This window comes from Homo sapiens, chromosome 7 (genome assembly GCF_000001405.40).
Source record: "Homo sapiens chromosome 7, GRCh38.p14 Primary Assembly".
Lineage (NCBI taxonomy): Eukaryota > Metazoa > Chordata > Mammalia > Primates > Hominidae > Homo > Homo sapiens.
The window spans coordinates 12543454-12672844 of NC_000007.14; the positions used below are offsets into that span (position 1 = coordinate 12543454).

The following is a 129391-nucleotide window of genomic DNA, read 5'->3' on the forward strand; positions in this document are numbered from 1 at the left end:
TAGTTATTGATTCCCACTCTGGGGAGCCCACAAAAATCAAAGTCATCCACTAGCAGTTGAAGAGAACCAAGTTTGATTTCTAGGTAAGCACTAACTTTTATTTATAAATTAACACCTCTGTGGAGTCATATGTACTTCCACTGTTTTGCATCTGTCAGGAATGTTAAAATTTTAAGATTCTTGTTCATTGAACTTAAAGTAGAATTACGACCACATGAGGTAGAAATACCACCACATGAGGTAAAAAATGAAACTTTTAAGGAAATGCTTGCGCTTAAATTATTGGTAAGTCTATGTCTTTTCATCAGAGCCAGACAAATACCGGCTTAACTTTAAGGCTTGCTGAGAACATTAATGATTAGCTGCTCAAAGCAGCATGAAATAAATAGCCTACATTAACATAAAACTATGATATCTATGCTCACATCCTTGCAAACAACAGATAACAGCAATCTATAAACTTCCGGTTATATTTATCTTTGTGTAGTTTGTGAATTCTGGATTACAAAGTGACTTTCAGAACAATACTAGATTATGTCATAGCTGGATTTAGGAAAATTATCATGCTGTTAGTTAACAGAAGAAGGGCAGTAAAAGCCAAGCTAATTTAACGTTATTATATATTTGTAATATAATAAGGACTTACCTGCATCAAAGTATATAATTTTCGGAAAGTCAGACAATAACTTTCATGTATATTATTAGTTGAAAATGAAATATTTTAAGCCTTCTAAAATATCTATTAAGCCGGGCACGGTGGCTCACGCCTGTCATCCCAGCATTTTGGGAGGCTGAGACAGGCAGATCACTTGAGGTCAGGAATTCAAGAGCAGCCTGGCCGACATGATGAAACCCATCTTTACTTAAAAATACAAAAATCAGCCGGGCGTAGTGGCCTGCACCTCTAATCCCAGCTACTCAGGAGGCTGAGGAGGAGAATTGCTCGAACCTGGGAGATGGAGGTTGTAATGAGCCGAGATCACGCCACTGCACTCCAGCCTGGGCAACAGAGTGAGACTCTGTCTCAAAACAAACAAACAAACAAACAAAAATCTATTAAATCACTAGCCTGAACACATAGCAAAGATTTATAACTCTTCAATGAGGGAATCAAGAAAATAAGAAAGGTGGATAAAAGGCCATTTTGAAGTTCTGGATATTTGTACACATGTTTAAAAAATGTTTTTATGGGCTTCCTAGGTTATTTACAAAGCTGCTTATCTTTCAGGACAATAAAATCATAAGCGATGGAATTATCCTCTCTACCAGAGAGAAATCATTTGCATTCCTACTGGAATGAAATCTACCACGTAACATGTAATTTTAGAGAGTCAGGACCTTAGTTAATGGTAAACAGTGAGTCATACAGAGCTGCATTCCTTTAAACCACCACCATCAAATGGAAGTATAATTTAAGCCACTATGTGATTTGAAATTCTCTAGCAGGTACGTTAAAAAAAAAAAAAGTGAAAACAATTTTAACAAAAAAATTATGTAACTCAATATATCAAGAATATTCTCAGCCAGGCGCAGTGGTGCACGCCTATAATCCCAGCACTTTGGGAGGCTGAGGTGGGTAGATTTTCTACTAAGATTCTTTGTTCATTGCATTAAAAATGGAAATTGTATTTGTACTCCAAAATTTTGCACTTAAACCACATCTCACTTTTGACTAGCCACATTCCAAGTGCTCAATAACCACATATAGTCAATGGCTAAAATATTGGACAGTGTAGCTCTGAATAATTTGATATTAATTGGATGGGCGTATTAACCAATTCCCCAGGTTGATGTTGAAAGGTCATGCTGTACTTCATTGGCCTTATCTCCAAGTTTTTGGTGATTTTAAAAAATCTTTTCAACCACAAATTTTAGTCTTTTTCATTGGATCCCAGGACATTAGATGATAGTAAAAACCTGTGGAATCTTTCTACAGCATTATTTCGTTTAGCAAAATAAATGTGTCTTTCAAAAAGTTATTTTGAAGACATTTTTGTCAATCAGGTATATTATGTTGCTTAAACTTTTAGCTAAAGATTCTTTACATTATAATTGAACTCTTCCAACAATAAACATCATAGCACAGATAATAACTAAGATGAAGATTATTGTGAGACAGCTATTCTTAACTTACATATATTCATCACCTAATTTAATTCTCACAAAAACTCTCTAAAATAATGTTACCATTTTAAAGATGAGGAGGCTAAGAGAGTTTACATAACTTGCCCAAGGCCACACAGCTTGTAAAGAAGACCTGGATATAAAATCCAGGCTTATTAACTACAAAGCCTGAGCTAGTAAGCACTATGCTATATGCAGAGATTACTTCAACATAAGCTCTTCCAACCTACATCTATTAGATCACTAAACATTTGCTACACAAATTAATATTTAATTTGTATACAAATTAAATATTAATTTATATAAAATTGCTATACAAATTAATATTAAATTAGGAAGCCGAGGTGGGAGGATCATGAGGTTAGAAGTTCGAGACCAGCCTGACCAGCATGGTGAAACCCTGTCTCTACCAAAAATATAAAAAAATTAGACGGGCATGGTGGCACACGCCTGTAGTCCCAGCTACTTGGGAAGCTGAGGCAGGCGAACTGCTTGAATGTGGCAGGCGGAGGTTGCAGTAAGCCGAGATCACACCACTGCATTCCAGCCTGGGTGACAGAGCAAGACTCTGTCTCAAAAATATATATATATTAATATTAAGGATTCAGGCCAGGTGCAGTGGCTCACACCTATAATCTCAGCACTTCTGGAGGCCAAGGTGAGAGGATCACTTGAGGGTACAGTTCAAGACCACCCTGGGCAACATAGCAAGACTCCTTCTCTACAAAAAACTTTAAAAATTAGCCAGGTGTAGTGGTACACACCTGTAGTCCCAGCTACTGGGGAGGCTGAGGTTGGATAGCTTGAACCCAGGGGTTTCAAGGCTGCAGTGCGTCATGATCGCACCATTGCACTCCATCTTGGGTGACAGAGGGAGATCCCGTCTCTAAAAAAAAATTCGTCATATGAACAAAGGTTTTTCCACTCTTTCTTTACACTAGATAAATGATTTTTCTGTTTTCCAGAATGAATAGCAAGAATTTATTTTAAAATGTTTTATGACTAATTATAAAACCTGTCATCAGTAGTTAAAACATTACTAAGGGAGAGAAGCGCTAATATTAAAATTTTTGTAGTGGAATAAAATTCAGCACTTTTGTTCTCTCAGTACTATTTTGTAGGTTTGACTTGTAAATTGCTCTTATTTGATAGATGGAAAACAGAGGGAACTAATTCTTTTTCTCATTATAAAAAATACAATTCTGAAGGCCTTTTAAATTGAAAAGGAAATAGAAATTGAAATAGAATGGAAGTAGAAAAAGCTCCTTGCTTAATGGTTTTGAAAGGTAAAAGTCTTCTTGAGGAAATGTGGCCAAGGGCAATAAAATGTGGCCTCATAACAATACTTTGACATTTTTTCTCTTTTCCTATTTTTGATTAAACCTGTATAAAATAGGGATTAATATTGTTGCATGAATATGTAGTAGGAATTGCCCGTAGACTTTTCTTTTTCTGGTACTTCCTAAGATAAAAAAACATTTTCAATAGTAATTCAATATATTTAGTGGCTATTAGCCTATTCAAGTTTTTTTTATGTTTTACTAATTTTGTCACTTTACATTTTTAAATCATTTGCCCATTTCATTTGGCTTTCTAATGTATTATCAAATTATTATACTAGTCACAACTTGATGTTTCATTATGTCTTTTATATCTTTTGTTATTTCATCTACTAATACTTCATTCTGTGTTTTGTTTATATATACATTCTTACTAATGATCAATCTGTTCAAATGCATGTCTGGCCCACTAATCTTTTTGAAAAATAACTTTCAGTTGTGGAAATTACCTCTCTGTTTTCCATTTCCTTTTAGTGGCATTATCTTTATTATTCCCTTATTTCATGTTTTGTTCTTTGTCTATGTTGTGGTTCTTTTTCTATCTCCTTTATTTGAAGGTTTAGATAATTAATACTCTTTTTTTCTATCTAAACATTGTTTTCAAACCATATATTTACCTTTAGTTATTGCTATAGTAGCTTTGAATTATCTTCTTGAATGCCAGGTAAACATTCTATAATGGTACATCATACTTTCTTAGATCCACTTGCTGCATTGATCTAGTATTCTTTATTTCTTTCAAATACTTGTCCACTCACAGGGAAAAATTGCTCAATAACTTGAACTTACATAATTTATTCATTTCACCCCAGATTCCTGTTGAAGGAAAATATTCTGGTTTCTTTCCAAAGTGGTGATTTTTTTTTAGCAATTTGACACCATTATTCTCAAAAAGTGAGGAAGAAAACATAATTATTAAGAATTGAGAAAAGTTTTAAAAAGTAAAATCAAGTGAAAGAGATACATCCTCTTCAAAGGGCAAGAGCAAACTGTAAGTTGAACTGCCATCAGTCTTTCCAGGTTTTATTGCTAAACACATAATTTTCAATTACTCTTTTAAGTCATAAAAGTAAATTAAAAAAATAAATATGTTCATTATGATATTAATTTTGGTCAAAAACTGCATATGTATATATAAAACTAAAAAAGATATAGATTAAAATATTTAAAGTGATTATGTCAGAACACAATTTTTCTTTTCTTTTCTTTTTTTTTTTTTTGAGACAGAATCCTGCCCTCTTGCCCAGGCTGGAGTGCAGTGGCGTGATCTTGGCTCACTGCAAGCTCCACTTCCCGAGTTCATGCCATTCTCCTGCCTCAGCCTCCCGAGTAGCTGGGACTACAGGCACCTGCCACCACGCCCAGCTAATTTTTTGTATTTTTAGTAGAGACCGGATTTCACCGTGTTAGCCAGGATGGTCTCCATCTCCTGACCTCATGATCCATGCGCCTCGGCCTTCCAAAGTGCTGGGATTACAGGCGTGAGCCACTGCACCCAGCCCATAATTTTTCTTTACCCTTGTATTTTCTAAATTTTCTTCAACCAATATGGTTACTTCAGCAACTAAAACTGAAACAACAATAAATGCTAATAAATAATGCTAACAAAAATTAAAACAATTCCTCTCAAAAACAAACTTGTGGCCAGGTGTGGTGGCTCAATGTCTATAATCCCAGCACTTTGGAAGGCTGAGGTGGGCAGATCACTTGAGTCCAGAAGTTTGAAACCAGCCTGGGAAACATGGCAAAACCCCGTCTCTACTAAAAATACAAAATTAGCCAGGTGTGGTGATGCATGCCTGTAGTCCCAGGTACTCAGGAGGCGAGTTAGGAGGATCAGCTGAGCCCGGGAAGTCAAGGCCACAGTGGGCTGTGATCACACCACTGCACTCCAGTCTGGGCAAGAGTGAGACCCTGTCTAAAAAGAATAAAAAATAAAACATGAAAACTTGTACCATGGCTTATCCCTTTAGAACTTTTGCCCAAATGTGCCGATATACATACATTTTAAAAATCAAATTTCATATATATTTCCTACCTGAGCCTGGCCTACAAAAATGAGTATCTTCCTGTCTGGTAGCCATTTATTAATGGAATATTAAGCTTTGTTATTTTCAGAAGAGAGTTGAACCAAACCAGAAGTTGCAGAAACTCTCAGAATTTTGAAAAAACAAAACAAAACATTATCTTACAGAAAAGATGCAATAATAATCATTACCATCTGTTTGAAATAATGGTGTGTAAAGGGGTATAATTTTAGGGAAGGCCAAAGATATCTAGAAGGGGAAGCTAAACGTGAAAACAGTACAAGCCAAATTGATTAATGCAGACCCATGCAGCAGGAAATGTCATGGCAAGAGATGATCTGACCAAATGACGTAATTTCAGATGAGCCAGCAAACTTTAACATTCAAATCAAATTGCCTTAAACTCTGGGGTTTTCTTTTGGTGGGAATTAGTCATCTGAATAGTGAAATGGAACCATGGACTAAGGAATTTGTAAGATCCTATTCATTTCTCAATTTCTAGCTCGGATTTTGTACTTATTCTACTATGAAAAAATCAAGCACCCATGTGGATGAAAATAAAACTATATATTTTCAGCCATCATATGCATAAGTATATGTAGATTAAATATCTAAAGGGAAAAAATAAAGCTATAAAAGTATTAGAAGGCACTATGGGAGAATATTTTAAGTTCAGTGTGGAAAGTCCAACTTAAAGAGGAAAAAAGTCCAGATACAACCAACAAATTAGGATAAAATATTTGTAAAACATATATGAGACAAGGAGTTAATATTTCTAACATACACAATGATTAAAGAAATGAAAGACACAATAGACCAACATATAAATACTATGAACATAAAAGTCACAAAATACCTGTAAACAGCCAAAAAGTATAAATATGCTCAACTTCACTATCGGCAAGAAAATGCAAATTAAAGCCAAATGCAATACAATTTGTACCCACTGGATTTTCAATAACTAAACTGTTAGCATTATCTGGCTAAAGTCTGAAAAAATGAAGTCTTACACACAGTTTTTAGGAGTATGAAGTAGTATGATATACTTGGGGAATACTTTGGGAGAATCTATTAAAATTTAAAATATAAATATAATTTGACCCATCACTTTCACTTCCAGGAATCTATTCTTCAGAAAGAATGATACTCATATACTAGGTAATATATAGAAACCTGTAACTTTAAGTATTATTTGCAAAGCAAAAATCCTGGAAAGAAAAACTAAAGGTACACCAGTGTAACAATGGTACATCTATACAATGTGATAGAAGACAGTAATTTTTTTAAATGAGATAAAGCTATATATACTTACTTGAAAATTGGTCCATGACAAGTAAAAAATTTAAGATAAAACCAAAAGGCACACTATTTTGGTGCATATATATGTATGCATACTTATACATATGTATATTCTTACAGGCCTATGTGTAAATATACATACATGTATACACACATGCTTGCATACATGTGTGCACGCGTGCACACACACATACACTTGCTTTAGCCTGTATATATATGCGTTTATGAAATAATAATAGCTGGCCAGGCACGGTGGCTCACGCCTGTAATTCCAGCACTTTGGGAGGCCAAGGCGGGCGGATCATGACGTCGGGAGATTGAGACCATCCTGGCTAACACAGTGAAACTCCATCTCTACTAAAAAATACAAAAAATTAGCCAGGCATGGTGGCGGGCACCTGTAGTCCCAGCTACTCAGGAGGCTGAGGCAACAGAATGGCGTGAACCCGGGAGGCGAAGCTTGCAGTGAGCCAAGATCGCGCCACTGCACTCCAGCCTGGGCGACAGAGCGAGACTCCATCTCAAAAAAAAAAAAAAGAAAAAAAGTAAGTAAATAAATAAATAATAATAAAATTAGCCAGGCGTGGTGGCAAGCGACTGTAGTCCCAGCCATATATACATATATATAGAATATAACAGCTAATATTTACTGTGTCTTTACTTTGTGCTAGGCACTATCCTCCACATTTTATAACAAATTGATTCAATCCTCAGAATCATCCTTTGAGCTAGAAATCAGTATTCTCCCTTTGTAAAAGCAATTTGCTCAAGTCACACAGTTGGCGATAGAGTTGGAATTTATTTCATACAGTTGGTCTCCGGAACCTGCACCTCTTAAACTCTCCATTGGGATCAGCTTGAAAGCAAAAGCAGACCACAGAGCCTGGTTAGAGTTGTCAAACTCTTAACATCCCAAGAATCTTATTCTTTCCTCTGAGTCATGCGTGAGCATTTTGAGGGTTCTTCTTGCCTTTTTCAAGGCTTGGGCTCCTTTTGCTCTCTAATTCAGGTCGCTGAATTCTAACTTTGATCTGTAAATCAATACTTCTATGGAGTAAAATGGAAGGTCTGTGAAATTAAAATATTAAGATTCTGTTAGATAAGAAATGCAGCTTTTGAGCCGGGCATGGTGGCTCACGCCTGTAATCCCAGCACTTTGGGAGGCCAAGGCAGGCAGATTACGAGGTCAGGAGTTCGAGACTAGCCTGGCCAAGATGGTGAAACCCCACCTCTACTAAAAATACAAAAATTAGCCAGGCTTGGTGGCAAGTGCCTGTAATCCCAGCTACTCAGGAGGCTGTGGCAGGAGAATCAGTTGAACCCAGGGGGCGGAGGTTGCAGTGAGCCAAGATCGTGCCACTGAACTCTCGTGAGGTGTGACAGAGCAAGACTCCATCTCAAAAAAAAAAAAAAGAAAAGAAAAAGAAAAAGAATGCTGCTTTTGGAGAAAATACTGACATTTGATTGACAGAAAAAGCTTTCCATTGGATACACAATAAAATTGATTTAATTCTATGCTTGCTGAGAATATTAATAATTAAGAATTTAAAGCAATGAGGGAAAAAGGCCTGCACTTGCATAAAGCTATACAAAAATGGTGAACGAGAGATGAACCTGTTCCACTCTTTGGTCAAATAATTACATTAGCAATTGGTTAAGGCCGAGGTATAAACTGCTGCTTGTATTTCCTTTTGTAAAATTTTTGAGCAAGTGAAAATTTTGAGCAAGTTTTGAAAAAGTGACTATGTAAAAAATTAAACGGTATTATTGTCAGTGTTATGTGGAGACTATCAAGCCCTTATTTAGGAAAAAAAAAATAGTGTTTTCCAATGCTAATTCAAACCAGATGCATGTTAAAACTCAAAGGAAATAGTTTTATAAAACTGAGTATATTTTAGTTGCTTTCAGGATAACTTTCAGAATCCTTCAGCCTTGTAGCTAAATGCTGCATTTTTGCCTTTTTCTATAAAGCAAATACTTTTCTAAAACTTGTTTTCAAAACAATTATTGTACCAAACATATTCATTACTATATATTTTAAATTAAATGTGAATGCTGTCCCAGAGCAAATAATAACTACTTCTTATTGAGCAAATTTTATGTGTTCTAGTTATTTATGTGCATTGTATGCATAGTCCAATTGTATCTTTATGACAATGTACATATGTTTCCTATATATGTGTTGAATATGGATTCATCATCACCATTTTACACATGGGGGGGTAGAGGAAGTTACTAATTTGCCTAACTTCACACAGTTTATAAATGGAGCATCTGGAAATCAAACCCAGGTAGTTTTTATTTTTTAGGTTGCAAAGTCCAGATTCCTAACCACTATACGCAATGTCTCTAGAGTTTAGGCATGTTAATGGCAAGAAAAGGTTTCAAGTGTCTTTTCATCTCTAATTTTATCACTAGAAAACTATTCTGCTAAATCATAGCTCCTAAACTACTAAGAATTTGGCATATTCATTTTTCTACAAAATTTAATGCACAAAGTGAAAAGTGGTATTTTTTCTTTGAGTTAAAGAATACATTTTCTGTGTTTTCTAAGATAGAAAACTTAAAGATAATCACCATATTTTTATTGACTGTAGAGAAACATTCCATTTTTTTCACTAGTTGAAACACAAGTTAAAATATTCAAATTTTCAACAGTTTTCCTTTCATTGAGATAGGACTTTAAATATTTAAAAATTTCAATTTCATTTATGAAACTTTTAAACTGCCCTTAACAGATGAGCAGAGCGCTTTCTGCAGAAAATATTCACTTTCAATCTCATAGTCCCAAAAGGGAAAGTTGAAGGCTAAGTTGAAAATCTGCTTGGGTCAGCCAAATGACCCAAAGGAAACCCTGAAGATGTTTTGCAGAAGTTCCCCTTCTCTAAAAAAAGACAGGACAAAGAAGCCAAAAAGTTACATCCTCACAATATAAAGCCTGAATGACAGAGGCCTTCAGAGTTATTTATTCTCCTCAGCCTATGGACATCCTCTTTCAGATTTTAGTATTCACCATTCAAAATGTTTAAGTTATCATGAACTTTCATAATAAATGTGGCAATAAATGTTACCAATTTTCAACTCGCATTTTAATGTAGAAAACTCTCCCTAAAAGTACATAATCAATTAGTTTAAACATTTCAATAAGATAAGCCAGTTTTGCTCATTAATCTCCTTTGGACAATTGTTCTCTGTGCTGTCTTTTATAAATTAGCTTTTTCCTTCACAAAGTCTTTGGACTATATTAGATACTTACTACTTGACAGTTTAATTGTGCAATTGCTTGATAAGAGTAAAAGCAACATCTGTAGACAAAATCTGCCCTACACAAACTTGGAGGAAGAAAAGTACCAATGATTACCTCACATAAGAAGAAGCAGCTCACACTTGACAGTTTAATTGTGCAATTGCTTGATGAGAGAAAAAGCAACATCTGTAGACAAGATCTGCCATACACAAACTTGGAGAGGAAGAAAAGTTACCAATGATTACCTCACATAAGGAAAAGCAACTCACACCTGCCCATTGTTTTGGAAAAGGAATACAAATGTCAGCCCTGAATATGGTGGGCCTAGTTGGACTGGCACCTTAAATTCTGACAAATATATCCAGCCATACAATGCTAAGAGCTTTATTCATTTCATAAATATTTCAGAAGGCGATTATAGCTAAATGATTTTTAAAACCACACAAAACCTAAGTTTATCCTTTTATTAAGAGAAACTCTTTATAATGGAGAGTTTTAAACATAAGCAAAAGTTGATCTAAGAGAATAGTGAACCTCTATATGCACATTACTTAATACCAACAATTATCATCAATCACTTTGGCAATACAGTCTCATCTATCCCTTTATATTTCAAAGTAAATCCCAAACATTGTATCATTTTATTCACAAATATTTCACTATATCGATAGATGAGAAAAAACGCATTCTTTACCTCTTATTTTAAGGAATATATTAATACACTATAATTTTTCATTGTTATTGTTTGAAAAATTAAATATTGCAATAACTTAATAAAAGCCATAAATGCAAGAGCATAGTAATTAAGACAACTGAAAAGAATATACCTGAAAGGGAAACATTTTCCTTCATTTTTCTGCCTTCTCTTTCTATAAGTACTTACCCAGCTGTTTGCTTCTTGCTGCTTCCTTGATTCAAAAGGTAAATATGCTCAGTGGGTCATTACAAGATTTGCAATTAGATAAAAAGGTCAAAATAATGCAATATAGAACATTATTAGCCTTAATCATTTGAACTTTTTTGTGATGTTCAAATGATTTGTAAGTTTGTAAGGCTGCAGGATTTCAGGTCTTAAGAACAAACATTTTTCTACATGTTGTTAAACCAAATGGCAATAAAATAGTAAATTAATAACCGAGGTTTTACAGTTCATGTGAAACACTTCCGGAGCTAAAGATTTTTCTTTGTGTCATAGGAGCTAAAAGTATACACAGGAAAAAGTGAACCCAGAACCACTACACTAATCTCTAATAATTCTTTGTATTATTCTTCCGGTTCCCAAAATTTCTTTAAATCCGTAAGTATTTTTATTATATCAGGTCTAAATTTTATATATTGATATACTAATATTTTTTAAAATCTATCACTAAAATAGAGATATAAAATCGATGTTGAAATTGATGTTGCAAGTTTTATTTTGTTTTGCTTTGGGATCTTGGATTTCAAGTCCACAGAATTAAATTGGCATTACTGCTTAGTTCATGACTGGCTTTTATTCTAACAGTGCACCTCCCTTATTTTATATTTCATTTCGAGATTCTTCCCATTAATTATTGCATCATTCATCCCCTTCCCATCTCCACCAGGCATCCACTTACATGCAGACAATGAACACTCTTCCAAACCACATTCCACATAGTTGATGGCCATTTGCAAATACATTCTTCCATAAAATTTGTTTTTATTAATATGGGTGTGCTCTAAATGGTATTGTGTCCGAATTGGTGGGTTCTTGGTCTTACTTACTTCAAGAATGAAGCCGTGGACCCGCGCAGTGAGTGTTACAGTTCTTAAAGGTGGCGTGTCTGGAGTTTGTTCCTTCTGATGTTTGGATGTGTTCAGAGTTTCTTCCTTCTGGTGGGTTCGTGGTCTCGCTGGCTTCAGGAGTGAAGCTGCAGACCTTCGCGGTGAGTGTTACAGCTCTTAAGGCAGCACGTCTGGAGTTGTTTGTTCTTCCCCGGGGGGTTTGTGGTCTCGCTGGCTTCAGGAGTACAGACCTTTGCAGTGAGTGTTACAACTCATAAAGGCAGTATGGACCCAAAGAGTGAGTAGCAGCAAGTTTTATTGCAAAGAGCAAAAGAACAAACTTTCCACAGCATGGAAGGGGACTGGAGCGGGTTGCCACTGCTGGCTTGGGCAGCCTGCTCTTAGTCTCTCATCTGGCCCCACCCACATCCTGCTGACTGGTCCATTTTACAGAGAGCTGATTGGTCCGTTTTGACAGGGTGCTGATTGGCGCATTTACAATCCCTGAGCTAGACACAAAAGTTCTGCAAGTCCCCAATAGATTAGCTAGACACAGAGCACAGATTGGTGCATTTACAAACCTTGAGCTAGACGCAGGGTGCTGATTGGTGCATTTACAAACCTTCAGCTAGATACAGAGTGTATTCACTCTGAATACAGCCGATTGGTGTATTCACAATCCCTTAGCTAGACATAAAGATTCTCCAAGTCCCCACCAGACTAGCTAGATACAGAGTGCCGATTGGTGCATCCACAAACCCCGAGCTAGACACAGGGTGCTGATTGGTGTGTTTACAATCCCTTAGCTAGACATAAAGATTCTCCAAGTCCCCACTAGACTCAGGAGCCCAGCTGGCTTCACCCAGTGGATCCCACACTGGGGCTGCAGGTGGAGCTGCCTGCCAGTCCCGTGCCGTGCGGCCGCACTCCTCAGCCATTGGGCGGTCGATGGGACCGGGCGCCGCGGAGCAGGGGGCGGCGCTGGTGGGGAGGCTTGGGCCGCGCAGGAGCCCATGGCGTCGGGGAGGCTCAGGCATGGCAGGCTGCAGGTCCCGAGCCCTGCCCCGCGGGGAGGAAGCTGAGGCCCGGCGAGAAATCGAGCGCAGCGCCGGTGGGCCGGCACTGCTGGGGGACCTGGCGCACCCTCCGCAGCTGCTGGCCCGGGTGCTAAGCCCCTCACTGCCGGGGGCGGCGGGGCGGTCCCGCCGCTCCAAGTGCAGGGCCCGCCGAGCCCCCGCCCACCCGGAACTCGCGCTGGCACGCAAGCGCCGCGCGCAGCCCCGGTTCCCGCCAGCGCCTCTCCCTCCACACCTCCCCGCAAGCTGAGGGAGCCGGCTCTGGCCTCGGCCAGCCCAGAAAGTGGCTCCCACAGTGCAGCCGTGGGCTGAAGGGCTCCTCAAGCGTGGCCAGAGTGGGCGCAGAGGCCGAGGAGGCGCCCAGAGCGAAAGAGGGTTGCCAGGGCTGCCAGCACGCTGTCACCTCTCAGTATAACTGGTATTGCATTCTGTTTCTTACTACTTTATTCAACTTTATTTTTTTGAAATTTGTCTACGCTGCTATTCCTTCCATGCTGTTTATTGCCTCTGACACTGTATGTTCTCTCATACATACCCATATACCACGTTACTCATACATTTACCTATGTCTGATCTCCTAGGTTGCCTTCAACTTACTTATAGACACAGTATGCTCTGGCAGGCATCATTGTACATGTCTCCTTGTGCATCTGTAAAGAGCACGTCTAAAGTACAAATACAAGAGTGGAATTTGGGAATACAAAGTATGGGCTTACAGTTTTCAGTAAATACTACCAGATTGCTCTCCAAATGGCTATGTCATGTTGGAGCTGCCTCTCTCAATATTGTAGGAGGTTTCTCATTTCCCCACATCCTCACCAGCCTTTGATATTATATAACTTTTTAATCTTTCTAATTGTTTAACAAACTGATAGCTATAAAATAGTGTAATAGAAGTAGAATCATAGTGGTTGTAGTGGTGTTGGGAATAATGCTCAAAATCCTAAGGAAATTGAACACTCAAACCAAGGATTTTCAGCAAAGCAATTTTACTTCTGCACAGAGGGGTGCTTCTCCCTGGCCAGTCGCCATGAGAGCACACCAGAACAAAGGGGCATGAGAGCCTCTATTCATGACGCAAACCCTGCCCCCGTACCCTTTCTCCATTGACTGGAGTTGGGCCGCACAATCTAAACTAACCGGTTTGGCTAAACATTTGAATTTTCTTTAGATAAGGTGGGCACGTAAGAGAGAGAGGAAACGGGGAAGAGGTGTCTGAAATGAGCTAGAGAACTAGTCTTCTGTCCAAATAAGGAAAGGAATGCAAGCTGGTACTGATAATGCCTGGTACTCTGGCATGTCTGGGCATGTAACAAAGGCAGAAAGGAAGGAAAGAGGAGAAAAAGAGAAAGGGGGGAGGGGTATTGTGAATTAAAGAATAAAGGATTAATCAGGCTATTCAAAGAGAAACCTCATCATATCCCACAGTCATTAGCTACATAGGCTCAAAGAAACCTTACCTAGATTCATATTCTAGGTAGGTAGAGTACTTACGTAGCTTTCTGTACCTGTTTTCTGATCTGTAAAATGAGATAATAATAATACATAGCTCGTAAAGTTGCTATAGGTATCAGAACAGTTATATTTTAAAAGAATTTAGTAAAGCCTGGCCATTGTAAACACTCAAATATTGGCTATGTGACTCCTACAGTTAATAGTGAGGACCCAAGCACTGAGTACTCTTCATGCTTTACTGGCCGTTCACATTACTTCATATTGAATCGGCATCATCTGGGATAAATAACTGAGGTTCGTTGTCTCACGTCAAGGGAGTCGAGGACACAGAAACACAAAAAGTGCATTTAAGAGAGTAGGTTTAATAGGCAAAAGAAAAAGAGAATAGCTCTCTCTCTTGCAGAGAGAGAGGGGCGCCCGAGTGGGTCTTCCAGTACTGTGGTGAAATGCACGGGGGTTTTATAGACGAGCTTGAGGAGGTAATGTCTGATTTACATAGGGCCTGAGAGGTTGGTTGGACCAGGTGTGCTGTTTGCATAGTACAGGAAGAAGCTGGCCATCCCACCCTAATCTTGTATTATGCAGATAGGGTCTCTACCTGGCTGGTGCCATGTTGCCTGCTTTTTTACTGCACACATGGCGGCAAAGAAAAGGGAAGAGGGAACCTCCATGTTGAATATACCTGGTTTCCAGGTATTCCTTTCCTATTGGCACAGCTGCTGGCGTTTACCTATGCAAGCTTTTAGCTTGTTTATCTACGCTTGCAGCGTGATTTTTCAGGTTGCATTTTGTTAGAAAAGAAATGATTTGGGGGCTGCTTTTTTGTTGTTGTTTGTTTGAGATGGAGTCTTGCTCTGTCGCCCAAGCTGGAGGGCAGAGGCACGATCTCAGCTCACTGCAACCTCTGACTCCCAAGCGATTCTCATGCCTCTGCCTCCCGAGTAGCTGGGATTATAGGCGTGCACCACATGCCTGGCTAATTTTTGTATTTTCAATAGAGACGGGATTTCACCATGTTGGTCAGGCTGGTCTCGAACTCCTGTCGTCAGGGGATCCACCCGCCTTGGCCTCCCAAAGTGGTGGAATTACAAGAGTGAGCCACCACACCCGGCCTGAAGCTGCTTTTTATTAAAAAGAAACCTTACCGAGGACTCTCTTACCCTCACTATCTGCCTAAATAATTTCTTTCTAGTTCCTGTATCAATATTCAAAATTACTGTTCCATAAGATTTATTGAATTTCTTCTTGCTGAGTTCGTTTTGTTTATATGTATATTCCTGATATACTTATTTAATAGAAAATATTTTTATTTTTACACAGTCTGTCAGCCAACATTTAACTTCATCTTTGTTGTCTTATTTTGAAGTTACATCTTTAGTTTGATGTAGTCAAAGTTATCCATTCTTCCCTTTGTACTTTATGCTGTTTTGGGATTTTGTTTAAGAAAGCCCTTTCTACTCTGAACTCATAAAGACACTCAATTTTATAGATTTTGATTCTTTTGAATTTCTATTTCATTTTTTATATTTTACATTATTACATTTCATTTTACATTATTCGAATCGTTTGATAATCACTATAGTTTCTTGTGAAGTCTCTTCATTTGTCAGTACATTTTCTTAGACCTTTTATTTACACGATTATCATCTACAAATATTGAGTTTTTATTTTTCCTAGCAATTCTTAATATCTTGTATGTCTTTTTCCAGTCTTTGCATTGTCAAAGACTTCTGTACCCTCTTGAACAGTAGTGAGATAGTGGATTTCTTAATGTTTTTTTCTATCATTTTTGCCAACCATAGATGAAATCCTTCTAAAGTTTTTTTATTTAATGTTATTAATGCAATTTATTATTATGCCATTACATTAATAAAGTTCCCTTCTATGTAACTTTCTAAGAATATTGAAAAAGAAGACTTTTATTACTTTTTACTTTAGTAGGATAATCCTACTGTTTTTTCTTTAAACAAAACACATTTTTTACTTGGTTGGAGAAAATTTTATTTATGACATTGGCATTGATATTCATAAATGAAATTGAACCATAATTATATTTTCTAGAATACCTTTATTGGGTTGTGTAGCTATAATAGCCTCATCAAAATGATTTTAGCAGCTTTTCTTTAATTGTGTTTTCTACATCAACTAGTGTACAATAGGAAGTAAAGGTGAATCACATGTAAAACTTTTTGGGCCTTGTATTTTGTAGGAGGGAAGTTTTTGCTTTTAAAACAATGTTGTTAATTTAACATGTATTTAAGATTTTATATTTCTTACTGCATTAATGTTGGCATTTTTACATTTTCTAGAACTATATTCATTTTTCTTCAATTTCAAATTTATTGACATTTACTTGCTTAGATTATAACAAAAATGTCTTATATTTACTTATGAAAAGTCTAGAAATAAGAACTTTAAAAGATTCTGAAATATTATTGACCACTATAAGCCAAGATATGATCAAATGCTAAAATTATACAATGTTCCCAGAAGAGTAGATTAAATTAGTGCTAAAACACAATGTTCAATTGATTTTTAATTTTATGTGGAAAAATATGTTAAGCATTGCTAAGACAGAAAAAAAGCATTGAAGACCTGCCATAGCAGACATTAAAGGGAAACAAATAATTAGTGTGATATAAAAACGCATTCTACAGATAAATGAATAAATAAGTTAGTAGATTAAATAGAAGATTAAGAAACAAAAATTTTACATTTGATAAATATCTTTCAAATCAGTATATATACATGATTTAACAAATCTTGTTAATAAATGTGGTTATAAATTTAGATTAAAATTATATCTTTAAATTATGTTATAACACAAATATATATTTCAGATGAAGTAAAGATCTAAGGAAAAAATACAAAGTTTCAAAATTATTGCAATAGAGTATATGAGAATGTTATTTAACATCACCTTAGGAAAGCTTTCCTAAGGAGAAAACAAAGAAGGAAAATAAATGGTATGTTTGCAACCCATCTAAGAGGAAAAATTAGCATACTTAACACACTAACACAAAATATGAGTTTAGTCGATATATGTTCAAATAATATAGTAAGAAATTTCCAGAAGAAATAAAAATAGTAACAAATATATAGAAAAATGCTAAATTTCACTAATAACACAGAAATACAACTTTAAGAAAATGAGATATAATTTTCATGCATTAGACTGGAAATGAATTTTTAATGAAAAATTGTTAGAATTTAGTACTAAGATAAGGGAAATGGTCATTTTTGTCCACTGACTTAGAAAATATAATTTGGTGATATCCTTAAACCTTTAAAAAAAAATGAGTAAAACCGGCGAAACCCAGTCTCTACTAAAAATACAAAAAATTAGCCAGGCAAGGCCAGGCGCAGTGGCTCACTCCTGTAATCCCAGCCCTTTGGGAGGCCGAGGTGGGCAGATCACGAGGTCAGGAGATCCAGACCATCCTGGCTAACACGGAGAAGCCCCATCTCTACTAAAAATATAAAAAATTAGCCGGGCGTGGTGGCGAGCGCCTGTAGTCCCAGCTACTCAGGAGGCTGAGGCAGGACAACGGCATTAACCCGGGAGGCGGAGCTTGCAGTGAGCCGAGATCACGCCACTGCGTTCTAGCCTGGGTGACAGAGCGAGACTCTGTCTCAAAATAAATACATAAATAAATACACAAATAAGCCAGGGTTGGTGGCACGCACCCGTAGTCCCAGCTATTCAGGAAGCTAAGGCAGGAGAATCGCCTGAACCTGGGAGGCGGAGGTTGCAATGAGCCGAGATAGTGCCACTGCACCTCAGTCTGGGTGACAGAGCAAGACTCCGTCTCAAAAAAACAAAAAAACAAACAAACAAAAAAAGTGTAAATCATTTGGCCTAGAAATTCCACTTTTAGAAATCTGTCTTACAGAAATAGTAACGTGTACACAAAGAAAGATGTATGGAAGGTTATTAATGTATTATTTGAATTTATGCATGTAAAGCATCTAAAAGTACCAAAAGAAGGAAATTGCATATTACTTAATGCAATGGAATGCAAAGCCATTATTTTTAATGAGGTAAATCCATACATACTTACCTGAAAGAATGTTCATAATCTATTAATACGATTTTGTTTAAATGAAAGGTAGCTGGATGCTGATATGCATTCCAGTTTGGCTGAAGTACCTGTGGGTAGATGTGTATGTGTGTTTATGTATGAATAACTGTAATGTGCCTTTACTGAGCATTTTACTAGCTGGTAAGAACTATTTCAAGAACTTTATTTGTGTTAACTCATTTCACCTTCATAACAATCCTATCACATAGTACTCCCATTTTAGAGATCATAAAATAGAGGTGCAAAGTAACTTGCCACAGCATTGCTAGAAATCGCAGAACAGGAAACTGAACTCAGGACAGCTAGTTCCAGAGCCTGTGCTCTTAACCACTAATACAGAGAGAAATGGATGGAGGAACAGAAATGGTTGAATAGAGGAACAGAGATAGGCAGACAGACAGAAAGATAATGCATAGGCATGTCTATCAACTCAGCAATTTGAAAGGGATATCAAATTGTTAAAATGATATAACCTCCAAAAGATGGCATTTTAGGAGTCAATGATGGGCACTGACTTCTATTTTTTTTTTTTTTTTTTGAGATGGAGTCTTGCTCTGTCGCCCAGGCTAGAGTGCAGTGGCGCGATCTTGGCTCACTGCAAGCTCCGCCTCCCGGGTTAAAGCCACTCTCCTGCCTCAGCCTCCTGAGTAGCTGAGACTACAGGCGCTCACCACCACGCCCGGCTAATTTTTTGTATTTTTAATAGAGACGGGGTTTCACCGTGTTGGCCAGGATAATCTCGATCTCCTGACCCCGTGATCTGCCCGCCTTGGTCTCCCAAAGTGCTGGGATTACAAGCGTGAGCCACAGTGCCGGGCCAAGGGCACTGAACTTCTTAAATAACATAATACTTGTTAAAATAGAGAGCGAGCAAGAAAGACATGATTATGGATGAGTGTAATTGTTCTATAATTTTCACATAAAAATAAATGTCAAAATTATACAATTGAGTGATGCTACAATGACATGGAGTATTTCTGTGCCTAACAAGTCAGGGTTTCCCAAATGGAAGGATGGAACTTTCGGGAATTCTGCTTTTAACCCCAACCACTCAAAGAAAAGATATGTGTAGTATGAGTCCTAAACAAATTATAAATGGAAATGTACAGTATTATATCATGATCTTAATTTTGTGTAAAACGTTATCAGAGCATATCCCTAGGTTGTATGATTAGGGATAATTTTAATCTCATTTGTAATTGGTATTTTCAAAATTGTCTTCAGTAAACATGTGTAACCACAGCAATCAGAAAAAAATGCCATGTAGGTACTGAGATAAAGAAATGGTGGGAAAACAAAAAGAATTCTCCCTCATGTTTACTGCCCCAAGTATCCCAATGCCCTAAGACTTCCTGGGTGAAGCAAATTGCTCTCCATCTTTCTTTAGTAGGCCTCAGCTAGAAGTGTGAGTACCAGCTGTCCAGGGAATACTTGTTAAGCTGTTTATTTTAAAATGCTGTCATTTCAGGAGAGGAACTGGGTAGATACGGAGTTAATGAGGCTCCCTTTGCCAGCCTCAAAAGACACTGTTCTCTGAAGTATGTAAAATAAAGTATCTTCGGAAATCCTTTCAGTCAGTTTGCTTACTCCATAGAAGCCTGTGATTTCAAGCAAGCCTCAAGATATCAAGAGTAAAAGGAGTTACAGTCAAATTGCATAATTTCAACTCATATAAAGGGAGGTTGTGATAAAAAGAGAATTGGCTGAAGGAAGTTATTTCTGGCTAGCAGAAAATAATCTTCAAGCTTTAACTTTTAAAAACAACCTTCTGTTTGGTTTAAATGAATTAATTAACCTTATTTTTGTAAGTATCTTTACAACAAAATGATAATCTGATCATATCTGATTTCCATCATTTTCTATGGTTACACAGTTCTAGCATTCAAGTATTGTTGACTTAGTCCTTGAAAATCTGAAGTTATTTCTCACAAAGTGGTAATGCCAGGGCTACAAATAAGCAAGCAAAACAGAATAAATTGTTAATTGTGATTATTAGTAAAATAGAGACATTTAGAAAAATCAAGCAAAAAAGATGACACAGGCTCAAACACCATTAGCCTCAATTTTATTATATTTTAGACGATATGATCTCCATTTATACAAATATAATTTTAAAGGAAAAAAATACATTTAAATCATAAATTTTCATAAACTTTCATCCTCAACCTTTCTTTTGGTCATAAGCATTCTTCAATGTATAAACTTCTAAAGTAATGATAATGTCTTCTGTAAATAATCAAACATGGGTTAGAAATTGCTTTCATAATAAAATACTGCATGACAGTATTCAGAAGAAATGTCAAATCAACCAACTATGACCTGCTGTAGTAAGTAGGTTTACAAAAATGGACCATATATCACACCAGCAGACATTCAACAGCAATAAAACCTTCACTTTAGTACTGAACCTTGGACTATGATAGTTCATGGCTCAGTATTACTTTATAGTTATAGTGTTATGTGTAGTTTAAAAATAATTGACTTATGAAAGGGAAGGTCCAAAATCCTGATTGAAGCTTTTTTTTAAATGAATGCTTTTTTGGGCCAGGCGCGGTGGCTCATACCTGTAATCCCAGCACTTTGGGAGGCCGAGGCAGGCAAATCACAAGGTCAGGAGATCAAGACCATCCTGGCTAACATGGTGAAACCCTGTCTCCACTAAAAAATACAAAAAATTAGCCGGGCATGGTGGCAGGCGCCTGTAGTCCCAGCTACTCGGGAGGCTGAGGCAGGAGAATGGCGTGAACCTGGGAGGCGGAGCTTGTAGTGAGCCGAGATCGCGCCACTGCACTCCAGCCTGGGTGACAGAGCGAGACTCCGTCTCAAAAAAAAAAAAAAAAAAAGAGTGCTTTTTTTTCTTAAGCTCTAGTTTGTTTAGAATGAGTCAAAAGGATAAAAATACACTTCCCTGGAATGTATTTTCACTTCTAAGTGAAGCTTTGATAGGTACTGGGAAAAAGGGTGCTTGCTGATTATCAACTGACTTTGTTGATTGTGTGCTTAGGGCTTTGACATACATAATCTCTTTTAATCCTCACAATGCTCAGGTCCCCTGATTCCAGGTTCCATGCTTATACCCTCAAATAATTTGGTAAAACAAACGTTAAGTTATTACAATTTAGCAGGACTACCACTAAAAGAAATGTATTTTTAATTACATTATTTCATTATTTACATAACAAAAAGAAAGCAAATAAATAGCACATTCAAAGCATTTACCTCTCCTGGGGGAAAAAAAAGTGCAGTCCCTGTCTTTCGTATGTTTAGTTTCAACAATTCTGGGATCACGATGCAATGATATAAATAAAATGTCTCTCAACTCTGAGATTCTATCCCTGAGGAATGAAGATCGCTTGAAGCTGATTCATTTTTCCCAACCCATTTTAGTGAATTGCACAATACATCAATTATATTATTTGACATTGTTTTTTATTCAGAAGAATAACATATGCAACATTCCCCTCTAGGTATTAATATTCTAGAACACTTACCTTGAGTCCAATCACATTGGCCCCAAACCTCAAACCTCCTGACTCTTGGTAAAGACTTATTCACATTGGGTGTTTCTCCTTGGACTCAGGTTTGTAAATTGATGAAAATATAAATGTAATTTAATGTAAAACAAACAATTCAATCATATCTAGTCAGCATGTATTACCATAAAGCCAGGGAATCAAATAATGAGTCATGAATCTCTAAGTGAACCTTCAAACTTGAGAGAGAAAACACACTTCAGAGTGTGGGAGCTGCTATGATGTAAGCAGATCTGGAGTGCTGGGAGCACAGAGGATGCTGGAGTTTAATGGATCCGGGGGAATCATGACCCTAAGGAAGCAGACTTTAAAGAATTAGGAACTTTAACAGACAGATATGGAAGAAGGGCAATAACACAAATGGAAGGAAATTATTTACTTTTAGGAAACTAGGGTATGAGAGAGGAAGAGAAAATAAAGGCCTGGAAAGGAAACTGGCACTTGGTTTTGGAGACGATTTTTTTGTGTAGAAAATGGGCAGTCCTTATCTGGACTCTGGAAACATTATTCGTTGAAGATTGAATTTGGAGAAATGAATTAATCACTTGTTAGTCTCAGTGGAGTTTACTGCCACTTCCTATGTACCAGGTACTTTTCCAGGTTTATATGTATTTATCCATTTAATCCTCATGACAATTCTACAAGGAAATTTCTGTCAGTATCCCCATTCCACAGATGAGAAAACTGAGACACATAATGTTTAGTAACTTGCCCCAGCTCAGTGAGCTGAAATGGGGGAGAACAAGGATTCAACCTAGGTCAAAGCCATATTTTAAGTTAGGCCGCTTAACTTTCACTGCATGTCTCTACTGAAGATCAGAGGAGGAGCAAGAGAGTAGGCTACTAGGGATGGATTGGGTTGTTGATTGAATATGGAGATAGAGAGTGTTAGGTCAAAATTAAATGATGCTGTTAGTGAAATTAGAAAAAAATAGAAGTATGTTTGGATAAAACGATAAGATTGTTGTGAGTATGTTGAACCTGACCTCAGCAGGACCAATCAGGTAGCTATATCTATCAGGGAGTTGGAAGTTTAGATCTGGAGCTCACTTAGCCAGGAGAGGACTAGGGTCAGGAGAGTGAGGCACTTGCCTCATGCACAAAATTAATAGGACGAAAAAAAAGAAAAAAATAAATCAAGTATTTTAGTATATAAAATGGTATTTCAATGCAGCACTTTTTTAAATATCAAAATGCCAAAACTATTAACTATCAAAGTGGTTTTTTTGTTTGTTTTGTTTTGTTTTGTTTTGTTTTGTTTTTTTGAGACGGAGTCTCGCTCTGTCGCCCAGGCTGGAGTGCAGTGGCGTGATCTCGGCTCACTGCAAGCTCTGTCTCCTGGGTTCATACCATTCTCCTGCCTCAGCCTCCCGAGTAGCTGGGACTACAGGCGCCTGCCACCACAACTAGCTCATTTTTTGTATTTTTAGTAGAGACGGGGCTTCATCGTGTTAATCAGGATGGTCTCGGTCTCCTGACCTCGTGATCCGCCCACCTCGGCCTCCCAAAGTTCTGGGATTACAGGTGAGCCACCGCGCCCAGCCCAAAGTTTTAAGTAGTGGAAGGATCAGTACTTTTCCTTTGTCTCAGCCTGTACAGCACTATTAACAATCCTGTCTCTATTTGAAATGTTATATCATGATATTTTGCATTAATTTTGAGCTTTAAAATATCACCTTAAAATAGTATTTATCTTGAATGCTACTTTGTTGTTGTTTTTTGTGCCTCTTTAACTTTTACATCCTAGGCATCTGTCTTACTTGCCTCACACTAGCTCTGGCCTAACCTAGAGGGAATTTCACTTTCATCTATGCCAAAGCTTCTTTTTATTTCTTCAACAAAGAAATGATCACTGAAATTGAAACTGAAATTGAGACACCTCTGGTTTTTAAATTATCTTAAGTCTAGAGCACCAGTTCTTATATTTTTTTTCGTCAGGAGGAAGAGAACACATGATTTCAGTCTACAGATAAGGAAACTGAGACCTAATGGCTCAAAGTTAAAACTAAGTTTCTTAGTGCTGCATGGGACATACTAGATCAGAAGCTTCTCTAGATACAACCTTGAAGAAAATAAAATTATAAAGTATGCTTCAGGGAAAAACACCTGGCCAAATAATTTAGATTGAAAGAATACGTTTTTGGGAAGAGCAAGTACTTTTGAATGAGAGAGAGAACTTGAATTCCCTTTGGCTACTCATCAGCTGGGTGACTGACCTACGGCAAACTCCAAAGCTTCAGTTCCCTCATCAATAAAATGAGGCTTCATATCCACCTCTCACTGTTTTGGTCAGGAGACAAAAAAAGAATGTAGCTAATAAAATTTATCCATCAGGATCTCAACTTACAACAGAGCATGCATGCAAAATAGGAAAATTCCAGGAGATTTTTAGGAAGCTATATACAAAAGAACAGAGGCAGAGAAAACAAAAGGAATAAAACATGTGAGGGGAGAGTTGCTATAACCCAACAGGAGACAAAAAGTCAGACACAGTTATTCGCCTTTAAAAGAACAGTGACTTTTTGCTGAAGGAGCCAAGGAAATAAATACTCCAGCCTCACTCTCTTTTCTCCCTCTGGTCTCCAACCAAGCCTCAAGCCAGAGGACATCAGAGCCCACTTGATTTAGCTCTTGTAGATCAACCTCAAGGGAAGGTGGAAGGGTGCAGGATAGAGAAGATATCTAAAGGAGCAAAAGGAAGCTCACCACCACATAAAAATTGTTCCTAATTATTGAGTGTTTTCTGTGTAACAGACACAAATACCTTATATGTGTCGACTCATTTAAACCAAATAATCTTATAAGGCAAATATTATTATTTTCCCATTTTAGAGATGAGGAACATGAGGCTGGCTGTGTGTAGTTAAGTAACTTCCTGAAAGTCTCAGAACTAAGGATGAAAGCAGGAATTGAATCAAGGTAATGTGTACTATAGCCTGTTATTGTCAAAGATCAGTAAGTGGTAGTAATTGGTTTCATAATTATCGTCACTACATAAAAGCTATTTAATCCCAACCAATTATATTTCCAGGGTTTTATCTCAATTATAATACTGCGAATGCATAATAAAGTATGTTCAATATGCTATTTGTAACACTGTATTGGCAAAATATACACAAAATTTAAATGCCTAGTGTTGGGGCTCAGAAACCAATACCACAAAATGTGACACTTTGACATGCTGAAATGAAGAAGGCTTAAGTTTTCTTTGACCTTCCTTCACCAATCCTCTCTTTCCCAAAGCACAGAATGAAGGTATTCTCTGAAGTTCCCTTATCTGCCTAAAGTCTCGACTTGCCAAAGAAGAAAACAGTTACCTCTGGTCTCTTCCCTGACTTTCCACAAACTGAACTCATATTGCAGAAAGAAAGACTGAAGTCTGTCAACACACACGGAGAGCTCTGCAGGCTTAACATACTTTGTCTCAGGCCACTGTATGTTCTTCAAACACATTGAATTCCCCTAAAAATCATTTTCTAACCCCCCAAATCACCCATACATCACCCATCTGCCTTTCCTCTAATAAGGAGGTACAACCCTCTGTACCTCATTGGGATATTGGCCAATCACTCTGTGATTCTCCCCCATGCCCGCTGATAAATTTGTATGCCATTTGTCCTGTTAATCTGCCTTTTGTGACTTGATTTTTCAGTGAAACTTCAGAGGGTAGAGGGGAAGTTTTCCCTTGGCCCCTACACTATGAACTGAGATAGACAAAATAAATTAGTATGTTTATAAAGTGGAATACCATATGGTCAGTAAAAACCGGTAGCTCTATGAGTACTGTGTGTTGATACACAGACACACACACACACACACACACACACACACACACACACACACACACGGGGGGGGATTCGAAAAGGTTATATGTTACATTTTCTGTTAAAAATTTAAAATAACTACATTACCTATATTCTTGTTGACAAAATTTGAGTGCCTGGAAAAATACATAAGAAACTGGTAACGTAATTGCCTTTGGGGAAAGCAACTGGGTGGCAGGGTGAAATGGAGATAATTTTTTATTGCACACATTTTGTACTTTTAATTTTTTTACCATGGTCATGTAATAACCTATTAAAAACATAATTTAATTAAGGAAAAAAATCTAATTTTGCATTATTATTGACCTTCCAGGGATTCATGTAATTTGAGAAATTGAATGAAAACAATTTTACATGCATGAAATTCAGCTTTCTTACTCTATACATCCTGAGTGATTTGCCTTTTTCAGTAACAGAATCCTTTGCTATACCAGCTTGTTAAATGAATGCCAAATCAAGAGTAAAATTTCCATCTGTATTCCATAGTGTTTTAGCCATGCTGCAAAAGCAAAACCTGTAGGTAAAACAAAGAAAATTATCACCTTGAAGCTAGGTAACAGGTAACCCAGAAGTCCGGCCAAGCATAAAATTACAGCCACAAACAGCCCTGCAGAGAACATCTCAGGACGGCGGCTGCTGGGTTTTTGTTGTTGTTTTCATCTTTCTTGGCCAAAGGAAGCAGGTGTTAAGAGAGCTCAACCACAGCTCCTGAACTCTGAGATTTACAGAGCTCTGTCACCTGGGGTAATACTGCCATTCTTCCAGGTTTTCTTCCTGTCCAAGAAATCTGACATGCTGTTTTTCATGGTATTTTCAAACTGGAAGATCGAGACAGAAACTTTGGTCGTCAGGAATGCAGAGATTGCCCAATGAAATGACAGAATTGATCATTAGGATGCTTGTTACTCAAAAAGCCCATTTTTTAAAGAAGGATGTATTAAAATTATTCCAGCATGCTAATGTGGCACACTCCTCTGCTGCCTAACGGCAGGTGTTGCTATTAGCAGAGGAAGCCTTGTTCTAAGAATTATTCTAGAGGGCCAGAAAGAACAGGTATTGCTCCACCCGAGTAAACGCTGACTCAACTCTGCAGGGCTGGCGCGCTCTTTCCTCACCTCACCCCTCCTGCCAGGCACAACTGAGATCCAGAAATAAGAGGATTAGCGAGAGAAGGGGAAATATGCAGGACGGTAGTGATGGGTATGCACAAAGGAGTGCCAAGCAGTTTTAACCGTTAATGTTCTTCGTCTATTGCTAGAGAAAATGTCTTTCCTTGGAGGAGGCATTGGCACGAGTTACTATAAACTCCCTCTGAATCTCAAGACTTCTGGGACGCCGATTCCGCTCCTGGCCTGGGGCAAGGCGTGGGAGCTTGGAAGCCAGCGCTGCGCTCCCCGTGGGAAGCGATCGTCTCCTCTGTCAACTCGCGCCTGGGCACTTAGCCCCTCCCGTTTCAGGGCGCCGCCTCCCCGGATGGCAAACACTATAAAGTGGCGGCGAATAAGGTTCCTCCTGCTGCTCTCGGTTTAGTCCAAGATCAGCGATATCACGCGTCCCCCGGAGCATCGCGTGCAGGAGCCATGGCGCGGGAGCTATACCACGAAGAGTTCGCCCGGGCGGGCAAGCAGGCGGGGCTGCAGGTCTGGAGGATTGAGAAGCTGGAGCTGGTGCCCGTGCCCCAGAGCGCTCACGGCGACTTCTACGTCGGGGATGCCTACCTGGTGCTGCACACGGCCAAGACGAGCCGAGGCTTCACCTACCACCTGCACTTCTGGCTCGGTAAGGGACGGCGGGCGGCGGGACCCCGACGCACCAAGGCCGGCGAGGGGAGGGCGTAGGGGTCTGAGATTTGCAGGCGTGGGAGTAAAGGGGACCGCAAACTGAGCTAGCCACTCGCGCCCCCACGGGGCTGCCCTTTGGGGCCGGCCACTTTCTCCCTACCGAAGTCAACTCGCCGGCTGCAAACGCGGGGCTCAGGCGTTGTCCGCAATTGACTTACCTCGCAGGCTTTGACCTTTGCCAGGTGTAGTTCCTGGACTTTGGAGCTGGTGACTGGCTTCTTCCCCTTTCACCGTCAAGTATCCAAACGCCACTCTTGTCCAGGGCCGCTGCCTCAGCGCACACCGTCTCTGGCCAAGCCCCGCTCACCTTCCGACAAACTCAGTCCTGCTTTCCCTGTCGGGATGGAGAGGAAGTCATAAAGTCTGGGGGCATCTGCCGCCGCTAGGAAGAAGTCCTTTTCTTTTTCTTCACACATTATTTTTATTTGTTGCTTTCGGGCACTGGCTTATTTTCTCTATGATTGCGGGAATTATTGTTCTGGGCTTCTTTAAAACAGGATTCTACCCGCACCATGCTGCTTGTGGGTCTGGTAGACAAAAACTCCGCTTCATTCGGAAGCTGGCGTCCTCAGATAGAAGTAAGAAAAAAATACAGATATTTTATATACAAATAAATAGCTCTATATGGGTATTTCATATATTTATGTAGACTGCTTTATTGTTATTATTTATTATTTATTTTAGCAAGGACACAAGATGGAACAGAAACGGCTCCTTCAGCAGTAGTAATTATTTTGAGCTGCGTTCGTGCCAGGCTGTCAGGACACTGGGCCTTGTGTGTTCTTTTTCCACCTTCTACTTTTACTCATAAACATCCTGAATGTCCAGCCTCTCCCCAGGAGGTCTTGTGCCAGTGGGCACACCCTGTCTAACAACATGCCGATTCTCTGAGCCTTTTTGCCTTCTTTTAAAACTAGCTAGCCTGCCCAGTACTCGTGTTTGTTTAGTTTTATCCCTGAGCTTAGGAGGAAAACACACAAAACCACACACACTTACACATTTTTGAGTCCCTGAAAGCCAACACTGTAATTTCCAACATTTGAAGATTTTAAGAAACAAAATAATAGAAAACATTGAGTAGTGACTGTCTAAACATTGGCAAACACCTGGAACAGGCATTTGAGAAATGAGAAATGAAAAATACGTAGATGAAGATAAGACTTTTAATTATAACATTTGGAGTCAAAAATTTGTGTTAGCTTGAGGAGGCAGAGAAGGCTCAGCCTGAGTTCTGAACACATTTTGGCTTCTTGATGCATTGCTGTTATTCCTATTATAATGTTGTAATACACAGTCATCTATTTGTATTTTCTGCCAGAAAAGACTGAAACTTTTATAACCCATGTTCAAGAATGAATGATGCCAGATAGAATAATGATGTCCTTACAGAGGACTTTCCATGCAGAACTTAAATCTAGCATGAATGAAAGTGTTTGAAATGCCACATTTGCCATTTGAGTAAATTAAAATGTGAAATAATGCCATATCTTACTGTAGACAGCAGTTAAGTTTGACTTTGTCAGATGACCGCAAGGGAGATTTGAACACAATTCTTTAATTCTATACATTTTTATCCAAGTTGTCCTCTTAACTACTATATTTTGTAGGGTTTACAGATTCACCTTATTCACTTAATTATCTACTTAATTATCCACTTGATGCCCATAAATTTCAAAAATATAATAGAAAATGGTTTGGGCAGAAACATTTATAATCTTAAAGACATGCTAAAACTGAAGTCAATAACATGTTAATAACAAGCAAATTCATTCAGTAATTATTCAATATGGCCAGTACTGTACAAGGCACTTGTGGATATGAATAATTAATGAAACTTCTCTAAAAGTTCATCACCTCAAAGGTGCAAAAAGACAAAAAGTGATATAACACAGGTAGAATGTGATAATTACTGTGAAAGCACAAAGTTTCTGTGGTTATTGGGAAACAGAAGCCTTTAGAGAAAAAAAAAATGAGAGTACTTGGAAGTGTTCTTGTGTCAAGAGAGAATTATGGAGAGAAAAAAAGCTTCAAGTAAAATAGTCAACAGGACTTTCAGATGGGATTGCCCAACAGCTCTTCCTACTTCAGTTCCCTAAGAAAACAGAATTTCATCCAAAATAGTGTAGTCTAAGACCTAAATTAGGATGAATCCATGAGGATTCATCAGAGAGACAGATTGAGAGAAAGTCACAGGAGAGAGAGCTGAACTTCCAGGGGAAAAGAACATTTGGTTAAAGGAAATCAGCCGGAAGAAAGAGAAACTAAAGTTAAACTGAGATGAAAAAAGGTGCATAGCATAGAAATGAAGAAACAGGCCAAATGGGAGGCAAAAAGGGGAAACAGGAAGAAGTTGGACCTAGAACAAGAGAGAACAGAGCAGGAGAGTCGTCTTTCTTGGTCTCTCCCTCAGTGTTTCCATAACACTTGGCATATCTCAGATTATTTTATTGTATTAACATTACATGCTTGAATGTATTAACATCATATGCTTAAATGTAATGAAAGTAAAAATTTATTGCAAAGAACTTAAATGTTATTGCATTAGCCCTTCTTTAAAAACATTTCAGCTTTGCACCTAGCAGTTTAAATGCATCCATTCACCTCTGTTTGTAGTTCCTTATAGCACCAAATCAATGGGTAGGTCTAGATAGTAAAACTGCTCCCTGTCACATCCCTAACCTAAGGTACAAACACTTATCCTCACTCTTTCTCTTTGCCAGTTTTAAACTTCACACAAATATATTTTAAAGCAGTATACATTTATGTTATAAGTGGGCTATACCAGGCCTTGTGCAATGCCCTGGGAATCCAAAGGATTGGATTACAATATACGATACAAAGAACTTATACGAAGGACTGGCTAGAAACTGGATCATTTACATTGCTGGAGCATGGGGGTGGGTACATGCAATGGTACAGCACTCTGGAAAAGAGTTTAGTAGTTTCTTACAAAACCAAATATACTACTACCATATGAGTCAGCAATTGCATTCATAGGTATTTATTCCAGAAAAATGAAGTTTTGTATTCACATGAAAACCTGTACCTGAATGTCCACAGCAGTTTTATTTGAATAAACAAACACTAGAATCAGCCCAGATGCTTTTCAACAGGTGACTGGTTAAACAAGTTGTACATCTGTACCAACTAATACTACTCAGCAATAAAAAGGAACAAACTATTGATACATACAACAACTTGGATGAAGCTCCAGGGAATCATGCTGAGTGAAAAACCCTAAGAGGCTTTATACTGTATGATCCCATTTATATAAAATTTTTGAAATGACAAAATTTTAGATTTGGCATTGCCGTTGGTTACAGATAGGGTGAAGAGGGGATGATGTGGGCAGGAGAAGAGTGTATTATAAAAGGGCAACTTGAAGGATGTTTTTGGTGGAACTATACAGCATCTTGATTGTGATAGCAGATGTATGAATTTACACATGTGATAAAATTTTATAGAACTAAATGCACACACACACGAGTACAAGTAAAACTGAGAAAATACGAATAAAATAGGTGGATTATATCAATGCCAATATCCTGGTTGTGGTGTTCAGTGCTATACTGTACTATACATTAATATGTTAAGCTATACTGTAATTTTACAAAGTTGCCACTACTGGGGGAAATTGGGTCTATTGATCTGTGTCTATCCTTCAATAGTACCAATCTGTTTTAATCACGTTAGCTATGTAGTAAACCTTAGTATCAGGTAGAGTGATTCCCCCCACTTTATGCTTGTTTGTCAAGATTATTTTAGCTATTCCAGGGCCTGCGCCTCACTATATAAATTTTGCAATAAGCCTGTATATGTCTATAATAAACCTTACTGTGATTTTGGTAAGAATAACATTAGGCCTATAGATCAATTTGTGAAGGATTGACATCATTATTATGTGGAGTCTTAAAATCCATGAACACTAAGCGTTTACATTTACTTAGGTCTTCCTTGATATTTTGAATGCCATTTTGTAATTTTCAGCATACAGATCCTGTACATGTTTTTAAACTATATGCCTGAGTATTTCAGTTTCTTTGGAGTGATTGTCAATAGCATTGCGCCTTTAATTTCAGTTTCAGCATGTTCATTGTTTCTATATAGAAATGTGACTGATTTTTTGTATTACTGATGAATCTTGTATCCTGCTAATTTGCTCAATGTACTTTTTATTTCTAGGAGAGTTTTCTTTTTTTTTTTTGGATAGGTCTCTTAGAGTTCACTATGTAAACAATATTGTTGTCTCTAAATAGAGACCTTTTTATTTCTTCATATTCAATTTGTATGCCTTTTTTTTCTTTTTCTTACTTTATTGCAGTGGTTAGAACTTGCTGTACTATGTTGAATAAGAGTGGTGTGAGTGCACACCCATTTTCTGGATTTTATGGGAAAAACATTTAGTCTTTTACTGTTCAGCATTGCTAGCTCTGTGTTTTTTGTTGACTCTAATTATCGTTGGAAGGTGTTCCTCTCTATTCCTAATTTGACTTATTTTATTTTATCATGAATGGCTGTTGGATTAACCTAGTTTTAAATCTCTCTTTTTATCTATAAAATCATTACATCCACAAAATACTTATAGAAATTCATAGGATGTACACAAGTCTAACATAATATAAAATAACACGGCACAGCATAGTATAACAGAACATAAAAGACACCGGTAAAATCAGTGTAGGGAAACAACAAATGGAAATCATAAGCAGATTCGTAGGGGAAAACTAAACTGATTCTTAAGCAGACTTTATACACAAAGTTCATAAGTTTCTAAATACTTTCTGGAATTCCATCATGCTACAACTGGATTTGATTCTAATTTTCGCATCCAAAGGCTGACATTGGCTTCATCAAGACCGTCAACCTCATTCAGGCATCCTGTTTTATTCATACAGATATTCCCTGGCCAACCACATTACATAAGCATCAGCAAATGATAGGATAATTTAATTAACTTACTTTCAGTTCATTCATTAACTTCATGCCTGTCCATTTACATCTACCTAAAGAGATTCAGGTTTCAACCTGTAGTCAGGTAAGGACGTTTATGTCAAATACATCATCTTTAACACCTTTGATGTTAACCTTGATTCCAAGTTATCTCTTAAAGCATCTCTCTTAAGGCATCATAAAAATCTACATCTACATCTTTATGGTATTCTCAGTTAGGGTTCGGATCCCAAATCGGCAGAAGAATGACACCAGAGTCCTTTCAGATTGCAAAATTGCCGGTGTGTCAAATACTTAACTTTGACCACAGCGAGTTCACAAAATTGTTATCACGTCAAGTAATCTTCTAGCTACTGAGTTGTTTTTTTTTGTTGTTGTTGTTGTTTCCCCTCAGAAGATACTTGGTATATGAGTCTCATTTGAGAGTAAGAGGGAAATTGTAAGGAAATCTGATTCTTTCTTTAATACAACTGACTGATTTGCCTTCTTCAACTTTGGTGAATACTGTCAGTTAGGGTTGTTCATGTGAACTATTAAATTATTACAGCTTCTAAGCTTTTATGCATCAGTTATCTATGGAAGAAATTAACATACCTTGTCACTATAAAATTGTACCGCTAATGAGAGCCTGAGTACAAAAAAATACCCACAAGTGTACTGGAGTTTTTAAGAACCTGTGCTTCAGAGTCACACAAACCTACATCTGGTCTTTTTCTCCCAAAAGTTGCTTTATGACCTCAGAAAAGTTACCCAGCCTCTCTAAGCCTCCATTTTCTCTGTTCCAATCTAGTAGAAAATAGGTTCTGCTTTATGAGGTTGCTTGAAGATTAAATGAGATCATCCATGTAAAACATTGGCATAGTGTCTGGCCCATAGGGGTAGTATAAATGTATAATGTTGGCTATTATTATTTCTAGAGTCATTTAAGATTTTTATTACAGCTTGGATGTAGTAAAGAGTTTGAAGTGTTTTCCATAAAATGTGAGTGCCCCTCCTGACTGTCCGTACTGTATCCTTTATGTACACTACAGACACTGGTTCTTAGGAATTGTTTTGACCTTAGTGAAGTTACCTGGATGTGATGTGTATTACAATTGTGAAAATTAAATGTATGTTGTATGTAAAATACCTGGAACAATACCAAGTACATTAACACTTAATAAATGTTAGCGTGCTGCTTCCTTTGCTCTTCCTTTCCTCCAGAGATCATTATTTCATTCAAACAGAACCAGTCAGATAGTGAAGTAGGGAAAAAGACCAAAAAATAGGGGTAAAATTAAATTATATTCATTTTCCCATTGTAAAAACCACTTATTTAATTATGGCTCTGATGCTCATATTTCTCACAAACATCAGTTAACATATTGACATATCATAAAATCAAAGATTTATCCTAATAAAGGCTAAACCACTTGTCAAATGTTTTCATAGTCTGATCTTATTGACCTTACCAAATTAATGCTTACTTAAATCTCATTGGAATAGATTGTTTTATCTTCTTGAGCAACTTCACACAACAGTGTTTCTTTTTAAAATTTTTAAAGGAATTGGAAAAAGCAGAAACAAAAACAGGCCGGGCATGGTGGCTCATACCTGTAATCCCCAACAATTTAGGAGGCCAAAGCCAGAGGACTGCTTGAGGCCAGGAGTTTGAGACCAGCCTGGGCAACATATGGAGACCTTTTCCCTACAAAACACTTTTTTGAGAATTAGCAAAGCATGGTGGCACGCACCTGTAGTCCAAGCTGCTTGTGAGACTGAGGTAGGAGGATCGCTTAAGCCCCAGAGTTTGGGGTTACAGTGAGCTATGATTATGCCATTGCATTCCAGGCTTAGCAACAGAGCAACACCCTCTCTCAAAAAAAAAAAAAATAGACTAAAAAAATTGTTAATTATTAGCAAAATAATGTATTACATACAGTATTTTAGCTAAAAGATCTTTGTGTAGAAGACTGTTGGATTGATACATAATTGAAATGAAAATTTCTGACTTCTTTCATATCAGAAATTCTGCCTTAATCCTTTCTCTTGCTTGATAATTGAGGTGCTGTTGTTCACTGTTTTAGGAAAGGAGTGTTCCCAGGATGAAAGCACAGCTGCTGCCATCTTCACTGTTCAGATGGATGACTATTTGGGTGGCAAGCCAGTGCAGAATAGAGAACTTCAAGGATATGAGTCTAATGACTTTGTTAGCTATTTCAAAGGCGGTCTGAAATACAAGGTAAGCAGCTCCCTCAGTTTCCATTATGAATCCCTTTCTCCTCTTGTCCATCCATACCTCCTGTCTTCATAGAATGACAGTTCGTTGAGGGCAGGGGTTTTTGTTTTATTTGCTTTTGTTTTAATCTGTTTTGTTCATGGATATATCCCCAGTACCTGCTGGATACAAAGTAGGTGTTCAATAAATGTTTGTGAAATGTGTGGTACAATATGTGAAATATTGTGAAAATTTAATTTGATAGGTTAATTTTTTAAAAGAGCTTTCAGTTGTGTCTTCACAAGATACCTTTGTAATATTTTGTAGCTATTTCAACATTTAAATTTTGGTAATTTGGGTCTTAAAAGTTTTCATTTTTGCTATTCTAGAAAATCTCTGAAGTTTCTGCAAGTAACCTAAGCCTTCAAAATCTCAGTTGTTCTGGAATATATTAATACAGTATTTATAATAATTATAATTTTAGTAACTGTAAAGAACTATACATGTATTTCCAAAATAGTGTGGTTTGATCTTAGAAGGGATGCAGATGAAAATTTTGAGCTTAAAATTCTGCAGGTAAACTACACACACGCACATACACAATTTATGCACACTGGTCTGAAACACTGATCAATTGGCTTTACTTCTGAAAATAAACAAGAACAAATAGTTAAATGGTTCTATCCCTTTAAGGCAGCCTTCAGTATAGGACAGGTTTTTTTTTTTTTTTGGCATCCTCCTAGTTAGCTTTCCAGACTGGCCCTCCCTTCACCATTCCTGCCACTCACCCCTCCACACGTGTTCAGTTAAAGTGTGAGGAATACCCTCCCCAGACAAACATCACAGATTTCCGAAATCAAACACGCTCCAGCAAGTGTTCTGCACACCCCACTGCCCTGCCCTGTGAGCATGCTACCCTAGTGAAGACCTGAAACCTTAGAGCTTCACTACAATTCTGACTGTAATACTAAGTCCGCCTACTAAGATGGCGAGGTTTATTTATACCTTTACCTGTTCAGAGTCTTCGTTGAATATTTTGTGATATTATTGAGATCAGAACAAAACACTTATACATTATAGGTTCTCTTATGTCTCTTGAAATGATTATTTTATTCTAGGCTATGAACTACCCTAAATACAAAACTATTACCTCTCATTTTATTTGATTCACAGGAGCTCCTACAGTTTATGACAAACGATACTGAAACTTCCTTTATGTCAGTGAACTCAACATTTTAAATAAATTGAGTCTTGTAGTTACTAAAAGCAGGTGCTGTGACACCATCATAGTTATGAACCCATTTCTGCCACATATGACTTGTTTGCTTTAGGGAAAATACTGAGCTTTCTGTGCTCAGTTTCCCCAAACAATGAATATTATAACAGTTTCCTCATACAGGTGTTGTATTAAGGAATAAATTAAATAATAAAGTAACTGTAGTCGAGCATGGTGGCTCATGCCTGTAATCCCAACACTTTGAGAGGCCAAAGCAGACGGATCACCTGAGGTCAGAAGTTTGAGACCAGCCTGACCAATATGGTGAAACTCCCTCTACTAAAAATACAAAATTTAACTGGGCGTGGTGACATGCGCCTGTAACCCTAGCTACTAGGGAAGCTGAGGCAGGAGAATTGCTTGAACCCAGGAGGCAGAGGTTGCAGTGAGGCGAGGTCATGCCATTGCTCTCCAGCCTGGGAGACATGAGTGAAACTCTGTCTCAAAACAGGAGTACATAGATGAAAACTTGTATTTATTTAATTATATAATACTTAGTTTATTCAACCAAGAAATGTAGCAGTCGTTGTAAAATTATGGACTGGGAAATCATTTTATATTTTTTTTTAATTTGAAGTTTTAATTGTCCTGAAATTAACATTTAATCTATACCAACTTTTATTGGAGAACGGTGGAAATTTAAAATCAATGGAAAAGAATGTGCTAATGACAAATTAGCTCTAATTTTCCGTACCATTATTATTATAGAGGTCTTTGATCTATCAGTGACAGTTTTGTTTATACTGTAGCTCAGTTATTCACATATAATTAATTATAATTAATAGTAGAAATAAAGATATGGTTCATATCATTTAATTAGAAAAAATGAAAAGGTAAAAGATCATTGCAAATAATATAAGAAGATGTAGTTGATACAGTTAATATCTTTCTTTAATTCGGGTGATTGTATTTCATTTTATTTTATTTTTTTTGTTTGGGGATGTACAGCCAAGATATTGCATCTCTCCTAGCTTACAGTAAAAACACTCAGGCCTAGCATATTTATTAATAGTAAGACCTGTTTACCAGAAAATAAAGAAGACATTTGATTACTTTAAATGTAAAAACAAGGACCATACATAAGATCAACCCATTCCTGGCCAGCACTCAACAACCATCTCTGTCCCAACCCTGTACCAGTGTGAACTTTTGGGTGCCTTCTTCTCTGGCTGCTGTCATCTGTATGTGTTACTTCTGACCCTCCTCTAGCCACCTGTCACCTTCTTCCCTGAAATCTTTGCCTTGCTCATTATTGATTTGGGGATCATTAGTGTCCAAAGGGCAAGAGCTATGGCATCTTCTTTTTGTTTTTGCAGCAGCGTTTTATACACTGAAGGTTCTCAGTAAATACTTGCAGTTGTCAATTGAATGGTTAAAACAGAAAGAATAAAGAGACCAAACAAACACAATCTGTTGATTACCAAGGGGTTCTCTCTTGTTTTATGGAATAGGTGGCTATTTTAACTTGGCCTGACAGGTACAGTTTTGGCACAAACACCAGCAGTATTATTGTGCTTTGCTTTGTCTAGGCAGACACCTCATCAGTTTTCTCTTTGTTTTTTGTGTGTCTGTCTTCCCTCATTCATCAGGCTGGAGGCGTGGCATCTGGATTAAATCATGTTCTTACGAACGACCTGACAGCCAAGAGGCTCCTACATGTGAAGGGTCGTAGAGTGGTGAGAGCCACAGAAGTTCCCCTTAGCTGGGACAGTTTCAACAAGGGTGACTGCTTCATCATTGACCTTGGCACCGTAAGTTTCATATATACACATCGATGTCTAAAGAAAAGTGAATTGCTTTCGGATCAAATCATATGTACATGTCATTGAAAAGAATCACTTTTTCTACACACCAGAAAGGGGCCACGTTTATGTGAGCTGAGTAATTGCCAAGTATTTAAATGACGCATGAAGTGAGACTTCAAAGTTTTTATTTTCTTTGATAGGTTTAGAATAGTGATTTAGTTCTTCCTACCATAGAACAGAAATTGACTAATTTTTAATACATTTCCCCTTCTCTCTGAACAGAGCTTCCTCTAATTATTTTTGTCTCTAATTGTGCATGGGAAAACATAGCTTGAGGGGGAAACTGGTTCCCCCAGCAACAAAAGGTTCTAGAATATAATATGGACATAAGATGAATCTAAACAGCCACCTAAAGAATTTTAAAGACATATTTTGATGTACGTATATACACACACCATACCATTTCACACTTTTCAATTAGCACAAGTACAAATATCAAGTATTATCTTAATGGCATGGGCAATGGTATATTATATCTGACTTATGTTTTCTTCCTGGAAAAGACGCTCCTCTAATATCAGGTATACTTATTAATCATTACTGTCATGACAAAGAAGCATTATTTCAAGACCCTTTGCTAGACCCTAGAAGGTAGAATATAAGTTGTGTCTTTAAAACTTTGTGAAGTTTTTATAATAGAAATAAAGAGCATTTCCCTCCACTGAAAAGCCATGTGCAAAAGCAATGAAAGCAAGAAAGCACAGAACTTATAAGGCTCTCCTCTTCCTGCTTTTCATTATCATCATTTTCATCACACCATACATCTCAACATTCTAATTATCATTCCTAACATTTCTGGGCCAAACGTTGTAACGGAGTCATGAGCTGACCTGCATTGCTTCAGTTAGCATGAGGCTTGTCTATGGAATTTGCTCAAGGTTGCAAAGTTAGTAAATGGTGAAGGCAGGATTAGACTCTCAGCATATCTGATTCCCCACGAAGCATTTTGTTTTATTGCATCTACTTGGGCAGTATTTTGGGATAAAGCAGTAGACAGAAGCCAAAAGAGCTTATTCCATCTGCATAGAGGAGGGCACAAAAGATTCTGAAAATAGAGTTACAAAGTTCTGTTTAAGCAATATTAATCTAACAACAGTACAGAGATTAAATGTACTAAGGTTATACATTGTTTAGAAAATGACCCCAAAGTATAAACTGCATCAGTTTCTTTAAGTGAGCGTGCATCTATAGTTTTATTACTACTTATACATAATCCAACTGTCTTGGATCATACCAGCTTGTGTGCAAAGTTGAGATCACAATAATATAAATGCCCAAAGTACAATTCTTAATATTACACGTAGACATCTACACCCTAAATGGCAGTACCTTTGCCCTGAATCTCACAATAAATTTCATGGGAAAGTCCTTTTCAACTTCAATAGCTAATTCATTCTCCTAACAGATTTAAGTCCTGACTCTCATATCTAGGCAGAATACACATACTGTTCCACCCTTCCATTCTCCCCTACCGCCACCACCCCCTACACTATAAATAAAGAAATAAATAACTCGTGCACATAAATGTCTACAGCCACACAGTTCCGAAAGCAATTGCAGCATTCAGTCTCTCAAACCTTATGCACAATAATTTTCTATCTCAACTTTCATCTCCACCACTTGTACTCTAAAGCCCTTTATAAGTGCTTTTGAAAATAAAATGGCATTTTTATTAGAAAAAGGAGACCTCAGTTCTCATTCCAGTTGCTGTACTCTGAGGTTCTCATCTGTAAAAGCAAATATTTGAGTAGGTGATCGCGAGGGTCCCTTAACCAGAAAGGCACTTCCCAGTGATAATGTAATTAATTGCTGCCATTACTTGAAAGTATTTCTTTTCTTAAAAAAAAAAACTTGTTATATATAATGTAATTGCTATGTAAATATAATAATCTATTCAATTATCATGAATAGCTTCCAATTCAGCTTTCTAACTATCTGCTATGATATTGGGCAACTCATTAATGTCTCTGAGCCTTAACTTCCTCATTTGTTTTTACATCTTGACTCTGATTTCTGATACCACTTTTATCCTTAGCTGACTATGATTCAGTCTCATCTGACACACAGTCACATCTGGGAAATGGCAGTTATCATCCCAGTTTCAAAAGGGGAAACAAAAGCCTTAGGCTTTAGAAGGTATGTGCAAGTCACTCCACATTCATGCCAGTTGCGTGATGACCCAGGATGGGTCCTGGGTTTTTCTATTCCTACTTTACATTTTTTTCACCACACTAAGCTAACTTGGTAGTATATTAGATAGTATGGCCTGGTAATAGAATGCCTTGTGACAGTTTCAGAATCTGCTGAATTCAGAACTGATGATGCTTAATCTGCTGAGATTCCACTGAAAGCAGTAGTATTCACTAAATCATTTATTATTTTGCAGAACAAATACAGAGTTTCCACTATGGGCCAGGTAGTTGGGTGTGGTGGTAGACAGGTTGTAGTTCTTGTGCCGTATACTCTCTTCCCATAGTCAACCTGTGGGAGTATGGGCCACAAATCCAGGTTCACGTAATAGGGACAGAGTCTCTATTATAAGGTTCCAGGGCATTCATCTATTTAATAGTAAATTATTTTTATTTTATATAGTTAATTATCTTTAATAACTTTCAAGTTCTCTTTTCCCATGCCTTGTAAAAGAGATATTTGGAATGAGAGATATTTGTTGCAGAGGTACTGGTGCTTGGTTATCAATTATATTCTGGAATTTTCCTATACTCAAAAGGGATACCCTGGTGAGAATCAAGCACCAGATTCCTACATAATCTATGGCAAATACCTCCAGGATCTGTGTTTGTGTTATTAACCTTTAACCAGTTGGTATGTTGCCAAAAGTTTCTGAATGGTGATAAGATCTTGAACTACCTTGGCAACTTTATTTTGGGGTGTGTCAGTAAACAAAGAAATACACGTAACTAAACTTTTCTGTACCATAATATTTTAATAGTAGTAATTGCGCTAGTTATCCAAAGACAACCTTCTGCATCAGAGAGCCTAAAAGGATGCCAGTGCAGTTTCTTCAAGTTTGTATTATGACCCAGGTATGAAAAACTTAGGTTAAACATCCAGTTATCACCCAGCTAAGGCCACCTGGCCAAAACTAAGGTTATGGATATAACCTAAATCCCATACCTTGATCATATATCAGAGAAATCAGCTTTTTTGATCAACAGTCACTATTATTAATATGTTATTCCATATTGTCCTTTTATTGAATTTTAAATTATAGTAAATATTCCCGGACATTACAATATAACCTCCTCAGCCTGAGGCATAAGATAGTAAAATTATCAGTTTAGCCAGTTTGAAAGTGAAGAACATCATCAATATTTTGGAGAATGATTTAGACCCATTGTCTCATAGTTAGCTTATTTTTAGACAATAACATGAAATGTGGCCAGATCTTACCAATTTACAGAGTCATTGGAAAAACACTTTTGAACAATATATTTTAAAGTTGGTGAATTTATTAGTCATGATTTTCCCATGATTTTTAAAGATATGAACTATTTTTAGAAATTAGTAAAATTACATCTGAAAATACTGTAAAATACTACCAGTAACTGCAGAATGTGAATGATAGTGGAAGAAAAGCCCATATTCTTAAGATTTGGAGTCTGGGGTTAACTCTTGGAAAGATATGTCACAGTCAGCCACTAGTGAAGAATTCTATTTCCCAGGAGTAGGAATTCCTGTGGTGAGTTACTGATCCTGATGTTCCCCATGTTCTGTTTCCTTGCTGTTTGGTCCGTGATGCAGCTTTACCCTGTTCTCCTCACTATTTATAAATGATCACGCCCTCTCCCATTGTCCAGTCATGCTGCTTTGAAAAAACAGTCTCCACTTCCTCATTTACCAGTCAGTCTTTAACCCACAGTCAGACTTTCACTCTCACAGTTCCTCGGAAAATGTTCTTGTTATGGGCATCGATGACCCCTGGTAAATCCGGTGGACACCGTGACATTATGCACGTGATTCTTGTGTTGCAACCCACACTTTTGACTTTTCCCAGCTTATCCAGCCTCACTCCTCCCCTGGCTTCCTTGTTTTTCTCCCTCTCAGGCCACTGTTATTCTTCTTTGCATGGCCTGCCCTTCAAGTGCTTTTTTAAAGGATTTTAATTATTGTCTCTTCTTTTATACATTCTTCCTAAGCAAACTCATCCCCACCCAGAGCTTCAACTACTACCCATGAGTCAATCTAAACTTTAAATCTAACTCAGACCTCTTGCCTGAGCTCCAAGTCAGTATTTCAGATATTTCATGTTATGTGTGTCATAAGAACCTCAAACTCAACACATCTAGAAAATGATTTCTTCTCTAATTGTCTTTATCTTATTAATGGAGCCACCACTCACTCAGGATTTCAAAGCCAAAATCCAGGAGTCATCCTGACTTCTCCCAAGTGCTCTACATTCATTTAATTGCTATCCTAGCCTGTTCCACCTTCTAATTATCTCTTGAATCTTTCCTGTTCTCTTCATTGCTGTTGATACTGTCTTAGTACCCAGTGCCTGACACATTCCTTCAAGTCACCAGACTTTTGCTGTTGCAGATGGATTCCTTTGCTAGAATACTCGCCTCTTATTTGGCAACTTTCTCCAGCAGGCATCCAATATTTTCTCATCCTTTGATATCCACGTCAGATATTGTCTTCTTCATAGTTTGTTTCCTGACCTTTTCTTCTGCTTCCACTGTCCAGTGTCCCAGCCCTTTAGGGTCAGATTTAGACTTAACTTCCCTGTCATTATGCAGAGACTTGCTTCTCAGCCTTTTTTATATTGCTTGTCCATTTACTTATCAGCCTTCCTCACTCACTGTGTTTCTAAAATATAAAGCCTACAACTTACAGTCACTCAACAGATGTTTCAACAAATGTATATCTATCCAGCATAAAGTATATGGCTCATGCAGCCACATGTCTACAGTGTTTTTTAATTCATTTATAACTCAACTGGACCCTATTCTCAAGCTCCTATTTCCCCAGAAGGTTTAAAAATAATTTTGATTTATTGAAATGAATTTTGAATGGCCAATAAGTAAATGAAAAAATGCTGAACATCACTAATTATCAGGAAAATGGAAAGCAAAACCACTATGAGATATCATCTTATCCCAGTTAGAATGACTGTCATCAAAAACACACACAGAAAAGACAAATGCTCATGAGGATGCCGAGAAAAGGGAACTCTTATACGCTGTGGTAATGTAAATTACTACAGCCATTATGAAAAACATTATGGAAGTTTCTCAAAAAAAATAAAAATAGAACTACCATATGATCCAGCAGTCCCACTACTGGGTATTTATCTAAAGGAAGGGACATTAGTATATCAAAGGGATACGCATGCCCCTATGTTTATTGCATCACTATTCACAATAGCAAACGTATGGAATCAACATAAATATCCATAAACAGGTGAATAAAGAAAATATGGTATACACACAATGGAACAATAATCAGCCATAAAATAAAGTATGGAATCCTTCCATTTGCACCAACGTGGATGAATCTGGAGGATATTATGTTAAGCAAAGCAAGTCATGCGCAGAAAGATAAATACTTCATCTTCTCACTCAAATGCAGGGACTTAAAAAATGAGCTCATAGATCTAGAGAGTAGAATTGTGGTTATGAGAGATTGGGAAGGGTAGGGGGAGGGGAGGCTAGGGAGAGGTTAATTAACAGATACAAAATTACAGCAATATAGGAGGAATAAATTCTGTTCTACTGTTGTATAGTGCTATGTGGTGAATACAGTTAACAATAATTTATTGTATATTTTTTCAAAGCTAGAAAAGGATTTCGAGTGTTCCCAGTACAAATAAGTGATAACTATTTGAGGTGATTGATGTGCTAATTACTCTGATTTGATCATTACACACTTTATACTTGTATCAAAATATCACTCTGTAGCCAATAAATATGTACAATTTTTACATGTCAACTAAAAATAAAAAGGAATAAAGGTGAATTTTGTTAGCCATTAAAGCAGTTTGAACTTATCCTACCCATCCTCTTTTCCATCCCTCAGGAGTAGGGGACATATATGTAATATTGTAGCCTGGGGGTGGGGAGTGAGGATGAGGATGGATGTGTGAGTCTGGTTTGTACTCATCAGTCCTCACTAATCTATAACCTTCGTTGAGGTGTAGTCATTCCATTAATTCTTGAGCTTTCGGCTTTGGCCTCTGTTCCCCAGACATTTGCTAGGGAATATCCATAGCCTCATTTTAGTCTTCTGATGTCATGGCCACATATCACTACAACACCCTTTCTGGTTCTGTCAGCCACTACTGCATTCTTCTCAGGAACTCTGCTTTGTTTTTCCCAGACTACCCTAGAATTGTGGGACACGGTATCCTCATCGTACCAGTGCCCCTTGGCCCAGTGGCTTGGATGCTACCCTCAGTCATTTCTGCTCTAATGCTTAGGCTCATGGAGGGGTGTAGGACAAATCAATTGGAAGGGAAGTGTGCTGGGCTCTTCTCAAAGATTGATTGCTTTGGGTTAGATTTCCTACTTTTTTCAGTCTTCTTTTTTACTTTTTGAACCAGACAAACTAGTCTTACACCACCTCACATTCTTGCCTACTCTGTGTTTCCTGCAAGATACACTCCAGCCCCTAAGACCCACACCGTACTGCTTAAGATGCAAAACCAGCTTTCGAAACAGCATCCTCACTTACTCCTGGCCAAAAAGCTGTAGCAAAATCAAATTTCTTTTAAATTAAAACTATGTTGGCTTTCAGACTTTTGTCTCTGCTATTACTTAAAAATGCTTATTTTAAAACTAAAGACTGAACTAAATCTTCTCTGTTCTGGATAAATTTGTCCTTACCCCCAAAGTAATGCATACCACTAGATTTATAAGAGGAGAGCCTTGAGGCAATAAGAATGGATAATGGGAAAGATACACCAAATCTTAGATCTCTAAAATGTACCCTGAAGTAAAAGTAGGGATGAATGGCATTTATTCTGTGCCTAGTGCGTGCCGAGTGAATAGAATTGTAAGGGTAAACAGCAGATAGGCTTTGACCTTCAGGTACTGTCAAATGCTGGGAGGCATAGACACATACACAAGTAAGAGGATGACAAGGTAAAATGTGAGACATGCAGGAGGAAAGGTGTAAACACATTATAATTGGAGAATGGATGAGGGCGCTGTAAGGTTAGCCGAGAGAAAGGACGAGAGAGAGACCCAAGGTCAGGAGAGTAAGTTTACTAACCTGCCAGGCTGCTTCACCACAGTCAAAGGAGGCAGCCCTGAGCTTACAAAATGAGGGTTTTATATGGGGGAGAGAGACCCTGGGGTTGTTTGTTGGTTAACCTTACCACATATCATCTCGTGACCAGGTTACAATATAGGAATTTACAAGAGGGTGTAACTTAGGTTTATCCACGTTTCTCGTGACCTCCCCCATGCTGCCCGTAGGGCTGTAAGCAAGTCTGGTGACCTTGCTGTAGTGCCTAGATAAGGGTCCAGGAATGCAGCTGCAGAGTATTCAGGGTAAGGGACAGCTGCATTGGGTGGGGGGGGGGGGGTGCGGGGGCGGGTGGGAAGGGGGAGGGGTTCTGGTGCAACTTGTTCCTAACATTCCAGCCTTTTAATAGGTAATAGAAGAGGGGCGCCGTTGTCCTCTGGCTGCTTCTTGCTGGATAGGGGCGATGGTTGGGGGGAGAGGCTGGGTAGTAGGGACTGCTGTTCCTGGAGCTGTCGGTATTCTCGGAGTAGCATCATGTCTTGTACTGTTCCATGGGTGAAGGCTCTAACACGGCCCTGTAAAAACTGGGTAAGGAGATGTAAGAGACATGGGCCAAGTGCTAAATGGAGGAAGAGGGTAATGGCAGGGCCTAGGAAGGGCAGTAGCCAGGGTGCCCAGGAGTTACGAAATCACCTGGGCCGGGAATCTGAAAGGCGCTGCCTGATTTCAGCAGCTTTTTTTTTTTTTTTTTTTGAGATGGAGTCTTGCTCTGTCGCCCAGGCTGGAGTGCAGTGGCATCATCTCTGCTCACTGCAAGCTCCGCCTCCCGGGTTCACCCCACACGCCATTCTCCTGCCTCAGCCTCCTGAGTAGCTGGGAGTACAGCTGCCGGCCACCACGCCCGGCTAATTTTTTCTATTTTTAGTAGAGACGGGGTTTCACCGTGTTAGCCAAGATGGTCTCGATCTCCTGACCTCGTGATCCGCCCGCCTCAGCCTCCCAAAGATCTGGGATTACAGGCGTGAGCCACTGCACCCGGCCAGAAGCTTTTTCATTTATTCGTCCAGCAGCATCTTGTACTAGTCCTGACTGGTTAGTATAGAAACAGCACTCCTCTTCTAAAAAGATACACAGGCCGCCTTTCTCGGCAGTGAGGAGATCTAAACCTCGATGGTTTTGAAGTGTCACTGCTGCTTAAAGAGTCTTTTGGAATTGGAGAGCAAGTCTATTTGGGATTGGAGACCCCTTCGTGGGGTTTTGGGAGGGCCTGGTCGGCTTGTTGGCAGAGGAGATAGCTCATGAGGGAGACTGTTGGGAGGTATTCTCCTAGCTGAGAGTTAGAAGGGGGCCTGTTTTGTAAGAGGAAAGGGCGTCCGTATATTAACTCAAATGGACTGAGGAAGGAGGGTGCTTTTGGACTGGCTCTAATGCTCTCCAGTGCTATGGGCAAAAGGGAGGTCCATGGTTTTTGGACTTCAAGAGTGAGTTTGGTTAACTGAGCCTTAAGGATCCCATTTGCCCTTTCGACTTTTCCGGATGTCTGGGGCCAGCATGGGATATGGAGACGCCACTGGATGCCAAGGGACTGAGAAACCTGTTGAGTGATTTGGGAGATGAAGCTAGGGGCCATTGTCTGATTGTATGGAGCCAGGGAGACCAAATGTAGGGATGATTTCTGTTACAAGAATTTGGGAGACTTCTGCGGCCTTTTCTGAAGAGGTAGGAAATGCTTCTACCCACCTAGAGAAGGTGTCTATAAGAGTAAGAATAAATTTTGTCCTCTTGACGGGATGAATGTGGGTGAAGTCTATTTGCCAGTCCTCCCCTGGGAGTGTTCCTCTGAGGGGATGTGTAGGGATGGAGGGAGAGTGGAGGGCCCCTTGGGAGGAAGTAACAGAGCATATAGGACAGTTTGAGGTTATGTCTCTTAGTGAGGTGAATAGATGGGGGGAGGAGAAATAGGGTGAAGGAGTAGGTATGGGGGCGCACACTGATATGGAAGGATTGGTGAAGAGATGTCAGAATTTCTTTGGTCTGCTCTTAGGGGAGGACGAGCTTTTGATTTTTGACTATCCAGTCCCCTTGAAAGGAGGCTGCTTGCTGTATAGCAAAGCTTTCTCGGTGGGAGAGTTCTTGGGTAGGATTGCTGGGATAACAGGAAGGAGAGGGGCAGAGGCAGAAGAAAGGGAGGCTTCTTTTGCTGCCTCATCGGCCTTTCTGTTGCCTCGAGATTTCATCTGAACCTGTTCGATGTCCTCAACAGTGTATAACTCCTGCTTTAGCTGGGAGGTGTGTGGCCTGAAGGAGTTAGTAAATAAGGTGGCCATTAGTGATAGGGGTTCCTTTGGCAGTAAGGAGTCCTCTCTTTTGCCAGATAGCAGCGTGGGAACGAGGAATGTGATAGGCATATTTGGAGTCTGTATAAATGTTGACTCGTTTGCCTTTGGAAAGATTTAGGGCCCTGGTGAGAGCTATGAGTTCTGCTTTTTGGGAGGAGGATCCTGGCTTCAATTACTTGGTCAAGGGAAACAACTGCATATCCAGCAATCTGGGGGGTAGCTGGTGGGCCTGGAAGAGGAGCCATCTATGAATAGTTGATCATCGGGGTTGGTGAGAGGCTCGGAGGAAATGTTTGGGAAATGTGGCTGTACGTGGTCCAGGATATCAGTGGAAGAATGAGTAGGAAGGGAAGAGGATACGGGGAGTAAGGATGCTGGGTTGAGGGAAGCACTTCTGGTAAGACTGAATTTGGGATTTTTTATAAAGAGGGCATGGAGTAATTGAATCCTGGAAGGAGGAAGGGAGCTTACTGCTTGGGAGGAGAGGAGATCTTGTAGATTATGAGAACTGTGGACGGTGGTATTCTGGCTGAAAGTTAGTTTCCTGCTTTCTAGAGCTAAGCTGGCTACCACTTCTAGTGCTTTAAAGCAGGCTGGCCACCCTTTGACTGTGTTATCTAGTTGTTTAGAGAGGTAAGCTACAGGGGCAAAGGAAGGAGGATTTCCTTTCTGTTGTCCTAAGACACCGAGGGCTATTCCTCAGCTTTCAGCAGTATAGAGAGTGAAAGGTTGGGAGATATCAGGTAAGGACGGAGCTGACGCAGTGACAAGAGCAGTTTGGAGTTTGTGGAAGCTGGGGAGTATGTTATGTGAGGGGTTTAGGGGTTCATTGGGAGGGCCTTTGGCCACTTCATAGAGGGGATGAGCTAGGAGGGCAAAGTTGGAAATCCATATTCTAAAGAAGCCTGCTAGCCCTGGGAAGGAAAGGATTTCGCTTTTGGAGGAGGGTGGGGGTAGATTTTCTATTAATGCTGCCCTGGCTGGAGTCATAGCCTGGGCCCCAGGGGAAAGTTGAATTCCTAAGTAAGTCATCATGGAGATGGAGAGTTGGGCCTTGGAGGGGGAGACCCTATACCCTTTGATAGCGAGAAAGTTTAAGAGAGCAGTGGCCGTGTGAGTTTGAGAGTCTTTTAGAGAGGGGCTGCAAAGAAGAAGGTCGTCCACATATTGAAGATGACTGGGAGACAGGTTTAAGGAAGTAAGGTTTCGGGCTAGAGCTTGTCCAAAGAAATGAGGGCTATCCCTGAAGCCCTGAGGGAGGACAGTCCATGTGAGTTGTTGTGACTGGAGGGTGTCAGGGTCAGTCCAGGTGAAAGCAAATAGGTTTTGGGAATCAGGGTGTAGGGAAATGGTAAAGAAGGCATCCTTCAGGTCAATTGCAGTGTAGAGGGTGGTGTTGGTAGCGACGAGAGAGAGAAGTGGATAGGGGTTATGGACTATGGGATGAATAGGGAGGACAGCTTGACTGATGGCTCGGAGGTTGTGAACGAGTCGGTATGAGCCATCAGACTTTTTAACAGGGAGGATAGGGGTGTTATATGGAGAGTGTGTTGGTCTAAGAAGACTGCATGAGCAGAGCTTGTTTACGATGGGCTGTAGGCCCTTTTGGTGGGTTAGAGAGATGGGGTATTGAGGAACATTGGGAAATTTGGAAGAGTCTTTTAACTGGATTCTGATGGGGTCATGGTGAGCAGCTACGGAAGGGTTAATGAGAGAGGCAGGAAGTGGGTACTGGGGAAAGGGGTCAGGGGCCGGACTAGCGGAGAGGAGCAGGAGGGGACTCTGGTTGAAGGGGGCAAGAAAAGGTGATAGAAGCTTTGACTTTGGCTAAAAGGTCTCAGCCTAGAATGGGGGTGGGGCAATGAGGCATGATAAGGAAAGAGTGTGAGAAAATGGCATCAAACAGGGAACAAGTAAGAGGTCTGGTGGCAAGCGGACAAGAGATGAGTCCGTCAACCCCCACAACTGAGACTTGAGAGGGATGAGTGGGTCCTGAGAACTCAGGCAAAGCTGAGTAGGTGGCCCCACTATCAATTAAAAAAGAGATCAGCTTACCTGCTACTAGTAGAGTTACCCTGGGCTCCGATGCAGTGATGGCAGTGGGGGCCGGGAGCCGGGGCCCAGGGGCCCTGGCCTCATCAGTCTTCAGTGGCTAGGCCAAGGAGCTATGGGAGTGCAAGTGATTCTTCACTTTTTGTCTTGTTGAAGGGATGGTGGCTCTGAGGAGCATGCTTGTCTGCCCATCTGTTGAGAGGACAGTCAGACTTCCAGTGCCCATCTGCTGGCAGACTAGGCAAGGGCTCTTCGGCACTCATGGGTGGGGACATGGCCCCGTCCAGTGGCCTTCTTTGCCGCACTTAAAACAAGGCCCAGGAGGTTTGCTGCTATCAGGTCTTTTGTGCCCTTGGGTACTATGGCTAGACTGACAGATAGCCACTGCTGGAAGCTGGTATTTAGCACGATCTCTTTGGGCTTTATCTAATTTATTTTGCTCGTCCCTGTTATTAAAGACTTTGAAAGCCAGGTTAAGGAGGTCTTGTTGTGGGGTTTGAGAGCCATCTTCAGCCTTTTTAAGTTTGTGCCGGATGTCAGGGGCAGATTGGGAAATAAAACGGGTATTAAGAACAATAGTTCCTACATATGTAACAAACCTGCACATTGTGCACATGTACCCTAAAACTTAAAGTATAATAATAATTAAAAAATAAATAAAATTTTTTAAAGAAAGAACAATAGTTCCTTCTCAGGAGGCAGGGTCGATGCGGGTATATTTTTGGAGAGCTTCTGTAAGGCGGGAAAGAGATTGGGCAGGATTTTCATCTGCCTTTTGGGAAATGTCTTTAAGTTTTTCAAAATTTACAGCCTATGGGCAGCTTTGTTAAGGCCTGCAATGAGGCAAGTAATCATATGGCTACAGTACACTTGGCCAGGGTCTGTGGGTTGGTATTCCCAGGAAGGCTCTTCCCAGGGAACAGCAGCAGCTCCTACGGGCTTAGTAGGATCCTGCTGATGAAGGTCATCGGCATATGCCTGTGCTGCGAGCCACACTCTTTCCTTCTCTTCTGGAAGGAGGGTAGAAGAGAGGATAAAGTAGAGATCATGCCAAGTGAGTTCATAAGATTGAGTAAGATATTTAAATTCTTTGATGTAAGTATCAGGATCGGAGGAGAAGGACCCGAGACGTTCTTCAATCTGTAAGAGATCGTAGAAGGAGAAAGGGACGTGGACATGGACGATCCCCTCAACTCCCGCTACTTCCCGGAGAGGAAGCAAGGGAGCTGGTTGCTGAGCACATTGGGCCCGAGAGCGGGTGAGGGGAGGAGGCAGAGAGGACTCAGAGTCAGAAGTGGGTTGGTTGGAGAGAGTGGGGGAGAGGGGTAGAGCCGGAGCAGGGACATACGGTGGAGGATCATGATGCTCTGGTGGAGGATCATGATGCTGTCGAGGAGGGAGAAAATCCACGGGGTCAAAGGAAGAGGAGTCATCGGCTGGGTCTGTGGGTGGGGTGACGGGAGATGAGTCAGGTTTTGAGCTGGTGAGTAGGATTTGGAAAGTAGAGCAGGAGTGGCAGAGAGAAGGGTGGTTACGGAGAATGAAGAAAGCCTGAATATAAGGAATCTCAGACCATTTCTCATTGCGATGGCAAAAGTTGTCTAAGTCTCTAAGTATATTGAAATCGAAAGTGCCATTTTCGGGCCATTGGGAGCCATTGTCCAATTGGTATTGAGGCCATGCAGTATTGCAGTAAAAGATAAGCCTCTTAGAACGGATCCCTGAACGGAGGCCGAGAGCCTTGCGATTGCGGAGGAGACACCCAAGGGGGGTGGTCTTGGGAGGGGTAGACTGAGAGGCTCCCATAGTGAATGGAGGAGGTGAGGGTAGAGGAAGAAGGGACCACAGACGACAAAGACGAGAGAGGGCGGCGCCTGTCTTGCAGGCCTTGTATGGAATAGAGGAGGTAGCTGCGGAGTCAGGCGTCCAGGAAACAGAGGAACCAGAGGCCTGGAGGCCAGAGGAAGCCCTTGGCCCAGCGCTGGGTCTTTTGGGAGTGAAGAGATGGTCAAGGGTTCCAGGTAATAGGCAAAAGTCTCTCTTACTCACCCCTCTCAGAGGCTTTGATGGTGGATGAGGTGGCCAACAATGGGAGAATTTTGGGAGATCCTTAGGGTCTTTAGCAGGTTCGGGAAGGGGAGGTTGGCTGGGTAAGGGATGATAGGAGAGAGAGAGAGAGAATCCTCTAAGGACGCCCAGCCAGAGCCTATCCCCTTCCTGGGTTTTGGCACCAAAATGAAGGTTAGCCAAGAGAAAGGATGAGAGAGAGACCCAAGGTCAGGCGAGTAAGCTTATTATCCTGCTGAGCTGCTCCACCACAGTCAGAGGAGGCAGCGCTGAGCTTACAGAATGACGGGTTTATATGGGGCAGAGAGACCCTGGGGTTGTTTGTGAGTTAACTTTACCACATATCATCTTGTGACCAGGTTTCAATATAGGAATTTACAAGAGGGCGTAACTTAGGTTTATCCACGTTTCTCGTGACCTCCCCCATGCTGCCCGTAGGGCTGTAAGCAAGTCTGGTGACCTTGCTGTAGGCCTAGATAAGGATCCAGGAATGCAGCTGCAGAGTATTTGGGGTAAGAGTCTGTTGCATTGGGGTGGGGGGAGGGGTCCTGGGGCAGATTGTTCCTAACATTCCAGCCTTTTAATAGGTAATATAAGAGGGGCACTGTTGTCATCTGGCTGCTTCTTGCTGGATAGGGGCAATGGTTGAGGGGAGAGGAGCAGGCACTAGGAAAGACAACTCTTAAGATGTTACGATTTGTACTTTAATATTCAGCCATAGCTTCACATTAGAATCATTTGGAAAAGTTTTTTAAAGTACTGGTAACTGTGACTTGACCCCTGAAGATTCTGATTTTAAAGTTTTGGAATTTGGTGTTTGGACTTCTTAAGACTCCTTCCCTCCAGGATACCATAACATAAGGTACACTGAATGTTGTAAATCACTTCAAGAAAATGTCTAAAGATGCTGGACAATTCAGGGTCGTATTGTTACCAGTAGAAGGTATCCAAATTACCAGTGGCAAATCCATATGGGTCTGCAGCAACCTCAATTCTTACCTCCTCAGAAGAAAGAATTCGACTGACGGGCATAAGGCAGACAAAGAGACCAAGACAAGTTTCAGAGCAGGAGTGGAAGTTTATTTTTAAAGAGCTTAGAACAGGAAGGAAAAGAAAGGAACGTATGCTTGGAAGAGACCCAAGCAGGTACCAAGGTCAAGCGCGGTGTTTACTTTGATCCTAGGATTTTATAGATTCCTTTCCCATGATTCTTCCCTTAGGGTGGGCTGCCTTCATGTGCAGTGCCCTCCTTACCCTTGGGAGGTGAGAATATGCAGTGTGTCTAGGAAGTCGTACACATGCCAACCTGAGTCTTTCTTCCTTTTTCCAGTGGCGTGTCCCCAGAAGGTCATACTCCACCATGTTGTCTCATCTTGCACATCCCCAAGAAGTTGCTTCTCCCTGACGTCTGCGTTTAATTAAGTGCAATAGGTGTGGACCATCAGGAAATGGCCTCCCTGATGTCTGCATTCACTTTAGTGCAACAGGTGTGAACCTTCAGGAAATGGCCTCTTTCTGGTGCCAGCTGCCAATTTATCACTTTTAGAGAGGCAATGTGATCATTGCTGAACCATCAACTGACATTCCTAGTGGTTGGGGGAGGGCCCTCTCCTGCCCCACTCATGCCTGCGTAACTACCTGTAACAATACGCATGAAGAAGCAGTAACTCTTGATGTTGATTGAGCAGTTGAGTCACCAACTTAGGTGGCTGGCAGAAATGCTTTTTGTTAAAGTATGACTGTAAGCTTTTTTTTTTTTGGTTTGGCAAACACTTTGAGTAGTAAGAGAATATAATTTCACCTGTGCTCACTGGTGCTACGCAAAGATCCCTCCCAAAACTGTTCATCTGGTCCTGATGAGTGGCATCACTACCAGCAACCAAGCTAGAATTGTCCAAGTCATTTTCCTTTTCCCTGTCCCTCTACTGCACATCCAAATGGCATTATTGACCAATCCTATAGGCTTAGACCTTCTAAATATTTATTTCTCTTCTCTCTATCACCACTGATCTGCCCTAATTCAAATGTAGTTGCTTCCTTTCTGGTCACCAAGCCTTCAGTGGCCCTGCACACCACTCCATTCATCTTGTGTCCTTCATTCAGAGGTAGTTTGAAAAACACACACAATATCTTTCAATACATACGTAACTGAAGGATATTGAGTTGAGCTGGCTTTGAGGAGACAACAAAATAGATATAAAGAAACATTTGTTTATTCAAAAACGAGATGTCATATTTTAAACTTTTAAAATAAAAAAGGTTCGTGGAGTTATCTCACAAATCATTGTTTTTAAACTATACTTAGAGAACCTCTAGGCTAAAGATACATCTTAATGAATTTCTATATTTGGGTAACTAGATCTAAGGGAAAGCTAAACACAGGAAAGACAAAGCCAATAGATGCCAGGAAGAGGAAGAAGTCTGGCCTCACGTTCTCCTTTAATCAGATTTTAGATGTATTTAGAATAATAACTTAGAAAAGGACCAAAGAGCAGCAAGCCTATGCTGAATTCCTTGCACATGTTGAGTCAACATCGCATAGGCTGTTTTGGGTGCTCCTTTAAACACAGCCTCTGAAATCTTGCTTTTCCTCAAGGGCACCATTGAGCATTGTTTTACTTTTGCCCTTATTTTCTGTCCTCAAATGATGTCTGGCTGCACTTATTAACTCAACACATAGTTTAAAGAAATTTTAGAAACCTCTGATTTTCAAGACCAATAATAGGACTCCCCTCCCCAAATGTGGTTGTTTCTATAAATATAACTTGCTTGCTCTTATTTCTTGTAACTAGTGGACCAGACTAACTGCCAGTAACAGATTGTATTTATAGTCTCATTTCTTCCTTTTCCAATTGTGCAGAATAATTTTGTTTTTCTTTAATAGTTTGTATATTAAGAGTTAATTATAGTTTCACAAACTTCTGCTAGAGGATGTTCATATACAATATGTACATCAGCTTTCTGCCAGAATTTAAGTGGATTTCATTCCAAATTATTTATAAATGGATAATTTCATATTTACAGGGCTTTTTTAAACATTGCTTCCCTAGAGAAATATGATATTTAGTGTTGAGTTGTTAAATGCCTTAAGATCTTAGATGGTGAAATAGTTGCCCCTGAAACTGTTTGCTTTACAATTTTCAGTGTCTAGCATACTTAAATCAAGTCAATGAATGGTTTTTAAACTAAATTCTGTTAAAGCATTATACATAAAATAACTTAGATTATAGTGAAAACTTTCTGTTGTAGTAATAGGTATTTACCTATCACATTTATTCAGACTTTTTTTAACTTTATGAAGGAATTTATTTTTTAAGCCTACTCCCTGGTGGAAACAGAGTAAGGTGAATTAAGAACAGAGTTTTTTTCAAGCATGGTGCCAAATGAATACAAAGTTTCCTTCTGCCAGAGTGGTGAAGTAGTCATAACTAACTACCTCTGAATAGAGTAAGTGTTGGGCCGCACAGTTTATTAATAAAACTACACACACTTACTTCAGCACAGTAGAGCTCTGTTAAAATGAGATGTCCTAAACACACTATCCACACATGGTGGAATATACATTTTCAAATTTGATGAAATACTAAAATTGTGTTTTTAAAGCAAGTTTTAATGTACTGCTGCCACCACTGAATGAACATTTAATTAGATTGAATAAAAACAGTGTTATCGGCCTGGCACAGTGGCTCATGCCTGTAACCCCAGCACTTTGGGAGGCCAAGGCAGGCAGATCGCTTGAACCCAGGACATCGAGACCAGCTTGGGCAACATGGTAAAACCCCATGTCTACAAAAAACAAAAAACAAAAAAACAAAAAAAGTTCGCTAGGCGTGGTGGCACATAGCTGTAGTCCTACCTACTCAGAAGGCTGAGGCAGGAGGATTTCTTGAACCTGGAGGCAGAAGCTGCAGCGAGCCAAGACTGCATCACTGCACTCCAGCCTAGGTGACAAAGCCAGACTCTGTCTCAAAAAAAAAGAGAGAGAGAAAGAAAAAAAAACAGTGTTTTAATTAATAATGACTTGTCAAGCATTCTGACTTTTAGCCATTTACAATTAAAGTTATTATTTTATTAAATTTTTTATATCAACCATTGAAAAGTAAGTCTACTAAATAGGAAAATATATCACTCGTATGTAAATAGTGGCATAAAATAAGGTGAAAATAAAAAAGAGAACACAGGTCATTCATTTTCATGCTGAGTAAGAAGTTTTCTGTAACCACTTTGCTTAGTAATTTAGTCACCTTTGAGGTAAAAAGAAAACTTGACTTTTAAATTCTGATCTACTTTTGATCTTTCACTTTAATGTAAAATATAATTATTAGAAGTCTGTATTCTCAGACTTGCAGAGAAAATAATCACTTGCAAAATATCATGGAATAAGATAGGAAGAGGAATTTTAGCAAAACACTGCTTTGTATTTCATGGTGAGTGTGTGTGTGTGTGTGTGTGTGTGTGTATCACATTTTCTTTATCCACTCATGGATGGGCATTTGGGCTGGTCCCATATTCTTGCAATTGTAGATTGTGCTGCTATACACGTGTGTGCAAGTATCTTTTTTATATAATGACTTCGTTTCTTCTGGATAGATACCTATTAGTGGGTTTGCTGGATCAAACAGTAGATCTACTTTTAGTTCATTAAGGAATCTCCACACTGTTTTCCATAGTGGTCGTTAGTAGTTTACATTCCCAGCAACAGTATAAAAGTGTTCCCTTTCACCACACCCACACCAACATCTGTTTTTTTTTTATTTTTTCATCATGGCCATTCTTGCAGGAGTGAGGTGGTATCGCATTGTGATTTTGATTTGCATTTCTCTGATGATTAGTGAAGTTGAGCATCTTTTCATGTTTGTTGGCCATTTATGTATCTTCTTCTCAGAACTGTCTGTTCATGTCCTTAGCCCACTTTTTGATGGGATTGTTTCTTGCTGATGTGTTTTTGAGTTCTTTGTAGATTCTTGATATTAGTCCTTTGTCAAATGCATAGTTTGCTAATATTTTCTCCCATTCTGTGGGTTGTCTGTTAACTCTTGATTCTTTCTTTTGCTGTGAAGAAGCTTTTTAGTTTAGTTAAGTCCTATCTATTTACCTTTGTTTTTGTTGCATTTGCTTTTGGGTTCTTGGTCATGAAGTCTTTGCTTAAGCCAATGTCTAGAAAGGTTTTTCCAATGTTATCTTCTAGAATCTTTATGGTTTCAGGTCTTAGATTTAGGTCTACTCAGCCATAAAGAGGAACGAAATAATGGCATTCGCATGCACCTTGGATAGAATTGGAGACTATTATTCTAAGTGAAGTAACTCAGGAATAGAAAACCAAACATCATATGTTCTCACTTATATGTGGGAGCTAAGATATAAGAATGCAAAGGCATAAGAATAATACATTGACATTGGGGACTCAGGGGAAAGGGTGAGGGATGGTGAGGAATAAAAGACTGCACATTGGGTACAGTGTAAACTGCTCGGGTGATGGGAGCACCAAAATCTCAGAAATCACCACTAAAGAACTTATTCATCTAAATAAATGCCACCTGCTCCCCAGAAATCTATTAAAATTAAAAATTTAAAACAAAAACAAAGATACGTGTAGGAAAAAATATTCTGATTTATAGGGTCAATGTTTTTCTGTCATGAGTCAAGTATAAGTAAAATGTTTTCAAAACAAAAACATTAGTTTGGGCTCAGCAGAAAAGTCTACTGAGTTGCACTGGATAATTAGATGTTACAGATTCCCTGTTGTGCACAAGTGTGGTGTGCTCAGAGTACATCACACTTGGCACACACTGGTTGAATGCTAGAATCACCTGAGGAGCTTTTAATAAACACAGCTGCCCAGAACACACCTGAGATTTCCTAAGGATAGGGCTCACATCTCTGTATTTTTAAAAATTACCTTGCTACTCTATTATCTGATTTTAGTGCTCAGTGGCTAAGAGTTGACTTATCACTGGGAGCCCTTTATTTTTACTCTTTGTAACTGCTAACTTTGTCATGGTATTCAAATGACCTCCACATGTATGCCTCATATTCCAATGCCCAGATGTAGAAAAGAGGTTAAAAAGAAGCAATAGAAGTGCACTATTCTTTTAGAAATAGGAAAGAAACACCCTTTGACCATACTAAATAACTGCATTCGATTCTTGAGAGAAGGAGATTGCTAGACGTAGTCCTTTTGATTTTATTTCTTATAAAGTTTTGCATTCCTAAAATGTGTATTTTATTCTTAAAGAGGACCGTGGATTAGGTCATCAGGAATGTTAAGCGGGGGTCAGAGAGACTATTGCAAGCCTACTTTGTTCAGAATGGTGCTTCCAGTACCTACAGGAGAGGCTGCCCCATTTTAGTCACTCAGTAAACCATTTTTTGAGTGAAGAAATGACTCTGGGCTGGAAATTTAATCAGAGAAGAATCCATTTCTCTGGATGTTTTATTTTGCTATTTCTAATTTATTTACTCTTTTGAAAAATTGCAAACACACTATCAAATACCCAGAAAGTGGCAGCCTAGGTCCATTTCCCTCACACTTAACCACAACTCTACATGGTTGACTAGATGAAACGTGTGTGGGAGTGTTGTGAAAACCAAGCACAGTGCAAATGTATTATTAGCCAATTTTTCTACCAGTCCACCTCTCCTTGCTAGTTTTTTCTTAATTATCTCTGTATCCCCAGCATAATAAGCAGTGAGTAATGTATGTGACATAAAAACAAACAAAAAAAAATCACTGACTTAGATACAGTAAACATTGAAGGCTTTCTTTCTGCATATGCATGCCCTCTGAATCTCTTAAAACTGTTTATCATTTTTTTGTGCAAACACAGAGCCAGAGCTTGTGTTTTTGTTTCTACTTAAATGTAATTATATTATTCTATGTCTTTATTGTATTCTTGATGATATACCTTCACTAATTTTCTACATCAGTATTTAAACATTTTTCTTAATTTTTAACTACTGAAGAGGAGTGGACAGGACTCATGCAATGACATTTATGTAGCCATCCTCTTATTGATGGGCATTTGTTTTGTTTCTTATTGGGGGAAGTCGGTAGAACATGAGATTCTTAATCTCAGGGTCCTGGGTTTAAGCCCCAGGTTGGGAGCCAGATATCGGCGGAACCCGCTCCCAATGTTTCAACATAGGTTCTTTCTATTTTCCATAAGCATCAGCTGGCTGAGAAATAAAGAGAAAGAGTACAAAGAGAGGAATTTTACAACTGGGCCTCCAGGGGTGACATCACATATTGGTAGGACCATGATGCCCACCTGAGCCTTAAAGCCAGCAAGTTTTATTAAGGATTTCAAAAGGGGAGGGGGTGCAAGAACAGGGAGTAGGTCACAAAGATCACATGCTTCAAAGGGCAAAAAGGAGAACAAAGATCACATGCTTCTGAGGAAACAGGACAAAAGGCAAAACAGAACTACTGATAAGGGTCTATGTTCAGCTGTGCACGTATTATCTTGATAAACATCTTAAACAACAGAAAACAGGGTTCGAGAGCAGAGAACTGGTCTGACCAAAAATTTACCAGGCTGGAATTGCCCAATCCTAGTAAGCCTGAGGGTACTCCAGGAGACCAGGGCATATTTCAGTCCTTATTTCAACCGCATAAGACAGACACTCCCAGAGCGGCCGTTTATAGATCTCCCCCAAGGAATGCAATTCCTTTCCTAGGGTCTTAATATTAATATTCCTTGCTAGGAAAAGAATTTAGCGATATCTCTCCTACTTGCACGTCCATTTATAGACTCTCTGCAGGAAGAAAAATATGGTTCTTTTTGCCCGACCCTGCAGGCAGTCAGACCTTATGGTTGTCTTCCCTTGTTCCCTAAAAATCAGTGTTATTCTGTTCTTTTTCAAGGTGCACTGATTTCATATTGTTCAAACACATGTGTTTTACAATCAATTTGTACAGTTAACACAATTATAGTGGTCCTGAGGTGACGTACATCTTCAGCTTACGAAGGTAATAGGATTAAGAGATTAAAGTAAGGCAGGCATAAGAAATTATAAGAGCATTATTTGGGAAGTGATAAATGTCCATGAAATCTTCACATTTATGTTCCTCTGCTGTGGCTCCAGCCAGTCCCTCCGTTTGGGGTCCCTGACTTCCCGCAACAGTTTCTTTTGTTTTTATATCCCATGTTCGAATATTTCTGTAGTATAGATTCCTATAAATGGAATTTCTTGTTATTAAAAGCACATTTAATTTTTTTTTTTGAGACAGTGTCTCGCTCTGTCCCCCAGGCTGTAGTGCAATGGCATGATCTCCGCTCACTGCAAGCTTTGCCTCCCGGGTTCACGCCATTCTCCTGCCTCAGCCTTCTGAGTAGCTGGGACTACAGGTGCCCGCCACTACACCTGGCTAATTTTTTATATTTTTAGTAGAGACGGGGTTTCACTGTGTTAGCCAGGATATTCTCAATCTCCTGACCCACGATCCGCAAGCCTCGGCCTCTCAAAGTGCTGGAATTACAGGCATGAGCCACCATGCCTGACCTTAATTTTTTTATAATGATGCTAAACCACCCTTAAAAAACCTGTGTCAGTTTATACCACCCAAATAGTGGGTGATAATGCCCACTCCCACAGCCACTCCAGGTCTGGGTATTATTCAACTTCTCTTTCTTTCTTTTGGTAAACAATGTTAATGGAGGAGGTAATTTTTCATTATTATTTTACGTTTGTATCCTTATACCTTCTGGACACTATACCAAAATCTACAATCTAAAATATATAGTAGTTTAATCTAAATGGTAGCTAATATAATCTCTACTATATGTCACACTGTTATTCTGTTTCGACTTTTTCATGTTTCGATGTTAAAGTTTAATTTTAACAGTTAAGTATCAAATTTTCCCTATATATCATAATTTATATAACTATTATCCTATTCTTGAACAATTAATGCCTTTCCAAGGCCTCACCAATATAATTACATAGCAACGAAAACCCTTATATGTGTGGTTTTTTTCTCCTTTTATGAATAATTTATTAAAGTAAATGCCAGATAGTGATATTACTGGGACAATATCACTCTTTTTATGGCTCTTGATAAGAATTGTTAAATTGCTTTACATATATTAATTATCTTGATTCAGCCATTCCACAATGTATACATATATCAAAACATCATGTTATACACAATAAATACATGCAACATGTATTTGTCAATTTAAAAACATGAATAGTTTTACAAAAATGTTATATCCATTTTATGATCATCAAGAGTATCATATTTTTACAGATTCTTTACTACTTTTCTGAAGTGTGGTATATTTATTATTTCAAATTTAATCCATATGTTTACTTTTATAAATTGTAATTTATAGATTATATACACAGAGAATGGTGATATATATATTTATATTTTCCATGCTTAAAAACTGCTTACTTTGTAATGCTAACTGAAAGCAGCAGGATGCAGAATGAAGTGTAACAATTATGTATATACCTCAACAATAGGTCATTTAATTTTCCTTTTTCTTTCCTAATTAATCACAAGTATTACACTGAGGCTGAATGTCTTCCTCATATTCTTAGGGTCAACAGATCTGTCTCTTTCTTTTAGGAAATTTATCAGTGGTGTGGTTCCTCGTGCAACAAATATGAACGTCTGAAGGCAAACCAGGTAGCTACTGGCATTCGGTACAATGAAAGGAAAGGAAGGTCTGAACTAATTGTCGTGGAAGAAGGAAGTGAACCCTCAGAACTTATAAAGGTATTGTGACTCCTGTTGTTTGTTAAAGGGTTACCACTCCAACTCGTATGTGTCTGTGTGGTGTGTGTGTGTGTGTAAGGCAGCAGGGTGGGGAAGAAGGGGAAAGAGATTCAACACATGTTTCAATAGTGAGCCTAGCTACAATTAGTAAGAGGAAACAACAGGGTTATCTAAGTGATGGAACTGGGAAAACAGAAAGTCATGACTTTCTCTTACCGTTGGTGTCACTATCAAAGGAGCCCTGGGCCTATCTTCTATAGTATATGAGGTGAAACAAATGAGTGACACTTCTGAAATTGACCGTAAGAATGTATTTTGGAAGGAAGACAATATTAATAGTTCTTTCATCTATTCATCTGGGCTTCTCAGGGTTTTACTTGTTTTTTGTTTTTTTGTTTTTGTTTTTGAGACGGAGTCTTGCTCTGTCGCCCAGGCTGGAGTGCAGTGGCACGATCTCCACTCACTGCAAGCTCTGCCTCCCGGGTTCACGCCATTCTCCTGCCTCAGCCTCCCTAGTAGCTGGGACTACAGGCGCCCACCACCATACCTGGCTAATTTTTTGTATTTTTGGTAGACGCAGGGCTTCACCATGTTAGCCAGTGGTCCTGATCCCCTGACCTTGTGATCCGCCCGCCTTGGCCTCCCAAAGTGCTGGGATTACAGGCATGAGCCACCCTGCCCGGCCTTCTCAGGGTTTTTTTCAAACACGGTGGTTTTCTTCAATTTTAAAATTAACAGTTGCAGGTTGAGTATCCCTTTTCCAAAGTGCATGGGACCAGAAGTGTTTCAGATTTTGAATTTCCGGGGTATTGGAAATATTTGTATATACAAAATGATATATCTTGGGGATGGGAGTCAAGTCTAAACATGAAACTCATTTATGTTTCACATACACCTTATATGCACAGCCTGAAGATAAATTTATACAATATTTTAAATAATTTTGCGCATGAAACAAAATGTGTGTTAAGTACTTGTGGGTGGAATTTCCACTTGTGGCATAACATCAGGACTCAAAGTTTCAGACTTTGGAGTATTTCTAATTTCAGATGTTTGGATTAGGGATGCTCAACTTGTATTTCGTTAAAGGAATTAAATACAATCTTATACCAAGAGATTAAATATGCCAGTATTTAAAATATTTCAATCATTTTAAGCTAAGAATTATACGCAACACACTTATGATTTTAGTGTAGTTCTTAAATTAATGTGAAAATTAAGTGTTCATGGCTCTATAGACCCTGCATCATTTACTTAACGATTATATGAATCTTAGGCATTTGGTTGTGACCAAACTTTGTCTTTTAAGAATATTGCAGTGACTACCTAAGTATATATATTGTATATATTCCCTTAAATAAGACTGTCAGTTAAGGAGTATAACTATATTAAGATGTCTTCATACGTATTCACAAATTAATTTCCATTTGTTCATACAACAAATATTTATTGTACTCCTGCGATGCGCCAGGCACTAAATGTTTGCACCAGTTGCTACTTCCTTGTACGAGCACTGTGTTCCATCGTGACTTTACAGAGCCCTGTCAAAATCTGTTGATATAATACCTTTTTGAAACTTCTGCGTTTAATAGTGGTAGGTGGTATCTCTGAGTTTTCATTTCTCTGATTTCCTGGAATATTATACATATTCCTCCAGTAATTTTAGATTTGCATTTAAATCTATCTAAAGGCTATCTCATAAACATTTTTAATATTTTTGACTTACAGAAATTTAATGCAGTAGTTACATGGTCCAGTGATAGCCTAAAAATCCAGTGATCAGAAATTATATGAAATAACTTTATGTATTGTAATGTCTTTAAACTTTATTGCTTTAATAATGCCCAGACACAGACTTTCACATTAATGATGTTTTGGAAATAATTTTAATTCAGTGGGGAAAATTCTCATGGTATAATACTAGGAGAAAAGACAGAATATAAAATTTTATATGCAATATTATACTAACATATAATATGTGTATATAGCTCTGTATTCATACATATGTACATACCTAGAAAATTGTGCTAAAATATTACCAGTATTACATCTTGGGATGTGGCTGCTTATTTTCTTCTTCATTTGTCTTTGTTATAATTAACATATATGATTCATTTTATAATCAGAAAAAAAGTCCATTTAAAAAATTAAGATAAAATTAGGGATGGTTTTACTGGATTTTCATTGGTTAGAATAACATAGCTAATAAATCAGACTTTGAAAAGTATTCAAAACAAATTCTTGATCTTTTAATATTCTTTTAAGGCCTCTGTTCTAGAGATGGGATCAACCATGTAAGTCTTCTAACTTGGCATATTTGGAAGCAAAAATCTATAAATAAGATGTATTTCTAGTTGACTGTAATCCCTTGTCTCAATAGCTATGCTTGGATAGAAGCAGATTCAGGAACAGGACTTGCCTTGTGAAGTGGTAAGAAGAGTGTTACATTAACTATCGGACATCACTCATGCTTCTCCAGGGTCACCCTTGGCCCAAAGCAAGTCTCCTGACTATTCATTGTGTCTGATTCCTCATATGCAAAGTGAAGGGTTAGACAAAATGGCTTCTCCAGTCCCTTTAGGTTCTAATGATCTATCCTTCTACCTTACCTCTTGGGCAGCAGCTGTGTTTAATTACCACTCATTTGCCACTTGTAGTCTGTTCCAGGAAGTGATGCTGCTGCAGCTGAGGGGCCCTGCTGGGCATGTACATATGTGGTGTCCTGGCTTATTGGATTTCATTCAATGTTTCGAAAAAGAAAGTGTAAACAGTCAATACATTACACTGTAAAATTAAAATAAGAAAAAGCAAATGAAGAAAAACTGTGCAAAAATATAATTTGGCTTTAAAATATTAGTGATAAGGATAAAGAGATATAATGCTTAAGATAAAATGTGATGTCTGTGTTTCCAAGACTCCTCAGTTTGGTTTTTAGAAAAATCCTACAAAGCACCCACTTTGTTTTCATTCAATACATTCAGTGTCTATACTACATTTTATTTGACTGCTTTCACTCACACAATGAACTGAGATGAATTTTCAGTGAAAACCTTTATTAGATAAGGAAAAAAAGCATTCAGTGGTCTTTTCGCTTTTGGAAATGTAGTTTTGTAGCCTGATTACAAGAAAGAGTAATTATTTGATTAATTAATTGAGCACCTATAACAAACTTGTTTGACTTCTAGGCTTTCTTAGTGTTGTAATGATAAGGATAGAATACAAAAAGCCCATGAACTTGGTTGGGAAGAATTACAACTTTATTTTCACTAACCTCTTAACTGAAATACGGCCTTTCCTCCAATTGTGAAAGTAATAAGCAAACGTGAGTAGCAGGAACAGTACTGTGACTTTTCAGCTCACATTATAGCTATTGTACACAACCTCAAAATACGTTTATGCTCATTGCTACTTGGTAATTATTATTGTTATTAGATCTTCTGCTCACTAGTATTTAATGAGTTAATGAAAAGCTCATATATTACTTTACCAAACTTTAAAATATGTATTTTGATATTTTAATAGCTGCATTTCAATGTAATTTATTTCCATTATAATACTTTGTATCTTGTTTTATGCATTTAGCAAATATTTTTCTTAGAAGGGAACTAATAGGTTTCAGAAGTGTTCCAAACCAGTCTATACTATGCATGCACACATGCACACACACACACACACACACACACACAGAGTATCCTTGTTTAAAATTTGAAAATGTCATTTCTTTTTCTGAGACCCTGGTGCAACAGTTGATTTTACTAGAGATGGAGTCTGAAAATCTAAAAATTTTTCAAATATATTTTAAATTGAGGTTTTATTTATTTATTTATTTTTTGAGCTGGAGTCTTGCACTGTCACACAGTCTAGAGTGCAGTGGTACGGTCTCGGCACACTGCAGCCTCTGCCTTCTGGGTTCAAGTGATTCTCCTGCCTCAGCTTCCCAAGTAGCTAGGATTACAGGCACCCACCACCACACCCAGCTAATTTTTTGCATTTTTAGTAGAGACGGGGTTTCACTCTGTTGGCCAGGCTGGTCTCAAACTCCTGACCTTGTGATCCGCCGGCCTTGGCCTTCCAAAGTGCTGAAATTACAGATGTGAGCCTACGCACCCGGCCTAAATTTGACCTTTTAAAAGACTCATTTCTAATGGGGTTCTTTTAAAATTATTAACTTTAAAAGCTTTGAAAGTCTCTCTATGTGAAAGTTAGAAATGGCTTGAAAGCACGGATATTTTAATCAATTAAATGAGCCTGTTTTCATTACTCTGTATTGAGTGCTGAAATTTTTGAACTTGTCTAACACATTAAAGTGCTCAACACTGAAACTCACACTTTTCTGAGAGTCTTTTGAAAAATTTATCTTTAGTTTGAAGTATTTCAGCTATTGATCACAGTATTTTCACACAGTTTTTATATGGCTTATCTCCAGGGTGACCATAAATTTATCCTCCAAAGCAAAGCACATTGTAGAGTAAAAGGGGGCACTGAGGAGATAGGACACAACCATCATTAACAAGACTGTCTGGGGAAACAGGATGTGTGCTCACCCTCCTTTCTGTATCTTTAGTACTTTTAAAAGCCCGTGTGCCTAAATAGGAAGACAATCCTATATGTGGAAAAAACTAAACTCTGTAACTAAAGTCAAATTTTACTCTGAGCTTGTTTTTGCTGCAAATATATTTACCATAAATGACTGCACATAAATTATGTAAAGCTTTTTTCGTGATCTTTCTTCTTTTCATATTTAAAATAATCAGTGAATGTGAAGAAAAATTAAATATTTCACTAGCCCTAAGGTCCCAAACTTTATTCCTTGATTAATCGTTTTGTAAACATTAGGAGGAAAGCAAAAAACAAACAAACAAACAAAAAAAACCCCAAGGAAAAAAATACTATGTTTTTTAGACTTTCATTAAGAAAAAAACCCAGCATCTGGTAGATATAAAAAGAATGAAGATGAAGAAAGGGCAAGTTGTTTGAAACAACAACAATTTTTTTTATTCTGGAAAGACTTTTTAAATATAGTTTAATGAATTCGTTAAGCCTATAATCATTGTAAATGCTGGTGGTGAAATACTGGCAGTAAAAATTCTACAGGGAGATGGTAGGCAGATGCTGTGTTGCTGAACTGTTGTTGAACTCTTGCTTTTATAAAAATGACTGTAAGGCTCTCTGGAAAGTCATACATGCAATGATTGTTTCAGATTTTTGACCTAAAAAAAAAGAAAATCAGAATAACATATTATGTCTCCATTAATAACTGTTTATCAAGTGCAGGGTTGGTTCCCAATGAAGTTTGAAGACTCTGCTTACTTTATTGTCTGGTTGAGGAGATAAGCATGCACTAGAAAATAGTCAGAAAGTGTGGGAATAGAATCGTGAGGGTCCTCAGAGGCCAGAGAGCATGGTCTGAATAACACCACAATTTGTTGGAAGACTTTTCATGATGAAAATCCTATTTTAGACTTTATGATGTTAGCATATAGTCTAGATTAAACTCCAAAGGTTCTCCCAAAATAGAAAATGTGTTCCTTTTGTTTTTTAAGTCATAATTCACAGTATGAAAACAAAAGAATGTATTCAGCCATTCTCTTGGAAAGTTGATGGGATATTTACCCTATGCTGATCTGGCTGTCCTGTTAGTAAAAACTAGAGTTGAATAGTGAAGATAGTTCTTAAGTTATCTTTTAGAGATGTACTCTACAAAGCCTGTTAAGGCAAAGAGTAAATTTTTAGCCATACTTCTTCAAAGTACTTTGCAAAATAAAATTTATATGTTATCAATGCTAAGTTCCTTGAGGGCAGGCACTGCCTTTATATTTGTGTAGCCCTCACAGCTCTAACTCATTGCCCACTCGTATTTGGATAATTAAGACAATTAACTGTGAAATATGTAGTTCCAGAAACTAAGTATGCTTGTTTTTCTGTTTTTTAGGGGATAGTATGGCTTAAAAAATTCCCTTATTTTAGGTGATATTGTTGATGTAGACATGAACAAAGTCATATGCTGATTAAAGTAAGTTTTAAGACCAACTAGATTTACATGGAAAGGCAGTTGGTACTTAGAAAGGATAATTCAAATATTCTGCTCCTCTTCTTTTTTCAGGTGATAGTTAGAACCAGCCTCTCGAAAAACAACAAACAGGTCTTGAGCTTATTTATACTTAGTGCAATACTGTCCCACATATTAGGCAGATGGCATATACTCCAAGTGAAAGTGCTTCACACGGTAGGAAACATGTAGCTAGTATCTAAAACTCTTCATCTATGAATTAAAATGCATGTTACCTTACGTCCCTCTCAGGTCAGGTCATCACCCCTTTTAGAATCCAGCAGCCACAAAACTCCAATTCTTTTCTTGCCAGGACAGCATGTAACACTGCTGCCCGCTGCCTGGCTACCCTGATTGGCTGTTGCCTGCAATTCCAGTGCTGCCTCTTTGGGAACTGTTGGGGCCACCACTGCTCACTGCTCTGGACTAAAGGTGAATTTGCTCCATGAACTCCAAGGATCTACACAGATGTAGTGCTTTATTACTGAGTCATCTAGTACATTTGTCTTGTTCTTCCCCCAAAGTTAATGTCAAAAGGCTGTGCACATTGCTAGTGCTTCCAAAGTTCTTTTAAATTTACAGAAATGAGTGATTTTTAAATTTTAATAATTTGATCATGGGAACATTCATACATTTTGGAATACAAAGTAAAAGATTACCAAATCAAATTGGAATTTGGAAGCTTAGGATTTTGTCAGCATTCCTTAAAGTTTTTCTGTGGAAATGTTTGTCCTAAGTTTACTAGACTTACATGGGTTTGTATTTTAATATTTTAATGAAAATATAGTTGTACATTTAAATAAAGAATGATTGTTTTGAAAATGATACTACAGAGAGAGGAAAGAGCTTTATTTCTGGGGCGTGACCTTTGATTAGATAAATCAATCATTCTCCATTTATCTTTATAGGGTTGTATCGAATGAACCAAAGAAGTACTAGTAATTGAAATGGGGAGCTTTGTGAAAATCCCTCTCACGACCACTTTGTAACAATATATTTAGCATTTTTGAAAGAGTCTAAGGCTTTATAGGAAAATGGTATAAATAAATATATAGCTAGGCTGGTGGTGCACACCTATAGTGCCAGCTATTTGGGAAGCTCTGGTGGGAGGATTGCTTGAGTCCAGGTGTTCAAGGATGCTGTGAGCTATGATCATGCCTGTGAATATCCACTGCACTCCAGCCTGGGCAACATAAAGTAACCCTGTCTCTTAAAATAAAAAAAAAAAAAGATTAAGGTTGCTTTATGGGTTTGTAATACCCACACAAAAAATAAGTCATTAAACTATTTTTCTGTTGCCCTCCTATTTTTTTTCATTCTAGTCGAAACTCTGTACTTTGTAAGAATGGAAATTTGAATTGTCTGAGTTATCAGTTGGGTCTAAATATTTGTATGTTTTCCAAGTAGTTTTAGCTTCCTTATTTATCCTGCTTTTATTTTCCTATGACTTTTTGTAAGTCCTTGGGAAATTGAACAATGTCTTAAATATTTTGTAATCCCTCATTCATGTAGCATTGTGCCTGACACATAGGCACTGCTCATCAAGTGTTTGTCGTTTGATTGAAATAACATTATTATGAGAGTCATTGGGAAAGAGGAGGTCCATTTACCGACTTACCATTCAAAGATTTTTAAGTTAAAGGGAGCAAATATATTCGCAACCCTCTCTAAATTAGTCCTGAGGCTACACTGCATATAGAGAAGAGATGAACTATCAGAGATACAAGCAAGTAGGAATCTTTCTCTTTCTCCTCTTTGCTGCATTGTAATTAATGCATTTTCTCCATTTTGCTTTACTGCAATAATACTTAGTACACTCCTGAAATCCAAAGTATTACAGTGATAAGGAGTACCTGCCCCAAGTTGCGACGCTCTCTAGAACACTAGTGTTGCTCCAGCTATTTAGATCTACCATGTATTGATGGCTTACTGTTTGCCAGGCACTGTTCAAGACACTATTCATTCCTTGTTATTTAATTTAATGAATTTGTTGCTTGGATTTCTAGTATTGAATTTGGATACCCGTTTTGTTCCTCACCAATTCATCCAGTGGGGGAAGTTGAAATGTTCTGAACAAAGATAAGAAATTCATATAGTAACAGCTTATCATATGCTGCAAGAAAGTGATAACATTTCACATAATCTCCCCCTTTGTCACACCAAATTTCATAACGAAGACTTGTAACCTTACAGACAAGGTACCACTGTTATATTAATCAGTCCAAGTTAACACCACTTGGCAATCATCTCTGAATGAGTTAATTTTCCCTTTAGCTTGCAGCTGAAGTGAGGGAATATCAATAGACTCTGTAAATAGGATAATGCAGTTCCAAGACAGATGGATTTAATGGGTAGGACAGGGGAGAGGGATGGATCTTTGCCCCACAAGACGTATATCTGAACTGATAAGCTAATATAAATATTGAACTATAATGGCAGTTTCTATTCTATCCTTTTAGTGTTCCACTTGTCACAATAGTGATAATATATTTAAAAAAAACTAACAGACTGTATTTTTTCAGTAATTTTAGGTCAAGTTCATCTTATCCTTTGTGCTAAGACTCAGCTAAACACAGATATAAAAGGGCCAGGTCTCTGATTCAGTGATTCATGATTTCTTGCATTCATTTTGTAAATTAGTTTTTAAGTATATAATAATAAACAATAGTATTTACTTCGTATCAGTTTCCTCTTACATATTGTGCTTAGAGTTAGCCAAGCCCAGATACGAAAATGTTAAATATGCAAGATTCAGCCATTCATATCTCCTTAGTATGTATTTGATAATAAGCATTTGTTTAATATCATGAGGAAATATGCTCACATATTGGAAAGAGGTTCCTAAAATGGTGGCCACCTGGATTGTGCTTCCAAGTACTGTTTTTCCAGAGCCTAGAATCACAGAGTGTTGGAACTGGGTTATATTGACAGCACTTGTATAAACTAGTGTTAATGTATCAGAATTGCTGTTATGTTTGCAGGGGTATCTAGTGCATCACAATTTTTAGAATTACATTATTTTGAAAAAATGTATATGTAATAATATGTTTATTTAAAGGCTTTAAAGTGACTTTGTAAGGAAAGGATGGTTTCTTCATGTAAATATAGTATTCTGCTCAGTGGAAACCAATAGGAAATTCTCAGTGTTAGATATCCCATAATCTACTAATCATGAAAAAGGTACCAACATGCTGCTAAAATATATTAATATCTGTATGTAAACAAAAAAGCTTCATAGAACTATGTTGGTAAGTGAAGTCATGTACCATGTATCACAGAGAAATTAAATATTAATGGTCTGAAATCTGCTGTCAAAAATACATCTTAACGATGTCTGATAGAGTGCATGTAGAGAAGACAAATATATTGATTAAAAACAGTTTTGAAACAAGGAGCAAATGCTCTACAATTGCATTGTGATATTCACTGTTATGGAACACTATTGTTAGGGAATGGCACGACTTCTCTCATCTTGTGTTCTACAAGGGTAAATGTAGATGGCTCACTGGTAGGCTGAACTTCCTGTTCATTCCTTAATCTTTTTGTTACATTTTCTTGATGGCATACAAGTGCTTCTTCTTATTAACACAGGAATTAAATAATCTAGGAAATGGATTTTAATTGCTGCAAAAGAGCTAACAACTACTACCCTGACAAACATTCAGTGCTAACCATAGAAGAGGCACTCTTCTAGGAGCTTTACAGGATTTAACTCTTAAAACCCTTACTGTGATATGGAGACATTTTTTATTCCCTGTCTATGTTGTGTTCCTCCAAAAGTTGACTCTGAGACAAGGACTTGGGGGCAGGTTGTTATTTGAAAGGTGATCCTGAAAGCATCAAGTAGGAGTAAAGTGAGACAACATTTTGTTAACAGGTGTCTTACTACAGTGAGCAACTGGGGCTGAGTCCCAAAGAGACCCTCAGGCATTAGCCCTCAGAAGGCTGAGTGGTTGCTGGGTCTAGCCAGTAACTCCCATCCCTCATTGCTTGAGCATTGCTCCTTGGTTCTTAATGTCCCAGAACCTGCCTTGTATTTGGACACAGTACAGCTCCATGGCTAGAGAATGCCACCAGATAGAAAGCAAAAGACTTCGAGCTTTAAGATACTATCTATAGACAGCTCCATGGCCAAATAATGCCACCATGTAGAGAGCAGAAGACTTAGAGCTTTAAGACACTATCTGCAAATGAACTCTAAGTTAGATCAAGGTGATATGGGCAGAGCACCAATAGCATCTGCTACATCCTTACTTTACAGATGAGGAAACTGAGTCATAGAGAGGCTATGTAACTTGCTTAAGTAGAAATAAGAATAAGAAATCTGTGGATCACACCCAAACTGTCTTTCTTACAGACACTGCGATCTTAAACATACAGAGCAAGGGAAATCCCAACTGCTGTGAAGTTATTTTATAACTTCAAAAACTTTGCCAGAAATGTTTGATAATTATGCCTCATTTTATATATTCCATATAATAATTACTAGTTTTAATAGCACAGTGTTTGTACTCAGTGGACTGGTGATATGGTTTGGCTCTGTGTCCTCACCCAAATCTCATCTGTAATTGTAATCCCCACACATCAAGGGAGGGACCTGGTGGGAGGTGATTAGATCATGGTGGCAGTTTCCCCCATGTTGTTCTCGTGATAGTGAGGGAGTTCTCATGAGGTCTGATGGTTTTAAAGGTGGTAGTTTTTTCCTTTGTGTTCCCTCTCTCTCTCCTGCTGCCATGTAAAATGCGCCTTGCTTCCCCTTCACCTTCCGCCATGATTGTAAGTTTCTTGAGGCATCCCCAGCCATGCGGAACGGAGAGTCAATTAAACCTTTTTTCTTCATTAATTACCCAGTATCAGGTATTTCTTTATAGCAGTGTGAAAATTGACTAATTCAACTGGCTTACCCCTTTGTTTTTTATCTCTTACCATTAGCATTCAGCCCTTCATCCAAATTACAGGGGCATTTGGTTTAGGGTAATTGAGGTACACATTTTTTTTTGGAAAGAATATACATTTTCTTAATGTATAGCATAGAAGTTATGCAAATATTTTTAAGTGCCTCAGAGTACTTGAAAAGCCATTTTTGAGTTTGCTCAATTAAAATTTCATGCTTGGAAATTTTCTGGATTATGTAGATAAAAAAGTTTTCCCAACTCCCTTGCCATTGAAACAAAACTTGGCCAGATTGAATTAAAAGTTATATATAAATCAGGTTTATGTACCTTTTCCTCAAAGGATAAGATGAGATAAAATTAAACAAGTTCATATAAATATGTGTATATGTATATGTATATGGTGATACAGGGCAGTGAAAAAATACTCCTGGAGGTTTAGCTCATGTTCTCATTATAGGGGTGCCCTATTTTCTTCTCCATTTCTCCCCTTACCCAACTTAGTTTTTTATCCAACTTAGAGTACCAGAGGGTAATCTTTTCCAAAATCAGTGAAAATAAGCAAGAAGTTACTGAGACTAATAATGTTACCAGAGACACTGTAGTGAAGCCCCAGCGGTGAGAGGAGAATGATCTTTATGGACCCAGCAGTTTTGGGAAATGGGACCTAATAAGAGATGACTAGAGCCCTCATGAATAGTTTGACATTATTATTGCAGAAATGGGTTATTTCTTGAGAGTGGGTTTATTATTATCTAAAAGTGAGTTTGGCCCCTTCTTGCTCTCTTGCTCTCCATGTTCTCTTGCCTTTCTTCCTTATACCATGAGAAGAGATAGCAAGAAGGCCTCACCAGATTCTGCTACCTTGATATTGGACTTCATAATGTGAGAAATAAATTTATTTTCTTTATAGATTACCTAATTTGTGGTATTCTGTTGTAGCAACTCCAAACAGCGAAAACACTGCACTGAAAGTTAGTTCACCTAAAGCAGGGATCAAAGCTAACCTGTTAACCATTGTAGACTCAGCTCTTTCCCACAGAGCCAGAATATTATAGACACGCAAGAAATAAACCTTACATAACAGATATATCTTGCCTCACCAAAATAAGGTCGTATGTACAAGACTATATGGGAAAATATGATGGAAACACAGAGGAGGATCAGAGAATTCGTTTTATAATCAAGGACTAATGACATCATAGACAACACAATTGTGGACTTCAATGAAAGGAAGAGATTACTATATCATATTCCTTTTTCTCAGCATTGTCACCTACTCTTCTGCTGATTGCATAAAAGACTTTTCTCCAGGTTTTGCCTGGAGAGGGATATACAGGTCTATATTCAATTTGTAGTTTAAATCTAAGATATAAGATTTTGACAAAGGTACATTACCAAGACATATAGACTGCTTTATAAAATCATTAGATCAGTACGTGAACAAATAATAAAGTGTAAGTCCATGAGGAGGTGTGTGGCAAGAAGTCCAGTGGTAAAATCATTATGCAAAGGATTAGTCCAGTAATTTGCAGGGTTGTATAAGACAGAAAGAGTAATGCTTTGACCAGGGAAAGATTTGACTCTGCATATGTAAAGGTGAAGAAAGGGTACAGGATCTACCATTTGTTGAATTTTCACCATATGCTAGTCATAGTAATAATCACATGATAATTGAGCCATATTATTTATTATACCATTTTAAGTGTGGAAATTAGATTACAGAGACTCTTAGTAGCGGCTCCACCCAGCTCAGCCTGCCTGATCCTGCCAAGTGAAGGGAGGTGTCAAAAAGACAATGGAAGAATGCACAGAAATTAGGAACCCCAAAGGCAAGTTTCGGAAGCGTTCATCCAAGCACTGATCAGACAGAAATGTCCAAAGTGGGTTTGAAGCCTTAGGGAAAAAGGTTTGGTGATGTCTAGAAAAGGCAAATGACCTGAAATCTTAATACCTGAGATTTGCCCCAGAGCAGCTCTCAGACCACCAGGCCCTAATAATTTGTCCAGGGGAGATGTGTTCTAACAAGCTAATGTGAACCTCAGAAATGCTTGGCAGACCTATCCCAATGGTTGAGGTAGATAAACCAGGCTAGCAAAGCTGATGCCACAGAGCACTTGAATCACATCACCAAAGCAGGCCTAGAAGGCTTTTCAAATATACAATGCATGGGCTCCAATCAGAATAAATAAATCTGAATTTCTAGAGATTGGATTCAGACATTGGCATTCTTTTTTATATCAGCCCAGATGGTTCTAATATGCAGCCAGTGAAAACAACTGCTCTTGTTTAATAAGTTGGCATTCTGGCTTATGGCTTTTAATGACTTGTGATTTTGCTTTCTGTGTTATAGTAACTTGTAAGGTAACTTTCCATATTATAGTAACTTTTGGGGTAATTTTCTTATGAGTTTGACCCTTCAACATCTATCCTCTAATACGCTGATATTCTAGGAATGCTGAAGTCCAGTCCTGCCTGATAAGTTCCCCACTGCCACAGCATTCCCTGAGGCCTCTAGGGCTGCACTCTGTGTCTGGCATCCTCAAGACATGAGTGACTATTTAAGTTTACATTTAAATTCCTTAAAATTAAATAAAATGTAAAATTCAGCTACTCAGTCACACTAGCCACATTTCAGGTACTCATTAGCTACAAATGGCTAGTGAGAACTGTGTGGGACAGCAAAGATGTGGAATATTTCATCATTGCAGAAATTTCTACAGGACAGCACTGCGCTATAGCTAAATCTCTTGCAGAAGCCCAGTTCACTTTGTCTTTTTATCCAAATATGCTTTCCTACCTCTAAAATACCTCACATGCTTTCCCTCCTCTAAAATACCTTTATCCATTCTTTAATATATGAAATCACCCTCTATTTTACTTATGAATAAAGGAATAAAGGTATTTTTGAGGCCATCACTGAGAGAGAGCAGCAGAGTAAATGTTGGAATCTTATATCCAGAGTGGGTGGAGCTGGCTAAATAAGACCACAGCTTTCTCGGAATAACTGGTCATTTTATATCTCTGTGGATCTTCCCTAATATCAAATATTTGTCTTACCTAAGGCATAAAATGCCTTGCAGCAAGTAAATATACCATAACAACAAGGATTAGCTTCACTCTTACAATTTATTTCTATGCTCCCTATGTTACACTCTACTGATTGTTTCTCAGTTAAGGAAAAGAAGTAAGATACAGAATTTACAAATTAAAATGTTCATTCTTGGAACCTGTGAGCTGATTCTGTTTTTAGTGAAAATAAAACAGAGTCATCTACCCTAAAATGATTAAGATGAGAAGAATGAAATGCCTCATTTTCTATATAAAGAGCTTTGAAGTAGAGGTTAGAAGGCCTGGGGTTTACATATTTGCTTTAATATTTATGAGACACGGATCTAAGGCAAAACTCCTAACTTCCTTCAGGCTCATTTTCTTAATCTATGAAGTTAAAGTAATCATGATACAGGTTCTGCCTCTCTCTCAGAGTTCTGCTGGGAGCACATAAGACCCTCAATGATAAATGCCTTTAGGACTTGGCACCAGCTTGGCACATTTTCATCCACAGTGATATGTAGCTTTGAGTTACATATTGTGCTTCTTCAAGGTCATGCATCATTATTGTTTTCTTATGATGCATTACAAATATTTATTCTAAAGTGGCCAAACATCTTGACTTTTTTGTATAAAGAAGGGAAACCACATCTTGAGAACAAGCCAGTGTAAATGTTGGAAGTTTTTATCCAAAGTAGGTAAAGTTGACTAAAAGGTAAAAAATAAATAAATAAATAAAAACAGAGGTACATGCTGTGAAAAACTAAGGATTAAGAGAGTAAAAGAGTATAGCAATTGTTTCTTGGCTGCCTGATCCTTTTATCTGAAAATACAAATTTCCACATAAGCCTGCTTAAGTTTTAAAAAGAAAAGTTCACCTTGGATCATAGTAGGGAAAGAAATAAACAAACACCAAGGGTGGTCTTGAGACAGGTCATGAGAAACTCTGAAGCTGGTCGATTATTAATCTCCTAGCTAGCTACGGGGAAAGAATGGGCATGGCTTCCATATGGAATGCCGAGTATGTCAGCCTGATTAGAGACAGGTACAAGGTAGGGAATGCTGAGAAATAAGGCAGGGTAGATGACATTCAGCATCTGAAGGGGACTTGGGTTTCAGACAGAAGTTTTGGGTCAGTGGGAGCACCCAATTCAGAATAATCTAGATTGCAGATTCCTGGGCCTCACCATAGACCTGTTTATTTACTCAATGGCTGGCAGCTAAGAATCTGTATTTACAAAGTAACACAGGTGTTACTTGAGTACATTGAAGTTCAGGAACCACTGCAGCAGATGTAAAATATAAATCTTTTTTATTTTTTAGTTTTTTAAAATTTAAAAATAAATTTTAAATGTTTTCCTGCTTTATAAAGGGATAATTGACAAAGTTTGTACATATATATCTATCAAATGATAGACATATATGTACAAACTTTGTCATATACAAAATGTCATATACAAAATGTGATATTTTGATAGAAGTATAAGTTGTGAAATGATTACCACAATCAATATAATTAACATCTGTCAACTCACATTGTGTGTGTGTGATGAAAATATTTTGATATCTTCTCTCTTAGCAAATTTCAAGTATAAACTACATTATTAATAACTGTAACCATCATACTATACTTTGTCTCCAGAACTTATTTATCTTATACCTGAAAGTCTGAATTCTTTCACCAACATTTCTCCATTTCCTCTATTTTTCAGCCCCTGGCAATCACCATTCTACCACTCTATTTCTATGAATTGGATATTTTGGATTCCACATATTAATGAGATCATGCATTGTTTATCTTTTTGTGTCTGGCTTATTTCACTTAGCATAATATACAATAGGTTCATCCATGTTGTTGCAAATGACAGGATTTCCTTGATCTAGAGTCATATTCCTACAACATAGGAGTAATGTGAAATAAGGGGCCTTGCAGCCAGTGTCCAGGAATAAACAGGAATCAGTGACTAACCATGATTAAAAATAATAATAATGACTAAGTGGGTAGGAGATCCAAATTGGAGGAGAGGAAGTATTTAAAACTGACCACATAATTTTAAGTCCATATAAAGAGGAGAGAATAGAGATACATTGACACAAATGGAGAATTGAGAGTGGCTAATTTTGTAGAAAATAAGTTCAGTTTGGAGTATTTAGATGACGGCAATACTTTTAAACAGAAACTTACAGAAAGTAATTGAAAGAGGAGCTCCAAACTTGCAAGATACATCTTGGCTAGAACAACTGACGAAATTTTTATGTAACACCTTCAAATGAGGCTTCTCTGTGTTTGTACCCCATTAAATTGTCAAAATATATGTTATTTCACATACAAAGGATTACATGAGCTAAATGCCAATCGCGTGGGCAACCCAAAATGAAAATGTTTCACATTCAGGCATGATCTTCCAAGCTGTGTTTACAGTTTATGTCAAAGATCAAAATGTATGGCCTAGTTGATAAAGTGAACATATTTAGTTATGTTGCTCTTTCTACGCCAGATGTAAAGCCCTTAAGTGTTGGACAACATGGTTAGAAACTCATTTATATACCCCAGTGACCTCAAATATTTGATAAATGCTTAGTTGAGCTCAATTTTAAAGTGATCCTTAGAGATGATACCTGACAATATATGGCATCTCTCTACCTCTGGAGTTAAGCCTGTTTTTGCTAAATCCCTTGGGTTCAATTCCCAACTATGCTGCAGTCCTTTGAGAAGCTAATTAAGATGCCTGGCTAATATGGGAATTGTGGTCTGAAAATTAAGAGTTAGAGTGTGCCTCAAATCCCAGACTGGGTCCGCCCACTGGGAGGTTTCCTAATATTAGATATGCCCTTAACACAAACTGTTTATTCCTAACTATGGTCTTAGTTGGAGGAGAATTAGAAAAGTATATGTGAGGAGATCTTTGATGGCTCTTACAAGCTATACATACTTCTAGCAAAAGTGTTTTTTTAAAAAGCTTTTGGTCACAAGTGTTTTAGTTTTTTTTTTTTTTTTTTTTGCTTGATTCTATTTTTAGCAAAAAAAGAAAAACTGCATTACAATCATTTAGCATGTACAGTATCTAAAACATTTTATTGATCACAGTACAAATAAAAAGATAGGTATGTTCCCAGAGGACATAAGTTCTCTGATGCATCTCTAAATTTGAGAGTGTACTTACACTCATGCAAGGATTAAAGTACATTTTTATTGTTTTCTGGTATTTTGCAGTACACATTTTTATGCAATATATTGTAAGGAATAGCGAATATAAAACACATTATGTAAGGAACTTATTGTGTGTTAAATATTTGTTGTATCTAAATGAACATCTTTGCATTTTCTAAACTTGAATTTATATCTATATTATAAAAATTAAATTATTTAAAATAAGTTTATATTTGATTCCTGTCCTTGACATTCTATGCTGTTTGTGTTAATTAATAAATTAATTAAGGTACTCATAGACATATTTTTTATTTTAATATAAAGAAATTCAAAGCAGATTCAAATGTATTTTCTACCAAACACTTTTTTGGACTTTTGGATTGCATCACATATGCACAGAATAGATAAATTCATTTATTCATTATTTTGACAAACACTTACTCTGCGTATACTATGTCCCAAGAACTGTTCCAAGTGCCAAGGATACAGCAGAAAACGAAGCATGATTTGGGTGATCAAGAGCTTGCACTTCATCCTATATGTCAATAATTATAGTAGTATTTTACCTCCAAATAGTAATTTTGATTCAAATCTTTATTATAATAAACTCATAAAACTGAGAGATTATTTCTAGAAGCAGAGGTCATAGAAGAAATTCTGCTGCAGAGCTGAACATAGAGCTCAAATTTTAATTAATTCCTTCTAGCTTTCAGTAATATGGACACCTAGGCTCTCAAATTAGGGATTTTCCTTTCTTGAAATTCATTGTTTGAGGTTGCAAACAAGCAACCTCAGTGCTTGTTTACTTAATGCAATTGATTGATTTGGCCTATATGAAAAGGACTACCTTGTATGCATTGATGAGAAGTGTTTGAGCCTGGTCATTTTAATTGCAAATATTTTATAATCCATGTCTTTATAAGTGTATTTTTCTAACTCTGCATCCTTCAATGGGAGATCTTTATCTTTGCATCCACTGCTCACTTTTTTCCAGGTCTTAGGGGAAAAGCCAGAGCTTCCAGATGGAGGTGATGATGATGACATTATAGCAGACATAAGTAACAGGAAAATGGCTAAACTATACATGGTGAGTTCACTGTAACCAAATTTATTGTTTCAACAGTACTGGATGTAGCTAGGGAGGCCTGTATTGGGCGGGATTCCCGTTGCTGCAGTTGAGAACTCTCCTCATTGCTCTCCAAGAGCAATGTGTAGATAGAATCAGTTCTTTGCTCTTGTATGTTTTTTTAATTAAGTTTTAATACTTTTTGTTATTTTTATGAAAAACAACAAATATGTGAACTTATTGCTGTGACTTCATAAAATTATATATTGTTGCTGTACTAGTTTGCAACGATCTTTTGATATATAATACTCAATACAATGTTTCCTTTATGGAGTAAAAATATTTTATCAGCTTTTTCTTATAAATTCTTGATAAGAATGTAAAGTCTTCACCCTATTTAAAACATTGTCTTTAGCCATAATGAAGGAGTTCTTTGTTACAGGAGGGCTGAGCTACCAAATGAAACAGCTGGAGGGAAACAGGGTAAAAACAGTTCTGTTCCAGGCATTAACCTACCTACTTCCATATCAGCTCTATAGCACATGATTAGGAGCATGACTTTGCACAGGACATAACCACTCTGGGTCTAAGTATTCTTATGCACACACAACAAAGAAAGTAGGTTCCTTCCAACTCTATAGTTTTTTTTATTCTTTGTTTGTTTGTTTTTTCTGTTGAGGGTAACAAAAACTGCAAGACACTCCAGTTAAGGAGGTTGCTACAGTGGTATTCTTCCAGTGTTCCCTCCCCTTGCAACTTTCTAAGCGTGTGATTTGGAGCAGATCGTAAATCTCCATGCAGAATTTAGTAGTTTTCTCATCTGTAACAGAAAGAAACTATATTTGCTGCTCTTTAAGGGATTTTTGGCTCCGAAACTCTGTGATTTTACATGAAGACCAAATTAATAACTTGTTTAGCGTAATTTCCTTTTCATAATGAATAAGTGGATTTTTTTTCTTCTAGATGCAAAAGGAAATATGGTTACCATTTCTGCTAAATACTGGTAATTTTAATATGAGCCATACAGAAAGTGTTAGCTAAATATTTTGTGACTGCTTTTAAAAATTACTATTTCTAAAACTCATTTTCAACAGCCTAACAGATATCTTTTATTTCACATCATCAACCAAAACTGTTCTCCCTCCTGGACAGCATTATGAACTAAAGAAGTATTTTTAAATGGGAAAATATTCATCCTGAGTCATAGCTTCCTCTAGTGGAGCTATGCTGTATTACATGGATATAAAGTATAAAGTTCCTTTGAAAATAATTCGGGTTTCTTAACAAGGCTGGCAAGCAAAATCACCTGGGGCATTTTCAAAACTACAGAATTCAGACTCCACCCTGGTCCTGCAAAACTCCACTAATCTAGGGAGGGCTCTGGAATCTGTATAATAGGTAACTAAACTGTAGCATACAAGCTGGCCATTGAAAACCAGTAAATCCTAACCTGCACATGAATATCACTTTCAATTTTGTAAGACCACTTAAAAATTTGTTTTAATAGTCTGTAGTCATTTCTAAATGTGACAGAAGAAATTTACTTTGATAATTTATACAAAGTTTACTTAAATTGCAGGACCTATGTTGAAAAAATCTTTGTGCATAAACTATATCAATATCCTCCTTAACAAAGCGACTGGTATATGGTAGACAGTAAATGTTGACTGAGTGATTGTTTAAACTTCATCTTGTGTGTATGTAATGATTTTAAGATTATTACCTACTTGAAAAGATTACTCTAAAATGTACAAGAAATAATCATGGAAAGTTAATTACATGATGCTTAGTACATAAGAGCATCTGAATAGACCTCAGCCATTATTATTATCACTATTCTTTTCTGATGTTTTAGGCACAGTGTCAAAACTTAACTTTTTATTTGTAGTTCCTTTACCCCAAAGGACTTTCAAAAAAATTAGAGTATAATTAGTCTTGTGGATTCTTTTCATTTTCTTTGAAACAGTTTTATTGAGATATAATTTATACACCATAAAATTCTTGCATTTAAAGTGTACAATTCAATGCTTTTTATTTGATGACATTTACCGAGTTGTACAACCATTACCATAATCTAATTATAGAACATCCTTATCATCCCCAAATGAAAACATGGAGGTCATGGTTTTTATATTAGGTTTCAGATGCAAGTGGCTCCATGAGAGTGACTGTGGTGGCAGAAGAAAACCCCTTCTCAATGGCAATGCTGCTGTCTGAAGAATGCTTTATTTTGGACCACGGGGCTGCCAAACAAATTTTCGTATGGAAAGGTAAAAAATTCCATTGACGATGCTGTATTTCAGATTTATAGATATTTCCTCTATAAGGGTAAATAAAATATATTTTTTGATTTTAAAAAAAAGCCCACCTTTTAATTAAGACATGATCTATAAATGTCTCACATAAAATGCAGCCATTTTCCTCCTACCAACATCATATACCAGGGATTATGGAGTTAAAAAAAAAGCATTTGGGCAATATAAAAAGAATTGTTTTACAAATAACGTTTTTTCCTGTATTGTTAAATACACTTAATATACCAGGAAATTTTTGCTATTCTTTTTTTTTTTTTTTTTTTTCCGTCGCCCAGGCTGGAGTGCAGCCCGCCACCACGCCCAGCTAATTTTTTTGTATTTTTTGTGGAGATGGGCTTTCACCGTGTTAGCCAGGATGGTCTCGATCTCTTGACCTCATGATCCACCTGCCTTGGCTTCCCAAAGTGCTAGGATTACAGGCGTGAGCCACCGCACCCGGCCAATTTTGCTATTCTTTCACTGCTGTATTTAACTTCAATTATAATCATGTTTATTATGGTACACAAGTATTTCTTAATCATAGAATGTCTTCCTTCTCTGAAGTTCTTTCTCTTTAATTTACCTTGTATTTTAGGTAAAGATGCTAATCCCCAAGAGAGGAAGGCTGCAATGAAGACAGCTGAAGAATTTCTACAGCAAATGAATTATTCCAAGAATACCCAAGTATGTGTGAAACTGAACTGGCTAGAAAAAAATAGAAAACATTGGAGCTCATGACATCTCCACGAAACTCATGAAAAAGTTTGGGTCAAAGTAACGTCTGTATGTGAAGTGATTCTCCACCTGCCTGTCTGCTGCAATCTGGTGTCCCTCTTCTTTATCTGCGTGGGGGTTAGAATTTTTTAGAAACTGCACATCAGACTTTCCATAGAGCTGCCCATTCACTTCCTCCACAGCCTTTAATTCAAGATAGTAAACCACAGTAGGTTTAGCTAAGAGCACTTAAGAGTTATTATTCCTTAGAGCAAGTTGTGCAGACTTGGCCTGAAACCCAGATGATATTTGTCTTCATCGAAATCAATTTAGACCCTGGCTAGTTACTCCTTTCCTTTCCGAATCTCTCAGCCTCATCTACTCTCCTCATTTTTATGTCCCTGCACAAGGAACACAATGAGATCATTTCTTCCAGGTCACAGAGCTCTTGTGAACCTTATGTAGAAAGACAAACTTATTTTACTGCAGGGGTAACATATTAAAGAACTTGATTCTTCTCTCAAATATTCAAATTCAGCGGCAATTACTTTAGTTGTGAGAAAAAGCAATTTTGGATTATATGAGCTTGATAGCTAAACCAGGATAATTTTCCATTTCCTTACTTTTGTCTCCACTGCCAGATTCATATTTTCCCTTAATTTCTTATTTTCCTGTTTACTATTATTATTATTTTAAATTTCAGATTCAAGTTCTTCCAGAAGGAGGTGAAACACCAATCTTCAAACAGTTTTTTAAGGACTGGAGAGATAAAGATCAGAGTGATGGCTTCGGGAAAGTTTATGTCACAGAGAAAGTGGCTCAAATAAAACAAATTCCCTTTGATGCCTCAAAATTACACAGTTCTCCGCAGATGGCAGCCCAGCACAATATGGTGGATGATGGTTCTGGCAAAGTGGAGGTATTTACCTGTTTTTGTTTTTATCAAGCCCATTAATGCCAGTGTATGTAGGGGGAGGGTGGGGGAGATCACTTGAGGACAGGAGTTCGAGATCAGCCTGGCCAACATGGTGAAACCCCACCTCTACTCAAAATACAAAAATTAGCCAGGTGTGATGGAGCTCGCCCATAGTCCTAGCTACTTGGTAGGCTGAGGCATGAGAATCGCGTGAGCCTGGGAGGTGGAGGCTGCAGTGAGCCAAGATCATAACACTGCACTCCAGCCTGGGTGACAGAGTGAGAAATGTGTGTATACACACACACACACACACACACATAAATGTGTATATATACACATATATCTGTGTGTATATATACATATATATTTATAAATGTATATCTAAATATATTTATACATATTTAATGGCTCTCCACAGCCTTCCTGAGAAGATCCATCTTCAGCTGGACCCTTGACCCTTTCCGTCATCTTGGCTTCACCCTTCCACTGCCTTGAGGACTGACTTCCCCTCTGCCATCTAGCTAATGTTCCTACGCCTCCTTGGCAACTCAGTTAAATCACAAGCCATACCTTTTCTGAGAAGGCTTCCCTCAGCGCTGAAGTGGCCTTTCTCTGTGCTCAACCTCTAGCGATACTTCTCACATAATTTATCATATACCTACCACAGAGTTGTTCATTTACTGCCAGATTTCTCCTAGAGCTCTCATCGATTCCTTGAGGACAGGAATGAAATATTTCATCTCTATATTCCTAGGGCTTACTACAATTCTTGGACCAAAGTATATGGTCAAGAAATTAGGGAAATAATTTTTCCTCTTTTCAAAGACGTGAAGCGTGAATCTAAGCGGCATGGGTGTTGGAGAGTGGGAAGTGCCAAGGGAGAAGGTCACAAATGTCCCTCATGGCTGTTGTCAGAGGGGTATTGACTTCTGGGTCTGCATCTGTCTCCTGCTCAGACATTCCTGCCAGAGCTCAGCCCTCCTGGCAAACTTGGTCCCCAGCACCAGCTGTGTCCTGGCTGCAGCCTTCTCCTGTGCCATCCTAGGGCTGCTGAAATCTGGGGGCTCTCTCTCGGATCTTGTGCTCTCTCTAGGATCTAAGGCTTCTGCTCACTAGGATAGTATGGGGTGGCCTCTCTCTAGAAGCACTGCACTGTTCCTGTCCACTTGCTTATCTTCAGATTTCAAAGCAAAGAGTCTGCCCTTCCCAACTGAGAACTTAGGCAAGTGTGCGCGCGTGTGTGTGTGTGTGTGTGTGTGTGTGTGTGTGTTTGCTTGCATGTACACACACAGTGCCTGGCAGCCTCTCCTTCGTTTGTTACTCTCCTGTTTCATCTACAATTCTCATCTCTCCAAGTTGGAGGGTGTTTAATCTGTGCTGAAGATGAGGAGGCAGAATGAAAGTGGTTCTGCCTGCTTTTCTCCCAGCATCACATTTCGGTCTTATTCCTGGATGGCACCTTTTAAAAACAGAAGTCATATTATTGGCATGGTCTTAGTCTGTTCAGGCTACTATAACAAAAGTACCATAGATTGGGGGTTTAAGCAGAAACATGTATTTCTCACCAGTCTGGAGGCTGGGGAGTCTAAGCTCAAGGTTTTGATGGGCTCAGTGTTTGGTGGAGGATCCACTTTCAGGTTCATAGACTTTTTGCTGCATCCTCACATGGTGGAAAAGGAGCTAGAGAGCTTTCTGATTATAAGGGCACTAATTTCACTCATGAAGGCTCCAGCCTCATGACCTAATTACCTCCCAAAGGTCCCACCTCCTAATACCATCACACTGGAGGTTAGGATTTCAACATACATTGTGGAGGGACTCAAACATTCAGTGTGTTGTAGCATTTTTAGTATTTGGTCACAGTCTATCAAGTTTTGCCTGGGAAAATAATAGTCCGCTATCTTAAAGCACAGGGAAAAAAATATATATATATGTTATTTCATAATTGAAGAAAAAAATTAACTATAAAATAGATATATATTTCTGAGCTGAATCTTGCAGTTTTTTATTCCACTGGAGTGTCATGTTATTTCCACTAGTAGATGAAACAATAAGTATTTATTAATCAATGGGCTCGGAACTGAGCTTAATACTGTAGAGGAAGCAAAAGACACATAAAAGTAGTTAAAATGTCAATAAATTGGCAAATCGATAACAATTTCTTTGCTTGATTTGTAAACTAGTTAATAAATAATTTAAAAGTTGTTTAATAATGGATTTGAACCAAAAATTATTTAAAGCTTATGAGAAATATTATTAGATCAAGAAAATTGTAATTTGTTGTATATATTCCATTCCTTCCAGATTTGGCGTGTAGAAAACAATGGTAGGATCCAAGTTGACCAAAACTCATATGGTGAATTCTATGGTGGTGACTGCTACATCATACTCTACACCTATCCCAGAGGACAGATTATCTACACGTGGTGAGTTTATACGGGTAAAGATCTCGAGTTCCACAGGAGCCAGATTTTGCTCCAAAGTATTAAATTCTATGCATTATGGGGTAGAATAATCCTATAATCATCCCAGTGAGATTTGTATAGCATGCATATAGTATTTTCTTTTTACATGATTTTGACTATGTTTTGCAGTTGCCATCCACAGGCAGCAGGAGTCACATAAAGATCATGCTATCTAGTCTAGGCAAAAAGTTTTGATATCCTAAACCAGTGATGTTCTCCTAGTGGATATGTAGTTGAATATCTCATCTTGTATGCAGGTTAACACTGCAACAGCAAGTGTCAGGTACCATGGTTTCTTATGGTTAAAATTCACAGAGGTCCATCCTAATTGGAACTGCAAAGTTGCAATATGGCAAAACCTGTAGGAGATACAATTTGTGATTCCACTGATACCTCAACTTGATGCAATTCTTATTCTTGTTTCCATTAAATTCACAAGAATAATGGAAAAAATATGCAACTGTGTTTTCATATTACATGGTTTTGCATGATGATTTAATTGAAGTCTAAATTTGCCAATGCCCTGCTCAAGGAGGAAATGATCAAATGTCCAACCAAGTAATTTATGTGCATACACCATGCTAGGATATGTCAAGGGATAGGGATTCTGCAACAAATTATATAATGTGAAATTCTCTAACTTTTTATTAAGTGAAATCAGGTAAAAATAGAATATTGCTAAGACGGCTGGAAAAAAGAAAATAATTCTTAAAAAAGATCTTCAAGCAGAGAAATGTGGGCTGTGGGCGTAAGGTACAAAGGCAGGGCAGACGCCTACCTTTGCCTACATAGTGATAACAACCTATAATAGGTATATAGAATATAGATGCATTCAGTCCTCTGCTGATATGGTGACATTTCTTTTTGGTGAACCTCACACCGAGACAGTCACATGCATCCCCATAGTCTGGTCATCCACACTGCCCAGTGCCTTGAGCCCAGTCAAGTTCAGGAGATGGGATGACACCAAAAGAGTGGTCTGGGAACTCGGAGGTATCAATATCACCTGGGAGCTTCTTAGATATGTAGACTCTCAGGCCCCACCTTTGACCCACAAAGGCAGAACCTGCATTTTAGCAAGGACCTCAAGTAATTCATATGCACTTTAATGATTGACAGGCACTGCTTCAGGCAGTGGTTTAGAACACTGACTGCATATTGGAATAACCTGGACAATTTCTCATAAATCCAAATGCTGTCACCCACACCAAATAAATCAAAATCTCAGCTGGGGGGAATCCTGAGATTCTAATCTATACCACCACATCGGTGTGAACCACCACCGCACCCAGAACACTCTGACGCCACAGTCAATCCATATGCTGTCCTAGACGAATGCATTTAGCTATTTAGCTCTGCGATTAACATGTCGTCTTAATAGCAACCATTCTGTGAGCAGCATGTTTGCACTGGCAAAGTGCCAGATGTTTCCTTGTATTTTTTATTTCTTTCCAAAAAGAGTGGAGCAGGGGAGATTAGACAGATTAAGTAATTTAACTCAAAGTCACAGCTGTTGTAACTGGTAAAGCAACATTTTAAATCTTAATCTATTGGTCTCTTTAAGGCCTGAGTATATCAATACCAGGTAGTTATGTCCTTATTTTGCAATTTCCTTTTCTAAAATTTTAATTCAGAAAAGTGTTTGTGCAACAAAATCATGGCATTTATAGGGATAAATTAATTATTCCCAGTTAACTTTTCTTTTGCATTTTATTTCATGGTCTTCCTCTTAATTCTCTTTTGAATATGAAAAACATAATTGATTGTGGTACTTACATTAAACGAAAAAAGACTAAGCAAGTAATGCAAAAGAGTGTTTTGAGGAATTAACAGTTTGCAACCCATATAAATGCCTATGTGGACATATTAAAATAGAATAAATCAGGTTACAAATTTTAAATGCTAAATTTGAGTTTTAAATAGTAGCTATTTCTTGTATCATTTGAAAGTGTTTATTGAGCACTTTATGTGCCAAGCATTGTACTAATTTCTGGAGATACAGTGGTGGAAAGAAAACTATAACCCGTGCCTTCAGGAGCTTATACGTAATGAGAAACAGATGATTAACAGGTGTTTTTAGTGCAATATAAAGGATTTTATGTAAGATCAAGTTGAGTGATCTTTGGATAATTATATACAGACCCTCCACCATACCCCTAGGCTATTGGTTAAATATTTGTACCCTCTAGAACTCATGTTGAAACTTAATTTTCAGTGTGGAAGTATTGGGAGATGGGGCATTTAAGAGGTGATAGCTCTCATGAATGGATGAGTTCATTAATGGATGAATGGGTTATCATGAGAATGGGGCCAGTGGCTTTATAAGAAGAGAAAGAAGCCTGAGCTGGCATACTCAACCCCCTCACTGTGTGATGACCTGCACTGCCTCAGGAGTCTGCAGAGTCTTTGCCAGCAAGAAAACCCTCACCAGATGTGATCTCTTGACTTTGGACTTCTCACCCTCCATAACTGTAAAAATAAGTTCCTTTTCCTTATAAATTACCCTGTTTCAGGTATTCTGTTATAAGCAACAGAAAATGAACTAAGACAGGCTCCTAGAAAAAGTGACATTGAAGTGGGAGATAGACAGGCATGCAAATAGAGAAGTTGATCCAAGAAATGCAGGAAAATAGTGTGCTCCAATCTACTCGTCATAGAGTATGGCTGAAGAACATTTAGGGAACAAAAGATAAAACGAGGGAAATTAGAAGGAGCCAAATTGCAAATGGCCTCATAAACCATGCTGAAGAGGACAAACTTTATTTTTAAGACATTGGGGGTCACTCAAAGAGTTTGTATGGGGTGTTATATGATTGGTTTTCATTTTATTTTATTTTATTTTATTTTATTTTATTTTATTTTATTTTATTTTATTTTATTTTATTTTAGACAAAGTCTCACTCTGTTGCCCAGGCTGGAGTACAGTGGTGCCACTCTTGGCTCATTGCAACCTCCGCCTCCCGGGTTCAAGCTATTCTCCTGCCTCAGCCTCCCGAGTACCTGGGATTAGAGGCGCACACCACATGCCCTGCTAATTTTTTGTATTTTTAGTAGAGATAGTATTTCACCATGTTGGCCAGGCTGGTCTTGCACTCCTGACCTCAAGTGGTCCACCTGCCTTGGCCTCCTAAAGTGTTGAGATTACAGGCATGAGCCACTGCACCTGGCCTGTTTTTTATTTTAGATAAATTATTCTGATTGACATGTACAGAATGGATTGGTGGAGGAAGGCTAGCAACAGGAAGACCACTGGGAATGTGTTGCAATAATCCAGCTGAATGATGTGGCCTGAATTTAGTGTAGTGACAACAGGGAAGGAAAGAATGAAACAAATTTGCAAGGTGTTAAGGTATTGGCACCAGAAAAACTGTTAATGGGGAATGGAGAAGACAAAGTTGAGGATGACCCCTGGGTTTCTGGTCTGAGCATAAATGGGTAGTGTTTTATTTCCTGAGATTAAAAATCTTAAGAAGACAGGTTTGGCCCACACTGTAAAAAAATGCAAAAGGAAAAAGAGAAAGAGAAGGCACCACATCGGTAAAAGTTACTGTCTTTGGAATGCGGCTGGAGGGGATGGTCATTTAGCTTTCTTCTTTCCAATTTGAAATGTTCAACATTTCCATCATAAGAATGTATATATTGGGGGGATATCAAGAATGTAAGTTAGATACTTCAGAGTCCTTGTGAGTCTTCACCATTTGAAATCATGGATGTGAAGTATGTAAGTTTGTTAGTGTTGTATGGTTTGTGGAACTTCAAAAGCTTCCATAAAGATAGTGAAGAGGCTTTCAAAAAATAAGCAGTTCCGTTGAAGACTGGCTTTTAAATTAAACAACTTTCCAGTTTATGTGATAATTTCAATACAGGGACATAAACAGGTTAAGTCCAAGAGGCAGAGTTAAAGGTGAGAAACTAGAATTAAATCAATTATGAAATCACTTGTATGCTGAAATGACAGGACAAAAAAAAAATTCAGCAATGATATTTTATCTGAAATAACAGGTAATTAAAATTGAACAGATGACAATGATGAATCTCTTGAAGTAGTAACTCCCATTTTTACACAGCACTCATCTTTAATGAGCAACAACCACCACAGGTTTATAAAGAAAAAATATGTCAAAGTAGATTGCTTTTTTTGTTCAGTATACAATTTCAGAATTAGAAACAAAGAGTGACTGCGTTATTTCTTGATTGGAGTGGAATACTTGAATCTGTGTGGATGGCAGTTTGGTACTTGGGATCCAGAAGAGAGGTTTAAGATGAGTAGAGAAGTATTTGTTCAGGGTGTCATGAGGCAGAACTTAGTGATGTTTTGCAGGTTTGCTAGTTGAAATACTCCAAAAAAATAAAAGGAGCAAAATGAAGACAAAAGTTAGGTAATATTGTCTGTTCGGTGGTTGGATTTCTTCCCTCCAGAATAAAAGCAAAATGGAAAGCAGACATTTTTAACAGCTGGAAGCGAGAACTCAGGAAACCACAGATGTGACAAAGAAACAATGCATGATAACAGACCCTGCGGTGGCCCATCATCATGCAGCTCTGTGTAACTCCTCACCTTGTGCTTCCAGTGCACACAGATGTGTTGGCTAGCATTATAGGCTCTTGGGAAATGTAGGCTATTGACATTAAAACACTACGTTTTTAGTAGTTCCTTTATTAGGGAAAGCATTTTTTATTTTCTTATCAACATTTGTGTGCATGTTTTTTTTTTTTTTGCACCCCTCTGTAGAACATTTTTACATCAACCATTTGCCTTTTCTGGTCCAGTGGAAAATTCTGTGATAAGATACACACCCTGTTCCCAGTGTTTTGGGCGGAGGGGGGTGGGTATTGCCCAACGTGGCAGGTTATTTTAATCTGTTCCGAGTATGGAACAGTTTACTGTCAAAGTTTTAGAAGAAAAGATATATTAGGATTGGTGCAAAAGTAATTGTAGGTAGGCCGGGCATGGTGGCTCACGCCTGTAATCCCAGCACTTTGGGAGGCCGAGGCAGGTGGATCACCTGAGGTCAGGAGTTTGAGACCAGCCTGACCAACATGGAGAAATCCCGTCTCTACTAAAAATACAAAATTAGCCGGGCATAGTGGTGTATGCCTGTAGTCCCAGCTACTCGGGAGGCTGAGGCAGGAGAATCACTTGAACCCAGGAGGCGGAGACTGTGGTGAGCCTAGATCACGCCATTGCACTCCAGCCTGGGCAACAAGAGCGAAACTCCATCTCCAAAAAAAAAAAAAAAGTAATTGCGGCTTTTGCCATTACTTTTAATAGCAAAAACAGCAATTACTTTTGCACCAATCTAATAGTTAACTTTCAAAGTCTAAATCCAAGTTTAGTATTCCTGCTGCTAAGCTAACCACTAGTCAAATAGAAATGGGAAACCTGGCTAAAAATAAATAATGCTCAATGAATGCTTTTACCATGTTTGGGGCTTTGTTTTGTTTTTTTACTGTCTTCTCTACAAGCTCATCAAACAGCAGATCTCCCACAAGTTGCTTTACAGGTTAAGGTGACACAGAGTTAACAGCCACAAGCCACCCTAGAAAGAGAGGCTACGAATGAACTGGACATGTTGATTGACCCTTATCTGAGTGTTGGAAGTTTAGCCTCTTGTATAGCCTTATTAATAATTCCTTATGGTGGGAAGGGTGCAGTGCCTCACCCCTTTAATCCTAGCACTTTGGGAGGCCGAGGCGGGTGGATCACCTGAGGTCAGGAGTTTGAGACCAGCCTGACCAACGTGGTGAAACCCCGTCTCTACTAAAAATACAAAAATTAGCACCTGTAATCCCAGCTACTCAGGAGGCTGAGGCAGGAGAATTGCTTGAACCTGGGAGGTGGAGTTTGCAGTGAGCCAAGTTCACGCCACTGCCCTCCAGCCTGGGTGATGAGTGAGACTCTGTCTCAAATAATAATAATAATAATAATAAATAATTCCTTATGGAATTGCTAAGATGACAAAATGGGACCTCTCCATTGTCTACTTCTCATTATTATTTTCTTGATTTTTCTGGGTTACAGACGTTTGGTTCATGCTCACCAAATATTCATAGAAAGACAAAATGCTGGCTGGGCGCGGTGGCTCATGCCTGTAATCCTAGCACTTTGGGAGGCCGAGGTGGGCAGATCATGAGGTCAGGAGTTTGAAACCAGCCTGGCCAACATAGTGACACCCCCATCTCTACTAAAAATACAAAAAATTAGCCCGGTGTGGTGGCAGGCGCCTGTAATCCCAGGTACTTGGGAGGCTGAGGCAGGAGAATCGCTTGAAGCCGGGAGGTGGAGGTTGCAGTGAGCCAAGACCACACCATTGCACTCCAGCCCGGGCGACAGTGCAGGACTCCGTCTCAAAAAAAAAAAAAAAAAAAAAAAAAAAAAAAGGCAAGAAAGACAAAATGCCCCTAACATTCAACCTAATAAGTTTGGCTCGTATTTTCATCTCAGATGGATTATTTTTCACTGTAGAGGTGTTTTCTAAAAAGCAGGCAGCTCCAACTTAAAATCAGGTGAACCCAATTACTTAGCTAAATTATGTAAGAAGCAAAAGCTCAATTTCTTTAACATGGAGATAAAAATGCCTACCATATACAGTTCTAGACAACACATAGGACAATTAAATGTTAGATACCTTGACAAAAACAATAGCTTAACAGCTTGTATCATGTTAAAACAGTTCGCTTCTTCTTGATCTTTCATAATAACTTGTCTCTGCTTGCAATGCCTACATGTGACGATCTTAAAACTTAAAGGCAAGCTAATTCGTTTCACTTTCATTCCTCTAGGCAAGGAGCAAATGCCACACGAGATGAGCTGACAACATCTGCGTTCCTGACTGTTCAGTTGGATCGGTCCCTTGGAGGACAGGCTGTGCAGGTTGGGATATTTTTACCCCCAAAACTCACACAAGTTAAAGTCTTGCTAGCTCAATGGATAGCTATAGCTCCCTCCCAAGTTGGGATAGAAATTTGACATTTTCTTGATATGAACTGTGTTTTCATTTTGAAATTCAAATATTCCTACTCTCATTTCAAATTAGTTATCTCAGATTCTGGAAAGGAGGTAGCAAACAAAAACAACAAAAATCTATCAACAGGTGTAAGATTCCAAAAGAATCTTCCCAATAGAATCACACCCTATGTCAATGATAGCCTCTTGACATTAAAACGGTTTTATCTGTATTACTGTTTCCAGCTGTTGTTCAACAGATACAGTAGGCAGAATAATGCCCCCAAGGTGTTCATGTCCTAATCCTCAGGACCTGTGAGTGTGATATGTTACAAAGCAAAGGAGAATTAAGGTCGGAGATGGAGTTATGGTTGTTCATCAGCAGATCTTAAACTAGGGAGATTATCTGGGATTACTGGGTGGGCCTAGCGTAATCACCAGGGTCCTTGTAAGTAAAACAGAAGCCAGACAGAGTCAGAGGGATGCAGCATGGGAAAGACTCAACCAGCGATTGCTAGCTTTGAGGATAGAAGGAACAATTACATATTATGTAGTTGCAAATTGCTAGAACGAGGATATCGAACATTCCCAACACAAAGAAATGATAAATATTTGAGATGATGTTATGCTAGTTACCCTAATTTGATCACTATACATTGTATGTACCCCATGAATATCTACAATTATTATTAATCAATTAAAAAATAAAATTAAAAAAAAAGAAGGTGGAAGAGAGTCCCCAGCAAAGGAATATGGGCAACCTCTAGAAGCCAGAAAAAGCAAGGAATAGATTGATTCCTAGAGCCTCTGGAAAGGACTATAGCCCTGCAATAGCTTGATTTTAGCCCTGTGACTAAATTGTTATTCCAGATTTTAGCCCAGTTACTAAATTAGCCCCATAACTCATTTCAGACTTATGACCTCCAAAACTGTAAGATGATAAATTTGTGTTGTTTTAAGCCACTAAATCATAGTAATTTGTTACAGCAACAATGAGAAATAAATACAACAGTGCAGAACAAGCACAGATTAACAATTCGAATTAATAGGTTAAAAAAAGATGCATTTTCTTACACTCTCAAATCGTAAACATGCGTAAGTTATGTTTTGCACAAGTAAACAGAAATAAATCTTGATAAAATAGCATGGGTCCTTATATTTCCCTTTTAGGTACCAGAATCTTTACTGAAACAAAGTCCAACACCCAAAAGTGAGGGAGGAAGTGGTGGAGAGGGAGAAAGGATGAACAGAAATGGGAGGGACAAAGAGAAAAGACAGGGAGAAAGGGGAAAGAAAAGGGATAGGAGGAGAGGAGAGGGAAGAGAAGAGAGGGAAATCATGGAGGAAGAAATGAGACAAGTAAGGAGGAGAGGAGGGGGAAGAGAAGAGAGGGAAATCATGGAGGAAGAAATGAGACAAGTAAGAAGGAGGAGAGAAGAGGAAGGGCAAGGGAGAGGATAGTGTGAGAGGGAGGAGAGATTGAGAGGGAGGAGAGATGTATTTTTTTACTTGGGTATTTCTGAAATAAAAAATTACTTGTCGAGAATGACTGAATCCAAATTCAAAATGAAAATTTCATGTAATTATAAATGAGTCAACTTTTTAGTATATCTATCTATCTAACTTATCTATCTTAGCTATCTCTATCTAGAGACAGATTAAGATAGAGAAAAAGGGACAGGAAGAGATAATATGCTGTTTTATTTATTATAAAACTTTAAATGTTATACAATATCAGACGATATCAATGTCTAGTTCTAGATCTCCTCACTGTGTCTAAGAGACTGCTGTTTCTAGCCTGGTTCAATCTTCTGTACTCTCCTAAGTTCAACTGCTCCTCCTTTTATATTTATGGTGGAGTATCTGCTACTTGTTTCAGGACGCTTATTAGTTACCATGAAAAAGTTTTTGGGTCTTTGTTTTTTAGATTCCCTTACTGTATAACTGACATACAGACTTCAAGAAGACCCTATTTTCCTCTAGTGTGCCCCAATGTGTCCGTCTGCTTTCTCGTTCATTCTGTGAGAGAGTACTTTCTTGTTCCTTTTTCCTACAGCTAGCTGGAACTATCTCTCTCCCTCTCTCTCATTCCCTGTGTCTTCCTAGCTGGAGCTGCACACACTGCTGCCTGTTTTCTGCCTGCCTGTTGTCTTTGGCCAGTTTCTGAGAAGCCATCTGCTCCCATCTGGTGGGAAAAGCATCTTACAGATTAGAGTTCAAACTGAAAGCAGGTGCTTACTTGGCCAATGCAGTGATGTTTCTGATACAGCAGCATTAAACACTCCCTTTACATGGTTGTGCCTGTTTAACTTCCTCATTCCTGATGTCAAGGGAGCTAAGACTCTATATGGTACAAAAGGGTTTTTCTGTCTTGTTTTCAAATCTTTGTAAGTGTGTAATTGCTTATTTTAATGTAATAATTAAATAGAGAGAGGCAAGTTAGACACTTCAGAACATAAAGTATAAGATGTGAAGGCTGAAGTTGGTCTTCCAGCTGGTCTCCTTTCCATCTTGATACAAGTTAGTAGATACAAAAATCAAGTTAAATCTAAATTTAAAGGCGCATGTTAACTTTTTAAAAATAAGTTAACTTGCTACTTTTAATCAATAAATTAATGAAATGACTGAATTCTTTAAATGCACTCAATTCTATGGAATTTAGTTGATCTTTAAGGTATTACTTACCAAACTATTAAAAAACTATGAAGACATGCATTGTCTTACATATTTCATATTTCATAGTACTATATTTGATGCACTCGATTAATGAGTTACCATGAATTGTTAGCCGGTTGAATCCTAAATTGACAACAAAATGGTAATTTTTAGTTTAATCACTAGATGGCAGTAGCTTACAATAATGCATGAAAAAACTAAAGTATTGCGGTTTTCAACGCTCCTTTGTAGAATATATTAACCATATTGAACATATTTTAATCAGCCTTTTTTCTTTCTTATTCTCCTTTGACAGTAAGGGATGGGCCTTAATCAGTGTTTCTCTTTCTCTCATGTTGGCAATTAAAGTTTTCTCCATGTTATATGAAATGCTAAGCTAACAGTTTTAGGTATTTGTGAGACTATAACTGACAAAACGTTTCCATAATTTGCTGCTCACTTATTTGAATGCCTACTAATTGAAATATATTTATGAAGTCAATTATTTTCAATGCCTTTCGGCCTCCCTATATGCAGGTATGTATATGCATGTAATGAGTACATGCATCAGCATTCCCATTCACCTGGCTTCTAGAAAAAGACAAACCAGGGGAAGTGAGACAGTTCAATTTTAGCACAGGGCAGAACAAATGAAAACAATGGGAGACTGACATGAAATTTGAACTCTTTATGTAAATGCATCAATAGTTTGTGTGAGAAATAGGAAATTCTAATCCAATATTTGGGGCTAATAAATAAAATCAAGAAAATAATTTCCCTTTTTTTTTCAATTTCCTCATCCTGAAAAGTCTTTATATTGTATTTTTTAAAGTTTCTTATATTGAGCATATCTACTATTACATTTCTATAGGTAAGTTAAAAAGTAGAAAACATATTCTGTTTATTTTTGCCCATTTTTAGTGCTTGCATAGCAATCTTTGTGTGTGTGTGTAATTTTTTTATTTTACAAATACAGAGATATAGAAATAATGGGTATGATTTGGGGTCATCTTATGTTGTGAAGCATTTGAATGCACATCTCTTAACCTTCTGAACCAGATCCAAAACACGTGAGATTCTAGTACCTCTGTAAATATCTGTAAGTGTTACTGGTGCCCTTGAAAGAAGAGTGATTTTCACATAAGGTCGCAGACACCAGCACCTTTTCTCTTTCGGAGATGTAGATGAACAGACTTACATCTTCATACTTTTCAAAAACAGAAAGTATTGGAGCATGGTGATGTTTCCCCTGACAAGAAACTACTCATGGACACCGTGCCTGCGATAACAAAAGATTCTCAAGTCAACAGGGAAAATTAATTATCATTAACCTATATGTTCTGTTAATCATCATTCCTCCTGCTCTTGACTTTTTATTTTTTGTTTTATTTTCAAAAAGACAACATAAGAACACATTTGGAACTAAAACCTTCTTTCACAGCACTCTTAATTATATTTCTTTTATTCCCCCTCTCCCCCATCAGATCCGAGTCTCCCAAGGCAAAGAGCCTGTTCACCTACTGAGTTTGTTCAAAGACAAACCGCTCATTATTTACAAGAATGGAACATCAAAGAAAGGAGGTCAGGCACCTGCTCCCCCTACACGCCTCTTTCAAGTCCGGAGAAACCTGGCATCTATCACCAGAATTGTGGAGGTAATGTCATGCATTCCATAAAACATGCCCTAGTTATGGACTTCCCAATGGACCTGAGCCATCAGCAAATATTAGACTTTAAAAACTTGGCAAATAAACTCCCTTCATTCCTATAATTAATCCACTGTTCAAAATTTTAAAAACATTTAAAGCAGGAGAGTTGAGTAAAAAGTAAAACTCCAGATACCAGGCCTTTCGCAATTTTCAATTACATTGAACCCAAACAGATAAATTTTTAAGAATACTGTCACAAATTAGCTGTCAAAAGCGTGAGGCTGCTTAAGCTCCATCTTGAAAGGCCTTAGGTGGATAGATCATGGGTGATGGTCAGGTGACTGATCACACTGGAGACATTTGAGAGGGAAGGCCCTCGTTTGCCCAAGTGTAACAAATATGGGAGGCATGTCCCACCACACTGGACCAGAACCATAACTGAACTGGCCCCATGAGCTGTTTCTGACAGCAGCTGGGATCAAACCCCATGCCATGGTGCCATAAGATAAGAAGACCTCCAGGTATAGACAAGGCCAGCCTGCCCAGGTTTTTAAATGGCTAAGTGCTTTCACCTTAGGACAATCCTGTCACCCCAGTCACCATTGAAATCCAGGTCTTCCACATCACCCTTACGCTGCCTGGCATGCTCTGCATATCAAGCCTGGAGCTGTCCCTCAAACTTGCCCTCCATACAAGTCAATCAGCAGACCCCTTAAACTTGGGTTGGTCATCTCATCCCTCCACCTGCAACTTCTTCTCTAAGCCTCCCTCTCCCTGCACCTGATTTCTCTACGACTGTCCTCTGAGGACAGATTCCCTGGCAGCCCTCTCAAGTGGAACTTGTGTTTTCCCAAGACCCACTCACCATGGCCTCAGGGATGGGGCTGGACAAGTTCCCTCCCTGCTCACCCTTACCTCTTTGATTTTATCTTGCCTCTCTCTTTTATATCAGACTTTCCGTCCTCTAGACCTCTTGTGCTTTCATAGACTGAACTGCCAGTCCTCCTCTTCTTTGATGACTTCAGCCATTATCTCACTATTTCCATCTCTCCGGCTTCTCTCTTCCAGCAGTCTTTTCCTTGACCGCATTTCATCTCACACTCACATGGTCCTATACTAAATTTTGCCATTTGCAATAACTATAGCTCCTCAGAAATCTGTTTCAGTCATCTAATCTCTGACAACTCTCTCCTGTCCTTTGGCTCCTTTACTCCAGAATGCACATTCTGGCAATTCTCCAGGCCTATAGCTGAATCCATGAACCCGCTGCCTCCTTCACACCCCATGCTTCATGTCCTCCTTTCTCCCCAGATCCCCAGCACCCCCTTCTCTCTACTGATAACTTTGATTCAGAGTTCACAGAGAAGATAAATCAGGCATAAATCTCCTTATCTACTCCCCTGCAACTTTATCAATTTGTCTGCATCTGTGTATATATTCTCTTTCCCTCCTCTTTTATGAAATAAATATCAAATTTTTATTTATTTTTTAAGTTAATATTTTATATTAGGAATTTCCATATGATGAAGTGTCTTGTAAGTGAATATTATATACTATATGTATTATATATATACTATTATCCATAAATTAGCAATAAATAATATATTTGTGTACAGTGATATATCAATAAATAATTTATTAAATGTTTATTACATAGACTATTGCTCCTATCTAAGGCCCAATTCCTCCCCCACCCATCTGGCCACCAACTTCTGTCCGGATCCTTCCCTCTTTTGCTTTCCTAAGGAATCTCCTGGATTTCTGTCTTTCCCGTGCATTTATTCCATTTCTATTTCATCATGATTGCAGGCAGTAATCTCCTTTCATTCTGTATTATCAATTTATTTTTCTATCTGGAATCATTCACTTTGAACTACAAAGATGGCTGTAACAGAAACCTCCTGTCATTTCTTTAAAAACTGTGTCTTGACCTTGACCATGACCTTCTCCAGCTACTGCATCATTTCTCTGTCCTTCTTAAGAGCACATATCATTGAAAGGTTTGTCTTGAGTGTTTTCACTCACTCACCATCTCTACTTTTTAAAGCCAGTTCTCTCTAAAGCCACCTCAATCAGGTATCCATCCCACTAGTCCACTGAAATGGTTTTTATCTAGTTTGCCAGTGACCTGCCACATGCCACAAACAAAGGTCACTTTTCTGATCTCATTTTTCTCAACCTCCCACTAGCATTTGCCAGTCAGCCTTTCCAGTTTTATTGAGCAATTCTTTTTTCACTAGGTGAATGTATCCCCACACTTACAATGGTTTCTTCCTAATCTATCGGCCACTCCTCTCGGGCTAGTTTGCTGCGTTTTCCTCTTCTGTTTGACCTCTAAGTTCTTGAGCGCTCCAAGTCTCGGCCTTGGCCCCTTCACTGTGGTCTCATTCAGTCATATGGTTTAAATGCTACCATATGTATTGATCTCATCCAGAACCTTCTGTGCACGGATTCTTCTGTGTTTAATTATGACTATTTTTTTGACATTTAAAAACTATCAAAATGACATTTAAGCATACATTATCTACGGGCATTCTCAGTTGATTTCAGATGGGAAAGTCAACCAAAATGCACCATTGTTACATTCTGATCTCTTCCCCAGTGGACATTCCTTTGTGAGACCTCATCAGCTGCTTTCTGTGCATCTCTTTATTTTCTTGCAGCCTCTCAAACCAGCTTTCACATTCCCAACCTCTCTGAAATGCACCAGTCAAGATCATTTTACAGGTCTTTCTGTCTTCATCTCCCGGCAGGCTAAGGCTTTATAAAGATTCTGTTTTAGATCTCATTTCCTGATCTCACACCAGTCTGGGCACAGGTCTCTTGTCAGCTTCTATCCATCATCCGGGCTCTTTCCTCTGTACCCATAATGAGATGTTTGTATTAGAAATTGGAAGCCCTGGAAGCCAGACTTGGTTCCTGTAATTCTCCATAATCACATCTGATAGATTCCTTTGAGCTTGTTCTGTGAGGCCTCATTCCTGCTGGGAGAGGACTTTAACTATTTTCCTGAATGTTCCCAATTCCTGGACATTCCTTTAAAACTTCCAACAGCCATTCCTTCCACCTCTAGTGTTCTCTCCTTCAACAGGCTCCTGACAAACCTGGTGAAATTCAACTCTCCACATCATGGCTGCCTTCATCCTGGCAGTTCAGTGTGGTTGGCCAAGCAGCACCATTTGGCACAGCAAATCACCCCTGCCTTCTTGAAGCATTTTCCTCACTTGGCCTCAAGATCACTTTACGCTCTTGTTTTCCTCCTCCGTCTCAGCTGCTCCCCCTCAGTCTTGCTTACTGGTTCTTCTTCCTCTTTCTGGAATCACACATCACACTTGTTTGACAATTATACAGAAAGTCATACCAGTGACATAGTAGCACAGTCATATGGTCAGACAGTTCTCACAGAGACAGACACAGAGTCACAAATCCACAAGTGACACAGACCGAAGTGCTCCTACTCTAGGGTTTAAAATACCATAGTGGTGTCCCAGAGCGGCTCTGAATTAATTTCCTGGGATAGGGCAGAAGGCGATGTATGGTTTGCCACAGTCACAGCTTCTGGGACATGTTTATTGAGGGAGCAGCAATGAATTTGAATCATTGTTTTATTTTTCTTCATATTCCAGGTTGATGTTGATGCAAATTCACTGAATTCTAACGATGTTTTTGTCCTGAAACTGCCACAAAATAGTGGCTACATCTGGGTAGGAAAAGGTGCTAGCCAGGAGGAGGAGAAAGGAGCAGAGTATGTAGCAAGTGTCCTAAAGTGCAAAACCTTAAGGATCCAAGAAGGCGAGGAGCCAGGTGTGTGCTCTGGGGCCAAGGGCACTAACTAGAATTTATACTGATACGATTGCTAATCATCTTTTTTTCACCAAAAAGTCACTTTCTAATGGCTTATAAGGGTTAACAATCTCTCCATTAGTTGCAGAGGTGGGTGGGTGATGGTACCTGATTTCTTTAAGTAATTTCTCAACACTGAAATCAAGGTGAGATAATATTTGTTCATATAAAGCGACAGCAAGCATATGTCCCTGAAAATGCACTGGATAACTGAGTGTGTTTTCCACAGAGGAGTTCTGGAATTCCCTTGGAGGGAAAAAAGACTACCAGACCTCACCACTACTGGAAACCCAGGCTGAAGACCATCCACCTCGGCTTTACGGCTGCTCTAACAAAACTGGAAGATTTGTTGTAAGTGTCCTTAAAAATAGTGCGATAGGGCTGGTTGCGGTGGCTCATGCCTGTAATCCCAGCACTTTGGGAGGCCGAGGCAGGCAGATCACCTGAGGTCAGGAGTTCGAGACCAGCCTGACCAACATGTAGAAACCGTCTCTACTAAAAATATAAAAATTAGCTGGATGTGGTGGTGCACACTTGTAATTCAAGCTACTCGGGAGGCTTGAGGCAGGAGAATCACTTGAACCCAGGAGGCGGAGGTTGCAGTGAGCCAAGGTCGCGCCACTCCACTCCACTCCAGCCTGGGCAACAAGAGCAAAACTCCGTTAAAAAAAAAAAAAAAAAAGGGCCGGGCGCGGTGGCTCATGCCTGTAATCCCAGCACTTTGGGAAGCTGAGACGGGTGTATCACGAGATCAAGGAGTTCCAGACCAGCCTGGCCAATATGGTGAAACCCCCTCTCTACTAAAAATACAAAAATTAGTCAGGCATGGTGGTGGGTGCCTGTAGTCCCAGCTACTTGGGAGGCTGAGACAGGAGAATCTCTTGAACCCAGGAGGCGGAGGTTGCAGTGAGCCAAGATCGTGCCACTGGCACCACTGTGTTCCAGCCTGGGCAACAGAGTGAGACTCCATCTCAAAAAAAACACAAAAAACAAAAAACAGTGAGATAGAACCTAACAACGCCGGGAAGGGCATTCCCATGTGGCTCTGACACCTTCAGACATGCTACTGTTCTGAATCTCAGTTTCAGCCTGCCTACAAACCACGGTGACAACCTTTGCTCTACACAGGGTATTTTTTTTAAACTTTTATTTTAAGTTCAGGGGTACATGTGCAGGTTCGTTACATAGGTAAACTTGTGTTGTGGGAGTTTGTTGTACAGATTATTTCATCACCCAGGTATTAAGCCTAGTATCCATTAGTTATTTTTCCTGATCGTCTCCCTCATCCCACCTTCCACCTTTCGATAGGCCCCCAGTGTGTGTTGTTCCTCTCTATGTGTCCGTGTGTTCTCATCATTTAGGTCCCACTTATAAGTGAGAACCTGCAGTATTTGGTTTTCTGTTCCTTACACAGGGTATTTTAAGGATTAATGATATAATTAATGTGAAAGCATTAATGTTGTGATGTCCTATATAGATTAAGCTGTTCTTAAAAGTACTAGCTACTTTACACCTGTGTGAGCATGCAGTTGCTGTATGAATATATATGTGGCTAGATGTGTTAATTTAATAATTTGGCATTTTCTGTGGGCAGCAATCATTATTTCTGATCAAACTATGTAAATTTTACATGTCAATTTCCCAGCGGAGTAAAAATTTTCACCATATTGACTGAATTAAAAATATTATGGAAATATTATGATCATTGGGCAAAAATCACAGAAAGCTATATATGCAGTTACAAATTAACTGATATCAACAGGAATGTTTTATTTCATAGTCATTTACAAGCTTTGACTTCCAGTCCAGTCAGAAGTAAAATTAGAAGTATGTGTATGCATGTCTTAGTTCAAGCTCCTATCACAAAAATACCATTGACTGTGTGGTTTAAACCACAAACATTTATTTTTCATGGTTCTGAAGGCTGAGAAGTCCAAGATTAAGGCAACAGCAGATCTGATGTCTGGTGAGGGACCACTGTCTAGCCTTCTTGTGTCCTCACATGGCCAAGAGAGCAAGCTCTAGTCGTGTTCTTTCCTTATAAAGACAGACACTAAGCAGGGGCACTGTACCCTCATGGCCTCATCTGAACCTAATTACCTCCCAAAGGCCCCACCTCCTACTACCATGCCATTGGAGGCTAGGGGTTTAGCATAGGAATTCTGGAGGCAAACAAACATCCAATACAAAAGAATACAGGAGTGATTTTACACTAGGCTCTGAAATATCATCCTGAACCACAGCCTCTCACCTAAATTTCAAAAAAAAAAGTTATACTTTCTCTGTTTGACGTGCTAAGTTTTTGGTAAATTTTTCATTTAAAGAATGAATTCTTCTTTTATATAAAATTTGATCCACAGATTTTGGTCAACATGCCCTAGTGAATAAATGCAAACTTCATTTTTCAACACAGGAAAGAAAATTTCCCACGTATTTTGTCAGATATTTTGATTACTAGAAATAAAATTATTTGAGATGAAGTGGTTCAAGTCTCCCTTGAAGGTTATAAATGATTTGACCTACAAGTTAAAGATTTAAACAGTGCATTGAGATAAATATTTGGTTGCTGTATACCACAATTTGCTCACCTACTTTACAGGAAATCCCTGAACTTGCTATATTTTATAGATTTGTCATCAGAAAAATCTGCTGTTTTATTGTTTTGACTTGATATTGCATCCAAGCAACTTATTTTTCAGCATATGCTCCTATAATTTCTTATTAGAATTATTTATTAACATTGCTATAAATTAGTTGTTTGTTTCCAAGAAAAATGTATTTTACAAAAATAAGTACCTAGGCTTTGTTCTCAGTGTGTTTAAAGAAAAAAGATCTGTTAGTCTTTGGCTTTTTGTTATGCGTATATATTAGCCTTTAAGAGAAATATACATTTCCTCTGCACCAACTCATTTTCTTGTTTGATATTTGGAACCCCTTCTGCTCCCTTTATAGTTTAAGGCAAAGGATTGTTGCTAACAAATCTTTGATCTTATAATTACTATCAGAAAGTAGGCTTTACACGTGTAGATTCCTACAAGGCAGCTACAAGGCAGCAGAGCTTATTAACTAAAAGCACAGCTTTTAGAACCAATCTGCCCATGTGCTGTCACTTATCTGGTGGTAGTACTTGCTGGCTGTGTGACTTTAGGCTGGTTACTGAGCCTGTCTGGGCTGTAGTTGTCTCAACTCTAAAATGGTGGTAATCTTAGTACCTACTTCATAGAGCTGTGAATATTAACTTAGCTGTTGCATATAAAACATTAGAACAGTGCTGACGTCAAGTTAAGTGCTAAAGTTTTTCTTTTTAAAATGATTATGTGATTGGTGTATGTCCTCTAAAAAGATAATATAAACAAATCCTTTGCCTTCTAAATGGTCAAGGTTTTTTGTTTTGTTTATTTTGTATAACAATCTCAAAATCTCATCAGATTAGAACAAACATGAATTGTCATGCTCAGATGTCTGCAGGCTGCCAGGAACTAGGTTTATCTATGCTGGGCGCATGTTTTGAGTTTATACATATTTTTCCAGTGACAAAGTCAAGGACACAAAAAGGCCCTTGCTGAGTCACCTTTGCTAATATGACATGGCCAACGCCCCAGTCAGCTCCATAGCACCGCAAAGTCACATGCCAGAGGGAGTGAATAAAGAATGGGGAACCATAATCCAAACTCCTGCGTAAGGATCAGGGGGGTTTTCACTCAGAATTCTCTAAAAATACTGAACTTTAGATTAATACATGCCCATTGGTATGTATTACCAATGGGTGGATGAAGCTAACCCTTCCATTACCCTTTAATGCTAACTATAATTTAACACAATTTAACCCATTAAAAATAAAAAAAATTTTGTACATGCAAATATTATGTTATAATGTCATCTTATTGAAATTTTTTGATTTATTAAAATGACTAGGCCTATTGACTTTTTCTCTCTCTCTCTTTTTTTTTTTTTTTTTCTGAGACGGAGTCTCATTCTGTTGCCCAGGCTGGAGTGCAATGGCACGGTCTTGACTCACTGCAACCTCCACCTCCCAGGTTCAAGCAATTCTCCTACATCAGCCTCCCAAGTAGCTGGAACTACAGGCACCTGCCACCACACCTGGCTAATGTTTGTATTTTTAGTAGAGACAGAGTTTCACCATGTTGGCCAGGCTGGTCTTGAACTCCTGACCTCGTGATCCACCCAACTCAGCCTCCCAAAGTGCTGGGATTACAGGCATGAGCCACCACGCCCAGCCCTATTGACTTTTTAAAAGTAATCCTAACCTACAAAATGAAAGATAATTTAATACTCAGACCATAAACTCAAATGTTTTTAGGAACTAGATAGGCAACATAAATCTGTGAAACAACTATTCATAAAGGACTGGAAGTACAGAGGATTGTGAGCAAATTGACTATATATGTGGGCATTCAAATGTGTCAACCCTAAGGATGAGATTTAGAAAATACGCTTAAATATATAGTTTATTGAGATGCAAGGCTTGAGGATAGCCACCCAGAAAACGCTGACTCCAAATGAATGGGGTCAGCATTTTAAAGTGGAGGAGTTAAAGTTTCACTGACAATAGGCAGAAACAGAGAAATTTTAGCAGGATTATGTAATTTTTTATATAAGACCAGTGTATACTGACAGTGATTTGATTGGTTACAGATTGCTATGAATACATTCCAAGGAAGAGTACTTTCTTACTCTGTGAGGAGTGGTGATATGAGGGGGGTCTTATCTCTGGCACTCTTTGGTCTTCCTAATTATTTGCAGAAAAAAAGACAAAAGCTCGAGTGCATGCCTCAAGACTCAGGCCACACAGCCGCATTCCTCTCAAAGTTCAGAATAATTTAAGGTTCCACCAGCTTTATATTTGACTTATTTAATTTCACAAATGCAATGTTTATATTAAATACTGTTCTGGCCAAATAAAATACTACTAGTTTGTGATGCCAAATCAATGAACAATTATTTAAATTTTTATTACGTGAAAAAGAAGAAAAAAATTACCACCAAATTTTATTTTCACTATACTCAAAAAAAATACAGGGCATTTCTATCCTATGTATTAGAAAAATTACTGCTTTACTTTTTGCTCATATAGCTTTTTATACCTTTCAGATTGAAGAGATTCCAGGAGAGTTCACCCAGGATGATTTAGCTGAAGATGATGTCATGTTACTAGATGCTTGGGAACAGGTAAAACTACATTTTGTTCATAAGAAGAGAATGCATTTTTGGTTGGGAGATGACAGAACTTGATCTGAGAAATGGTAAGTCTAGATATAAATGAGCCTAGAGATTTAGGCTGTATTTAAAAAACACACACACACATTTGGTAAAAAATGAAACTAACACATATGGCAAGTTGATTTCTTAGTATGAAAATAATTCCAGAGCTACCATCTTTGGCTTTACAGTTGTAGGCAAAAAACTTTTATTTTTCATTTATTTGTAAAAGTTACTCATTCCTAATTTGTTTATAATTCATTTAACTAACAAGTGCATTCGTGTGTACAGTGTCATGGGGGTACAATGCCATTGAGGAAACCGACATATTCAAAGTTTCTTTTGAAATTTGACAAGAAGTCATGGGTAGCCCTCCCCTGGGGAAGAAACAGGCAGAATAGTTTTGAATCTACACAGTAAAATATGTTCCTGTTTTATTTATCTTAATTTTCAAGGAAATTAGTGGTGATTTGACGTGCCACATCTGATAGGTTTTTAACCTCTAAATTAACGGTGAAAGAGAAAAGTAAATATATTATGAACTAAATTATATAGAACAAGTGTGAAATGCTTATCTGAATTAGGCCTAGTCGTAGAGTCAAGCACAGAGATTGTTCCTTTTAAGTTTGTTCCCAATTAATAAACCATTCAGTTATATCACACCCTAGCTTCTGATCTACAATGACCATGTTTGACTTGAGGGCCCAGGCTCAGATTCTTGCCAAGTGAATGGATTACTTATTTCTAGATGAGAATTAAATCTCCAGGTCAATAAAACATTCTTGTGTATTTAAGAATTAAAGAAGAATTACACTTCCTTATTCAGATATATATTTAATTTTTCTCATTTGCAGTCAACTCCTGTTTCTGTAATCATGGGTACTTTTTGGAAGATTTCCCATGCCACATTTCATTTTTTAAAATCATGCCTTTTATTTACATTACCATGCTTTCATGGTTTGTTCTGTTCCCTGCACACAAATGTTTCAGCACTTTCAGTATGAAATAGAACACAATCTAAATGTAAGTGACCGAAATTGCTCTGCCACAAGTGATTTTAAAGTGATTTCAAAAATAAGGTAATTCAGGACATTTTTTTCAGCATTCAAGTACCCCCACCCACACACTTGACAAGGAGGAGGATATATACAGATTGTATAATTATATCAATTTTTTAAAAAACACATTGCTATTTAAATACTAAACATTATAGCATTTGTACCAACATCTTATAGGGAGGGCAAGCTACTAGAGGAGAAAAACACTAACCTTAAATCAAAGGTTCCTAGAGGGAGTCTGGGATCACCCACAGACAAGCTCTACACGTGGTCTACATGTGGTCTCTTCCAGCCAAGATCCACCTCTAGGAAATGGGGATAATGACTGTGTAAGGGCCAAGGGAAAATTTCCCCTTCACTGTCCACAGGTTCACATAAAAATCAGTTGATAAAGGGCAGATTAATAGGAGAAAAGGCATACAAATATATTAATGTTCACAGGAGTCATACAGAATGCAAGAACTAAATAAATGGCTGGATGGTTGATGCTTTTCTACCATTTTGAAGTTACAGAAAGAATGGGGGATTGCAGGATGGCAAAACTGGTTATGGGAGGGAGAGAAGAGGCCTGGCTAGGAAAGATGGTCTTGTTATGGATAAAACCTCACATAAAGTATAGATGGTAAATGTTTCTTTCAGACCTTTAAGAGTGTGATACTCTCAGTTAATCTTCCCTAGATCCCGAAAAGGGAGGGCCTCAAAGAAAGTCCGGCTGCACCACTGCAGATTCTCTACAGATGCAGATCTTCCCCTACAAAAGGCAGATTTGCAGGGCTATTTCTGTTTGCAAGTCCTCTGAACAGCCATCTCGAAATATGTCAAAGAAGTGTATTCGGAGGTGAAATATTTTGGTTTCCTTCGACTGCTGTCACACCCTAGGGGGTGGATGAAAAAAAAAAGTCCACCCAGACAATCTGTTTTTTTTTGTGAAAGATCACTTTACAAACTAGAAAGTACCATGTAAACATAAAATATCCAAGTGTGAAATCTGAAGTGAAACAGGCTGGATGTAGATTTAGGTGTCTCCTGATGAGTGTGAACACTGGGAAAGTGATGGTACCTCTCTGGGCCACCACCTCCACGTCCCTAACTTCTGCGGATATTGTGAAGATTGAATGAGCAATGTGTGTGTGAAGCACTTTACATAGGGCCTAGCACTGAGTCAACATCCCAGAAATCATACATATTGTTATTGTTTCATTTTTCAGATATTTATTTGGATTGGCAAAGATGCTAATGAAGTTGAGAAAAAAGAATCTCTGAAGTCTGGTAAGCTCAATCGATGGACCATTATAGCAGTAACCGGGCACCATTATGACCGAGTGTCTGGCTTGCTCTTTGCCACCATGTCTTACAAAAATACATTTCAAAATCAAGAAGTAGCTTAGCATTCCTCCTCAAAACTAAAGAGTAATGGGATTTTTTGAACTGGAGAATTTCCAAATGGGCACAAGAAAACAATATGTTTTGTTATCTAATCTAGAATAGAATTATATCAATTTAATCTGAAAACTTAAATTAATTTCAACCCTTGTTTTATTATAAGAGTAAAACCTCCATGACTGTGATAAGCCAGATTTTTTAAACTTCCTTTTGACTATGCTGTTCTTTCTGGCACAATTTTCCTTTTACTGAAACGTATAACAATAATTATGCCACAAGGACAATTCCATAAAACTTGGAATTCTTTCAGGCATTAATGAGATTCACATGTTGCCTTTCATGGCAGACGAGAGAAATCAAAAAGAAATTGTATTTGTCTACCTGGTCAATGGAAATTTATTACTTTGATTTGAAGAATTGTATTCGAAGAATTTTCATTTTCAATGTAGCCAATATTTATTTGTTCTTCTGGAAATTTAATTCATTACTTTTATTCGAAGAATTTTCAATCTGCAGTTACTTTAGTTTAACCCAAACTAACTGAATTTATATGTCTTTACAACTTTTTTTAGCCAAAATGTACCTTGAGACAGACCCTTCTGGAAGAGACAAGAGGACACCAATTGTCATCATAAAACAGGGCCATGAGCCACCCACATTCACAGGCTGGTTCCTGGGCTGGGATTCCAGCAAGTGGTAAATTGGTATTTGTAAAAAGCAAACAAACATTACAAGGCAGTTATCTCATTGCTGTTTTGGGAGAGGAACGGGAAAAGCTTTTTGCTTATTTGTCTTTTGAAAATTAAGGCTGGGCGCGGTGGCTCACACCTGTAATCCCAGCACTTTGAGAGGATGAGGTAGGCGGATCACTGGGGTCAGGATTTCGAGACCAGCCTGGCCAACATGGCGAAACCTCGCCTCTACTAAAAATACAAAAAAATTAGCTGCGCGTGGTGGTGCACGCCTGTAGTCCCTGCTACTTGGAAGGCTGAGACAGGAAAATTGCTTGAACCCAGGAGGCTGAGGTTGCAGTGAGCCAGGATTGCGCCACCACACTCCAGCCTGGGCAACAGAGACTCTGTCTCAAAAAAAAAAAAAAAAAAAATTAACCTCAACCAAACGCCTATTTTTTAATGCTTAGTTTTGGCTTGAAATTCTTCTTCACCTGGAGTTTTCTTACGTTAATACATTAAAATAACCTGAAGGAAACTTTCGTTATGGGCCAATATTAGCTCTTATGGAAACTGATTTATATCTTTTTTATGACCTTTCAAAAGTAAAATACTATGCATAATCTAGAAAGATTTGTCAGATAGGAAATTTTATAATGCATTAGCCATTAGTCAGAGTTGTTTTTTAACATGCCAGAGAAAAAGTTGTAATGCCTTGGAAGTTATTCTCTTTTCTATAGATTGTGTTCAAAAGATGTGTATACTTGCAATAAGGTTTATGTTAAGGTGGCTTTAACAATTGGTTGCTATTTTCCTTCTTTAGTCAATATGACTTTGATGTCATTAACTGCTAAGTGTTATTTTCTAAGAGGAATTTTATCTTTTTTTTAACCTTATTAAAAGCCTTTGAAAACACAGCTCTTTCATGACAAAATGAATTGTATTGTTATCCACTTAGATACATGTACATGTACAGTACATGTTTAATATCACAGGAGATCAAAAAGACAATGCACAGGGGAGTATCCCAGGGAGCAGAGCCAAGTTCAAGTAAGTTAACGATATCAAGTTACTTACTGGCAGGTAGCCACTAGAGAATCTTAGCAATTTTTGTCCTGCAAGATTTCAGCAAAGCTACAGAAAAGTGAGTTTTTATGTTTTCCATTCTTCCCTTTTCTAAGTAATAATTTTTATCGCAGTTACCCTGATTCTATTCCATTCCATTCTATTCTATTCTATTATTTCATTCTATTTTATTTCCAATATACCATTGTATATCAGTATATACTGATACACTGAGTGGCAGTTGCATTATCTACTAATCTATATAGGTCATTGAAAAAGAAGAAGCTACGTTAGAACCCATGGAAAGAACTTTGCCTCATGTAGAGATTCTAGATTCTTAGCCAAAAGCTCAGAATTGTTGGGCCCTAAAGGATGAACAATGTAGGGTCCAACAATTCATCCCACATGAATTTTTCTCATCCTTCATGTGGAATGAAAAAACTAAAGAGACAACTGACTTACCACACAAATGGACTATGGTAGAAGCTGCTGTCCCTTAGTATTGAATATCTCTATTTTCTTTTAATCATAGAATTCACTGATATTTTAGCAGATAATGTGGCCGTCCAGGCAGGCATGAGATTTCTCAGCCTTACTTCAACTTGATTATGACCATGTGACCCAATTCTGACATTTGCCTAAAGGAAAATTTACCTAAAAAGGCGTTTTCTTGCTATGGCAGTGTAACCTGTACTAATAAATATAGTGCTAGTCCTGCATGCAACAAAAATGATGTAAGTAGACATTTAACATTTCTAGGAATGTAATTGAGTGAAAAATAATTTTTAAAAATATTTATAAATATCTTCTGGGTCAAGCTGAATATTTTTTGAAGGATGATGAGAATAAAATGATTTAATAAGTAGTACTTTTTCACAAAATTAGTAAAGGTCAAGGTGAGTGGCTTAGGGTACACTGTATTTTACGATGTTTCTCTAGTTTAGCCAGTGGTTTTTCTCATCTCCAATTTATAGCACAGGCCGAGGCATATAGTAGGGTCTCAGTTAATATTTATTGAATGGCAATATCAAAAATGAGATCAGCAGCAAGATGATAAGGCAGAATAAAAGTTGCTGAGAGCCTAAAATGATTATTCAGTTCTGTTGCAGGGTTTTAACCTGCCCAAAGGATGGAAAAAGAAGAACATAAGCATAATTTCTGAATGCATCACGGCAAAGATGCATGTACTCATGAAGCATAAAATTAAAAATATGATACATTCACTACATGAAAATATGATATACGGTTTTTCTTCAGTATCCGCGGGAGATTGGCTCGAGGAACCCCATGGATACCAACATCCTTGAATGCTCAAGTCCCTTATATAAAACGGCATAGTATTTGCATAAAACCTATACCATTCTCCTGTATACTCTAAGTCATCTCTGCGTTACTTATAATACCTAATACAGTGTAAACGCTGTGTAAACAGTTGTTATACTATATTGGTTTTTTAATTTGCATTACTTTTGTATTGTTGTATTATTTTATTGTTTTTCCCCAAATAGTTTTGATCCGCAGATGTAGAACCCACAGATATGATAAATCAACTGTATCTAGTACCCAAAACAGATGAGTAACTTAGAAATTAATATGTAATACATACAGCTAATGTTATAGCTACTTAAGGAATTCCTTTCACTGAAAAGAAACTCTTACAAATCAATGAGTCAACAACCCAATGGAAAAATGGCCAAAAGACATGAATAGAAGTTCACAGAAAAGAATGAAAATGACCAGTAAATAATGAAAAGATGTTCTAAGACACTCTTAATTAAATAAATTCACAATAAAATAATCATACTTTTATCTATCTACCAGATTAGCAAATGTTAAAATATTAAAATGTTAGTGGTCATCAAAATGTAGGGTTACAGGTTCACCCATACACTGTTAATAGATGTATAAACTGGTCAAAACTTTTTGATCCATAGCACAGTATTACTTTTGTAAACATACACAAAAAATATTATATATTTGCCAAACGTATGTACTAATCTAAAACCAAACACATTAGACTAGGTACATGTGGAGAAAGAGATACAGGTGTTCCCTAGCAAGTTAATATGCTTGTGTCTCTTCAAACCAATATATTGGCATATTTATCTAATATTTAATCAGAAGAAAGAAAGAACAGAAAGACCCAGGAAGCCTACTGTTAGTAGAGGTCAGCCTCATCTTTTCTCTCTGATTCAAGAAATTCATACTCAACTCAGTCAAACAGAGGTCCTGCATTTACCTCTTGGTGCCGGAGAGCCTTGGTGAGCCATTTAGATCCTCTGTATCTTCTCAAGCACAATCCTCAGTGTTCTCTTCTCGTCTTAGATAGCTCATCAAATAATATTTCCCACCACTTATTTCTAGCAGTTCTGGTAAAGAGAATGGCCTTCACATTGTATTTTGAACAATGTTTTGGCCTCCAGTAATGATTAGGAACACACTATAAACATAAAACATCAGTCCACTTAACTCATTATTCAGTCATCAAGCAATTCTTGTCCCAATCATTCTCCAAAGCTATATACTGTGAATTTATACTGTTGTGTAGTGACACAAGCCCTTCTGCTGAAAAAGTAGGTAGATAATTACTTTGAACTGAAAGAAAACACTTATTTTATTTTCTTTTAAACCTAATTTATTTTAAACCTAATTTATTTATTTTAAACCTAATTTATTTTAAACCTAATTTATTTATTTTAAACATTTATTTTAAACCTAATTCATTTGAACTGAACTTGAATTTAAAAGCCTACAAATGCCCCGCATATGTAGAATTATCATTCATTCCGTGTTCTTGCTCTTGGATAAAACGGACAACTCAGAGAAAAAACTGGCTTATAAATGCACTTCACAAAAACTGTTAGAAAAGTAGCCATTAAACCTGTAAAAAGGCCGGGCGCAGTGGCTGACGCCTGTAATCCCAGCACTTTGAAAGGCCAAGGCGGTTGGATCACGAGGCCAGGAGTCCGAGACCAGCCTGACCAACATAGTGAAACCCCGTCTCTACTAAAAATACAAAAAATTAGCTGGGCGTAGTGGCGGGCGCCTGTAATCCTAGCTACTCGGGAGGCTGAGGCAGGAGAATCGCTTGAACCCGGGAGGCGGAGGTTGGAGCGAAAGTACGCGCCACTGTACTCCAGCCTGCGTGACGATGAGAGTCTCCGTCTCGGGGGAAGAAAAAAAAAACCTGTAAAAAGTGGCTCAACTTTAATATTCATTAGGAAATGACTAAAATCAAATATTTTACTTGGTAATGCCAAGTAAAAATACAGGAGAGGATATAGTGAAACTGGAGCTTACATCCACTACTTGGGAAGTATAAATTGATACAATGGGTTTGAACAGTTTTTGTATTTTCTACTAAAATGAACATACACATATCCTATAATCCAGAAATCCCACTCCATGGTGTGTACCCAACAAAAATGCATACATGTGTGTACTAAAGGATATAATATGATTTTTTTTTTTTTTTTTTTTTTTTTGAGATAGGTTCTCACTCTGTTGCCCAGGCTGGAGTACAGTAGCGATCTCTGCTCACTGCAATCTCTGCCTCCTGGGTTCAAGCAATCCTCCCACCTCAGTCTCCCCAGGAGCTGGGACTCTAGGTGCGTGCCACCACGCCCAGCTAATTCTTTGTAGAGATGGGGTTTTGCCATGTTGTCCAGGCTGGTCTTGAACTCCTAGACTCAGGAAATCCACCTGCCTTGGCCTCCCAATATGCTGGGATTACAGGCATGAGCCACCGCATCTGGACACGAATTTTTAAGTTTTATATATGTGTGTGTATATATATATATATATATATATATATATATATATTTTTTTTTTTTTTTTTTTTTTTTTTGCATTGGCAAAAAAACAAAGATATTGTTTAGCAATTTCCTTGTATAATGCAATCAGTGGAAGACAAATCAGAGGTATTATTTTCCCTTGGGCCTTTGCAGCCTGTGTTGTTTTTCTCTTTTTCATATTGATGTGAAAAGCAGCCAAGTATTATTTGACAACATCAGTCCCTTATTAAGATGTTATTTCTAGTTTATAATTGACTATGGCATTTGCATGCATTTCATCATGTCTCCATTTCTTCGGAATGATAATTTCTAATATACTTTTCTTCTATTATAGGAATAAGAATTCAGTAGTCATATTTCCTGTTGCCTATAAAAAATTGATGCTTTAATTTAGTTAACATGACAAACTCCATCTTATTTAGAGAGATTATTTTTGATGTTATTATAATAAAAATGACACCTTTACTAAAAATGTCTCATCATAAATTGTTTTCCATTATTTCTGTGCTGATTGCAAACAATACTGAATTAAAATATCCCTGCAAGTTCACTGTGACTCAATCTAAGGTTTTAATAATTCATGAAATAAAACTAATGTTGATGTTATCCAAATCATTCTAACGCCAACTTCTAGGTAAACAGTAAACAAGAATAAGCAAATTTGAGTTTTCCTAATTATTTGACATTGTCATTAGCTTGTGATCCTTAGATGGAATATATTTTGCCAGATCTCACCTCCCAGGGAACTGATGAGCTTTAACTGGAATAGTAGTGAGAATGATAGAGCAGGGCCCTTAACTCCTTAGAAAGGTCAAAGGAAGAGGTGAATGTGGGCAGGGTTTCACTGGAGTATTGACACACCAAAGATGCTATGTAGGTGAAAATCTCTCCTAATGCATTCCCTTTCCAACGAACCTGAGCCTGGATTCTTCAGTAACACAATGCCTTCTGAGAAACAATGTTGTTCCACATTTTAGAGTTTTGGCATGCATAATGGAGTTTATGGCAGAGTTCAGAGGATACAATGAAACAAGAAAGGGAGGCAACTGATGTTGTTTGATTATCTCCATTATTTTGAAGGAGCCAGGTGCTTGGGGAACCTGGTTGTACAGAAAGGTGATGCCAAGACTCTCTTGTATGATTTTCCTCTCTAGCTTGGGGCTGCACCCTCTGCTGTGGGAAGGAGTCCTCAAGGTATTAATATACATCCTATCATTTATTTTAGATACAGATAGCATTAGAGTTTATCAGTAAAGTTGGGCAACTCATGGAATATTACGAGTAGAAATTGTAATTACTGTAGAATGTATAGTGTTTTGAATGGCTATTGTATTTTTCAGCATACAAATTCAGAGGGGTGAAAGTAGGCAATGACACCACTATTTATGTTTTTTGTTGTTGTTGTTTGTTTTTGTTTTGTTTTGTTTTGAGATGGAGTCTTGCACTGTCACCCAGGCTGGAGGACAGTGGCATGATCTCTGCTCACTGCAACCTCTGCCTCCCGTGTTCAAGCGATTCTCCTGCCTCAGCCTCCTGAGTAGCTGGGATTACAGGCACCCGCCACCACACCTGACTAATTTTTTGTATTTTTAAGTAGAGACGGAGTTTTGCCATGTTGGCCAGGCTGGTCTTGAACTCCTGAACTTGTGATCCACCCTCCTCTGCCTTCCAAAGTGCTGGGATTACAGGCATGAGCCACCGCACCCAGCCCTATTTATGTTTTTTAAAAGCACCATTTACCACCCATTTGTCTATGGACTTAATCTATGTCTCTATGAGCTGGTAAACAATAGACAGGTAAATACAGACTTGGCTGTATTTGAACAGCACCTTCAAAAACCAGAAGCCAGAAATCAGGTAGCTAGATTTGTCCATGAAAGCAGGAGATTCCCTTAACTGGTGATGCCTGAAGTTGGGATAAAGAGTCTTCCAAACATGTGCCATTTTGGCATGGATATCTAAAGCCACCATGATGGCTTTATATTAATGAAGGAAATAAGTTGCAGGATAAGTATATCCATGGTCATCCAGGGGAAGAAAATGGCGTACATAACTTATATACCATATTTAACCCAGAGACAGATATCACAGGTAAACAGTGCAAATCACTGTCCCTAGTCTGAGCCATATTTAGTGTCTTGAAAGAGCCACAGTGGCTGGCTAAAATGGCACAGTGGCAAATCCTGACCATGGACTGCCCTATGCAAAATAACTAGCTCCCCACTTTACACAGAGTACACCATGTCAGGCCTCTGAGCCCAAGCTAAGCCATCATATCCCCTGTGACCTGCACATATACATCCAGATGGCCTGAAGCAATTGAAGATCTACAAAAGAAGTGAAAATTACCTTAACTGATGACATTCCACCATTGTGATGTGTTTCTGCCCCATCCTAACTGATCAGTGTACTTTGTAATCTCCCCCACCCTTAAGAAGGTTCTTTGTAATTCTTCCCACCCTTGAGAATGTACTTTGTGAGATCCACCCCCTGCCAGCAAAACATTGCTCCTGACTCCACCGCCTATCCCAAAACCTATAAGAACTAATGATAATCCCACCACCCTTTGCTGACTCTCTTTTCGGACTCAGCCCGCCTGCACCCAGGTGAAATAAACAGCCTTGTTGCTAACCCAAAGCCTGTTTGGTGGTCTCTTTACATGGACACGTGTGACATTTGGTGCCTAAGACCCGGGTCAGAGGGACTCCTTCAGGAGACCAGTCCCCTGTCCTCACCCTCACTCCGTGAAAAGATCCACCTACGACCTCAGGTCCTCAGACCAACCAGCCCAAGGAACATCTCACCAATTTCAAATTGGGTAAGCAGTCTTTTCACTCTCTCCTCCAGCCTCTCTCACTACCCTTCAATCCCCCTGTCCCTCTAATTCCAGTTCTTTTTCCTCTCTAGCAGAGACAAAGGAGACACATTTTATCCGTGGACCCAAAACTCTGGCGCCAGTCACAGACTCGGGAAGACAGTCTTCCCTTGGTGTTTAATCCTGGTGGGGATGCCTGCCTGATGATTCACCCACATTCCATTGGTGTCTGATCACCGCAGGGGTGCCTGTTTTGGTCATTCACCCACACTCTATTGGTGTCTGATCACCGCAGGGATGCCTGTTTTGGTCATTCACCCACATTCCGTTGGTGGAAAGTCAATTGCGAGGACGCCTGCTTTGGCTGCTCACCCACATTGCAGCCCAGGGCTGCTCCCCACCCCCCTTCTCCATGTCTCTACCTTTCTCTTTAAACTTACCTCCTTCACTATGGGCAAGTTTCCACCCTCCATTCCCCCATCTTCTCCCTTAGCCTGTGTTCTTAAAAACGTAAAACCCCTTCGACTCACACCTGACCTAAAACCTAAATGCCTTATTTTCTTCTGCAATACCGCTTGGCCCCAATACAAACTCGACAATAGTTCCAAGTAGCCAGAAAACAGCACTTTTGATTTCTCCATTTTACAAGACCTAGATGATTTTTGTCAAAAAAATGGGCAAATGGTCTGAGATGCCTGATGTCCAGGCATTCTTTTACACATCAGTCCCTCCCTAGTCTCTGCTCCCAATGCGACTCATCCCAAATCTTTCTTCTTTCTCTCCTGTCTGTTCCTTCAGTCTCCACCCCCAAGTTCTGAGTCCTTTGAATCCTCCTTTTCTACGGACTCATCTGACCTCTCCCCTCCTCCCCAGGCTGCTCCTGGCCAGGCTGAGCCAGGTCCCAATTCTTCCTCAGCCTCTGATCCCCCACCCTATAATCCTTTTATCACCTCCCCTCCTCACACCCTGTCCAGCTTACAGTCTCTTTCCACGACTAGACCTCCCCCACCTGCCAACAATTTCCTCTTAAAAAGGTGGCTGGAGCTAAAGGCATAGTCAAGGTTAATGCTCCTTTTTCTTTATCTGACCTCTCCCAAATCAGTTAGAATTTAGGCTCTTTTTCATCAAATTTAAAAACCCAGCCAGTCCGTGGCCCATTTGGCAACAACCCTTAGACGCTCTACCACCCTAGACCCATAGGGGCCATATGTCTTAATATACATTTTATTACCCAACCCACTCCTGACTTTAAAAAAAGCTCCAGAAATTAGATTCTAGCCCTCAAACCCCACAACAGGACTTAATTAACCTCGCCTTCAAGGTAGAGGCAGCCAAGTAGAAATGTATTTCTGAGTTGCAATTCCTTGCCTCCACTGTGAGATAAACCCCAGCCACATTCCAGCACACAAGAACTCCAAATGCCTGATCCACAGCTGCCAGGGGTTCCTCCAGGACCTCCTTCCCCAGGAGCTTGCTTCAAGTGCCAGAAATCTGGCCACTGGGCCAAGGAATTCCCGCAGCCCGGGATTCCTCCTAAGTCGTGTCCCATCTGTGCGGGACCCCACTGGAAATCAGACTGTCCGACCTGGCAGCCACTCCCAGAGGCCCTGGAACTCTGGGCCAAAGCTCTGTGACTGACTCCTTCCCAGATCTTCTCGGCTTAGTGGCTGAAGACTGACACTGCCCGATCGCCTCGGAAGCCTACAGGACCATCACAGATGCTTTGGATAACTCTTACTGTGGAGGGTAAGTCCGTCTCCTTGTTAATCAATACGGAGGCTACCCACTCCACATTACCTTCTTTTCAAGGGCGTGTTTCCCTTGCCCCAATAACTGTTGTGGGTATTGATGGCCAGGCATCTAAACCTCTTAAAACTCCCCAACTCTGGTGCCAACTTGGACAACATTCTTTTATGCACTCTTTTTTAGTTATCCCCACCTGCCCAGCTCCCTTATTAGGTCAAGCCACTTTAACCAAATTATCTGCTTCCCTGACTATTCCTGGGCTACAGCCACACCTCATTACCACCCTTTTCCCCAGTTCAAAGCCTCTTTTGCATCCTCTCCTTGTATCTCCACACCTTAATCCGCAAGTATAGGACACCTCTCCTCCCTCCTTGGAGACCGATCATGCACCCCTTACCATCCCATTAAAACCTAATCACCCTTACTCTGCCACACTTTAAAAAGATTAAAGCCCATTATCACTCACCTGTTACAGCATGGCTTTTTAAAGCCTATAAACTCTCCTTACAATTCCCAATTTTACCTGTCCAAAAACATTCAGACAAGTCTTACAGGTTAGTTCAAGATCTGCACTTTATCAACCAGAGTTGTTTTGCCTATCCACCCTGTGGTGCCCAACCTGTACACTCTTTTGTCCTCAATACCTTCCTTCACAACTCACTATTCCGTTCTTGATCTTAAAGATGCTTTTTCACTATTCCCCTATACCCCTCATCCCAGCCTCTCTTTGCTTTTACCTGGACTGACCCTGACACCCATCAGTCCCAGCAGCTTACCTGGGCTGTACTGCCACAAGGCTTCAGGGACAGCCCTCATTACTTCAGCCAAGCTCTTTCTCATGATTGACTTTCTTTCCACCCCTCCACTTCTCACCTTATTCAATATATGCATGACCTTCTATTTTGTAGCCCCTCCTTTGAATCTTCTCAACAAGACACCCTCCTCCTCCTTCAACATTTATTCTCCAAGGGATATCAGGTATCAGCCTCCAAAGCTCAAATTTCTTCTCCATCCGTTACCTACCTCAGCGTAGTTCTTCATAAAAACACACACGCCTTCCTTGCCGATCATGTCCGACTGATCTCTCAAACCCCAACCCCTTCTACAAAACAGCTCCTTTCATTCCTGGGCATGGTTGGATACTTTCATCTTTAGATACTTGGTTTTGCCAACCTAATAAAACCATTATATAAATTCACAAAAGGAAACCTAGCTGATCCCATATATCCTAAATCCTTTCCCCATTCCTCTTTCTGTTCCTTGAAGACAGCTTTAGAGAGTGCTCCCTCACTAGATCTCCCTAACTCATTCCAAACCTTTTTCATTGCACACAGCTAAAGTGCAGGGCTGTGCAGTCAAAATTCTTTCACAACAGCCAGACCATGCTCTGCAGCCTTTTTGTCCAAACAACTTAACCTTACTGTTTTAGGCTTGCCCCCATCCCCATGACTGTCTCTCTCTGATCCACCTGACATTCACTCCATTTCCCTGTATTTCCTTCTTTCCTGTTCCTCACCCTGATCACACTTGGTTTATTGATGGCAGTTCCACCAGGCCTAATCACCACACACCAGCAAAGGCAGGCTGTGCTATAGTATCTTCCACATCTATCATTGAGGCTACCACTCTGCCCCCCTCCACTACCTCTCAGCAAGCCAAATACGTTGCCTTAACTCAAGCCCTCTCTCTTGCAAAAGGACTACGCATCAATATTTATACTGACTCTAAATATGCCTTCCATATCCTGCACCACCATGTTGTTATATGGGCAAAGACAAATTTCCTCGCTATGCAAGAGTCCTCCACCATTAATGCCTCTTTAATAAAAACTCTTCTTAAAACCGCTTTACTTCCAAAGGAAGCTGGAGTCGTTCACTGCAAGGGCCATCAAAAGGCATCAGGTCACATGGCTCAGGGCAACGTTTATGCTGATAAGGTAGCTAAAGAAGCAGCTAGCTTTCCAATTTCTGTCCCTCATGGCATGGCCAGTTTTTCTCCTTCTCATTGGTCACTCCTATTTACTCTCCAAATGAAGTTTCCACCTATCAATCCCTCTCCACTCAAGGCAGATGGTTCTTAGACCAAAAAAAAAAATAAATAAATAAAATCTCCTTCCAGCCTCACAGGCCCATTCTATTCTGTCATCATTTCATAACCTCTTCCATGTAGGTTACAAGCCATTAGCCTGCCTCTTAAAACCTCTCATTTCCTTTCCATTGTGAAAATCTATCCACCATCCGCCACTCTTGACTCCCTCTTAGAGTGGATAGATGATCTTTGCTGACAGGGCACACTCCAATACTTTCGCCCTGATGAAGCCCTACTCTTTACTTTTATACTCACTCTTATTCTCGTTCCCATTCTTATGCCACCCTCTATCTCTCCCCAGCTGTCTCCACCACACTATCAATCTCATTCTCTCTCCTAGCCGTTTCTAATCCTTCTTTAACAAACAGTTGCTGGCTTTGCATTTCTCTTTCCTCCAAAATTGCCGAGGCCTCAATTTACTCACTGCTGAAAAAGGAGGACTCTATATTTTTAAATGAAGAGTGTTGTTTTTACCTAAATCAATCTGCCCTGGTATATGACAACATAAAAAAACTCAAGGATAGAGCCCAAAATTTCACCAACCAAGCAAACAATAACGTTGAATCCACTTGGACACTAATTGGACATCCTGGGTACTACCAACTCTTAGTCCTTTAATACCTATTTTTCTCCTCTTTTATTCGGACCTTGTGTCTTTCATTTAGTTTCTCAAGTCATACAAAACCACATCCAGGCCATCACCAATCATTCTATACAACAAGTGCTCCTTCTAACAACCCCACAATATCACCCCTTACCACAAAATGTTCCTTCAGCCTAATCTCTCCCACTCTGGGTTCCCACACCGCCCCTTGAAGCAGCCCTGAGAAACGTCACCCATTATCTCTCCATACCAATCCCCCCAAAATTTTCGCTGCTTCAACACTTCACCACTATTTTGTTTTGCTTTTCTTATTAATATAAGAAGACAAGAATGTCAGGCCTTTGAGCCCAAGCTAAGCCATCATATCCCCTGTGACCTGCACATATACATCCAGATGGCCTGAAGCAATTGAAGATCCACAAAAGAAGTGAAAATAGCCTTAACTGATGACATTCCACCATTGTGATGTGTTTCTGCCCCATACTAACTGGTCAATGTACTTTGTAATCTCCCCCACCCTTAAGAAGTTTCTTTGTAATCTCCCCCACTCTTAGGAAGGTTCTTTGTAATTCTTCCCACCCTTGAGAATGTACTTTGTGAGATCCACTCCCTGCCTGCAAAACATTGCTCCTAACTCCACCGCCTATCCCAAAACCTATAAGAACTGATGATAATCCCATCACCCTTTGCTGACTCTCTTTTCAGACTCAGGCTGCCTGCACCCAGGTGAAATAAACAGCCTTGTTGCTCCCACAAATCCTGTTTGGTGGTCTTCTTCACACGGACATGCATGACACACCACATGTGGCCTTGGAGTTTTCAGTTATGTAGATTGTTGCATATGGGTATTTGATGCTCATGCTGGCTTCACTCATTGATATCAAATGAAAATTAACAAAATCAAAACGTCAGAGCAGAGATATTGTCATGTTTGGGCCTCATCTTTTACTCTTTGGTAAATTGCCCATGGGGCTATAACCCAGAGCAAGCCTTCCCCCAGATCTTCTGTTCTTTCCTGAAGCTGCTCATTTTTCTAACGTTTTTCTTCATTCATATCCCAACCTCATTATCCTAGGCTTTGTCGATGAAAAGAGTTAAACTCTTTAAAATATATGAAGAGATTTATTCTGAGCCAAATATGAGTGATGATGGCCCGTGACACAGCCCTCGAGAAGTCCTGAGAACATGTGCCCAAGGTGGTCCCAGAGCAGCTTAGTTGTATACATTTTTAGAGAGGCATGAGACATCAATCAAATACATTTAAGAAATACATTGGTTTGGTCCAGTAAGGTGGAACAACTCAAAGCGGCGGGGCTTCCTGGCTATCGGTGAATTTAAATCTTTTCTGGTTGACAATTGGTTGAGTTTGTCTAAAGACCTGGAATTGATAGAAAGGGAATGTTCAAGTTAAGATAAAGATCGTGGAGACCAAAGTTCTTCTGAAGTGGCTGCCCTTAGAGACAATAGATGACAAATGTTTCCTATTCAGATATTAATCTCTTTAGGATTGGGAGGGTCTGGAAGAAAAAGATCTAGCTATGTTAATAGAGATTCTTTACAGACACAAATTTTCCCCCATAAAGAACAGCTTTGCAGTGCCATTTCAAAATATGGCAAAGAAACATGTTTTGGGGTAAAATATTTTGATTTTCTTCTTTGTCTCGTAATGTTATGCCAGAGTCAGGCTGGAAAGTAAATCATGGTATATAGGGTAAAATAAAACCCGTCTGAGGGCATGACTCCCCAGACCCCTTAGATAGGAATTTGGGCAAGATTAAAAAAAATCAGAGTTTAATCCTCAGCTTTCAGCTCAATTCTACCCTTCGACATGATCAAGGACAAAACAACAATCAGAAGCTTGCTCAGCTGGCAAAGGCTGCTTGCCTCCTTAGAAGGTAGGGGGAGGGGGAGGACTGCAAATCTTGTAATTTAATAATATTTACTTTATTGCTGTCATAATGATTATACATGCTGTATTATTTCCCCAGGAATGTCCTAACAAACTTGGTAGTCTAAAACAACAGAAATTTATTCTGTCACAGTTCTGGAGGCCAGAAGTTCAAAATCAAGGTGTCTTTAGGACCATGCTCCCTACAAAGGCTCTAGGAGAGAGTTCTTCCTTGTTTCAGATTCTGGTGGTTCCAGGCATTCCTTGGTTTGTGGCATCATGACTCCAATCTCTGACTCCTTTATGTCCTTTTTCACTGTGTCTTCTCTTGTAAAGATACTTGTGATTGGATTTAGGGTCCACTCAGTTAATCCAGGATGATCTTAGCTCAAAACTGTTAATTTAATCACATTGAAAAAATCCTTTTTTTAAATGAGGACATATTTGGTTTTTGATAATGAGGACATGGACAAATCATTTTAGAGGCATAATTCAACCCATGCACATGTTCGTTGTAAAAAAAAAAAAACCCACATAAAATAGAATACACACATATACACAAGTCCCAAAAATACAACACTGCAAAGATCTAGGGGGTTCTCACTTTGTAAGAAATCATTGAGCTATATACATCCTTGACTTTAACCCTTTAGAGTGCCCTTATAAAAGGAGTCTGAGAGAGAAGAGACCTGTCACTTCTTCCACCATCTGAAGTTACAGGGAGAAGACAGTAGTCTATAAACCAGGAAGTGGGCCCTCAGCAGATACTGAATTTGCCAGCACCTTGACTTGGATGTCCCAGCCTCCAGAACTGTGAGAAATCAATTTCTGTTGTTTATAAGCCAACCAGTTTATAATATTCTGTTGTAGCAGTCCAAATGAACTCAGACAGATAAACAATACGGAAAATAAAATCTGCAAAGGAGCCTGAGAGGAAGAGGACGAGGGAGGAGGGGAGAAGGAAAAGACTGAGGCATCAAAGAAATCCAGGAAAAAGAGCAGAGTGTGGTGGCTCACACCTGTAATCCCAGCACCTTCGGAGGCCAAGGCGGGTGGATCACCTGAGGTCAGGAGTTCAAGACCAGCCTGACCAACATGGTGAAACTCCATCTCTACTAAAAATACAAAATTAGCCAGGCATGGTGGCACATGCCTGTAATCCCAGCTACTCGGGAGGCTGAGGCAGGAGAATCGCTTGAACCCAGGAGGCAGAGGTTGCAGTGAGCTGAGATCGCACCATTGCACTCCAGCTTCAGCAACAAGAGCGAAACTCCATCTCAAAAAAAAAAAAAAAGAAATCCAGGAAAAAGAGAAGGTGTCAGTATTGTCAAAGCTGCTGCATATTCAAGGAAGATAAAAATCCCAGAAATATTCGTTGGATTCAGCAAAATGAGTTAACAGAAAAAGCTAGTACAGGAAATACTCTTGAAGAAGTTTGGCAGTCATGGCAATGGAAAGCCCAGTAAGTACAGCAGGATCTGGGGTTGCAGATTTTTTAAGAATGTAAAAGCCTTGAAAATATTTGCATACTGCAGGGAAATAACTAGTACAAATGTAAAGTTTCAGAGCACAGCATAAAGTTAAATAAGAGATGGTAGGTACTGAGAAAAAGCAGGGGTAAATAGATCTAGGCACTGGAGCAAGATTAGCCTCAGGCCGATGGCTCTTCACTTCCAGTGTCACCGGAGAAAAGAATGGTGCCACAAAGTTTGGGGAGGTATGATTATCTACAGAGTGAGAAAGGACATGGTGTATTCGAACACGAGGCACATAGAAAAGATTTAAGATAACCACTATGGAGAGAAGGATATTTCAAAAGAAAGAAAAATGTGGAAGCAAGGTGGGGTGGGGTGGCAGGTGATGAGAGCCCAGATGTGTTTTATAACCATGACTTTGTAAAAGTTTCAATTATTATGGGTGGATAATTAAGTTACTTCCAGCAGCATTCCAGGCCCATAAAGAAGGCAGAGACACATTGCCTCTTTGGCCAGATTTTCAATTGCCCTATTTTCTCTTTTTCGAATTTTCTACCACAAAATTTATTATAAAATCTTATACTCCAGGAGTTGAAATTCTATGTTGCTGAAATTTACACATAAGAAAATAAATAGATAGGAGAATTTTGAGTCAGGGAATAACATGGTTGGGAAAGAATCGTTAATTCAAACCCCCTTCTCCCATCCTCTCCATCTATCTTAGAAGTTATGTTCTCAGTGCAAGGAAAGATATTGCTCACAAATAAGCTAAGTAACCTAAAAAGCAATGTGGGATTTTACATATTTCGTCAAATATTTTAGACTGTTATGTCATCCAACTCTTTGGCCAACATTTTCTCTACTTTTTGACAGCCCATCTCCTACAGAGAACCTAGAAGCCAGTGTTCCCATCTGTCCTTGCAGTTAGTGGTGAGGGTTGGGGGCGCACAAGCATGGGGCCTAAATACCACCTGTCAAATGCAAGCATATCAGGCTTAAATTTGGAGCCAGGGACAATGGCACCGTGGGATCTACTTTGATGAGGACAGTGGTGGATGTGCCCAGTTTATGGAGGTGCCCGTGGCTGAGGCTGTGGCAGTCTTGTCCAGGGCACATCCTGAGAAGTACCAGTCTATGGTGGCATTGCCCAACAATGGCTGCAGGTCTGTCTTTGCTGGCAGTTAATCAATGGTTAAGTTAGAACTTTGTTCTTGACTGTGCAGTCTCTAAGCCTGGCTCTCTGGCCCCCGAGCAGATTCAGAGGGCTCCCTAACATCTTTTTAAGATTACTTTCTGCTTAACTAACCAGAATTGATTTCATTTGTTGGCAGCTAGGAACCCTGACATATACACGCAGACCAGAGTGTTGGATTTGAGGGTTTCTTGAGAAAAAAAAAAAAAAAAAAGATCTTTCCATATAGTCACTTATAATTCTGACCTCAATGAAGGCTATGGTTCCAGGACATTAGTGGATAAAGCAGAAAGTTCCACAACCTCAGAAGAGTCCCCAAAGTGGCTTTGGCAAATAATTTTGGAAACATCAAAAATTTAAGAAAAGGCCAACAACATTTTCTCCCTTCTATATGTGAAATGATTTGTTATCAGAGATCATTAGGATGGAAAAAGAGAAGTCTGGGCCCTTTTAACTTACTTAGAATCATATGTATAGAAAAAGCACAAAGGAAAAAAAAGCAAATTTAAATTTTAGTGTTCCTATGTATTAATTAAATAATTTGTAGTGTGTTTAGGGTTAAAATTATGAAGAAAAATAATATGTGGTGAGATACATGATGACAATGATTGAAAACGTATTGTATTTATTTTGCATGTTTTTATAAATAGCTAGGATATAGTCATGTGTTTATAATTCTCCAGTCTAGTACAGTGCTGGCAAGAAGGCAGTCTCTAAATATTGTGCATATGTACTGATATATTCAATCTTTGTACAAATGCATATTTAATTTACATGACATAAATATCAGGTTGCAAAGTGAATCCATATACATAACACTGTCTGTGTTTATGCTGAAGCTTCACCAGTCACATGGTGTTCAGTTTGGTAAGGAGTCCTAATGTTCAGCCTGGACTGGAATGTATACAAACACAGCTGCCAAAGTGGAGACTTGTGTTTCCATGTGCTGGCACAATGGGTTGCCAAATACCTTTGCTTAATCTTTGTTTAGTTCTCTTCTTTGATGTTGTAGCAGTGCAATTTTTCTACTTTATTTGGAATGGAATTATTTGTGACGTGAAAACATAGTGGACACAATCCTAACCTAAATTGAACCCCTCAAAGGCATTCTGTTGTTTTGTGAAGTCTTGCATATGACACAGGAGATAATCAGTTAGTATATACTAATTGTTTGCAAGTCAGCAAATCTTACTCTTCAGATAACTGGATATTTTGATGCAAAAACTTAGTGAGATCTATTGAAGCCTGATGATCTTTTTCCTTTGAAGTAAAAAAACTGTAATGAATTCAATCAAAATTCAGTTCTCCTAAACATGACATGGATAACAGCCTACATATATATCCTAAAGAGCTAGAGTATTGCAAATTTTTTTAACCTGTAGACATGTGCTAGATTTAAAACTCCTTGTACATGGGCAAGTGTGCAAGTCTTTTTAAAGAAACATGGTTTACCGATAGAAGCCATTTAGTTTTGAGAGATTGCTTTTGCTTTTCTTCCCCCCAGTTCAGTGATTTTTGGTGTATTCACAGAATTGTGTAAGTATCATCAAAATCAGTCTTAGAATATTTTTAGTACACTAAAAAGGAAGTTCACACCCATTAGCAGTCACTTCCCATTTTTTCTTAACTCTACTCCTTCCCAGCCCTAGGCAACCATTAATAGATTTTCTGTCTCTATGGATTTGCCTATACCAGACGTCCATATATATGTGTATATATGGAATCATACAATATTTATATGGAGTCATACATACATATGATATAGAATCATACAACATTTGATCCTTTGTGACTTCCTTTCACTTAGCATAATGTTTCCAAGCATCATCCATGTTATAGCATGCATCAGTATTTCACTTCTTTTTATTGCCAAATAATATTACTTTGTATGGATACACTACATTTTGTTTATTCATTCCTCAGCTGATGAACATTTGGATTGTTTCCACTTTTGGGCTATTACGAATAATGGTGCTATGAACTTTCATATACAAACTTTTGTGTGGACATATGTGATATGGTTTGGCTCTACGTCCCCACCCAAATCACATGTGCAATTGTAATCCTCAATGTTGGAAGTGGGGCCTGGGGGGGAGGTGGTTGATTCACGGGGGTGGAGTTCTCATGAATAGTGTAGCACCATCCCCTCCGTGCCTTTCTCATGATGGTGAGTGAGTTCTCACAAGATCTGGTTGTTTAAAAGTGTGTAGCACCTTCCCCCTCTCTCTTCCTCCTGCTTCAGCTATGTAAAGTGCTGGCTCTCCCTTTGCCTTCCACCATGATTGCAAGTTTCCTGAGGCCTCCCCAGAGGCAAAAGCTGCTATTCTTCCCATACAGCCTGCAGAACCATGAGCCAATTAAACTTCTTTTCTTATAAATAGCCCAGTCTCACGTATTTACTTATAGCAGTGTGAAAACGGACTAATATAATACGTTTTTATTTCTCTTAGGTATGTACGTAGGAATGGAATTACTGGTTTATATGGCAAATCTATGTTTAACCTTTTGAGGAACCATCAGAAAATTTTCCAAAGTGACTGTACCATTTTATATTCCCGTTAGCTTTGCACATAATTTTTTAGCCATCAAAATAATTTTATATTCTTGGAATTCATAAAAAGTTTGAATTTATATATTTAATACACCTTAATATTTGAGTAAAATCTAAGCAAAGAAAATTTTTTAACTGTTTAGAAATTATAGTTTATAATCTAAAATTTTAAATGATAATTTTTTTTTTTTTGAGATGGAGTCTTGCTGTGTTGCCCAGGCTGCAGTGCAGTGGCATGATCTTGGCTCACTGCAACCTCTGCCTCCTGGGTTCAAGCAATTCTCCTGCTTCAGCCTCCCGAGTAGCTGGGATTACAGGCACCCTCCACCACACTGGGATAATTTTTTTGTATTTTTTGTAGAGATGGAGTTTCACCATGTTGGCCCAGCTGGTTTCGAACTTCTGACCTCAAGTGATCCACCCACCTGGCCTCTCAAAATGCTAGGATTACAGGTGTGAGACACCACAATAATTGATTTTTTAAAGCCTGATTTTAATATCCATTTCTCCAGCCAGACGCAGTGGCTCACACTTGTAATTTCAGCACTTTGGGAGGCCAAAGTGGAAGGATTTCTTGAGGCTAGGAGTTCAAGACTAGCCTGGGGAATATGGCAAGACCCCATCTCTTAAAAAAAAAATCATTTCTTTAAATAGGAATTTTGCTTTATTACATATAATGATATTTTGTAAGATTATAAGGTGTACATGAAGTTCAAAAGATCCAATTATAGCCTGCCTTTCATTCCTGTGTTATGAGTTAATTCAATGCACTCCTATAACCTCTTAATAAATGGGAAGTCTATTTAGTAACAGAAAGCAGAAAATATTAACCATGCCTATCATTCGTAATTTCCATTTTTAATAAAATATACAAAATTCTTAACCTTTTCCAGGTGTTTACCACTTGTATATGCAAATAAATAAAACTAAGAATTAAAAT

At 38.6% G+C, this 129391-nt stretch overlaps 2 protein-coding genes across 6 annotated transcripts, besides 6 other annotated features; one reads left to right on the plus strand and one right to left on the minus strand.

Moving 5' to 3' along the window:
• Positions 13741-14940: an enhancer, noted in NCBI's record as "BRD4-independent group 4 enhancer chr7:12596820-12598019 (GRCh37/hg19 assembly coordinates)". NCBI's record gives its function as "activates an origin of replication core promoter dependent on BRD2, P300/CBP, MED14 and CDK7 cofactors, and independent of BRD4, by STARR-seq in HCT116 cells {active_cell/tissue: HCT116}" and the evidence as "EXISTENCE:reporter gene assay evidence [ECO:0000049][PMID:35650434]".
• Positions 14233-14927: an enhancer, noted in NCBI's record as "H3K27ac hESC enhancer chr7:12597312-12598006 (GRCh37/hg19 assembly coordinates)". NCBI's record gives its function as "activates a minimal SCP1, AML or CMV promoter by ChIP-STARR-seq in primed H9 embryonic stem cells {active_cell/tissue: H9 hESC(primed)}" and the evidence as "EXISTENCE:reporter gene assay evidence [ECO:0000049][PMID:30033119]".
• Positions 20440-51754, minus strand: LOC107986768 (uncharacterized). 3 transcript variants are annotated; one of them, XR_007060635.1, is made up of 3 exons: positions 51469-51754; positions 45053-45612; positions 20440-27928 (listed from the first exon to the last, which is right to left on the minus strand). XR_007060635.1 is itself a non-coding variant. In XM_047421172.1 (2 exons), exon 1 carries the CDS (start codon positions 51223-51225, stop codon positions 50224-50226), a length of 1002 nt encoding a protein of 333 aa, XP_047277128.1. In that variant the 5' UTR covers positions 51226-51754; the 3' UTR covers positions 45409-45612; positions 49423-50223. The 3 variants fall into 3 exon arrangements, 1 of the variants encoding a protein (XP_047277128.1); XR_007060634.1 differs by lacking the exon at positions 20440-27928 and having other exon boundaries at positions 45031-45612; XM_047421172.1 differs by lacking the exon at positions 20440-27928 and having other exon boundaries at positions 45409-45612; positions 49423-51754.
• Positions 23786-23835: an enhancer, noted in NCBI's record as "active region_25665". NCBI's record gives its function as "activates an Ori minimal core promoter by ATAC-STARR-seq in GM12878 lymphoblastoid cells {active_cell/tissue: GM12878}" and the evidence as "EXISTENCE:reporter gene assay evidence [ECO:0000049][PMID:35858748]".
• SCIN (scinderin) lies at positions 27267-116729 on the plus strand. 3 transcript variants are annotated; one of them, NM_001112706.3, is made up of 16 exons: positions 27267-27532; positions 34611-34765; positions 37607-37768; positions 61061-61210; positions 79348-79440; positions 81557-81689; positions 82309-82397; positions 83131-83346; positions 85648-85769; positions 92592-92682; positions 96894-97064; positions 100685-100862; positions 101131-101252; positions 106014-106091; positions 108388-108448; positions 109135-116729. In NM_001112706.3, exons 1-16 carry the CDS (start codon positions 27334-27336, stop codon positions 109260-109262), a joined length of 2148 nt encoding a protein of 715 aa, NP_001106177.1. In that variant the 5' UTR covers positions 27267-27333; the 3' UTR covers positions 109263-116729. The 3 variants fall into 3 exon arrangements, 2 of the variants coding, with proteins under 2 accessions (NP_001106177.1, NP_149119.1); NR_156701.2 differs by lacking the exon at positions 100685-100862; NM_033128.3 differs by lacking the exons at positions 27267-27532; positions 34611-34765; positions 37607-37768 and adding an exon at positions 46070-46120 and having other exon boundaries at positions 109135-110150.
• Positions 52185-53384: an enhancer, noted in NCBI's record as "CDK7 strongly-dependent group 2 enhancer chr7:12635263-12636462 (GRCh37/hg19 assembly coordinates)". NCBI's record gives its function as "activates an origin of replication core promoter dependent on BRD2, BRD4, P300/CBP, MED14 and CDK7 cofactors, with strong dependence on CDK7, by STARR-seq in HCT116 cells {active_cell/tissue: HCT116}" and the evidence as "EXISTENCE:reporter gene assay evidence [ECO:0000049][PMID:35650434]".
• Positions 96911-97205: a silencer, noted in NCBI's record as "tiled region #10361; HepG2 Repressive DNase matched - State 5:Enh". NCBI's record gives its function as "represses a minimal TATA promoter and a strong SV40 promoter by Sharpr-MPRA in HepG2 cells {active_cell/tissue: HepG2}" and the evidence as "EXISTENCE:reporter gene assay evidence [ECO:0000049][PMID:27701403]".
• Positions 116922-117471: an enhancer, noted in NCBI's record as "OCT4-NANOG hESC enhancer chr7:12700000-12700549 (GRCh37/hg19 assembly coordinates)". NCBI's record gives its function as "activates a minimal SCP1, AML or CMV promoter by ChIP-STARR-seq in naive H9 embryonic stem cells {active_cell/tissue: H9 hESC(naive)}" and the evidence as "EXISTENCE:reporter gene assay evidence [ECO:0000049][PMID:30033119]".

Bases quoted from the DNA above. Each gene is read 5' to 3' on its own strand.
- SCIN (NM_001112706.3), top strand. From the start codon at position 27,334: ATGGCGCGGGAGCTATACCACGAAGAGTTCGCCCGGGCGGGCAAGCAG. The intron at 61,211-79,347 runs GTATTGTGACTC...ACTTTTTTCCAG, and splicing joins AACCCTCAGAACTTATAAAG to GTCTTAGGGGAAAAGCCAGA. The intron at 81,690-82,308 runs GTAAAAAATTCC...CTTGTATTTTAG, and splicing joins ACAAATTTTCGTATGGAAAG to GTAAAGATGCTAATCCCCAA.
- LOC107986768 (XM_047421172.1), bottom strand. From the start codon at position 51,225: ATGGGAGCCTCTCAGTCTACCCCTCCCAAGACCACCCCCCTTGGGTGT.